The sequence below is a fragment of the Silene latifolia genome, chromosome 7, assembly GCF_048544455.1.
Source record: "Silene latifolia isolate original U9 population chromosome 7, ASM4854445v1, whole genome shotgun sequence".
NCBI lineage: Eukaryota > Viridiplantae > Streptophyta > Magnoliopsida > Caryophyllales > Caryophyllaceae > Silene > Silene latifolia.
This window is the reverse complement of record NC_133532.1, coordinates 70,820,625-70,964,803: the sequence shown is the minus strand read 5'-3', so window position 1 is coordinate 70,964,803 and position 144,179 is coordinate 70,820,625. Positions and strand designations below refer to the sequence as shown.

At 39.0% G+C, this 144,179-nt stretch overlaps 1 non-coding gene across 1 annotated transcript; it reads left to right on the top strand.

Moving 5' to 3' along the window:
- Positions 1–106,303: 106,303 nt before the first annotated feature.
- Positions 106,304–106,410, top strand: LOC141593729 (small nucleolar RNA R71). The gene has a single exon (XR_012521798.1). It is a non-coding gene; the product is annotated as a small nucleolar RNA R71 (small nucleolar RNA).
- Positions 106,411–144,179: the final 37,769 nt, after the last annotated feature.

Genomic DNA, 144,179 nt, shown 5'->3' with positions numbered 1-144,179 from the left:
TTGCGACGTCGAGGCGACTCAAAAGGCTTTGAGCGAAGGACCTGCCGTCGGGAAGGGCGACGCCAAGGCGACTCGAGGTTACGAGCCAAGGACCTGTCGTCGGGAACAGTTTAGAGTCTGTTGACTTTCAATTCAGGTCGTTTAAAGTCCATTAGACTACTTATAAAGGCTCGCCAGCCAAAAGAAGGAGTCATACCTGAGGCATCTTCGGGATACGTCCTTGAATCTTTTGCACGCAAAGGCTCGCCAGCCTGTGTTGAAGGCGGTGCGTTTTGAGGCTCGCCAGCCATAGGAAGGATTCATACCTGAGGCATATTCAGGATATGTCCTTGAGTCGTATCTTGTGTGCGTGGAAAGGCTCACCAGCTGTGATAAGGAGTCGTACCCGAGGAATCTTCAGTATACGTCCTTGAGTTGTACCTTGTTTGCGGACAAAGGCTTGCCAGCTTGTGAAAAGGAGTCATACCCAAGGCATCTTCGGGATACGTCCTTGAGTTGTATCTTATTTGCGGACAAAGGGTCGCCAACCATACACGTTATAAGGCTCGCCAGCCATCTATGGTCGAATAATCGACTGTGGAAAATAACCTGAAACATCGTGCTTATTTCGAGATATTGTCTGGATATGACTTCCAACCAGGTCGACGTTGATAGGTTCGGCTAGGGAGCAACGAAATCCAACTTGCTGGGGTCCTAAATGAGCTCCGTGGGGATAAATCGTCTAAGCAAGGCTCTCTGGAAATCCATCTAGGGAGAGCGCTGCGTCGGGATCATGAATGATGTTGCGGGTGTGTTTGAAAGACCCGTGTGACATCCATTTCAAAATCGGCACCTGCTGGGGAGTTAGAAACTTCTCCGGGCTCGTCGAGGATATGAGTTACTCCTCGCTGGGAGGTAGCGTACTGTAACGGGCCGACTTCCCTTGACTCTCGCAAGCAAGCCGCGCCCCGTGACAGGTGGTATCAGAGCCACTTCGGTCACATGGGAAGTGGTCAAGTGGTTCATTAGGGTCGATTGCTAATGAATAGTGATTGACAAAAAGAGAAGCTTACGAGGTGCTGTGAGCAACAATTAACGTCATTATGACGTTACCAAGTCTACATCACAAAGGTTGTGATCAAGACAACATTATCAATGAGCCAATAGAGATGGCTACATCAACAATTATGGGGTCGTGGCCAAGCCGACGGGACTGGCTACCGCGACAAAATTTGATGTCGAGCCGACATTAAAGGCTACCAGAATCGTCGAGCCGACGTTAAAGGCTATCGGGTCGTCAGCAAGGAGCCTGCGGGGCTGGATGCTATGACAAACTGTGTTGTCGAGCCGACGTTAAAGGCTACCAGGGTCGCTAGCAAGGAGCCTGCGGGGCTAGATGCTACGGCAAATTGTGAAGTCGAGCCGACTATAAAGGCTACCGAGGTCGCGTGCGAGGTGGCAGCGACAAATGAAAAGGCGGGACGCAAGAACAATGGGCACTTGTCGACCGTCAATTTCGGGCGAGCGTGATAGGGATCACGTCAAACAATCACGAGATTGGATCTCGTAAATTTCATCTTCAAGCCGGAGTATCGAGGATTGACCGTGACGAGGACGTCTACGGTTTTGGTGGGGGAGAATGTCACGGATTGCGACTCACCGATTCGAAAACGTTGTGTTGTTCGCTAAAATCGTTCGATGGGCTAAAATTTGGTAAGAATGTTCTAGAAGATTCAAGGACTTTCTAGTACTTTTCCGATGTCTCTAGAGTATTCTAGAAGGATCTAGTGTATTCTAGAACTATGTAGAATATTCTAGAGTTAACTAGAATATTTTAGAAGCGTGTAGAAGTATCTGGGTGGTTCTAGATATTTCTTGTATGTATTGAGATGTTTATGTATATTCTAGTTGTGTGTAGAGTGTTCTAGAATCGAGTCTAAAATGTCTAGGAAGTTGTAGGATGTGATTGTGTAGAACTTTCTAGACGGTTTAAAAGTAGGATGAGAGACCTATAAATAGACCAAGGCTTGTATATTTGCACTTGAGTTGTTGAGAATTTCATTCAAGCTTGAGAGTTCTCTTCACTCCAACCCCCATCCCAAAACACTTAATCATTGAGGTGAGTGTGAGGGATAACCAAATGAGTATGCATATCGGGCATCGATCATTGGATCGTGGGTGCATGCTATGGAGAGGCTCGAGGCCGAGTCAATTTGGGAAGCCTGACTCGTTAACGACGGACTGTTGATGGGTGGCACACGGGGCGCGGCTTGCTTGCGAGTGTCAAGAGAAGTCGGCCCGTGACAGTACGCCATGTAATTGACAGGGTTAAAGCCCTTGGACTTGACGGGTCGACGTTTCTTGGGAAGAACCAAATACTTAGCTGGAGTGAGTTTGTCTTCTCAAGATTACCTGCATGGTTAGTTACCACACAAATTCGCAGTCGCATAGACAAGCATGTAGCACGCAAGCACATAGGCACATAAGCATGTGAGTAGTTAGTATATAAGCAACTAGCAAGAAAGCATATAAGTACGTAAGCACACAAGCATCTAAGCAGTTAGCATATAAGCAACTAGCATGTAATATCTCACACGAAGGGAGATAGAAGTTTTGAATGTTGGGAAGCATAAAAGTTGTTAAGTGTTGGAATTTGTAGCTCGTAGATCCGTGATTTGACCGATTGGAGACACGTGACCGTTGTGACATTGACTCACATGGACGCATACTGACAGACTGACAAACAAACGATCGTGAACGTGATACAAATTCAGTATCGACACGACACAGCGGTGACTCTGACAGACTTTGCACATGTAAGTGCAACTCCTAGCCAAGAAAGGGTGACAACGCGTATCAAATCCCTGAGGTAGATGGTCCGCTCAGATGGGGAACATGAATTGATTAACTTCTCTAGACATCATCGCCTTCGTTTGCTTGTTTGAGATCCCTTCTCAAGGTATGATGATTCGGAGAGCGGAACCAAGACCTTGTCATCGTCCGAACCGAGCACTAGACTATGGGCGGTTTATAATGGACTGTAGTTGAGACTCAAAAGATGTTTGAGGTTAAAGGACGGGTGGCGTCTTGAAAGAGAAGCCCCTAGAGTGGGAAGGTGAGAATTTGACAAAACAAGGAATGGGCGATGTCTTAAAGAAGAAGCCCCCAGCAAAGAGATTAATTTTTGCAGCTGGATGGGCCGCGTTTGAGGATTGATGTTAATGGTTAAGATTGAAATAGGTGTGCGGTTGTGTCCTTGTTGGGGGACTGCCTCCGTATTCGCGTGTTTGCGAAATCAAACCAAATCATAGTTCTGCGTGTGTGTGCAATGGGTTGCAAATTGAAGGTTTGAAACTTGAATGTGTGTGGGGATGTGGTTATGCCCTTGTAATAAGACTGCCTACGTATTCACGTGATGTGAAATCAAACCAGATCGTAGTTCAGGGTGTGTGTGCCTAAGTGAGTTGTTAGGACCTTAAGTGATTTTAAGGTGTATGGTTGTGTCCTTGAAGGACTGCCTACGTATTCATGTGAAGTAAAATCAAACCAGATCGTAGTTCTGAATGTGTGCCTAAGCGAGTTGTTAGGACCTTAAAGTGTGAGGGTCACGACTGTAAATTCCGTTTGGTGACTCGAGAAATTGATTTGAGATAATTCCTCCTTGATCATGAATCAAAGAGGTGTAATTTGTGAAAATGCTCCTTATCATGTGAGTACACTAAAAAGTGGACTCCAAGGGTTGATTGGGAATGTCCTGTTCTCGGTAGCAAAGCATTCGAGGACTCCGTATCTAGGTCAGGGTGAAAATGGCTTCGACATTATGGAATGTGGAGCTTGGTAATAATTGGTTTAATTGACAGATAAAAATCTGGAGCTGAGGGTCACGACGGTAAATTCCGTTTGGTGACTCGAAGGTTGATTGGAAAGAAATCCCTCTTGATCATGAATCGAAGAGGCATAATTTGTGAAAAGGTTTCTTGTTACGTGATCACACTAAAAAGTGGACTCCAAGAATGAAATAAACATGTCCCGTTCCGGGGAGCGATGTATTTTTGAAGACTCCGAATCTGAGTCAAGGTGGAAATGGCTTCGGCATTTTGGAATGTGAAGCTTGGTAATAAAAGGTTTGGTTGACAGATAAAAATCTGGAGTTTGCATTTTGTGGTGTTTAGGCCGATGGGTTACGGCTTGTTATGTGGTGCGGAATGGGGTCTCAGGCTTGATGTGGCTTGAGCACGAAATGGTTGGTAAATAATGTGGGATCAGATTCCCATGTCTGGACCTTAAAGGTTAAGGTGTGATATTACGAGCTTGAAGGGAATCCTCAGAAGCCTGGATAGTTCTCCCTATAACAGTCTCTAGAAGGACTTATGGGTGAAGCGATGTTGGTTATGATCTTGAGGGGAATACCCAGGATCCTAGATAGGTTTCCCTGTAGTAGTCTTTAGAAGGACTTAGGGGTGAAGCAGTTTTGGTTATGATCTTGAGGGGAATCCCAAGGATCCTTGTTAGGTCTCCCTGTAACCGTCTCTAGAAGGACTTAAGGGTGAAGCAGTGTTGGGTTCGTTGTTAGTTGACGAGTCTTGAGCTCTTATTTTAGCTCTTTGACATTAGGTTTTGGTGTTCTTCTGTTTTGTACTTGTTGATCCCGGAGTTTGGAGGGAAGAAACGTTGGTCATGGGCTTTGGACTTGTTCGTCCTGGACTTGGTGTTTTGGACTGACTTGTTTGGTGTTTTGGACTTGTCGGTCCAGGATTTTGTATGTTGGACTCATGGGACCTGGGCTTTGGACTTGTTGGTCATGGACTTGGTGTTTTGGACTCATGGGTCCTGGATTTTGTATGTTGGACTCGTGGGTCCAAGGTTTTGGACTTGTTGGTCCTAGACTTGATGTTTTTGACTCATGGGTCGTGGACTTTGGACTTGTTGATCCTGGACTTGGTGTTTTGGACCCATGGGTCATGGTCTTTGGAGTTGTTAGTCCTGGACTTTGTATTTTTGGTGTTGGACTTTGATACGTGCATTTTATATAGTCTTTTTAGACCTTTTCATGCACGTATTTCCATGCTTTTATCGTAGTTTATGCTACGAAATGCCCCGAATATGCTACTTTGGTTTGTTTTGTCTTATTTTCAGGAATGAACCAGAAAGTAGTGAAATCAAGCCTTTTACCGTCCGTTTAGCATGCATTTGGAGGAAGAGTGAATTTGGAGCGGGAATGTAGCTATTTTGAGATGCGCAAAGAAGTAAGATAGCTAGGCGAGCAAAGGAAGAACTTCAAAATTCTAGTGCCTAATTTGAAGAGCCATATATCGAGTTCTACAAGTGATATTCAGGTGATTCCAATTGGAGATGAAATCCTTTCCTCTTAGCTTCCAACGCCACCGTAATCGCCCTAATTGCCCAAGTAACGAAGATATGGCAGCCGTTTGAAGTTCAGTGCGCAAAGCAGGAAACTGTTGCTGGAAAGTACTCGATCGAGTAGAATTTTGTTCGATCGAGTCCTTTTTCTACTCGATCGAGTAGTTGCATTTATTGTTTTACTCGATCGAGTAGATTTTCTACTCGATCGAGTGGTTTAAGCTTTAGTTTACTCGATCGAGCGGTTTTAAATCACTCGATCGAGTGGTTTCTCTTACGGGCTTGGGCTTTTAGCTTAAATCCGTCATTAGGTTGTATAAAATCCTATTTTTCTTATAAATAGGAAGGGGAGACGTCATTTGTAACTCTCCCACACACAATACACTCATTACTTTGCTACAAGTACTTTCTTTCCTGATTTATTTCGAATTACTTCTTTCCCTTTCTTTTCCTCCTTAATTTATGTTTATGTTTATTACTTCTTCTCTATTTCTTGTTCTTGCTTATTTAATTATGTATAGCTAATTCCTTTAATATGTTAGGACTAGGGAAACAGTGGTAGCAATATGTTAGGTTCGACATGATTAGGCTAGTTTTGCGACAAGAATTGTATTAAGCAATATAATTGTGATTAGGTTGAATGAATGCATGCAGGAGACCAATTAATTAGTTACCCCCGACCTGGATCGAAAGATTGGAAGGGAAGGCTTGCTTAATTACAATAGGTGATACCTAATTAGGACGAAAGCTAAGTTAGGGAGACCCTAGGGCGATTAGAGACCGAAAGGGTATATTCGTAGGTTTAAGGACCGAAAGGTGATGACCTCGCTCTTCTTATCAATAATTTAATCGACTCAGTTGACCCGATAGTGTAGTTGCCACGGTGGACCGATTCCTAGCATATTTCTCTCCTTTATCTGGTTTACCCCCGTTTTTCTTTATTATTTTCTCTTGACATAATCTATTTAGTCTAGTCAAAACAATCAAAACCCCCAATTGTGACATTAGACAGACCGAAATAGACAAGTGAATAGTGACCGCCTCCCTGTGGAGATCGACCCTACTTACCGCTGACTTCTGTTAGTAGTATTTAGGTATTTTATTTTTGGTACATAACGACCGTATCAAATTTCGGCACCGTTGTCGGGTAGGCAACTATTTTATTTGCTTGTTTATTCTGTCTGTTTTTAGCCTCAGGCCTTACAGGTACTACCTAGACAGTTCTAGGTGAAAGATCGTCAAAGGGAAGGCTTCAGTACCTTTGACCCATCACCTATGTCCCATTATATGGCGCAGCAGGTGATTTACTGCGGGAGACGTGGTTCTGCTGAGCACAATGCAGTTCTTTGTATGGCAAAAAATGACGCGGTCTACGAGTTCAAGCGTTGGGGACGTGTTATCCATTCCTCTGTAGTTATGCCGCCATATCCACCCTATCAATGGCCACCACAACAAGATCCTCCTGATATACAGAAAGAAGAGATTGCGGAGCTGAAATCTTTGTTGCAAATACTTGCATCCAAAAGGCAAGAGAGTGATAGACGTATGGAAGCTCAATTCATTGAGCTGGAGTCACAATTAACTCAGTTTGCAGCTGAGTCGGATAATGGGCAACCAGAAGAGGTGTACTTTACTGAGAGCGGTTTTTACCATGAAGAAACCGTGTCGCCCAATGCTAAGGATGATTTTTATGACTCGGATGACGAATTTCTATCATATTTCACTACCTTAAGCGAGGATTTCAGTGCTGTACAGGAAGAATCACTCGATCGAGTGACTTATATTAGTCGATCGAGTGAATTTCCAGAAGAAAGTTCTCGATCGAGTGATATTTCTACTCGATCGAGTGAAAATCAGGAGGAAAGAAGTCGATCGAGTGACAATTCTGCTCGATGGAGTGAGTTGGCCAGCGAGAGCAATGATTTATTACTTGGGTTCGTTTTAGACGACGATTTTGATGATGATAACGGTTATGGTGAGTCTCCCCTTTTCAAGGCCGAGTTGGATGCGCTCGAGGCGTAGATTTACAGGACGAATTCCACTGAGGGCGACGAAAGGACAGCTGAGTCGGTATTTGCTCCTAGCACGGATGAGGTATTAGATTCTTTTGTCGATGATTCCATTGAGAGCAACCTACCTGAGGTAATTAGCGATAATTTTATTATTGTTAATATTCAAAGTACGCTACCTCGCTTGACTCATGCTTTGTCTTTTAAAGCTATACCCCCTCCCATGTGGACGAATAAATTAGCGATTTTTCACCGTCCTTGTCATCTTAATCTTGTTAATCTGAAACAGGGCCCTAATTTATTGACAATTGCTCTTGCGCTCCTTTATTTTGTGGATAAATTTAGGAGCTCCCATAGGAAATTTGTTAGACTTAAACGGTTGTTTAGTTTTATTTCCTATATTTTTATTCCACTGTGGTGCTACTTACATTTTTGTGTAGTACATGCGCAGATTTATGATATAATGCTGCGCGCTTTGAGCTGTTTTGATTATGACTAATTTGGAGCAGCTGGATGAAAAAGAAGGTCGAGCTGGGACCTGTCTGAAACTAGCGCTACCCGGGAGGCAACCCGGAGATTTTTATTTTTTAGTTGTTTTTGAAACATTTCTTTTAGTTGTGTGTGTAATAAATGGTCTTCGCACCATAAACTATATCAGTATGCTTGTTTTGTTAGTTTGCGGGCTGTTTTCATTGCGCCTTTGCAGGAACACACTAAGGATCACTCGATCGAGTACTTTTTGTACTCGATCGAGAGCTTTTGCTGCTGAAATTACTCGATCGAGTGATTATTTTACTCGATCGAGTTAAAAAAAAAAAAAAAGGTAGTCGATCGACCACTATTCCTCTCGATCGACCTGTTTTGGACGCCCATTGCTTGGATTAGCTTCTTATGACGATATTTCAGCTGTTTAGCGACCTCCCACGTTGCTGGCTGGTTTGGAGAGGTCCCTTATTCGCGCAATCTTGTAAGTTTTCCGCATTTACTCTCTTTCTCTTTTAGTTTGCATTTCCTTTCCATGTCTTGGTACAATGAGGGCATTGTACGGTTTGGTTTGGGGAGGTTATGCATCGATATCTGTGTCTGCATCTTGTTTTCATTTGCATTTCTGTTATCACGTTTAATTTTTGTATTGCATTGTTGTTTATTTCTATATAAAATTTAAAAATCTCATAAAAATTGTTAAAAATTCGAAAATTCAAAAATTTCACGTTTATTTTTGCATATAGATTGAGTCGGAACGGTAGATTTCAATGATCAAATTGCTCTGCAACTGTTTTTTTTTACTTAAGCCTTGCATAAACTGTTATCTTTTAGCATTGTCTTATTGCATATCTATGAGTTAATGTTAAAATTTAGCTGAACGAATAGACTTGACCTGAAATTTTGGCAACCTACTTATAATTTCTAAGGATTAGAGCCTTATAAACTGGTGTCATTCATGACTAGTTTCATGTAGGATTGTGAGTAGTATACTTCTTGCATAACATGTTCATTAATTTGCACGTATATGAAATTCAATTGCTTTTTGCCCGCATATATTCGGGTTAGTGGTTGGTGTCACATGCAGGGAGGTGCTTACATTTCCCCTTTCTTTCATTTTTACTCATAAACTCCACATTAGCCAAATTTGCCTGTTGACCCTTAGCTACATCCCAAATTTAGCTTGCCTTGTCAAGCTAGTTTTGTGTATGTTTTGCGGTATATATTTCATTGTGCCAAGTTTGGCTCGTATTTTGTTGATTCGGAGTTGGTAATTTATGAAGAAAAGGAGGTTGATGGAAATGACGTGTAAAATGAAAAAAATAGAAAAAAAGAATTGAAAAATGAAAAATGAAAACAGGAAAAGAAAAGAAAAAAAAAAGAAGAAACCGAAAAAATAGAAAAAAAAGAAAAAAAAAAGATGTTGTTTGATGAACGGTTTCACTCCTATGCTTTATTTACATTTATTGAGGAGTATTTTCAGTTCGGTTTGGTGAGTTTTGTGCCAATTAAAGGGCATATGCGCTTAATTCATAATTGAGTGAGAATGGATGTTGTTATATGGTTTTGTTTAGGTACTAGCTTGATCACCTATACCTCCACATTCCCATAAACGTTTTGCCTTTTCTTACCCATTGCCTCACTTTACCATACTTTTGTAAGCCCTCGGCTGTGACATGACCTTGTTTGGTTGGAATGTGTGTACGGTAGCTAGAATTGTCTATCATATTAGTTGCATGCATTTTTATGTGGGTCGTAGTCTAGGTGAGCACTATTTTTCTTTCTCTCTTACATATATATGTTCACCTTTTGCTTTATGAGAGAATAGTGACCCGTGAGAGTCCATTATTAAAGGTCTTGCAAAGTCGACGGTTCAGCTTTATTATAAACATCTTACAACTCGTTTGCATTTGCCTGTTTGCTATAAGAGTTAGTTTGCTTGCATTAAATTGGTTTAAGTGGGCATTTGTAGCTAGCTCTGAGTTATCTTTTCCGTTCCATTAGTTTGCATTTAGTTTACTCGAGGACGAGTAAAGGTTTGGTTTGGGGAGATTTGATACGTGCATTTTATATAGTCTTTTTAGGCCTTTTTATGCACGTATTTCCATGCTTTTATCGTAGTTTATGCTACGAAATGCCCCGAATATGCTACTTTGGTTTGTTTTGTCTTATTTGCAGGAATGAACCAGAAAGTAGTGAAATCAAGCCTTTTAACGTCCGTTTAGCATGCATTTGGAGGAAGAGTGAATTTGGAGCGGAAATGTAGCTATTTTGAGATGCGCAAAGAAGTAAGATAGCTAGGCGAGCAAAGGAAGAACTTCAAATTGCTAGTGCCTACTTTGAAGAGCCATATCTCGAGTTATACAAGGGATATTCAGGTGATTCCAATTGGAATTGAAAGCTTTTCCTCTTAGCTTTCCAACGCCACCGGAATCGCCCTGTTTTCCCAAGTAACGAAGAAATGGCAGCCGTTTGAAGTTCAGTGCGCAAAGGTGGAAACTGTTGCTGGAAAGTACTCGATCGAGTAGAATTTTGTTGGATCGAGTCCTTTTTCTACTCGATCGAGTAGTTGCATTTATTGATTTACTCGATCGAGTAGATTTTCTACTCGATCGAGTGGTTTAAGCTTTAGTTTACTCGATCGAGTGGTTTTAAATCACTCGATCGAGTGGTTTCTCTTACGGGCTTGGGCTTTTAGCTTAAATCCGTCATTAGGTTGAATAAAATCCTATTTTTCTTATAAATAGGAAGGGGAGACGTCATTTGTAACTCTCCCACACACAATACACTTTATTACTTTTTACTCTTTGTTACTTTCTTTCCTGATTTATTTCAAAGAATTACTTCTTTCCCTTTCTTTTCCTCCTTAATTTATGTTTATGTTTATTACTTCTTCTCTATTTCTTGTTCTTGCTTATTTAATTATGTCTAGCTAATTTCTTTAATATGTTAGGACGAGGGAAACCGTGGTAGCAATATGTTAGGTTCGACATGATTAGACTAGTTTTGCGACAAGAATTGTATTAAGCAATATAATTGTGATTAGGTTGAATGAATGCATGCAGGAGACCGATTAATTAGTTACCCCCGACCTGGATCGAAAGATTAGAAGGGAAGGCTTGCTTAATTACAATAGGTGATACCTAATTAAGGCGAAAGCTAAGTTAGGGAGACCCTAGGGCGATTAGAGACCGAAAGGGTATAATCGTAGGTTTAAGGACCAAAAGGTGATGACCTCGCTCTTCTTATCAATAATTTATTCGACTCAGTTGACCCGATAGTGTAGTTGCCACGGTGGACCGATTCCTAGCATATTTATCTCCTTTATCTGGTATACCCCCGTTTTTCTTCATTATTTTCACTTGCCTTAATCTATTTAGTTTAGTCAAAACAATCAAAACCCCCAATTGTGACATTAGAAGGACCGAAATAGACAAGTGAATAACGACCGCCTCCCTGTGGAAATCGACCCTACTTACCGCTGACTTCTGTTAGTAGTATCTAGGTATTTTATTTTTGGTACATAACGACCGTATTAGACTTATTGGTCCGAAGTTTGAAAAGTGGCGGTTTAATTCTGTTATTTGAAATAGTGGGAAAATATTGAATTTGAATCTCGCTATTTCATTTTCTTGAGTAGTGACGGTTTTGAATTTTGTCATTTGAAATTGTGGGAAAATAGCGAATTTGAATTTCACTATTTCGTTTTTGTTTGAAAAGGATGGTTTTTAAATTCGTCGTTTGGAATTGTGGGAAAATAACGAATTTCAATTTCGTTATTTCATTTTTGTTTGAAATGGATGGTTTTAATTTACATCGTTTAAAATTTGTGATAATAGTGAACTCGAATTTCACCATATTGTTTTTGATTTGAGAATGTCAGTTTTAATTTCCGTCGTTTGAATTTTGTGAAAATAGCGAACTTGAATTTCACTATCTTGTTTTTGATTTGAAAATGACGGTTTTAATTTCCGTCGTTTGAAATTTGTGAAAATAGTGAACTTGAATTTCAGTATCATGTTTTCGATTTGAGAAAGACGGTTTTTGTTTCCGTCGTTTGAATCTTGTGAAAATAGTGATCTTGAATTTCACTATCTTGTTTTTGATTTGAAAATGACGGTTTTAATTTTCGTCGTTTGAAATTTGTGAAAATAGCGAATTTGAATTTCATTATTTTGTTTTTGTTTTGAGAATGACGGTTTTTGTTTCCGTCGTTTGAATCTTGTGAAAATAGTGAACTTGAATTTCACTATCTTGTTTTTGATTTGAAAATGACGGTTTTAATTTCCGTCGTTTGAAATTTGTGAAAATAGCGTATTTGAATTTCACTATTTTGTTTTTGTTTTGAGAATGACGGTTTTTGTTTCCGTCGTTTGAATCTTGTGAAAATAGTGAACTTGAATTTCACTATCTTGTTTTTGATTTGAAAATGACGGTTTTAATTTCCGTCGTTTGAAATTTGTGAAGATAGCGAATTTGAATTTCACTATTTAGTTTTTTTTTTTTGCTTTTAGGCTTGGCTTTTGTTTTGTTTTGGCTTTGGTTTTGCTTTGGCTTTGGCCATGAATGGCTATTGGCTTGGGCCTTTTGTTTTGGCCTTGGGTGAATGGATATTGGCTTGGGCCTTTGATTTTGGCCTTTCGCTTTGATTTTCGCCTTTATTTTGGCTTAGATCTATTGGTTCTTTGCCTTCTGTCGTACAAGGATGGTAAAGGCGCAGACAAGAATGTACGTGGTGGTGAGAGGTCGATTCTCGGTGATGGGATGTTTTTGTGGGGAATGGGCTTGTCTTCCGTCATTGATCATGAACAAGGAGATGTTCTGGTTTGTTAGCTAGGTTCGTCGTAGGATCCCTTTGATAGAAGCTCGTTCTAAATTGGGTGCTATTGAAAGGTTTCTATTGCCAGACATGGAATATATAAAGAGAATGGACACGGAGTTTCGGGTCCTTTGCTTACTCGGTACGGAATGTCACTCGAGTGTACTCACATTGAATTGGAACATATTGTTTGTTTTAAATCAATTCTCGTTGTCAACGGGAAATGGTACAGGGGAGAATATATGATAATTGAATATCGTGCTTCTATTTACATAAATGAGATGTTAGCACAAACTCGATGAATACGAGTGACTCATAGGGACTGCCCCAGTTGTCACTTAGGAATAAAAGGACAGAGACTAGGATAGATATGAGAAAGCCTAAGACTCGGACTCGGACTCAGACTTAATCGTAGATACAGACTCCTAATCATCACTTTCCCCCCTCGGAGATCTCCTTCGCGGCATCCAGCGGCTTGAATGTCTGGTCTTGAGCATTGACCCACTTGAGCACTTCACTCTCGTTGTTGGGAATGATATGAGGACAATAGTCCAAGAGGCTTTCATCTCCTTGCAGAAAGAGATGTTCATGAGGGTTGTCCTCATCACTTGGTTGGCATAGGGATGAAGCTATCAGTTCATGGTTGTCGATCATATTTTGAATAACACGTTTCAGTTTGAAGCATGTTTTAGTGTCATGACACTACAACAAATCATCACTTGCGCCACGAATTATGCCACGGGAACTTATAATTCGTGGCTAAATTTTGCTTAGCCACGGGAAAAACTTATTCATTATTTTGGAAAAAAAATTTATGCCACGGGATAACTTTTCCCGTGGCAAAAAGTCACTTCCGCCACGAATTAGGTTACACCCGTGGCAAATAATTATTTTAGCCACGGCCTATGTCACACCCGTGGCGAAATTTTATTTAGTCACGAATTGTTCTCAGGCAAATATTTTTTAGCCACGAACAAACAAACACTCGTGGCGAATATCTTTTCCGACTTAAATCTGAATGAAATTTAATCAAATATAATAATATGAAAATACATTTGAATATAAAAATTTAGAAACACTTTGATTAATTTAATTAATATTTTTTATTGTTTTATTTACTTTAATAAGAAATTTTAAAATTTTATAAACTTATATGCAAGCAAAGAAAAGTTTATCGTCTAATTTTTGATTTTTTACAGATCACATTTATGTTTTGTAGTTTTTCAAAATATTGATAATTTAAAAAAAATGTTTTAATATATACTCTGTTTATTAAAGTCGTGAATTTCTTTTAATTTCTTTTTTTTTTTTAAATTAAACTTTATAATCTTGAATAACAATATTAAATAATCGCATCACATTTAAAGATATAGCATATCAAATTGAATAAAAAAGTTATTTACCATCTATCTTTGAAAATCCAAAATTAGTACTCCCTCCTATTCTGAATAAGTGTCCCATTTGGATAATGGCACGAAAATTAAGGAATATAGCTAAAAGAATGAAAATTATTGTATAGGGGTAAGAATATATGAGTTAAATAATGAAAAGTATTGAATATGATGGGTTATGGGTGGGTGGGGTGGTAAATAAAGAAAAGAGCTAAGGGTAGGAAAGTAAAAAAAACCATGTCCAAATATGGCAAATGGGACAGTTATGTGAATAGACGGAAATGGCAAATGGGACAGTTATTTAGAATAGGAGGGAGTATATTGTTAAACTATTTCATTCAAAATTTTATTTCCAACTTTATTTGTAGGATATTTATAGAAAAATTTGAATTTGATATAAAATTTACGGAAATTTCTCATGGTACCCTCGAACTTTGCCAGATTACGCATGGTACCCCTTATTTTAAGTTTCTACATATGTTGCCCTTGTGTTTACCTTTTTCATTCCCAGAATACTCTTTGGGGAAATTTCGTCATAACGTCGTTACTCCTAAAAGTAATTTGATGAGTAATTGTGTATGTTATGTTGTTATTGTTATATTATTTAGTTACTAAATGTTAGTTTGTTAGACAAAATAAGGATTTAGGTATTATTAGATGATGAATTGATAGTGTATTATATAACAAAAAAAGGCGTCACAAGGCATATGAGTAGCGGCGTTATAACGGAAGTTTGTCAAAGGGTATTCTCGAGACTAAAAACGTAAATACAGGAGTACTATATGTAAAAACTTTATAAAAATGGTACCATATGTAATCAAAAATTCGAGAGTACCGTGAAAAATTTACTTAAAATTTAACTTGTTTGAGAAAAAAATTGGAAAATTTTTTTCATTGAAAATGAGCACATCACACGGAAAAATATATAAATTATAATAATTTAAAGTCACATGTGCAAATAATGTAAAAATTTTAAGAAAAGAAACGATAAGTTCATAACAAAGAGAAATCAGTTAGGAAAATAAGCGATTCTTTTGTACAATAATTTTTTTCGTGGTTTTTGGGTAAAAAAGTGACTATTTTTTTGTTAATAGTGATCACTTTGGGGAAAAAAGACCTTTAATTATAAAAAGCGGTCATTATTTTACCAAAAAATGGTCTCATTTTTCATATCTTAGGTACAACGGTTATACAATAGAATTTGCGAAGAAAAATATACGAAAAAATGAGTACATGAGAAATGAAAATAAGTATGTCGATAAACAAAAGATAAAAAATGTTAGGAAAACACAATTAATTTTACTTTTTGGAGAAAATGGATTACTGACTTGGGCAAAAAAATGATGTCAAAATCATTAATTAGGAGGTTAATGTCGAAATTTTAATTGTTTCGGCCAAAATAATGTTTTTACCGCAAAAAATTGTAAAACATGTAACATTTATGTAATTAAATAGTACTAAAGGTAAGATTTGAAAGAAAAAAAATACACTTAAAAGGATTCAAAGTGCTAATTATATCAACAAAGGTAACATTCAATTTCGGTGGCACATCAAAATAACTCTACAGTTAAGCGTGCTCAGGTGAGAGTAGTGTTGGGATGGGTGACCTCCCGGAAGCCTCTTCGATGCTCAAAAATGCATGACTCGTGAAACGAAATAACGTTCAAATGAATCAAGTTAACTAGCGAAACAATTACCTAGATTGTCATGGTTCTGTATATGATAAAATACCCATTGTGAAAAATAAAAAAATTATTTTACGTTTGATTATTTAATTTTCATATATATTGTTTGTCACGGAAATTATTTTTTCGCCACGGGAAATTTCTTTGGCCACGGGAGTTATTAGCCACGAGAGAATCCGTGGCCAAAAATTCAATAATAGCCACGTTCTTGTTTTTCCCGTGGCTATCTCTTTGCCACGGCCACTTGCGCCACGGAAGGTATTCCCGTGGCAAAATGATTTAGCCACGGAAATTTAGTACTTACGCCACGAATTTAGCCGTGGCCCAAGTGCTCATTTGTAGTAGTGTGACCTTTTCCTTGATGATATTGGCAATAGGCACTGCCGTCCCAGAAACGGGTTTTCTTGCATTCAGATGGGTCTGGAGTGGGCCCGATTGGTTGTAGTTTCCTTTCAGTCATGAGCTTTTGAAGAGCTGTGGCATAGGTTGTGTTGAGGTTGGTGAATGCCCCTTGAGAACGTTCAACCTTGTTGTTTGACTTGAGACATCCAGAAGGATAATCTTGACTCAGAGGTGCAATTATGATTTCGCCAGCCTCGATCATATCTTGAATGGCATTCTTGAGTTGGAAGCAGGCTTCGGTGTCATGACCTTTGCCTTAATGGTATTGGCAATATGCATTACCATCCCAGGATCGGGCTCTTTTGTGTTCGGGTCTGTCCGGAGTCGGACGAATGGGTTGGAGCATTCCTTCTGAAACAAGTATCTCCAGAGCGGTGCCATATGTTATTCCCAGATCTGTGAATACCCTTTGATTTTTTCCAATGGTTCCCACATTGGTGTTTTTTGGGATGTTTTTGTGAGTTTTATTTTTGTTTTTGTCAATCTTGGGCGGAAGGAGGATTGGGTTGTTGTCAATGGGAAGTCTTTGGGATGTTGCTTGGTATTTTGAATGGCATTTTGGTGAGGTGATTTCTTTGCTGGTAGGTTCGTGGATGTGGGAACCATCGGATGACTCCTCATTTTCAACAACTGTTGGTTGGTGAACGGAGGGTCGGTTTTCTCCTTGGTAGTCAGGTTCATTTTCGGTACTACCAAACCCCTTCTCCAAATTAGCTACCCGAGTATTCAAGTCATCGATAGGAACTTGCAGCTTTGAGAATATGTTGTTGATGGAGACGGAGACCATCATTATACCGCTTTCTATGCCATCTTTGTCAATTGCATGAATTTTCTCATCGTCAGGAGAGATGAGGTGAGAGCAGTCTAGGAAAGATTCCTAACTGTGTCCAATAGGATTTTCTGGAGGGTTGTTTTTCTTGTTTGTTGAGGGAGGTTATGGTAATTCACCCTTTTCAATCATATCAAGTATGGCACCTTTAAGGAGGAGACTCATTTCAGTATCGTGTCCGCGACCTTGGTGATATTGACAAAACAGTTTTCCGTCCCATCTTCGACCTCGCTTGCTTGGTAAAGGGTCTGGAGTTGGACCAATTCGTTTGAGCTTTCCTTTGGAGATTAGCCTTTCCAAGGCTGTGGCATAAGGCATACCCAAATTAGGGAAGGACCGATGAGGTCGCCTGGTTTTGGTTTGGTCGTTGGCCAGTTGCCGGTTTTCAAGGAGCTTAACCCTTTGCTCAATATCAGAAGAGGGAAAATTCTCGGTTATCATTTTGTCCTCAACCTGGGAGAGACGAGTGCTCATGTCTTCTACGGTAGCTTGGAGTCGAAGGACCATGTTGTTGGTTTTGGCAGAAGTCATGGCGGATGCAGATAGATCAGCTTCTTGAGTTTTTGGTTGGCGATTGATGGCACCCAAGGGATTCCTATTTGACATAACGATAGGCGTTATAACTTGTCTTGGCAGGGGATTGCACAAACAAAGGCAAGTACAACACATATGTACAAAAGGCAGTTAAGTCGTGAAGACGCGACGGTGTGACTAGGTTATGAGTTCATTAAAGATCGTGAATGACCTCTTGTGTTTGAACTCTTGGTGCACGACTTTGAACTTAGACTCAAGTTTCAACTTTGGCGTAGTGATGCCTAGACAGACGACTTCTGACGAGATTTGGATGCTTGTCGATGGAGTGACGCCGTTGGACGAGATATGTACACAAACTTGACCTTTGACCCGTAATGTGGGGGAAATACGGGTTTAATACCCGACAGGTTTTGACTCTGCTAACGCCATTGAAGACGTCTCGACAATTAGGCAACACGAACTAGAATAGAAGGTAGGTACTGACTTCGGCAGAAACTCGACGTTATCTAGACGACTTGACTTGAAATCGACTGGACTCTAATCGACTCGAGGCTCAACCAGAAAGGTGGACTGAAGTTTTCGAAAATAGAACTTTTCAAAAAGGTTCATTTGTCGTTTTATGGACAGCTTCTGAAGAGTAGGGATCTTCAAAAGGTTGGCTAGTTGAAAGGGTTGTCTTAGGTTTGTTTTCAAAAGACGATTTGAGTTGAAATTGCGACGGCTTTGAAAACAATGTATTGTTTCCGAAGCCGGTTTTTGAAATTCCGAATCACGGATTTGAAAATCGTATTTGGAATCGTCATCACAATGGCCATGAAATGGGTTAAATTTGTTTTCAAAGAATTGAAAATTGGGTTGAAAAATTTGAAAACGGTTAAATTTGTTTTCAAATGATTTGAATTTTGATTTGAAATTTTAAAAAGGTTAAATTTATTTTCAAAGATTTTATTTAGGATTGAAATTTGATCACGGTTAAATTTGTTTTCAAACGATTTGATTTTGAATCGAAATTTGAAAACGGTTTAATTTGTTTTCAAATGATTTGACATTGGATTTGAAATCTTAAAACGGTTAAATTTGTTTTCAAATATTTGATTTTGAATTTGAAATTTGAAAACGGCTAAATTTGTAATCACATGATTTGAATTTGAATTTGAAATTTGAAAACGGTTAAATTTGTTTTCAAATGATTTGAATTTGAATTTGAAATTTTAAAACGGTTAAATTTGTTTTCAAACGATTTGAATTGAAAATTCTGAGGATTGAATTCGTCATTACGACGGGTTAAAAAACCGTTTTGACCTTTGAACAAGTTAGAAAAAAACCATTTTGACCTTTGAAAGGCAGTATGCAAATCGAAAACTGTGAGAATTGAAATCGTCATTATGACGGCTTAGAAAAGCCAAATTTGATTTCGAAAACGAGATTTGAAATTTGAAAGTTGCATGGGTTGAAATCATCATTACGATGGTTTAAAAAAACGTTTTTGTTTGAATATTGATTTCGAATTTTGAAAATTCGAGGGTAGAATTCGTCATTACAACGGCGTTAAAGGGCGCTTTGAAATGGCCATCACGATGACGTAAAGGGTGTTTTGAAATGGTTTGTGAAAAACAAGGTTTGAAATCGTCATTACAACGGCATAAGAAGGTGGTTGAAATGGCCGGTATAACGGCATAAAAAGGTGCTTTGAAATGGTTGTAAAAACCGAGGTTTGAAAATTGTCAATACGACGGCCTAGAAAGGCGTGTTGAAATGGATATAGAAAACTGAGTTTAAAAATCGTCATTACGACGGCCTAGAAAGGCGTGTTGAAATGGTTATAAAAACCGGGTTTGAATATCGTCATTACGACGGCCTAGAAAGGCGTATTTGAAATGGTTATAAAACCGGGATTGAAAATCGTTATTACGATGGCAAAAAAAGGTGTGCAACGGTCGGTGAACGACCGAGGTTTGAAACGGCCATTATAACGGCGCGAAATGTTTTTTTGAAACGGTCGTAGAAAATCGGTTTTGAAAGTTGTCATTAGGACGGCCTAGAAAGGCGAGTTGAAATGGTTGTAGAAAACCGGGTTTTAAAATCGTCACTACGACGGCATAAAAATGTTCCAACGGTCGGCGAAAGACCGAGGTTTGAAACGACCATTATAACGGCGCAAAAACGTGTTTTTGAAAGTTTAAAATGACACGGAAGGACTTATGATCACATAACATATAAACACTCACAGTTCATTATATTATGCATAATGCTGACACGGGTTTTGGCTTAAAAGGATGGGTTACACACCAAGCAATCAAACCCCGATTTGCGAGAGGGATACCAATCCAAACAAATTGTGTAAGGAGGGTGCCCTAGCCTCGTGCTCGACGATGATGAAAGCTCTTTGACGAAACAGAAATGTGTAACGTCAACGGTATGCTTGACTCAATCGGGATTCGAAACGTGGGGATGAGAAAACTCACGCCGACGGGACGAGCCAGTTGGTCGGAAAAGGTTTAGGTTGTGGGCACGGACAAGGAACCCGACTTATGACCGTAATATCAGTTAATGCACTTTAACCACGACCTCGTTCGAGTTTCACCTCTAAGGATCACAAAGACACAAGTGTCCTAGTTATCCCAAGCGGAGTCGCCAATCTGTGGACATGGGCCACAAGCCGGTCTGTGGATCTGGGCCACCTACTGATCTGCGGTCACGGGCCACCTGCACGCCAAGCCAATCTATGGGCATGCAGCGGTCATTTGAAAGCCACGATCGGTGGCGTAAAAATGCTTTCTACCGGGTCGCTTTAGATCGGTCGGTTTCGTCTCGGCAAAGTTCTCGAAACGATACAGAGATTTTCATAGTCGCCACCAAGTATTTGTGGGATGCTTGGAACCCGTTTAAATCCACTTTATACCTCGGTCAAACGAAGCACAAAGCAAGGTTTGACATAGGTACTAAAGATAAGGACTTGTCCCCCTTTTAGCATTCTATGCCTAAAATGACTCTCGTGCGCCCTGGATAAGGCCATCCACTATCCAAAGGTTCTGAGTAAGGGATGAGGGTTCGTATTGGGAAGCACTCTAATCGGACACCCAATCCCGCCCGCGTTAGCGGCCTCTACAGATCGATCGTGGTTGTTTAAGTGCAAGAGTTGATAAAACGGTTTAAATGCATGAATGCGCATCCAAAAGTTTAACCTAACATGTGAAAGTTTGCTAAGTCGTTTTGTTTATCCACATAGCACGAAACTGATGTCCGAGTTGGATTTATATTGATTTGCATGTGAAAACGGAAATTAAACATCCATTCACCAAATTCGGGTCATGACGATTAACACGATCCATTTATTTCAAAAAGTGTGTTTAAAAGATAAAGTATAAAATGCAAACTCGCCAAACTGTTCCTTCACGTATTCGGATTAACCGTAATCGGGAAAGTCCTAGACAAGTACCAAAACGAGACATTTTTAGTTTACTAACAACTTAGTAAAAAGATGGTTATTATTTTTAGTGAGAAGATATACACACATGCAAATGTTCAAGTGAAGTAGTCAAAAAATGAGCAAACATTTGGAGTGTATAAGGAGGAAAACCGGGTGGGAGGGGTAGAGTGTAGGAGTGGACTTGTTTTAATTTTTTTCTAAAATCATTATGACATGCACAATGATCATATGACAAAAGATAACTTATGGAAGAATATAAAGTAAGGTGAAATGATTATGTTCCTAATCATCCACAACACTCTATTTTACACGGTCCAATTGCCCATTTACGGGTCCATATCGGTTCTTATATTTGTCGCACAAATACGTGTAATTTTATTTTAAACATCGTTTCATGTTTAAATACTTCCATAATTAATTCGTTCAAATCACTCCGTAAATATACGTGTACCTCTACACATATTATTTACGTACTAATATTAATCACATTAATCAATTAGTAAAATTAACAATTAATTAACTAAAACCCGTCTCCCAAAATTTATTATTCAATTATCGCATAATTAAATTATAACTACCGTGCCTCAAGTTCGCAACCCGAAATCTCTCTGAAAGTAATCGACTAACCTTTTAGTCTATAAATCAAGGGACTAAATAAATTGTATCTCATACAATTAATAGTTGTCAATTGGGGTTCGTTCCTTTAGGTGTGACCGAAAGGGGTCAATTGATCACCGTTGTCTCACGACAATAACGTCAAACTCTAGTCTGCCAACCGTTAACGATTTACGTTAATCAACTAACGAGGATCAAATAATTAAATATCTTATGATATTTCTTTAATGAGATTTATTATGTAAATGCACTATTGTGGAGGACACTAACTCCAACACTTTGTTGATGGCACAAATGTGAGCTGGCTCGCTCCTTCTCTCGACACATAGGGGCATCGATATCATGTCGTCAGGTATGTTGATGTGCACGGCAAGTATTGCCAGGGCATTAGTAAATTGATTCTCCTCTCGTGGCAAGTGAAAGTAGTCGACTTGATCGAAGAACTCGGCCTCTTGATTGATTTTTGCTCGGTAGGGAGCTAAGCTGTCGCTTCGGATTTTACATGATTCGGAGACCTGATTGATGATGAGTGAAGAATCTCCGTAGACCCTCAGTCTCTTGATGCCAAGTGTTATGGCTGCTAGTACGCCGATTAGGCATGCTTCATATTCGGCGGCATTGTTGGTAACGGCAAAGTCTAGCTTGACCGAGATCGGAACATGTTCTCCTTCTGAAATATTAGAAGGATTCCTACCCCGAAGCCTCTCATATTAGATGCGCCATCGAAGTATAGGTCCCATGCGACGGAGTCGGCACAAAGGATGTCTTCATTAGGAAGTGACCATGTGTCGGTTGCTGGATCCCCGCTGACGGGATTTTCTGCTAGGAAATCGGCGACTGCCCTTCCCTTGACGACCTTGAGGGGTACGAACTTTAGATCAAACTCGGACAGCATGAGTGTCCATCTAGACAGCCTTCCGTTTAGTACGGGTTTTTCAAAGATGTATTTGACCGGGTCCATCTTAGAATAGATGTGAACTATATAGCTGAGCATGTAATGTCGCAGCTTCTTTGTTGACCATACTAGGGCAAGGCATGTCTTTTCCAGTTGGGTGTACCTTGTCTCATACTCAATGAACTTCTTGCTGATGTAGTAGATGGCTCGTTCTTCGCCGTCGACTGTTTGTGCTAGCATTGCTCCCATAGCTGTGTCGGTGACAGTCAGGTACACAGATAAAGGAATCCCTTATTGACGTGGCATGAGGACAAGAGGTTTGGATATGATTTCCTTTATCTTGTCGAAGGCCTTTTGACAGTCGTCGTCACAATCGATGTGATCGGAGGCGCGAAGTTTCTTGAAGATTGGTTCGCAAATCATGGTGAGCTTGGCTATGAAGCGGATGATGTATTGAACCTGACCGAGAAATCCCCGAATCTCCTTCTCGTTCTTAGGCCGAGGCATTTGTTGAAGGGCTTTGATTTTGGTTGGATCAATCTCAATGCCTCTTTTATTGACGACATGTCCCAAGAGTTTTCCGGAGGTGACCCCGAATGCACATTTTTGAGGATTTAGTCTCATGTTATATTTCCGCAGACGAGCGAAGAATTTCCGGAGGGCGTTGATGTGGTCGTCCCGTTCTTTCGATTTCACGATCATATCATCGACATATACCTCTACCTCCTTCTGCATCATATCATATAGGAGAGTGGTAGCAGTTCTTTGATAGGTTGCTCCGGCATTGATGAGGCCGAAGGGCATGACCGTATAGCCGTCCGTAGACACAGGCCACCTACACGCCAAGCCAAATTGTAGACATGCAGCTGTCTTTTGAAAGCCACGCTCGGCGGCGTAAGAATGCTTTCGACCGGATCGTTTTAGATCGGTCGGTTTAGTCTCAGCAAGGGTCACGAAACGATGTAGAGATATTCGGAGTCGCCACCAAGCATTTGTGGGATGCTTGGAACCCATTCGAATCCACTTTATACCTAGGTCAATCAAGGCAAAAAGCGGTATTTGACATAGGTACTAAAGATAAGGACTCTTCCCCTTTTCGCATTCTATGCCTAAAATGACTCTCGTACGCCCTGGATAAGGCCATCAACTATCCAAAGGTTCACAGTAAGGGGTGAGCGTACGTATTGGAAGCCCTTTAATTGGACGCCCAATCCCGCCCGCGTTAGCAGCCTCTACTGATCGATCGTGGTTGTTTAAGTGCAAGAGTTGATAAAACGGTTTTTAATGCATGAATGCACATCCAAAAGTCTTAACATAACGTGTGAGAATTTGTTAAGTCGTTTTGTTTATCCACATAGCATGAAATTGATGTCGAAGTTGGATTTAGATTGATTTGCATGTGAAAACAGAAATTAAACATCCATTTATCAAATTCGGGTCATGATGCTTAACACGATCCATTTATTGAAAAAGGGTGTCAAATGACAAAGTGTAAAAACGTAAGCTTGTCAATCTGATCCGTCATGTATTCGGAATAACCATAATTGGGATCGTCCTAGACAAGTACCAAAATGGCACAGAACAACGCCAGGTAGCCCTATTGGGGCGCGAGCCTATTGGCGAGGGAAGGGGCTCCGCCCAGGTTTCAAAATATGAAAACAGGAGCTGCCTTAGGGCGCGAGCCATGCGCCGACCCAAGGAGCGTCTCCTGGTTGTTTAAAAGGTTGTTTAAAACCTTTTTTTGTGATTGATGATTTGCATGACTCGGAATAATTACTATTATGTTAGTAATATTCGTTGTCGGATTTGCAAGTTTGAAAAGCATAATAAAATGTGCAAAAGGAAAATGTTTGATTTGAACTAATTATGTTAAGTTCAATTTTTTGTAATCAGTCCAGTTTGTCATCGTACTCGGATTAAACCGACATGGTATATATAACCAAGGATGATTATGAATTATGACTAATATATTTACAAATGTAAACAAATGAGAAAAATGGTAAATAAAATAAAGGGTGGGGGGGGGGGGGGAGGGGGGTTAAAATACCCTTTAATTTGTAATTAACCAATAATATCATCGAGTCACGGAATAAACCGTCATGGTATAAGGAACCAAGGATGATTTTTGTAAAGGTCAAAATATGTTTTAACATAAAAATTAATTAAAATGGTAAATAAAAGATAAGAAATTTCTTTAAAATGTAATTAATCAATTAATATCACCGAGTCACGGATTAAACGGTCATGGTATATGGAACCAAGGGTGATTATAATTTATGGCTAAAAAGTTTGTCTTGAAAATGATTTGAAACATTTGAAATGGTAAAAACCGATTGCAAATAAGAAATGAAATAAAGAGGAAAGACGAGAACAAACACGTTTGAGTCTGACCCGAAAACCCACATGAGGTGTGAGCCTCTTTGCATAGCAGAGGGCTTCTGTCTCGGGCCAAAACTCGGTTTTGGCTCGCCTAACCTATATTTGAATCGTGTTATGCATTCTTCATGCATATGAACTCATAAAAATAGTAAAGACATGAAATAAATGAGTTGTTTACACCCTCAAACTTACGTGTATTAATGTTTGCGAAGTAGACGACTTTAGAGACGGTTTTCTCGTTGTGTATAATCGTGATCAAAGAAGTTTAAAAGAGTGTCTTAAAAAAGGATTTTGTTTTGAAAATGAGTTGAAAATATGTTAATTAAAACATGTTGATTGATGAATTGAGTTGGTCAAATGGGTCGGTCGAATACACGACTACGGTACCAAAAAAAAAGTGTAAGTTGTGTTTACGATCGGTAGGTCGTAAACACGTGCCGTTTTTGTGACTTAGGAAGTCGGGTCTAGATGTTTAAGGGAGAAGGAGGGGCCGGACTCTCACATGAAGATTATGGGGTGTGATGGTGGGTATTTATAGAGAAATGTGGGATGGTAGGTCGGTTGAGTTTGCTTAGAGGCTAAGCAGACACCTGCTTTAGGCGCGAGCTACCTTGTGATACAAATGGGTGTATTGTCCCTTTCAATTTGGACGTGGGCTTTACTCCATCTATTATTTGGTTGGTTTGATTTGTGGTAACCAAATGAGATGTCGTGTAATAATATGGGCATCTAATAAGATGATTTTGGGTGTTACTTGAGGTAGGTGTTTTGTGTGCTTGACTCAGGTTTGTCCCGTGTGAGTCGGGATTTGAATTTGGAGTCGGTTTTTGGCCCGGTGTCTGTTTTGAATCTAATTAGGGTCATTTTAATTCAAATGGCAAGATAAAATCATTCATGGCATTATTTTTGACATTCGATATTTGGTTTGACTCGGTTTGACTCAGGTTGACTCGAGTTGCGGGTTTCTGAGTCGGTTTTTGGCCCCGTGGCCGTTTTGACTCTAATTAGGGTCATTTTAATGGAAATGACATGATAAAGGCATTCATGGCATCATTTTTGACGTTCGGGATTTGGGTTGACTCGGTTTGACTCATGTTGACTCGAGTTGCAGGTTTCTGAGTCGGTTTTGTGTCCGAAGACGGTTTTAACTCTAAATAGTGTTATTTTAATGGTAATGAAGTTAGAAAACCATTTATGAATTCGTTTTTCATATCCGAGTAGTGCATTAAACTGTCTCATGTATAGCAAATCCATGCACGCATATCAAAAACACGTTATAGTCCGATCATCGTCGGGTGGTTTTTGGAAGGTTCAGATACTTGGTATTTACAGATCCCCCACTTTGACTGAGGCTTGGACAGGGCGAAAGTCAAATTATGGCCTTCGAGTCAATCGAATATTACAACCTAAAGACCATTGCGACGTCGAGGTTACTCAAAAGGGTTTGAGCCAAGGACCTGCCATCGGGAAAGGCGGCGTCGAGGCGACTCGAGAATTCGAGTCAAGGACCTGACGTCGGGAACGGTTTAAAGTCTGTCGACTTCCGATTCGGGTTGTTTAAAGTCCATTAGACTACGTATAAAGGCTCGCCAGCCATAAGAAGGAGTCATACCTTAGGTATCTTTGGGATATGTCCTTGAGTTGTTTCTTGTTTACGCGCAAAGGCTCGCCAGCCGTGTTGAAGGTGCGTTTTGAGGCTCGCCGGGCATAGGAAGGATTTATACCTGAGGCATCTTCGGGATATGTCCTTGAATTGCTTCTTGTGTACGTGCAAAGGCTCGCCGGCTATCGATGGTCGAATGATCAACTCTGGGAAATAGCATGTGTGACTTCCATTTGAAAATCGACACTCGCTGGGGAGTTAGAAACTTCTCAGGACTCGCCGGGGATATGAGTTGCTAATCTTTGGGAGGTAGCGTACGCCAAGTAATTGACAGGGTTAAAGCCCTTGGACATGACGGGTCGGCGTTTGTTAGGAAGAACCCAATACTAAGCTGGAGTGTGTTTGTCTACTCAAGATTACCTACATGGTTAGTGACCACACAAATCCGTCGTCGCATAGACAAGCACGTTGAATGCAAGCATATAAGCACGTACGCACATAAGCATGTGAGCAATTAGTATAAAAGCAACTAGCATGTAATATCTCATGCGAGGGGAGATAAAAGTTTCAAAAGTTATAAAGCTTAAAATTGACTCTTGATGCTAGTGGATCCATGACTTGATAGATTAAGACACGTGACCGTTGCGACATTGACTCACACGGACGCATACTGATAACAAACAGACGTGAACGTGATACAAACTCGGTATCGACACGACACAGGGTGACTCTGAAAGACTTTGCTTATGTGTGTGCAGCTCCTTAGCCAATAAATGGGTGACAACGCGCATCAGATCCTTGAGTACAAGGTCAGCTCGGCTGGGGAACATGAATTGATTATCTTTTCCAGACATCCTCGCCACCATTTGCTCGTTTGAGATCCCTTCTCGAGGTATAATGATTTGAAGAGGGGAACCAAGACCTTGTCAGCGTCTGAAACGAGCACTAGGCTATGGGTAGTTTTATTTTGGACTGTAGTTGAGACTCAAAAGATGTTTGAGGATAAGGGACGGCCGGTATCTCGAAAGAGAAGCCCCTAGAGTGAGAAGGTGGGAATTTGACAAAACAAGGAATGGGCGACGTCTTAAGGAAGAAGCCCCCAGTAAAGAGGTATAAGATTAATTTTGCAGCTGGGTGGGCTGCTTTTGAGGATTGATGGTAATGGTTGAGACTGAAATGGGTGTGCGGTTGTGTCGTTGTTGGGGGACTGCCTACATATTCGCGTGTTTGCGAAATCAAAGCAGATCGTAGTTCTGAATGTCTGTTGATAATTTATTTTGAGGTGTATGGTTGCGTCCTTGAAGGACTGCCTACGTATTCACGTGGTGTGAAATTAAACCAGATCGTAGTTTTGAGTGTGTGTTGATAATTGATTTTGAGGTGTATGGTTGTGTCCTTGAAGGACTGCCTACGTATTCACCTGAGGTGAAATCAAACCAGATCATAGTTCTGAAAAGTGTGCCTAAGCGAGTTGTTAGGACCTTAAAGTGTGAGCGTCACGACGGTAAATTCCGTTTGGTGACTCGAAAAATTGATTTGAGAGAATCCCTCCGTGATCATGAATCGATGAGGTGTAATTGGTAAAAATGTTCCTTATCATGTCAGCACACTAAAAAGTGGACCCTAAGGGTAGACTAGGTATGTCCCGTTCTCGGTAGCAAAGCATTCGAGGACTCTGTATCTGGGTCAGGGTGAAAATGGCTTCGACATTATGGAATGTGGAGCTTAGTAATGATGGGTTTGTTTGACAGATAAAAATCTGGAGCTTAGGGTCACGAGGGCAAATTCCGTTTGGTGACTCGAAGGTTGATTGGAGAGAAATCCGTCTTGATCATGAATCAAAGAGGCATAGTTTGTGGAAATGTTTCTTGTTACGTGAGCACACTAAAAGTGGACTCTAATAATGAAAAATATTTTTTGAAGACACCGTATTTGGGTCAAGGTAAAAATGGCTTCGACATTATGGAATATGGAGCCTGGTAATAAGTTTTTTTTACAGACAAAAATCTAGAGTTTATATTTGTGGTGTTTAGGCCGATGGGTTACGGCTTGTAATGTGGTGCGTAATGGGGCCACAAGCTTGATATGGCCTGAGCACGAAATGGTCGGTAAACAAATGTGGGATCAGAATCCTATGTCTGGACCTCAAAAGGTTAAGGTGTGATATTACGAGCTTGAGGGAAATCCTCAAAAGTTTAGATAGTTCTCCCTATAACAGTCTCTAGTAGGACTTAGGGGTGAAGCGGTGTTGGTTATGATCTTGAGGGAAATCCCCAGGATCCTAGATAGGTCTCCCTGTAGCAGTCTCTTGAAGGACTTAAGGGTGAAGTAGTGCTGGGTTTGTTGTTAGTTGATGAGTCTTGAGCTCTTGTTTTTGCTTTTTGACATTAGGTTTTGGTATTTTTGTGTTTTTTACTTGTTGGTCCAGGAGTTTGGAGGGAAGAAACGTTGGTCATGGGCTTTGGACTTGTTGGTCCTAGACTTGGTGTTTTGGACTGACTTGTTTGGATGCTTTCTTTGGATTTTGGCGTTTTTGAGAAAAGGGTTTCAATCTTGTTTTGTTTTGATTTTGGCTTGGGTCTTGGCCTTCGCCTGAGTAGCTTTTGGCTATGGTTTTTACTTTGATTTTTGCTTTGGCTTTGGCCTTGAGTGAATTGCTTTTGCCTTTGGTTTTTCCTTCGGCCTTGAGCTTTGGCTTTGGGGGAATGGATATTGGCTTGGGCCTTTGATTTTTGCCTTTTGCTTTGACTTTGGGTGAATGTCTATTGGCTTGGGCCTTTGATTTTGGCCTTTCGCTTTGGCTTCGGGTGAATGGCTATTGGCTTGGGCCTTTGATTTTGGCCTTTCGCTTTGGCTTTGGGTGAATGGCTATTAGCTTGGGCCTTTGATTTTGGCCTTTCACTTTGAATTTCGGTGAACGGCTATTGGCTTGAGGCTTTGATTTTGGCCCTGGCTCTTGTTTTGCTTTGGCTTTGGTTTTTTGATTTATTGGTTCTTTACCGTCCTTCGTTCGAGGCAGGTAAAGGTGCAAACGGCGATGTACCCGTTGGTGAGAGGTTGATACTTGGTGATGGGATGTTTTTGTGGGGAATGGGCTTGCCTTCCGTCATTGATCATGAACTAGGAGATGTTCTGGTTTGTTATCTAGGTTCGTCGTAGGATCCCTTTGATTGAGAGCTCGTTCTAGGTCGGGTGCTAATGAAAGGTTTCTATTGCCAGACATGTAATAGGCAAAGAGAATGGACACGGAGTTTCGAGTCCTCCGCTTACTCGGTACGGAACGTCACTCGAGTGCACTCACATTAAATTGGAACATATGGTTTGTTTTAAATCAATTCTCAAATCAATTCTCGTTGTCAACGGGAAATGGTAAAGGGGAGAATATATGATAGTTGGAAATTGTGCTTTTATTTAGATAAATAAGAGGTTAGCACAGACTCGATGGATATATGTGACTTATGGGGACAGCGCCCAGTTGTCATTTAGGAATAAAAGGACAGACGCTAGGATAGATATAAGAAGGCGTAAGACTCGGACTCGGACTCGGACTCAATCGTAGATACGAACTCCTAATCATCATGTTCCTCCTCGAAGGTCTCTTTCCCAGCATCCAGCAGCTTAAATGTCTGCTGTTGAGCATTGACCCACTTGAGCACTTCACTCTAATTGTAGGGAATGATATAAGAACAAAAGTCAATGAGACTCTCGTCTCCTTGCAGAAAGAGAAGTTCATTAGGGTTGTCTTCATCACTTTATTGGCCCAGGGATGAAACTACCAGTTCGTGGTTGTCGATCATATTTTGAATAGCATGTTTCAGTTTGGAGCATGTTTCAGTGTCATGACCTTTTCCTTGATGATATTGGCAATAGGCACTGCCATCCCAGAAACGGGTTTTCCTGCATTCGGACGGGTCCGGAGTGGACCCGATTGGTTGTAGCTTCCCTTCAGTCGTAAGCATTTGAAGAGCTGCGGCATAGGTTGTGTTGAGTTTGGTGAATGTCCTTTGAGAACGTTCAACCTTGTTGTTTGGCTTGAGACATTCAGGAGGATTGTCTTGACTGAGAGGTGCAATTATGATTTTGCCAGCCTCGATGATATCTTGAATGGCATTCTTGAGTTTGAAGTAGGATTTGGTGTCATGGCCCTTGCCTTGATGGTATCGGCAATAAGCATTAGGGTTCCAGAAACGAGATTTCTTAGCCTAAGATGGATCCGGAGTTGGTCCAATCGGTTGCAGTAATCCTTATGAAGTAAGTATCCCCAGAGCGGTGCCATATGTTATTCCCAGATCTGTGACTACCCTTTGATGTTTTCCCGTGATTCCAACATTGGTGTTCTTTGGGATGTTTTTGTGAGTTTTGTTTTTGTTTTTATTTTTGTCAATCCTGGGAGGAAGCAGGATTTGGTCATTGTCAATGGGAAGTTTTTGGGATGTTGCTTGATATTTTGAATGGGATTTTTGTGAGGTGATTTCTTTGTTGGTAGGTTCGTGGATGTGGGAACCATCGGATGACTCCTCATTTTCAACGGCTGTTGGTTGGTGAACGGAGGGTTGGTTTTCTCCTTGATGGTCAGGTTCATTTTTGGTATTACCCGACCTTTTCTCCAAATTAGCTATTCGAGTGTTCAAGTCGTCGATAGCAACTTGCATCTTTGAGAATATGTTGTTGATGGAGACGGAAAGCATCATTATAGCGCTTTGTAGGCCATCTTCGTCAATTACATGAATTTTCTCATCGTCAGGAGGGATGAGATGAGAGCAGTCTAGGGAAGATTCCTGACTGTGTTCAATGGGGTTTCCTGGATGGTTGTTTTTGTTGTTTGTTGAGGGAGGTTGTGGTAATTCGCCCTTTTCAATCATATCATAGATGACACCTTTTAGGGGGAGACACATCTCAGTGTCATGTCCGCGACCCTGGTGATATTGACAAAACAGTTTTCCGTCCCATCTACGTCCTCACTTGTGTGGTGAGGGTCTGGAGTTGGACAAATCAGTTTAAGCTTTCCTTGGGAGATTAGCCTTTCCAAGGCTGTGGCATAAGGCATACACAGATCAGGGAAGGACCTATGAGGTTGCCTGGTTTTGGTTGGTGAAGTTCCCAGGGGATTTGCTTCAGTGGTTTTGGTAGCCCCCCAACTAGGGTTGGTTTTGTCGTTGGCAAGTAGCCGGCTTTAAAGGAGCTTAACCCTTTGCTCAATATCAGAAGAGGGAAAATTCCCGATAATCATTCTGTCCTCAACTTGGGAGAGACGAGTGCTCAAGTTTTCCACGTTAGCTAGGAGTAGAAGGACCATGCTGATTTCGGCAGAAGTTATTGTTGGGAAATGTGTCCTCAAAAATAGTGCGATCACATGATTTAAATATCATAATTAAATCTCAAATTAAGAATATGTGAGGGATGATTCTTTATACAGTCGACTGACCGTCATTAATCGGTAATGATTGGCTAACTAGAGTTTGACATTACTGTCGTGTGACGGTGGTAGTCAGTTGATCCCTTTAGGTCACACCTATAGGATGAGGCCCAAATAGATATTTAATTAATTGTATGCGATACAGGTTAATTAATTCCTTAATTATGGGAGTACAATTTTGCGTCTTATTGTAATGTGATTAAATAAGATTAAATTTAGTTATTAAGTGTTAATTTACTAAATTAGTTGAGGTATTAATATAAGTTTTGAGGTAGAGGTAATTAGTTATTTAAAGTTATAAGAAGTTGTAATTTTAACTAACTAGTAATTTTGGGACCCATTATATGTTGATATAATGCTAGTATACTACTCAAAAAGTGGAGTGTATATTATATTATTATTGTAATATTTAAGTGTTAAATGATTACATTTAATAATTAAATATGTAAGATTGTTAAACATAAGACTTATAAACATTTGTGGGACAAATGACAAAAGGCAAAAATGGCCCATAAAAGGACCAATATTTCGGCCAAAATAAGATGAGCAAAGATGCTCTTTTGTCTTATGTAGATGTTGGTTATTGTGTGAAAGAGACCTTGCATACTAGCCTTTACATACTACATCTTACACCTAGGCTTCCTACACTCTACCTACACTAAACAAAGAGTAAAAAACAAAAGCACAAGATTCCCTACAAATGCATAAGGCCACCGGTTTTGGCCTTAAGAGAGAGGGCATTATTTTTGCTCATTTTTCTAGTATGTGTGTTTGTGTGTTTTTCTCTCTATTTTTCATCATAAGCTATTGCAACAAACTCTCATCTATACTAATACTCTCCAATCTATTACTAGAGGTAGTAATACAAAAACATTAGTATTATTAAGGAAATATTTCTACTATATATCTAGTTAATATTAGTAGGAATTTTTGGGATTAATCTTGGGTGCAATTTATTGGAGTGGCTTCTATACTTGGAGTCTTAGGAGGATCATCCATCATCATTATTAGCTCAAGAACAAGTGAAGGAAGGTGACCTTACTTGTGCCTATATTTTCGAAATACATAACAATGTAAGGAACATTGTTTTTCTTATAAATCTTTCATTTTGTTATGCATGCACTAGATCTAAAGAACAAATAATTAATAAGTTAATTAGTTCACTATTAGAGGAATCTAATAATAGGTATATGAACCTAACAAGTGGTATCAGAGCATAAGGATGTTGCATGCATAATCGGTTATTGTTTTTCCGAATTAAAAGGTTAACATATAAAACATAAAAATTTGTGATTTGTAAATATAAGCCACGAAATCACCATGCATGTTATATACTGGTCCTAAAATGTTTTTAGGTCATTTTTATGATTCATGGAAATTTATTGCTCATTTTAAGGATTTTTGGTCATTTTATTACATTTTTATGACTAAAATGGGAATTAAAATGCTAAAAATAGTTAAATTTCGTTTCTGACCTTAGAAAATTTATATGACCTCACATGCATATTTTACAAGTTGTGTGTAAATGGACGAGTTAATTTGATTAATTTTGCATTATTTATGATTTTTATGAGATAAAAATTGATTAAAAGAGGTAAAATGGTTAAAATTAGTTAAATTTCGAATTAAGCCATGATCTTTTAATATGATGTCACATGCAATATTTACAGAGGGTATGTAAATTTCTAGATTTAAATATCTTCTTTAGCATGATTTATGGATTTTTGAGTAAAAATGGTATAAATAGTGACTATTTTAGCAAAAATTAGCTAAAACGTATTGCATGGCTTGAATAAATTATTTTAAATTGCATTAATATCCCACTAATCAGATCTAAAGTTGTAAAAATTATTAGAGTAATTTTCGGATACTTTATGTATTTTATGAGATAAAACCGATAAAATGCAACTATATTTTCTCAAAATTAATTCGAAAATTTTAACCATGATTTTTGACATTATGAGTGTCATGGATTTATTCCAGAATGTTCAAAAATTTAAAATTCAAATTTTGAAACTTTTATAATTTAGTTTGGATTTATTTCACATAAATAATGATTTTAAGGTAAAAAATGAGCATAAAATTAAATCAAGTTGAATTATTGTCAAAAATTTAGTGATGACTAATTTCTGAGTCCTAAAATGTGTTTGGATAATTAACTTGAGCTTAGATGTGATTTAAGTGTTAATTAGTGATTTTAAAAGGTTATTATCACGCATTTCCATGAAACCGGGTTATATGTACGACATAAGTTAAATAGGGCGATTTGGCAAATGATTTTGCATGATAGGTACATATTATAATGCTGCATATTTCAATTGTTGAATGTCTTTTATTTATATAATTTTGAATTATGTAATTTTATCTTAGTATGGCCTTAGTTTTAATCGATATTACCTGTAATGAAAGGGAATATTGATTCGGTTGTAATTTAATGTGATCTCGAATCACTTTTATTTTATTTTTATTAGTTTTTCCATTTTACAAATGTATAATAGGAATAGCTTTGTATTTTTATTATTATTTGTAATTATGGAGCATCTTCAAGACGGTGCCATTCGGAAAGGTGATCCGACGAAGACGGTGTCTTGGGAGGCGTGCCATTTGAAGATTCAAGGGACCAATGGAGTTGGTTTCCGAATATGTAATAGATTATTTGATTTTCTATTTTAGGAAGGCCATACTAGGAATTTTATTTATTGCTTTGCATTTCTTTTAATATGTTGCATGCATTGCCAAATCGCCATAACAACACATGCATATCTAATCGAGTCATCGACCGTGTCAATTATAATTATCGTAGTTCACCGCTTTAGTTCACTTAAAACGTGATAGATAATAAATTGACAAGACCTCTCACATATAATAATTGAGATAAAGCCTTACCAAATAGTAGAAACCCATGAAGTACCAGTTTCATGAGGGAGTTAATCCGGCTTCACCGTAATACAAACCTTGTTACGTTGGCGAAGTGGGGTAATAAAATTTTATTACATCGAAATTTGGATTGAGCTCAACGGAAGTATTGTTGACCGTAGTCGCATGTGTTCCGGGCTAAAGATGAGAATTAGAGTAATTTTTATCGACCGAGAGTTCTAAAAGTAGAATCGATTAAAAAGTTAATCCACCGAGTTATATTAGTAAGGGATGAATCGGCTCACCGTGTCTTGAGTTGATATGAACTTGGATCTCGGAATCATTTATGTAGTTGGGTGGAGGTCACTATATAAATGCAATGCTTGTCGTTAAATTTACGAGTATTATTAAAACGATAGATGATAATTATTTCCTTCATTTCCGTTTTTGTAGTTAATTATACGCAATGAATTCATCTAATACTCCTACACCAATCACCGTTGAAACATGGCTCCAATCATACGATGACAAATGCTCCAATTATGACAATGAAACGATTAGAGAATTACGCATTGGCATTGGTCAGGATGGAAATTTTTGCTTCTTTACCACCTCCACTCCACCCACTCCAATATTATTGCCCACCACCTTGAAAAGAAATTCTTGTGAAGAAAATCTTACAAAACCTAAGGAATCCTTGTTTGAAGAAACAATGAGGAATATCAAATTGAGTGGGAGTTCTAGCAAGAGTGTCCTTGCAAATGAAAGGAGTTTTGGTAGTAATAAAGGGAAGGCAAAAATGGGCGAGAAACCCAAACCTGATTATAAATTGGAAATGGATAGTGGGACTACCAAGACCAAGACCAAGACCAAGAAGGGTGCCAAATCCTATGAGGAATGTCATTATTGTAATGTCATGGGCCATTGGAAGCGAAATTGCCCCAAGTATTTAGAAGATATCAAAGTTGGGCTTGTTACTCCAAGTGGGACTTGGAAATGTGGAAAAGTTATACAAGAGTGATATGAATTTGCGATAATGAAAGGGAGCTCAGGTAGCCGCCACTTCAAGAGAAATTTATATACTTGTTTTTGTTAATAGCTTTGAGTTATGATTTACATAATTGTTATTATGTTCCCACTTAGTCTAAAACATTATTTCCATGTGAGACATGAAAGGATCTATATTTTGTCCTCAAAGACAATTATTGTATTTTATTGAAAATAGACGTGGATGTGAGCCATGTCACTTATCTTTATGATACACAAGTTTTAGACAGTTCCAACTCATGTAAAGATATCTACATAATACGCACCAAAAGACTCATAACAAGTAATCCAAATGATTTGTACATTTGATTTTTCAATTAGGTTACGTAAATGAGAAACGCATTTAAATGCTAGTGTCGACTAGAATTATTAGACCATTTGATTTTCAATAATATGGAATATGCGAATCTTGTCTCCTTTGCAATATAATTTGCACTTCCTTTAGTGAAAAAGGAACACGAGCAAGTGATTTGTTAAGACTAATACATGCCAATGTATGTGTTCTAAATATGAATCACCGCAAGGGGATTTATGACTACTTCGTCACTTTTACCAAAGATTTAAGTAAATAAGGGTATATTTACTTAATTAAATATAAAGTGAAGCATTTGAGAGATTTGAGAAATTTCTAAATGATGTAGAGAACCAATTGAACTAAGTACTAAAGCATTACAATGTGATTGTAGTGGCAAAGATCTAAGTAATAAATTTGATTTATTAAAGATGGATTATGACCTAGTGTCACTACCCATAAGATCAAACTAATATGAGTCGGTTTGAGTTGATGAACTCAATTTTGGGAATTTGCAATCCAAAACGGACAAGTAATTCTAATCGGATGGTCAACCATGAGATACCTAGAATACAGAGTCTATTAAACCATATGACATGAATCAGACTGCCATATATGTATCAAGCTGCCATGTTTGGGATGGCCTTTTGAAAGCTAATACATAGTCTAAGTATAACACCTAAAACTCCGTTAAATATATATATGTTTGTGTCTCACAAAACTATCTCTCAAGAAGATAGATGTATTTCTGAGAGATAGAGTGGGAGAAGATTGTATCGTCACAAACACCTCTTATAGTTGAAATGTTACTTTGTGAAAGTAATTGAATTAATAGAGTGGGAGTTGGTATTGAACTATTATCTATGAAGATAGTATGAGACCATAGTTCAGTGGGAGTTTATCGCACATGTCTTATTGTACAAAAATATTACTTTGTGAAAGTGATAGTATCATGACCTTGTTACATACGAGCCGAAGCATTACAATCCGAAAATTGTTGCTCCTGAGTAGATTTACTTTAAAGTGAGGGTCTCTTTAAAGGTAAATATAGCTTTAGAGTACACAAATGCATAAGATTTACATGAAGATGTTGATCAGGATAAATTGTGTTAGGAATTGCCGCATTTCATTTTAATGAAGAATGGCAAATAGAATTCGCTTTTCTAACATGGGAATTTAGAGAAGGAAGTGTTTTAAAACACAAAACCTTAGATGAAGATCTAAGAATCCTAACATATTATGCATAGCTATCTTAAGTGATCACAAGATGGTCTTAAGCTACCATTAAAGGATTATACTTTTCGTTCATGTGATTATAGTGAATTGTTTCATTCACATGATTGAAGAATCATGATATACATGAAGTTAAGTGGGAGCTAGAATTGTTTCTCTATGTCTTGTATGTTGATAACATATTACTTATTGAGAATAATGTACCAATTCTCTCTTCTGGCAAGAGTGATTTGGAGACATGGAAAGGGATGTAAAGTATTCTAGATTTTGAATCTATGTGAGAGAATATTGGCATAGAGTTGAGAGTCTTATGAGGATAAGATATTTCGCATCTGTTGAACAACAACAAAGTTGAATGGCTTATTCATGATGATGAAAGTGGAATTACTATGATGGAATCATAGTCGTTCACTGAACCCATTAAGTTGTTGATTACATGAAATCGATTACTAATGTTTCCGCCATTAGAACGATTATGTATGCCAACAGACGCACGTGCTGTGATGAAACATATGCCTAAGGTATGATAAGTCAATAACAAGATAATTCCCATGATATGGCTTGTGAGAGCTTTAATGAACATCTTTGAGATTCTTGAGTAGAATTAAGGAAGGAGTCGTTCACATGTTTGGATGATAAACTAAGTTAGGTGTTGAAGGGTTACACAAACTTTAGTTTCCAAACCATAAGGGATTTGTTAAAATCTTAGGATGTCTTATTGACAAAGGAGTAAGAGACTAAGAAAGGTGTTTTAGTTTCACGCATTGCAAATATCTACAAAAGGAATCTAAGTAAGTTGTGATAATATAGTCAACGGAGGGATTAAGGGTGAATACCTCTACAAATGACTTTATCACTAGTTATGTGATAACAGTGGGAGCATCTTTCAAGTCAAAGAGCCCAAGTCTAGTTATAAGCCTAGACAAATACTTAGAAATGAATTCATGTTATTACAGATGACATTGAACGAAGGAAATAACAATTAATAAAGTTGGAATATATGGATATCGGGTATATCCACTTGCCAAGCTTGTATTGCATTTTAACTAGTGTTATTAATACACTAAATATTATAGAATATGAAGTAGTAATAGTGTATTGACTATTCATATGTGATAATCACATTTATCGTTTGAGTTTTATTAAACTCACTCGCTACCTTGTGATATCCGAATGGGTTGTAGAGACAAATTGAACACCATTAAAGTGAACTGAATTGACATGGTATTCGCCCCTAGTTACTTATATGAGGTGACGTCTCCAAGTGACTAGAGTGTGATGCGATTGATAGCAAGTTCAAGTGCCATAGAGTCATATGGGATGACTAGTCGATCACATAGGGAGACTGTATGGGACAATCTGTCGGGCAGTGACCGCTTATAGAGTTCTGGTAATTCATAAAGCCTGGTCGTGGCAAGAGCTACTATAGTATTCTTATGAGTCAAGTCTTTTGACTAGAGACTATTCGCCCAAGTTGGCACAACTTCTGATTAGCTTTGATTTATACTCTACGATTTCGTAAATGAGGTCAAACTGGGTATATTTTGGGTTATGATGGACTGTGGCTGAACGAAGGGAATAGGGCGATAGGAATTGTCCACCCCTTGTCAGGGTTGTTTGAAATCTCAAGGCCACTCGAGGAGTAGTTAACTGGAAATGCGTGGCCACGCTCGGACGGTATCTATGATAGATAATTCCGGTCAGACAGTTAATCTCCAGATCGAGAAAACCACTCAAGATATGATCAAATGTAAGTACGACCTGCAAGACACCTTGCATTGAGTGGGAGATTGTAATAGGACAAGAGAATTGGTGACGCACTGTAACACCCGCGAATTTCTCTTTCTGACATATAAAATTTATTTAACCGTTCGATTACTTTATTTCTTATTTTAAAATTATTTAATTTAATTAAATTCGTCTTAAACATAAACTTTATAAAAGTTACATTTATATAAGCTTGTTTATATAAAAATAAATATTTCAGTCGGATACTAATAATTGTGACGATAATAATAGTTTGCCCGTCTTAAGTTAATATAGACTTAAGACATTTTCCCGTCTAGCAAAAGACCGTCACATTTCACCTTTGAACCTAGTTAAATCCGAACCAATTACAAGTCGACAACTCGTAGCTACCTTTTTTCAACTCATCTATACAATCCTATTATTATTATTATTATTATTATTATTATTATTATTATTATTATTATTATTATTATTATTATTATTATTATTATTATTATTATTATTATTATTATTATTATTATTATTATTATTATTATTATTATTATTATTATTTTTTATTATTATTATTATTATTATTATTATTATTATTATTATTATTATTATTATTATTATTATTATTATTATTATTATTATTATTATTATTATTATTATTATTATTAATAATAATAATAATAATAATAATAATAATAATAATAATAATAATAATAATAATAATAATAATAATAATAATAATAATAACAATAATAACAATAATAACAATAATAATAACAATAATAATAACAATAATAATAATAATAATAATAATAATAATAATAATAATTATTATTATTATTATTATTATTATTATTATTATTATTATTATTATTATTATTATTATTTTTTTTTTTTTTTTTTTTTTTTGCAGAAAGTCAGGATCAATATATTAATAAAAAGAAGTTATGGGAGTACAAGATCCTAATTCCCTACAAGGGAGCCAGTGAGGCCACCTAAAAACCAAAACAAGAACCAAATAAAAACAAACAACCAATAATCAAGAAGTACTAAGAAGAACAAGAAACTTAATCTTCTTAATAAGAGAAACTGGCGGAGTCGAAATCCCCTTGAAAATGCGCTTGTTCCTCTCTTGCCACAGAAGGTACAAAGCACACATCAAAGCACAACGACGTTGCCTTTTCAACTGACTACGCCCTCGATTACGAGTCTTATACCAATGAAGGAGCTGTGAGAGACGAACTTCAGGAAGAATGTGCAGCCAACACGCTATGGCTTGCCAGACCACAGCAGAATAAGAACAAGAAAAGAAGAGGTGGGAGGTGGTTTCAAGGCTGGATTCACAGAGAGCACACCTATTCACCAACACCAAACCCCGCTTGCACAGATTATCTATTGTAGGAAGCCTGGTTTGAATAGCCAAAAGCCCAATAATCCGGTGCTTGGGAAAACAGAGTGTATCCCAAACCGTTTTGCAATGGGCAAAAGGAGTCCCCTTAGGACGAATCATCTCATAAAAACAAGTCTTATAATCCGTACCTTGCAAAAACAGGCTAGCTGGCAGAGGCCCTCCCAAGTGCTGAACTAGAAGGTCTCTACACGTGATAATACTTCCCCAGAACCAAGAATAGGCAGAAGTGAGTTTGAATCCCAGAGCGTAGTACCCTTGAGAATGTAAGCCTCAACCCACCTCACCCATATGGTATCTGAATGAAGAACAAGTTTATGAAGCCACAATAAAAGTTGCGCCTTGTTCCAACTAAGCACCTCCTTAATATCAACTCCACCCTCTTCTCGAGGCAAACAAAAACTAGCCCAGCTCTTGAAAGTCAATTTAGTATGACCTTCATCAATACCCCAAAGAAAATCCTTACACAGCTTATTAATCTTCTTAACAATCCCTTTTGGAAGAAGCACACTCGACCCCCAAAAATTTTGCAGCCCAAAAATAACCGAATTAATTAACTGTATTTTACCAGCATAGCTCAGCAAACTGTTAGCCCAGTGACAAATGTGCAACCGTATTTTGTCAAGCAAGGGCGCAAACATTGGTTGAGTTAACCGAGCACTGAACAAAGGGATGCCAAGATATTTAACCGGGAAGCTGCCCTCAACATACCCCGTGGAAGTAAGAATAGTAGCTTTCAGAGAAGGGGAAACCCCCCCAAAATACAAGCTAGACTTCATTGGATTGGCGTGGAGCCCTGAGTATTGAGCAAATAAAGCTAAACAAGAGTCTACAGCTTGAATGGAAGGCAAGTCTCCTCTGGTAAAAACCAATAAGTCGTCAGCAAAAACTAAATGTGTGAGATTAATTTTCACACATTTAGGGTGGTAAGAAAAGCCAGGGTACGCAGGAAGCTTACGAAGAAGCCGAGAAAGGACCTCCATGCAAAGAGTGAACAAATAGGGAGAGAGGGGATCACCCTGGCGCAATCCTCTCCTACCTGGGAAGAACCCTTCATTATTATTATTATTATTATTATTATTATTATTATTATTATTATTATTATTATTATTATTATTATTATTATTATTATTATTATTATTATTATTATTATTATTATTATTATTATTATTATTATTATTATTATTATTATTATTATTATTATTATTATTATTATTATTATTATTATTATTATTATTATTATTATTATTATTATTATTATTATTATTATTATTATTATTATTATTATTATTATTATTATTATTATTATTATTATTATTATTATTATTATTATTATTATTATTATTATTATTATTATTATTATTATTATTATTATTATTATTATTATTATTATTATTATTATTATTATTATTATTATTATTATTATTATTATTATTATTATTATTATTATTATTATTATTATTATTATTATTATTATTATTATTATTATTATTATTATTATTATTATTATTATTATTATTATTATTATTATTATTATTATTATTATTATTATTATTATTATTATTATTATTATTATTATTATTATTATTATTATTATTATTATTATTATTATTATTATTATTATTATTATTATTATTATTATTATTATTATTATTATTATTATTATTATTATTATTATTATTATTATTATTATTATTATTATTATTATTATTATTATTATTATTATTATTATTATTATTATTATTATTATTATTATTATTATTATTATTATTATTATTATTATTATTATTATTATTATTATTATTATTATTATTATTATTATTATTATTATTATTATTATTATTATTATTATTATTATTATTATTATTATTATTAGTATTAGTATTAGTATTAGTATTATTATTATTATTATTATTATTATTATTATTATTATTATTATTATTATTATTATTATTATTATTATTATTATTATTATTATTATTATTATTATTATTATTATTATTATTATTATTATTATTATTATTATTATTATTATTATTATTATTATTATTATTATTATTATTATTATTATTATTATTATTATTATTATTATTATTATTATTATTATTATTATTATTATTATTATTATTATTATTATTATTATTATTATTATTATTATTATTATTATTATTATTATTATTATTATTATTATTATTATTATTATTATTATTATTATTATTATTATTATTATTATTATTATTATTATTATTATTATTATTATTATTATTATTATTATTATTATTATTATTATTACTACTATATACACACACCCGCCCCTACCCTGCACTCCTCTTTCCTTTTCTTCATTTTGAAAGCAGCAACAACAATAATGAACCACAGAACACCATACTCAACCCAGTTCCGTCAACTCAAAACCCGAATTTCCCCTTCAATTCTCAACCAAACTCCATGATTTTTTTACTATTAGCTTCCCCTCCGCATCCTCCTTCTTTATATGTAAGAAAGAGCCAAGCTTTCATCCTATTTCAATTTGGCCGTCTTACAAAGGATTCGGATTTTGGGCTAATTTCATCTATTTTTGGGTTTCGAGTCATCCTCGGGCAATTCCTCAGTCGTTTAGGAGAGCAAAAAGGTAACGGTGATAGGTTACTCGACATTATGTCAAGATTACGTGTTTATGTGAATCGTTTATTTCATATGTATGTTTGTATGTTGTTTGTGTTTCTCCCTGATTGTGTTTACTTGAAGAAAAATCGAGTCTTTAGCTCCATGGTTATTTACTTGTATAAGATGGTGGTGGTTGTGGTAAAATGGTCGGAAATTGATAGTTTCGTATTGCGTTTTCGGGACTGATTTTAGTCATAAAGATGGTGATTTATGGACTGTTTTGGAGCACCATTTTTGGTCCGGTTTGTGTAGCGTTATGGGCAGTCGAATTGGAGGGATTAAAAGCTGAAACTAAGATGGATACATGTTGAATTTTGGGGATGGGTAGTATGCATTTTTAGGACGGAAATTGTAACTGGTTTTGAGTCAATTTTGCTTAACTCAGTTATGGGACATTATAGATGTAATGACATGGTGTACTTCTTTTGTAAATTGTCAATTTTGACCATGTTCACTTAGCTCGTTAATGTGATCTGTCTGTGCTTTGGTCGGAAGACTCGGAATTGAATGTTGTAATTTTGTAAGTCCGAGTGTTGGGCGTTTTGGTGCGCTTTGTAGGACTGCTTTCGAGATTAGTTTTGCAGGTACTTCGGGGCATTTTGGGACGGATAAAATGGAGTCTTTTGGGACTCCGTTTGGGGTATAAGAGTGATCAAAAGTGGGACGGGTTTACTTTGTTTTTTGGGATCGTTGTAATGAGTCGAAGCAGATGTTTGTGGACCGATGAGGGACTGTTTAGGACTGTTTTTAGGACAGTCGAGTAAGGTTTTGGTGGCTGTTTTGGACAAGAGTAAGGACTGTTGTGGGGAGTGCAGGGGAACGTGGCAGGCCACCAGCCTATCTGGCCTGGGCAGTGGCATGGCTGGGCATAGTTGTGGCTCTGGCAAATGGGGGCCAAGGTCGGCGGATGTTGGTCACGGCTAGTCGTGAGTCGTGTTTAGGGTGTCCAAATGACACCCTTGAGTCGTGTTTGGGTCTTTGTCCAAAGGGAACTTTAAGTCGTGTTTAATCTTTGTCCCGGCAATAGAGTTGCGGTCTTGAGGAGGGGTGTCTTTGGTGGCTTAGGCGGGGACGGATGTGGCTGTGCGGGGGCGGCTTGTGGCCTGGTTAGGGGCCGCCCGTGGCTTGGGGGGCGGTTATGGCCTTAGTCACGAGTAGAGGCATGGCCATGATTGAGCCGTGGCCTAGCCTCGGGTTGTGTACCTTGATTGAGTCGATTTAAATTCATGTTTGGTTTATTTAAATCTCGTCTCATGCTTTATATAACTTAATTTGTTAAATACCGTTCATTTATATATTTTTCTCACATGAATCATAATTGTGGAATTCGTTATTTGATTATCTCATTTATATATAACGTGCTTTCCTTATAATACGCATCCAATTCGATTATTTTCACTTTGTAAGTAGTAAATGGTCTATCTTACATTCAAGTCATTTATAATTAAATTCTTGTCCTTATTATAAATTGTTCATTTTCGTTTATTTACATTTTTTATTCAAGTGACAAGTATTTGAGAAATGAGTCACCAATCCATGTTTACGAGTATAACTGGACTTGGATTGTCTTACTTGAATTATCATTCACTCATTATATGTAGTAGTCTCTTTCCAAGTTGATTCGTATCACTTGGTTGAGTCGTATTCGTTTGATAATGCCTTTATACTATACCGTATTGCTTGACTTATCTTTACGCTTCTTTCGGACTGTCCTGCCGATTGTGGGTTTAGCTCATATTTTCCGCCTCTTTTGGACTGTTCTGCCGATTGTGGGTTCTCGATTTCCGATCCGTCTTCGAGTCTTGGATGCGGACTGTTCGCCGCATGTCGAATCGGGGACCGTTCGCCCGAGAGTCTCGGCGATTTAGACTAGGACCGAGTCTTGGGAGTACCACTGTCGTCCTACCAGGGGAATTATATATTTATATATGAGTAGTAAAGGTTTTGCTTGGTTATAGATATTGGTATTAGTCTTTTAAGGTAAGAGTTATGCCTTGTGTTGTTTGTTTTAGTCCTATCGGGTACTAGGGGTGAGCTATAAGCCCTCTAGGTGCGATATGATCGTCGGGATTGATGATCCCATCCGTTCTTATGGTGAGATGCAAGCCATAAGTATGAATGTGACATTAGTAGCCACGTCCCGTACAATGTTTGCTAAGAGGTTTTCCAAATAATGGCTACAGTTTCTATTCTTGTAATTTGCATTGGTTGATCCCTACTTAATCAAGCACATGTTTCGGACTCTAATCTCACATCTATATTGTGTTTCTTTGAAATGCGTGCTTTGGTGTAGATTACCGTATTCTTGTCTTTCATATTATTTAATTGTCTCACATGAATAGTTTAATCGTTATGCTAATGTTGATCTATCTCGTCCCATTTCCTTTAATTGCCATGTTTAAATATAAACTCGATATTCTTATCTCTTGCGAGTATCTTATATGACTTACCTGTTTTAGTTATTGGTTATGTTCATTTTGACATTTTGTGGCTGGGAGAACCTTGAGTTACTCCCCACTGACTGTGGCGTTCATTTTTACATGAATGACAGGTATTAGTGGTGCTTTCATGGGGTGAAGACATGTGTGAGCTAGCGAGAACTTCGGCCTAGTAGTTGATTTATTAGGATTGTTTAGTCCTACCTTTTTTTTTGTATTGTCATTCGAGGGATATATTTTCCCTCACCTTGGCTATCACGTTTGTATAATTTAAAATCTTTATTTCCGCACTCTTTATTTATGTTTTAGACCTGGGTGAACCCGCGCTTTAAATTTTTAAAAAGTTTTAAAAATTCCCTAAATTTCCGCATTTTATTAGTTATATTTTCCGCTTCATCGCGGGGTGTCACAGTTGGTATCAGAGCCTATGTTGCTCCCGACGCACACACGTGTACCCAAAATTTAAATTTGAACTTGACCTTGAATAACGAATGAGAGATGGGTAGATTTAAGGACCTAAGTTCGTAGTCTCTTTGTGTATGCTTCGTGGTAGGTTCTAACATGTTTGTTGATTGTCAATTATTTTTGTACCCTTTGATCAATGACCGTGAGCTTACCCGCGTTGCGATCAAGACTTGGTGCTTATTGCCGAAGATGGAAGGTTTGTTCAACCTTTTGAAGAATGCTTTTTCTTCCTCGAAGATGTTCCTTATTCTTTGTGTATCTTGCCTTATTCTTTACCTCTTGGTGTCTATCCTTCTTCTAAACTCTGTTTTCTTTTTCCTTGGAAGTTACTTTTGTACCCTCCTAACTTGTCCTTGGTTCCTTGTTTATCCTCCCTTGACGCCTTGTAGATATTTATCTTTCTTTTGTGGAATGTTAAACTTGGTTGAAGAATTTGACTTTTGAGGAGATTATTTGTGGTTGACCCATAACTCTGGTTTTGAGAGGTTATGATGCTAGAAAGACATGGGTAGTGTGATGAGACATACTTGGTGATTCCTATACTTAGTTCCTTGATAAAGTGAGTATAATTGATTGGTGGATTCTGTGTGTCAAGTGTGAGTTGCCTATGTTACTAAAGTTATAGGACTTGGCTTTGTTGTTTATGTTTGGGATTTGAAAGCTTAGTAGGTTAGCGTTGTTACCTTAGGAGTAAACATGGAGTAAGGTTTATGATGTGATTTTGGAAAGATATACCTTTAGGATGTTGATGGCCATACATAGATTGGTGTTTCCTTTTGACGTTTGTTGGGTATGAGTATATCCTTGTTAGTAATTTTGATCTTGTTTTGTGGAAGTCGTTGTGAATGTTTAGTGATTGTGAATTGTTGAATCACAAGTGTGGTGAAGTACCTTGTTTCATGGAATAGATTAGATGTAGAGTAGTGTAAGTTATCTTGAGGAATCCTTGGAAGTAATGTGGTTGAGAGATTGATTTTTATTAGGAAGTTTTCGAAACCGTTTAGGATGAGGTAGTGGTTGAGATTTGAGTACCTGGCATTTCCTTGCTGTCTAATTTCCCCTTTTCCTTGACCATAAGCGTTACCGTTCATACCGCTCTTTCTCACTTCGTCATGCTCCTCCTTTAAATTGGATGCTGGTAACCTATAAAACTTCATCTTTGACATCCTTGTTGACCTTACTTCGATTCTTACCCCTAGGAAGTTTATCAAGTTTTCTTTGTTGGTTAAGTTTGGACTCTCTTAGCGTACTTTGTATTTATGAAGTCTAAGTTACTTTCCTTTTGACCAATTTCTAAACTTTTCAAGCTACCATTTTTGGTTCGTTGTTAAAAAATTATGTTACTTCTACAAAACTTTGCCTCTTTTAAGGGTTTGAAAATAAAAATTTGATTTAGTTCCCCATTTGTTCCTTGAGTATAGATTTCTTTATCATGATTTTGGTTGCTATACCCTAGTTGCTTTTTAATTTTGCTCAAATTCTAACTAACTTTGATTTATTTGTCAAAGTTTGATGTTACATTTCCACGAATTTGACTCCTTTTTGAGTTTAAAAGTGAAACTTTTATTTTTATTTTGGCTTTTGCAAAAGAAAATTTGAGTGGATTATCTTTTTCTTTTGGTTTTAACGTTGATGGATGTTAGGACTCGTTATTAAAGGCGTCTAATAACTTGCCCTACGCTTGTCGGCGAATGATTTTTGTTTTAAATTTGTCTTTAACTTGGAAAGTTAGCGTTCTTGTGTGCACAACAAGAGCAATTTCGTTCCATGAATGAGACTTATACTTTTGAAAACTCTTCATTAATGTTTTTGAAAGTATTTTGATTTTCGATTTATACAAATGATTAGCTTTTTGACCTTATTTTTGATTTGGAATGTGATGTTCTTGAATGCGCAACGAGAGCACTCCCGTTCCTTTGATGAGAATCTGGTTCTGTCAGAAAATTTTAGTTGAAACTTTGAAATAATTTAAATTCTTACTATTTGTAACCTTTTTATGTTTTGGGTTACCAATTTCAAAAGTCCAGTTTTACCTTTATAACCTTTCATTTTCTACTTTCAAGTTTCGAGGACGAAACTTTTTAAAAGATGGGGTGATTGTAACACCCGCGAATTTCTCTTTCTGACATATAAAATTTATTTAACCGTTCGATTACTTTATTTCTTATTTTTAAATTTTTTAATTTAATTAAATTCGTCTTAAACATAAACTTTATAAAAGTTACATTTTTATAAGCTTGTTTATATAAAAATAAATATTTCAATCGGATACTAATAATTGTGACGATAATAATAGTTTGCCCGTCTTAAGTTAATATAGACTTAAGACATTTTCCCGTCTAGCAAAAGACCGTCACATTTCACCTTTGAACCTAGTTAAATCCGAACCAATTACAAGTCGACAACTCGTAGCTACCTTTTTTCAACTCATCTATACAATCCTATTATTATTATTATTATTATTATTATTATTATTATTATTATTATTATTATTATTATTATTATTATTATTATTATTATTATTATTATTATTATTATTATTATTATTATTATTATTATTATTATTATTATTATTATTATTATTATTATTATTATTATTATTATTATTATTATTATTATTATTATTATTATTATTATTATTATTATTATTATTATTATTATTATTATTATTATTATTATTATTATTATTATTATTATTATTATTATTATTATTATTATTATTATTATTATTATTATTATTATTATTATTATTATTATTATTATTATTATTATTATTATGATTATTATTATTATTATTATTATTATTATTATTATTATTATTATTATTATTATTATTATTATTATTATTATTATTATTATTATTATTATTATTATTATTATTATTATTATTATTATTATTATTATTATTATTATTATTATTATTATTATTATTATTATTATTATTATTATTATTATTATTATTATTATTATTATTATTATTATTATTATTATTATTATTATTATTATTATTATTATTATTATTATGATTATTATTATTATTATTATTATTATTATTATTATTATTATTATTATTATTATTATTATTATTATTATTATTATTATTATTATTATTATTATTATTATTATTATTATTATTATTATTATTATTATTATTATTATTATTATTATTATTATTATTATTATTATTATTATTATTATTACTATATACACACACCCGCCCCCACCCTGCACTCCTCTTTCCTTTTCTTCATTTTGAAAGAAGCAGCAACAATAATGAACCACAGAACACCATACTCAACCCAGTTCCGTCAACTCAAAACCCGAATTTCCCCTTCAATTCTCAACCAAACTCCATGATTTTTGTACCATTAGCTTCCCCTCCTCATCCTTCTTCTTTATATGTAAGAAAGAGCCAAGCTTTCATCCTATTTCAATTCGGCCGTCTTACAAAGGATTCGGATTTTGGGCTAATTTCTTCTATTTTTGGGTTTCGAGTCATCCTTGGGCAATTCCTCAGTCGTTTAGGAGAGCAAAAAGGTAACGGTGATAGGTTACTCGACATTATGTCAAGATTACGTGTTTATGTGAATCGTTTATTTCATATGTATGTTTGTATGTTGTTTGTGTTTCTCCCTGATTGTGTTTACTTGAAGAAAAATCGAGTCTTTAGCTCCATGGTTATTTACTTGTATAAGATGGTGGTGGTTGTGGTAAAATGGTCGGAAATTGATAGTTTCGTATTGCGTTTTAGGACTGATTTTAGTCATAAAGATGGTGATTTATGGACTGTTTTGGAGCACCATTTTTGGTCCGGTTTGTGTAGCGTTATGGGCAGTCGAATTGGAGGGATTAAAAGCTGAAACTAAGATGGATACATGTTGAATTTTGGGGATGGGTAGTATGCATTTTTAGGACGGAAATTGTAACTGGTTTTGAGTCAATTTTGCTTAACTCAGTTATGGAACATTATAGATGTAATGACATGGTGTACTTCTTTTGTAAATTGTCAATTTTGACCATGTTCACTTAGCTCGTTAATGTGATCTGTCTGTGCTTTGGTCGGAAGACTCGGAATTGAATGTTGTAATTTTGTAAGTCTGAGTGTTGGGGCGTTTTGGTGCAGTTTGTAGGACTGTTTCTGAGATTAGTTTTGCAGGTACTTCAGGGCATTTTGGGACGGATAAAATGGAGTATTTTGGGACTCCTTTTGGGGTATAAGAGTGACTGGTGTGGGACGGGTTTACTTTGTTTTTTTTGGGACTGTTGTAATGAGTCGAGCAGACTGTTTGTGGACTGATGAGGGACTGTTTAGGACTGTTTTTAGGACAGTCGAGTAAGGTTTTGGTGGCTGTTTTGGACAAGAGTAAGGACTGTTGTGGGGAGTGCAGGGGAACGTGGCAGGCCACCAGCCTATCTGGCCTGGGTAGTGGCATGGCTGGGCATAGTTGTGGCCTGGCAGCGGGGCCAAGGCTGGCCGGATGTTGGTCACGGCTAGTCGTGAGTCGTGTTTAGGGCTGTCCAAAAGACACCCTTGAGTCGTGTTTGGGTGTTGTCCAAAGGGAACTTTAAGTCGTGTTTAATCTTTGTCCCGGCATTAGAGTTGCAGGTCTTGAGGAGGGGTGCTGGTGGCTTAGGCAGGGACTGGATGTGGCCTGTGCAGGGGCGGCTTGTGGCCTGGTTAGGGGCTGCCTGTGGCTTGGGCTGGCCGGTTATGGCCCTAGTCACGAGTAGAGGCATGGCCATGATTGAGCCGTGGCCTAGCCTCGGGTTATGTACCTTGATTGAGTCGATTTAAATTCATGTTTGGTTTATTTAAATCTCGTCTCATGCTTTATATAACTTAATTTGTTAAATACCGTTCATTTATATATTTTTCTCACATGAATCATAATTGTGGAATTCGTTATTTGATTATCTCATTTATATATAACGTGCTTTCTTTATAATACGCATCCAATTCGATTATTTACACTTTGTAAGTAGTAAATGGTCTATCTTACATTCAAGTCATTTATAATTAAATTCTTGTCCTTATTATAAATTGTTCATTTTCGTTTATTTACATTTTTTATTCAAGTGACAAAAATTTGAGAAATGAGTCACTAATCCATGTTTACGAGTATAACTGGACTTGGATTGTCTTACTTGAATTATCATTCACTCATTATATGTAGTAGTCTCTTTCCAAGTTGATTCGTATCGCTTGGTTGAGTCGTATTCGTTTGATAATGTCTTTATACTTTACCGTATTGCTTGACTTATCTTTACGCTTCTTTCGGACTGTCCTGCCGATTGTGGGTTTAGCTCATATTTTCCGCCTCTTTCGGATCGTTTCGCGATTGTGGGTTCTCGATTTCCGATCCGTCTTCGAGTCTTGGATGCGGACTGCTTCGCCGCATGTCGAATCGGGACCGTTTCGCCCCGAGAGTCGGCGATTTAGACTAGGACCGAGTCTTGGGAGTACCACCGTCGTCCTACCGGGGAATTATATATTTATATATGAGTAGTAAAGGTCTTGCTTGGTTATAGATATTGGTATTAGTCTTTTAAGGTAAGAGTTATGCCTTGTGTTGTTTGTTTTGGTCCTATCGGGTACTAGGGGTGAGCTATAAGCCCTCTAGTTGCGATATGATCGTCGGGATTGATGATCCCATCCGTTCTTATGGTGAGATGCAAGCCATAAGTATGAATGTGACATTAGTAGCCACGTCCCGTACAATGTTTGCTAAGAGGGTTTCCAAATAATGGCTACAGTTTCTATTCTTGTAATTTGCATTGGTTGATCCCTACTTAACTGTTTCACATGTTTCGGACTCTAATCTCACATCTATATTGTATTTCTTTGAAATGCGTGCTTTGGTGTAGATTACCGTATTCTTGTCTTTCATATTATTTAATTGTCTCACATGAATAGTTTAATCGTTATGCTAATGTTGATCTATCTCGTCCCATTTCCTTTAATTGCCATGTTTAAATATAAACTCGATATTCTTATCTCTTGCCAGTATCTTATATGACTTACCTGTTTTAGTTATTGGTTATGTACATTTTGACATTTTGTGGCTGGGAGAACCTTGAGTTACTCCCCACTGACTGTGGCGTTCATGTTTACATGAATGACAAGTATTAGTGGTGCTTTCATGGGGTGAAGACATGTGTGAGCTAGCGAGCACTTCGGCCTAGTAGTTGATTTATTAGGATTGTTTAGTCCTACCTTTTTTTTTTGTATTGTCATTCGAGGGATATATTTTCCCTCACCTTGGCTATCACGTTTGTATAATTTAAAATCTTTATTTTCGCACTCTTTATTTATGTTTTAGACCTGGGTGAACCCGCGCTTTAAATTTTTAAAAAGTTTTAAAAATTCCCTAAATTTCCGCATTTTATTAGTTATATTTTCCGCTTCATCGCGGGGTGTCACACGCACACTTGTCGAGGACAAGTGGGAGATTGTTGGGAAATGTGTCCTCAACAATAGTGCGATCACATGATTTAAATATCATAATTAAATCTCAAATTAAGAATACGTGAGGGATGATTCTTTATACAAATGATCGACCGTCATTAATCGGTATTGATTGGCTAACTAGAGTTTGACATTACTGTCGTGTGACGGTGGTGGTCAGTTGATCCCTTTAGGTCACACCTATAGGATGAGGCCCAAATAGATATTTAATTAATTGTATGCGATACAGGTTAATTAATTCGTTAATTATGGGAGTGCAATTTTGCGTCTTATTGTAATGTGATTAAATAAGATTAAATTTAGTTATTAAGTGTTAATTTACTAAATTAGTTGAGGTATTAATATAAGTTTTGAGGTAGAGGTAATTAGTTATTTAAAGTTACAAGAAGTTGTAATTTTAAGTAACTAGTAATTTTGGGACCCATTATATGTTGATATAATGGTAGTATACTGCTCAAAAAGTGGAGTGTATATTATATTATTAATTGTAATATTTAAGTGTTAAATGATTACATTAATAATTAAATATGTAAGATTGTTAAACATAAGACTTATAAGCATTTGTGGGACAAATGACAAAAGGCAAAAATGGTCCATAAAAGGACCAATATTTCGGCCAAAATAAGATGAGCAAAGATGCTCTTTTGTCTTATGTAGATGTTGGTTATTGTGTGAAAGAGACCTTGCATACTAGCCTTTACATACTACATCTTACACCTAGGCTTCCTACACTCTACCTACACTAAACAAAGAGTAAAAAACAAAAGCACAAGATTCCCTACAAATGCATAAAGCCACCGGTTTTGGCCTTAAGAGAGAGGGCATTATTTTTGCTCATTTTTCTAGTATGTGTGTTTGTGTGTTTTTCACTCTATTTTTCCTCATAAGCTATTGCAACAAACTCTCATCTATACTAATACTCTCCAATCTATTACTAGAGGTAGTAATACAAAAACATTAGTATTATTAAGGAAATATTTCTACTATATATCTTATTAATATTAGTAGGAATTTTTGGGATTAATCTTGGGTGCAATTTATTGGAGTGGCTTCTATACTTGGAGTCTTAGGAGGATCATCCATCATCATTATTAGCTCAAGAACAAGTGAAGGAAGGTGACCTTACTTGTGCCCATATTTTCGAAATACATAACAATGTAAGGAACATTGTTTTTCTTATAAATCTTTCATTTTGTTATGCATGCACTAGATCTAAAGAACAAATAATTAATAAGTTAATTAGTTTACTATTAGAGGAGTCTAATAATAGGTATATGAACCTAACAGTTATGGCGGATGAAGGTTGTTTGGCTTCCTGAGTATCTTGTTGACGATCGATGGCACCCAAGGGATTCATATTTGACATAACGATAGGCGTTATAACTTGTCTTGGCAAGGGATTGCACCAACAAAGGCAAGTACGACACACATGTACAAAAGGCAGTTTTGTAGTGGAGAAGCGACAGTATGACTAGGTTATGAGTTCATTAAAGATCGTGAATGACTTTTTGTGTTTCAACTCTTGGTGCATGACTTTGAACTTAGTCTCGAGTGTCGACGTTCGCATAGTGATGCCTAGAAAGACGACTTCTGACTTAGTTTGGAGGTTTGTTGCTGGCGTGACGCCGTTGGACAAGACATGTACACAAACTTGAACTTTGAACCGTAATGTAGGGGAAAAACGGGTTTAATACCCGAGAGGTTTTGACTCTGCTAATGCCATTGAAGATGTCTCGACAGTTGGGCGACACGACCTAGACCAAAAGGTAGGTACTAACTTCGGCTAAGATTCGACGTTATCTAGACGACTTGACTTGAAATCGACTGGACTCTAATCGACTCGAGGCTGAATCAGAATGGTGGACTGAAATTTTTGAAAATAGAAATTTTCAAAAAAAGATTCATTTGTCATTTTATGGACGGCTTCCGAAGAGTAGGGATCTTCAAAAGGTCGGCAAGCTGAAAGGGTTGTCTTAGGTTTGTTTTCAAAAGACGGTTTGAGTTTAAATTGCGGCGGCTTTAAGAACAATGTCTTGTTTCCGAAGACGGTTTTTGAAATTCCGAATCACGGATTTGAAAATCGAGAATCGAAGAATTTGGAATTGCCATCACAATGGCCATGAAAACGGTTAAATTTGTTTTCAAAGGATTTAAAATTGGGTTGAAAATTTGAAAACGGTTAAATTTGTTTTCAAAGATTGAGTTTTGATTTGAAATCTGAAAACGATTAAATTTGTTTTCAAAGACTTGATTTTGAGTTAAAATTTGAAAACGGTTTAATTTGTTTTCAAATTATTTGAAATTGGATTTGAAATTTGAAAACGGTTGAAATTGCTTTCAAATGATTTGATTTTTAATTGAAATTTGAAACGGTGAAATTGGTTTTCAAAGATTTGATTTTGAATTGAAATTTAAAAACGGTTAACTTTTTTATAATAATTTGGTTTTGAATTTGAAATTTGAAAACGGTTAAACTTGTTTTCAAATGATTGGATTTGAAATTTGAAAACGGTTAAATTTGTTTTCAAAGATTTGATTTTGAATTTGAAATTTGAAAACTGTTAAATTTGTTTTCAAATGGTTTGATTTGAAATTTGAAAACGGTTAAATTTGTTTTCAAATGGTTTGATTTGAAATTTGAAAACGGTTAAATTTGTTTTCAAAGGGTTTGAAGTTGGGTTAGAAATTTGAAAACGGTTACATTTGTTTTCAAATATTTTAAATTGAATTTGAAATTTGAAAACGGTTAAATTTGTTATCAAATGATTTGAAATTGGATCTGAAATTTGAAAACGGTTAAATTTGTCTCCAAAGGGTTTGAAGTTGGATTTGAATTTTGAAAAATGGTTAGATTTATTTTCAGTGATTTGAAATCTGAAAACGGTTAAATTTGTTTTCAAAGATTTGATTTTTAAATTGAAATTTGAAAACGGTTAAAATCGTTTTCAAACGATTTGAAATTGGAAAGTTTGAGGATTGAGTTCGTCATTACGACGGGTTAGAAACCGTTTTAACCTTTGAAAGACGGTATGCTTAAAAAAAATTGTGATAATTGAAATCGTCAATACGACGGCTTAGTAAAGCCAAATTTGATTTCGAAAACGAGATTTGAAATTTGGAAAGTTGCACGGGTTGAAATCGTCATTACGACGGTTTGAAAAACGTTTTTCTTTGAAAACTAATTTCGAATTTTGAAAATTCGCGGGAATAATTCGTCATTACGATGGCGTAAAAAGGCTGTTTGAGAATGCAACGGTCGGCGACAGACCGAGGTTTGAAATGGCCATTAAGACGACGTAAAAGGGTATTTTCAAAAGGATTGTGAAAACCATGTTTTGAAATCGTCATTACGACGGTCTAAAAAGGCGTGCAACGGTCGGCGAAAGATCGTGGTTTGAAAAGGCCATTATAACGGCATGAAAAAGGTGCTTTGAAACGGTTGTAAAAACCTGGTTTGAAAATCGTCATTACGACGGTATAAAAAGTGTATGCAAGGGTCGGTGAAAGACCGAGGTTTGAAACGGCCATTATAACGGTGCAAAAAGTGTTTTTGAAAAGGTTGTAGGAAACCGGTTTTCAAAGTCGTCATTAGGACGGCATTAAAAGGTGCTTTGAAACGGTGTAAAAACCGGGTTTGAAAATCGTCATTACGACGGCTTAAAAAGGCGTGCAACGATCGGCGAAAGACCGAGGTTTGAAATGGCCATTATAACGGCACGAAAGGGTGTTTTTGAAAATGACACGGAAGGACTTATGATCACACAACACATAAGCACTCGCAGTTCATTATATTATGCATAATGCTGACACGGGTTTTGGCTTAATAAGGGTGGGTTACACACCAAGCAATCAAACACCGATTTGCGAGAGGGATATCTATCCAAACAAAATGTGTAAGGAGGGTGCCCTAGCCTCGTGTTCGAAGGTGATGAAAGCTCCTTGATGAAACAGAAATGTGCAACGTCAACGATATGCTTGACTCAATGAAGATTCAAAACGCGGGGATGAGAAAACTCACGCCGACGGGACGAGCCAATTGGTCGATAAATGTTAGGTTGTGGGCCCGGACAAGGAACCCGACTTATGACCGTAATATCAATTAATGCACATTAACCACGACCTCGTTCGAGTCTCAACTCTAAGGATCACAAAGAAACAAGTGTCCATATCATCCCCAACGGAGTCGCCAATCTGTGGACATGGGCCACATGCCAGTCTGCGGGCGCAATGGCGCTTACCTAGTGACGGGCCCCCTGCACGCCAAGCCAAATTGTGGACATGCAGCGGTCTTTTGAAAGCCACGCTCGGCGGCGTAAGAATGCTTTGGGCCGGATCGTTTTAGATCGGTCGTTTTCGTCTTGGCAAGGGTCACGAAACGATGTAGAAATGTACGAAGTCGCCACCAAGCATTTGTGGGATGCTTGAAACCCTTTCGCATCCACTTTATACCTAGGTCAATCAAGGCAAAAAGCGGTGTTTGACATAGGTACTAAAGATAAGGACTCGTCCCCCTTTTAGCATTCTATGCCTAAAATGACTCTCGTACGCCCTGGATAAGGCCATCCACTATCCAAAGGTTCTGAGTAAGGGGTGAGGGTACATATTGGGAAGCCCTTTAATCGGACACCCAATCCCGCCCGCGTTAGCAGCCTCTACTGATCGATCGTGGTTGTTTAAGTGCAAGAGTTGATAAAACGGTTTTTAATGCATGAATGCACATCCAAAAGTCTTAACCTATCATGTGAGAATTTGCTAAGTCGGTTTGTTTATCCACATAGCATGAAATTGATGTCGAAGTTGGATTTCGATTGATTTGCATGTGAAAACGGAAATTAAACATCCATTTACCAAATTCGGGTCATGATGCTTAACACGATCCATTTATTGAAAAAGGGTGTCAATGACAAAGTGTAAAAACGTAAGCTTGTCAATATGATCCGTCATATATTCGGATTAACCGTAATCGGTATCGTCCTAGACAAGTACAAAAATGGGAAAGAACAGCACCAGGTAGCCCCGTTGGGGCGCGAGCCTATTGGCGAGGGAAGGGGATCCGCCCAGGTTTCAAAATATAAAAACAGGAGCTGCCTTGGGGCGCGAGCCATGAGCCGACCCAAGGAACGTCTCCTATTTTTTTTAAAGGTTGTTTAAAACCGTTTTTTTGTGATTGATGATTTGCAAGTATGATTTGCATGACTCGGAATAATTACTATTATGTTAGTAATATTCGTTGTCAGATTTGCAAGTTTGAAATGCATAGTAAAATGTGTAAAAGGAAAATATTTGATTTGAACTAATTATGTTAAGTTCAATTATTTGTAATCAGTCATGTTTTTATTCGTACTCGGATTAAACCGACATGTTATAAAGAACCAAGGATGATTATGAATTATGACTAATATATTTACAAATGTAAACAAATGAGAAAAATGGTAAATAAAATAAAAGGGGGGGTTAAAATACCCTTTAATTTGTATTTAACCAATACTATCATCGAGTCACGGAATAAACTGGCATGGTATAAGGAACCAAGGATGATTTTTGTAATGGTCAAAATATGTTTAACATAAAAATGAATTAAAATGGTAAATAAAAGAAAAGAAATTCCTTTAAAATGTAATTAACCAAATAATATCACCGAGTCACGGATTAAACCGTCATGGTATATGGAACCAAGGGTGATTATAATTTATGGCTAAAAAGTTTGTCTTGAAAATGATTTGAAACATTTGAAATGGTAAAAATTGATTGCAAATAAGAACAGAAATAGAGAGGAAAGACGAGAACAAAAAAATTTGAGGCTGACCCGAGAACCCACAAGAGGTGTGAGCCTCTTTGCATAGCACAGGGCTTCTGTCTCGGGCCAAAACTCGGTTTTGGCTCGCCTAACCTATATTTGAATCGTGTTATGCATTGTTCATGCATATGAACTCATAAAAACAGTAAAGACATGAAATAAATGAGTTGTTTACACCCTCAAACTTACGTATTGATGTTTGCGAAGTAGACGACTTTAAAGACGGTTTTGTCGTTGTGACTAGTCCCAATCAAAGAAGTTTAAAAGAGTGCCTTAAAAAAGGATTTTGTTTTGAAAATGAGTTGAAAATATGTTAATTAAAACATGCTGATTGATGAATTGAGTTGGTCAGATGGGTCGGTCGAATGCACGATATACCAAACAAAATGTGTAAGGCTTGTGTTTACGATTGGTAGGTCGTAAACACGTGTCGATTTTGTGACTTAGGAAGTCGGGTCTAGAAGTTTAAGGGAGAAGGAGGGGGCGGACTCTCGCGTGAAGATTATGGGGTATGATGGTGGATATTTATAGAAAAATGTGGGATGGTAGGTCAGTTGTGCTTGCTTAGAGGCTAAGCAGACACCTGCTTTAGGCGCGAGCTACCTTGTGATACAAATGGTTGTATTGTCCCTTTCAATTTGGACGTGGCCTTTGCTCCATCTATTATTTGGTTGGTTTGATTTGTGGTAACCAAATGAGATGTCGTGTAACAAATTGGGCATATAATTAGATGATTTTGGGTTTTACTTGCGGTAGGTGTTTTGTGTGCTTGACTCGGGTTTGACCCGTGTGAGTCGGGATTTGAATTTGGAGTCGATTTTTGGCCCGGTGTCGGTTTTGACTCTAATTAAGGTCATTTTAATGCAAATGGCAAGAAAAAACAATTCATGGCATTATTTTCGACATTCGAGATTTGGTTTGATTCAGGTTGTCTCGAGTTGCAGGTTTCTGAGTCTGTTTTTGGCCTGTTGTCGGTTTTGACTCTAATTAGGGTCATTTTAATGGAAATGACATGATAAAGGCATTCATGGCATAATTTTTGACGTTCGGGACTTGGGTTCACTCGGTTTGACTCAGGTTGACTCGAGTTGCGGGTTTTTGAGTCGGTTTTGGGTCCGAAGACGGTTTTAACCCTAAATAGTGTTATTTTAATGCAAATGAAGTTAGAAAACCATTTATGAAATCGTTTTTCATATGCGAGTAGTGCATTAAACCGTCTCATGTATAGCCAATCCACGCACGCATATCAAAAACACGTTATAGTCCGATCATCATCAGGTGGTTTTTGGAAGGTGCGGATACTGGGTATCTACAGTACCCCACTGTGTAGTGAAAGCAGTTTTGTGCATATCTTCCTCAGCCATTTTGATCTGGTTGTACCCAACATACCCATCCATGAATGATAAGAGGGCGTGCTTGGCGGTATTGTCCACCAGAATCTCAACATGTGGCAAAGGGAAGTCGTCCTTTGGACTCGCCTTGTTCAGATCCCTGAAGTCGACGCAAACCCGAATTCTACCGTATTTCTTTAGTACAGGAACAATGTTGGCCACCTAGTCATAATACTCTGATACTTTGATGAAACCGGCCTTGAACTGTTTATCCACTTCTTCATTGATTTTCAGGGCGCATTCGGCGCAGCTTTTGCTTCACGGGTTTGGCTCCGGGCTTAATGGGTATCCGATGCTCAGCAATTTCCCTGTCAACCCAAGGCAAATCTCTGTAGGACTAGGAGAATACATCCTTGTATTCGTGTAGGAGGTCGATGAACTATTGTCTTTCCGAGGGGACAAGGGTTGTCCCTATCCTAAGTTCTTGAGGTGTGTTGTCGGTCCCTACGTTAATAGGTTTGGTATCCTCAATGATGGGGGTCTTGGTTTCCCGTTTGTCAACTTCTTTGGCCAAGTGAGGTGGGTAGTCACTCAAGTCAAATTCCTCATAGTCATTCACAATTGCATTGCAGTTAAATTGGGACGAGGCGTAAGCAAACATAGCGTTCATTAAGTTGAAACGAGAGAAAAGTTCTGACAGGGCAGACAACTCATGGTCAGTCAGAGGCAGCACGGGAAAGGAGGTGGCCCTTGGAACAAGCTCCAGATGTCACCTTTCATGGGATTGGGGATGACCCTAGTTGACTCAGCCTCTGAAGCAGCCACAAGTTTGTGATAAAACAGTGGGAAAGGGACCTTGCTTGGGATATCAGGAGTGCTAGGAGCTAAGACAGACTCTGACTCCGACTCTGACTCAGATTCTTCTTCACTTACCTCTTTGAACATAGGGCCTTCTCCAGTTGTAATCTTGAGAATGCGGCCTTGGCGATCGGTCCACTTGACAGTGTTCCACCAGCCTTGTGTAGCTTTCTCCTGGTCAGTCTTAGAGATTAAGGCGGTGGGGTCAAACTGTTTATTCTTCAGAGCAATGTTGATGATGTCCTCAAAATCGAGGTGCTTGATGTTATCCTCTCCAAAGAGGAGAGTGACATCTTGTCCGTCGAGGCACGGGGACGATATAGACTCAGTTGACGCAACTTCGGTGTTGTTGGGGGTGAAGTAGCAGTCCTTGAAGACTTCCACACCCGAGTGACTGACCTTGGTGACAGAGTCACAGATCAGCTTAGAAAAGCCATAGTAGAGCTCGGACTCTCCCTCGTGGACAAAGTATCCATTGAGGGTCATGTGATAGGGACGGAGGATGACTCCTTGCTTCTTGCGTTTCCGAACTAGGAGGTTCATCTCCTGGATATCCTCACTGGTAGGTTCATAGCCCATCCCAAAGGGGATGTTGGGGACCTTAGCCTGTTTCAAGGGAGGTAAGGCTCTCTTTAGCGAATTAAGGGGTAAACCTAGGAAATAACCCTGGAGCATCAGGATGCGGTTGACAGTGAGGTTGGAAAACGGGTCACAATCAGAGGGTGTTGATTCGTCAGTTAGGACGTTCACAGCTTGAAATCCCCACATCTCGTTGTCGTCCTCCTCGATGGTTTGGGAGGCTATTCCCTTTTTCATAACGGCTTTGATCGGGGTAGCGGGAATTGTGATCGTCTTCCCGTTGAAGGGGACCCTAATTTTCTGATGGAGAGTGGAGGTGATTTCTTTGACGGCGTGGATCCAGGGATGTCCAAGAAGCATGTTGAAGGAAGCGTCAATGTCGACTACCCAAAAACTGGTTTGCCTTTCCAGTGGCCCGGTTGCAACGGTTAGGGTGATAAGCCCTGCGACCTTAAGACAAGTGCCGTCATAAGCGCGTACTCCTTGATTGGTTGGGACCAAATCAGCTTCCTTGATACCCGGTTTATGAGCCGTTTTGAGAGGAATGACATTGACCGCGGATCCGTCATACACAAGAACCATAGGTACATTCTTTTTGAGGCATTGTACGGTGATGTATAGGGCCAGGTTATGGTTGGCTCCGAAGGGAGGGATATCTTTATCAGAGAAGATGACCGGGTTGTTCAGGTCGGGTACATCCCTTGTCATGTGTGCTACTACTTCTTCGGGGGAGGAGGTAGAGGGCACAATTGGTTTTCCCAAGGGTTGTAACAGAGCTTGCCGATGATTGAAGGATGTAGCAATAAGTTGTTTGAGGATCGAATTCTCGGGAGCCTTCGGTTGAGCGTCCACGTCAGGGACAGTTTGGCCATTCGTTGTTGGAACGACTGTCAAATTGTTCGTGTTTTGATAGGGGCGTCTGGACCGGGTAAGATGACCGATCTCTTTTGCATGTTTCTCTTTCCTTGGGACTATATAGATATCATCAGCATCATCTTTCAAGATACCATTGATTTCGGGATCTCGAGGGTACCTTGGAGGGGTATTCCTTGGTGGGCAGTTTTTGTGAGGGAGATTTTTGAGAGGGTAATTTTTGTGAGGGTAGTTTTTGTGTGGTTGATTATTGTGGGGGTGATTATAGTGAGGTGCATGTCAGAATGGTCGCGGGAGAAATCCTTCCTAGTGAGGGTAACTTTGGGTAATTGAGGGACCCTCTCTCGGGCGTGGTGTTGGAGCATTGAAAATCAGTCGGCAGTAAGCATCGTCAAGTCGGATAATCCTTTCGGAGAGACTGGCTATAGCTTCCTCGACTTGTTGGAACATGGCAAGCATATTTGCGGCACTGAACACAAATACCCCGTCCGAGGCATCCTTCTCCTGGGCATTCACCTCGTCATCAATTGGTAAGATGAGGTGTGAGCAGTCCAAGGTCGGCTCATTATCGGATATAGCATGGATTCCCAAAGGGTTTGTCTTGTTATTTGGTTTTGTCGGTGGAGGCAAAGGCAATTCCCCTTTCTCGATCATGTTCTGAATGACGTGTTTGAGTTTGAAGCAGGTTTCCGTGTCCCGACCTTTCCCTTGATGGTATTGGAAGTAGGCATTAGGGTTCCAGAAGCGGGATTTCTTAGCATTAGACGGATCCGGGGTGGGTCCTATGTTACTCTAACTTCCCTTGGTCCATAAGCCTTTTTAAGGCGCTTGCATAAGTTGACCTTATGTTGGTGAACACTCTTTGAGGGCGTTTGGCTCTCTTGGCGGTTGGCTCAAGGAGGTTGACCTCATCAATCTTGTTTGTCTGACCAAAAGGGCGAGATCTAGTTGTTGTGGAACCCTGGTAGCCTCTACCGGTGGTCCTTGTAATACCCCGTATTTTATATAATATAATTAACTAAACGGATATCATTATATATAATTATTATATATATTATTTTACTATTTATGTCGGGGTAATAGTTGAGTCGAGTTAATTGTTTAGTCGTGTTGATATCGTAAAAGCGAGTTGTTGCATAAGTTATTTGAGACGGGTTTATATGGTATTCGAGACGTGAGCTAAACCATTTACCCTCGACCCATTTGGGTTTACCCAATACCATGTTTAACCCAATTAACCCAACACCCAACATCTTTCTCTAACCTAAGTTTTAACCTAATTTTTACCCTAGCAAAACCTCAACCCGCCTCCCTCCTTCACCAACACCAAAACACCAGATTTCACGCCTAGAGAGGGAGAGGGTGTGGCGTGAGTGTTGACGAGAGCAAGGAAGGGCTAGGGACTTTGTCGACAATGTGGGTGGCGTGGTGGTCGTTGTGGTGGCGGCAAGGTAAGAAGTTAAACTCCCTTCTCTGTTTTTTTTGTTTTATGTCGAGTTTTGGCAGTTGTTGTGTGTCTTAGGGAGGGGATAATGGTGGCTGGTGTCTGGGTATACGTAAAGGGTGGTTGGTGACGAGTGCTTTGGTGGCGGTTAGGGTGGTCTTAGGTGGTTGTAGGGGCGAGAGGGAGGCGGTGTCGATAAGGGGGTAGGAAGGAGTTTATACACGGTTTCGGGGAGTTTAGACCGGTGGGTTTTGGGTGGCGCCACCGTCGACTAGGGGAGGTCGACGAGGTGGTCTTTGTGTTGTCGGTGTTCATGGGTTGGCGAGAAAGAATGGTGGTGGTTTGGGCAGGGAGTAGCTAATAGGTGCGGTGGTGGTGAGTAGAGAAAAGGGATGTTTGGTGTTGCGTGGTGGTGAACCGGGTGTTTGGCGGCCGTGGTTCACCTCGCCGGCGGAGTCGACCCTCTTTGGAGGTGGTCTCGGGTGGTGGGTTGAAGTGGGTGTTGGGGTGGTGGTTGACACGGCCTCACGGTGGCTGTGTGGTGGTGCGTGGATGAGTGCGAAGGGGTACGGGCTGTTTTGGTGGTTGAAACGGTTTTTATTGATTTAATCGTTATATTTCGTATCGGGTCGTATTTTTAAATTAATTAGTTAATTCCCGAGTCTTCTAAATAATTAATTAATGTAATTTCCGAATTAGTTAATATAATTAGAAATGGATTTTGAGTCGGGTTTGTTAAAAGAGAAAAGTTTCTATATCGGGAAAGTTTCTATTTTTAGTAATTTCTATTTTGGGAACGGGAATAGTTAAGTAATTGGTTATCATTTCATTATCTTTCAGAGGGCGAATTATTGTGGATTATCACTTTGAGCACCGACTATTTGATTTGCGAGATCGAGGTAGGGAAATACACTTGACTTACCGGTGTTGTTAACTTGTGTTGAGTTGTTGTGTTACATGTGACCGAGCTGTGATCGATGACTTGTGCGTGGTTGTAATTTATGTTATGATTCATACACTGGAGTGTGGTTGACTGAACTGTTCGTGTTGAGTATGTTATTTCGTTATTTTGATAGCTGGCATGATTTCATTCATTGATATACATATCATGTTGCATTGATTACTGTTGAGCATTGCATATGCATTGGAGTTGGAGGATGGTGTGGTGGTGACGATGATGAGATATGATGTGATGTTGTGATAAGGCCCGGTTGGATTCTGCGGGACTTGCCCCGGTGTCCTCCCGTTGAGAAGGGCGGATCGACTACGGTCGATATATATAGTCTAGGGATCGGTATGGTTTGGCGTCTTGAGGTTGTGTGTGATGAGTTGAGATGGAGATGGAGGTGACGGAGTATCATGCATATCATATTTTCTTGTTTTATTGTTTTCCCTACTCAACCTCGTGGTTGACCACGTGTGATTCGTGAACACATGTGATGAACCGTTTTATGGGAGCGGACTTGACGGGTTTATGAGATAGGACGGGAGGCTGGATGGGCGTGAGACAACTTTGGATCGGATGACCTAGTGGCTAGTTCATCACCTAGAAGACTTCACCTTTATTTACGCCGCTTCTTGTAATTTAATTTAGAAGGAGAATTTGTAATAGTTAAATTAAAATGTTAAATAAATTGCCTTGGAGTTTAATTTGTTATTCACTACCTCGGGAAACCGAGATGGTAACAGTTCGGTTTATTAGGGAATGTCTTGCCAAAGGCTCCTTCATAAACCGGGGTGTTACAAAGTGGTATCAGAGATGTTTTGACCAACGTTTTTGTAAAAATCCTCATAACACCCCGGTTTATGAAGGAGCCTTTGGCAAGACATTCCCTAATAAACCGAACTGTTACCATCTCGGTTTCCCGAGGTAGTGAATAACAAATTAAACTCCAAGGCAATTTATTTAACATTTTAATTTAACTATTACAAATTCTCCTTCTAAATTAAATTACAAGAACTGACGTAAATAAAGGTGAAGTCTTCTAGGTGATGAACTAGCCACTAGGTCATCCGATCCAGTTGTCTCACGCCCATCCACCTCCCGTCCTATCTCATAAACCCGTCAAGTCCGCTCCCATAAAACGGTTCATCACAAGTGTTCACGAATACACAGGGTCAACCACGAGGTTGAGTAGGGAAAACAATAAAACAATGAAATATGATATGCATGATACTCCGTCACCTCCATCTCCATCTCAACTCATCACACACAACCCCTAAGACGCCCACCATACCGATCCCCCAGACTATATATATCGACCGTAGTCGATCCGCCCGCCGCAGCGGAGGACACCAGGGCAAGTCCTGCAGAACCAGCCTGGGCCTTATCACAACATCACATCATATCTCATCATCGCTACCACCACACCATCCTCCAACTCCAATGCATATGCAATGCTCAACAATAATCAATGCAACATGATATGTATATCAATGAATGAAATCATGCCACCTATCAAAATAACGAAATAACATACTCAACACGAACAGCTTCAAATAACCACACTCAAAGTGTATGAATCATAACATAAATTACAACCACGCACAAGTCATCGATCACAAATTTGGCCACATGTAACACAACAACTCAACACAAGTTAACAACACCTAAAGTCAAGTGTATTTCCTACCTCGGATCCGTAAAAAATAGTCGGGTGCCTGATAATCCACAATAATTCGCCTCCGAAAGATAATGAAATGATAACCAATTACTTAACTATTCCCTGCTCCCAAAATAAAATTACTAAAAATAGAAACTTTCCGATATAGAAACTTTTCTCTTTTAACAAACCCGACTCAAAATCCATTTCTAATTATATTAACTAATTCGAAATTACATTAATTAATTATTTAGAAGACTCGAATTAACTAATTAATTTAAAAATACGACCGATACTTAAATATAACGATTAAATCAATAAAAACCGCTTTCGAACCACCAAAACAGCCCGTACTCCTTCGCACTCATCCACGCACCACCACAAAGCCACCGTGAGGCCGTGTCAACCACCAGCCCCAACACCCACTTCAACCCAGCCCACCCGAGACCACCTCCGCAGGGTCGACTCACGGCGAGGTGAACCACGGCCGCCAAACACCTGGTTCACCACCACGCAACACCAAACATCCCTTTTCTCTACTCACCACCACCGCACCTATTAGCTACTCCCTGCCCAAACCACCACCATTCTTCTCGCCGCCAACCCATGAACACCGACAACACAAAGACCACCTCGTCGACCTCCCCTAGTCGACGGTGGCGCCACCCAAAACCCACCGGTCTAAACTCCCCGAAAACCGTGTATAAACCCGTTCCTACCCCCTTATCGACACCGCCCCCTCTCGCCCCTACAACCACCTAAGACCACCCTAACCGCCACCAAAGCACTCGTCACCAACCACCCTTTACGTATACCCGCACACCACCACCATTATCCCCTCCCTAAGACACACAACAACAAGCAAAACTCGACATAAAACAAAAAAAAAGAGAAGGAGTTTAACTTCTTACCTTGCCGCCACCACAACAGCCACCACGGCCACCCACAAAACTGCCGACAAAAGTCCCTAGCCCTTCCTTGCTCTCGCTGTCAACACACACGCCACACCCTCTCCCTCTCTAGGCGTGAAATCTGGTGTTTTGGTGTTGGTGAAGGAGGGAGGCGGGTTGAGGTTTTGCTAGGGTAAAAATTAGGTTAAAACTTAGGTTAGAGAAAGATGTTGGGTGTTGGGTTAATTGGGTTAAACATGGTATTGGGTAAACCCAAATGGGTCGAGGGTAAATGGTTTAGCTCCCGCCTCGAATACCATATAAACCCGTCTCAAATAACTTATGCAACAACTCGCTTTTACGATATCAACACGACTAAACAATTAACTCGACTCAACTATTACCCCGACATAAATAGTAAAATAATATATATAATAATTATATATAATGATATCCGTTTAGTTAATTATATTATATAAAATACGGGTATTACAGTCTTCTCCCCTTAAAATGAACTTCGTCCCGAAGTTCGCTCATCTACCAAACCTCCAAGTACCACCGTGGTTACCAAAACAGATTTCCTAGTACCAGATCTCATGAACTTAAGCGGGTGAAACGGTATGTTACATTCTACCCTCCTAAAAAGAAAGTTACGTCCCTAACTTACTTCATGCAAATCTATTACCACTCATGAACTCGTGCAACTATCGGAGCGCCATAACAAAGAGCAGCTTTAATTACACAACATAGAGAACTCATTTGTATGGGTACCACGCAACGAAACATCAAATAAACATCGCTTGAACAAACTACGATCTATAACTTGATCAACACCACAGTCTATACACAAGTGGAACATAAACCTTAAGATTTTACAATCCTACCCAACTAAAAACATGGTTACGTCCTCGTAACCTCTTCTCAACTTTCATATTCCAATGTAACAAAACACCGTCAACAACATGTAATCGTAAAAGAACACATGACCAAAAGATTGCGCAAAGAACATTAAAGTTGAAAACAAGGTTTTATTATGAAATTAATCGATTGTCAACAAGTATCACTTATTACTTAGTTCATGCTTGACTTAAAACACAACATCGAACTAAAGAACAACAAGAAGGAACCAAAGGTTTACACGGTTTCACAAATGCACGATCATGGTGTTACTAGCCCTAACCTAACGGTCCTTAGGTCGCGCTTCCTCTGTTTCTCGGTGACTTCTATGTCATTCCCTTTCTCGGTTCACCTCTTCCCCCGAAGTCCGCATGGGTGGTTCAACGTACTTTCGGCATCGTGTACATTAGCGTAAAATTCGTGTCTCGTCGCTATGAAGTCAAAGGTATGCTCGGGCGGGTATTTGGCCCCGCCGCAGTAATTGGGGTCACGGAATAGCCTCATGCAATGGGTGGTCAACTCCCTCATATAAAATCGTTTGCTGTCCTTTAGTATGCCGTAGTCGGAATAGAATCGATAAGGGTATACGCTCTTAATCGAGTATTAGTTAAATACTCGGGTGCCCATTATGGCCATACATGTCCATGGCAAGGTGCAAAGTCTCTCACAATGCTCATTAAAGTCGATCAAGTGACATGTAACTTTGCGGGTGTACATTGTAGGGATCCATCCTACAAAATGGAAGGTCAACAAATTTAGACACAAGGGTGTTAAGACAAGGGACTCATCCTCGAGGTTTAAGTGTGCGAAAGATATATAACAAGTTTTCGTGGTAACTCGTTGTAATACCAGGTTTTGGTCAACTCAAGATCATCACAATTCGCATTATCTACCGGAGAACAATCATTTTAGAAATATCAATTGCAAGAATACACGTAAACCAAAGATACAATCTACATGGACCCCACCAAATTCCACTCCCAAGTCAAAATCATACCAATTTCGAATAATTGAACAATCACTACTAATAAATCGCCAGGAGTATTAAAATATGCGGTACATGAGCATTACTTAAACACCTCGAAACCATAGAAAACATAACACGTAATCAAAACCTTTTACTCATCAGACATACAACACGAATTGGCCAACTTGTTTGATATAAATTCTGAAACATATTCGCTAATAAAAGTAACAACATATGATCCATGCCAACACAACACTACTTCCATATCACACATGTGTTTGACATCATAGCAACCATATCGTTCAATTGTGTCCAAAGAACTTAGTACCACTCATTTTCAAAGAAAACAACCGATATCGCATAAATAGTTTAAACATACATTCACCATCGTATACTTTGTAGAACTCTAGCTATAGTAAAAGATTGGCAACTTGGAAACTTCACTGATTTGCCCGACTTAAATACTTAGGCGACCCGTAGACTCAATTAAATGTAACTATAACGACTATCATTTAAACCAATGCATATCATGTGAATCATCAAAGAGTTATCCTATTATAATTGTCAACATAGTTATCATAACAATCTTCATGTTAATATAATTGATAGTAACGACACGAGAATATAAATATGCCAATTGTCGTGTTATATCCAACAGTTTCCTTTATATCATACCCATGCATTTGCAAGAATCACTTTAGTGCTTTACGACATTGTAATAACGAACATATTCAATAACAAGAATAACAACACTGTTTATTATCATGTTATAGGTTTTAGGTTCGATCAAATAATTTAATACAATGAAGGCAATAAGTATAACTATAGGCACACAGACTCACATAAAGGACCTTAGGACTCAGATGACATCCTACATGTAGGAACATTTAGACATAACCATTACTACTGTTCTCGTGTAAAATATTTAACATCATTATAGTAAATATTCATGCGAGTACATTAGGACATTTAACGCCACCAAATTTACCAAGATATGCTAATATGGTTTTATATTTATGTATACCCGACCACTATACGAATATGATGAACAACAGAGGTATTACAACATGCCACAAAATATGCAAGCAGTTGGACTCGTACAAACATTTCACCCTCGATTAAGAATCAAATTAAGCTATCCAAATTTTACTCATGCTATCATGCCAACAATGTTATCAACTAAGTTTTAATTGTATCACTTGTTAAGATATATAACTACTGAACATGCGTGCTACTATCATCATGTAAAACATTATAATTTCACTTTACTAAGGCTCATTAATTAACCAAACAACTGTATGAAAACTTAACATAGAACGTACATTTTACAGGTCATGATTCACGTTGTAACTTTCAAAATCACGAATAAACAAAATGTACCGTCCAACGAAAACTTGAGTTACATTACTTTTCATAACATACAGAGAGTTAATAGTTCGTGATAAAAAGAAGGAGGTCGAAAGTTTAAGAATTCAATTTCTAAAGAATTTTACAACTCAGTTGGTCCAACCAAGTATGTGACAGCAATTGGTCCGAAACTTGGGTCAGTTTGCAAAGCTTACCATTTAATATAGGGACATCAAGAATTTGCGTGGCTTATCAATTTGTAAACGTGTGCGAAACCTCTAGTCAATGGAGTTGGAATTATGCAAAAATCATTTACACAAATTAAATGAGGATTTTTACAAAAACGTTGGTCAAAACATCACTGCACCGGAACTTCCCGACCACAGCCCACTAAAACATTTATTACTCTTAATCCGTATACCCTATAAGCATGAAACCAACGCCAAAAGAACACTAACTCACGAGGCTATTTCTCATAAAATTTTCATCCGTAGAAAATTAACAGGAAGGAAATGACAGCAAGATCAATTACAGAGTAAAATCAAACAAAACGGATTTCAACACTAAATCATTCATTTTCCATGTTCCAAGCTCTTACAACCATACTATCGATACTAACTCATCCTAACTTAAATCTCACACTTTTGTATTTACGTAAACATCTATCCCGTAGAAGTCCCTTCGCCTCCCGACCTACCCCTTACATCTAATCACGATTGCTACGACTAGAAGCAAGCAATTCAATGGTGTCTCTCATTACTATCACGATACTATTCTAGCATGGCTTTGGGATCACATAACCACATTTTACCAGACATAATAGCACTATCAACACGTCATTCACATCCATCCAGATAAATATCATAAATTCGCAATTATTCTCATGCTCACGATTACCACAACCCAACGCTTCATTGATTATCCATCCAGATAAATGTCATAATTTCAGCACTAGGTTTCAAGGTATGCACCAACTCGCTTATATCCAAGGTTTTCCTTCTAACTACCCCATTCACTCGTTTTCTCTTGGGTTGCCTGGTTCAAAACTGAGATTATGACCAATGTTTTAGTGGGCTGTGGTCGGGAAGTTCCGGTGCAGTGATGTTTTGACCAACGTTTTTGTAAAAATCCTCATTTAATTTGTGTAAATGATTTTTGCATAATTCCAACTCCATTGACTAGAGGTTTCGCACACGTTTACAAATTGATAAGCCACGCAAATTCTTGATGTCCCTATATTAAATGGTAAGCTTTGCAAACTGACCCAAGTTTCGGACCAATTGCTGTCACATACTTGGTTGGACCAACTGAGTTGTAAAATTCTTTAGAAATTGAATTCTTAAACTTTCGACCTCCTTCTTTTTATCACGAACTATTAACTCTCTGTATGTTATGAAAAGTAATGTAACTCAAGTTTTCGTTGGACGGCTGTTTATTCGTGATTTTGAAAGTTACAACGTGAATCATGACCTGTAAAATGTACGTTCTATGTTAAGTTTTCATACAGTTGTTTGGTTAATTAATGAGCCTTAGTAAAGTGAAATTATAATGTTTTACATGATGATAGTAGCACGCATGTTCAGTAGTTATATATCTTAACAAGTGATACAATTAAAACTTAGTTGATAACATTGTTGGCATGATAGCATGAGTAAAATTTGGATAGCTTAATTTGATTCTTAATCGAGGGTGAAATGTTTGTACGAGTCCAACTGCTTGCATATTTTGTGGCATGTTGTAATACCTCTGTTGTTCATCATATTCGTATAGTGGTCGGGTATACATAAACATAAAACCATATTAGCATATCTTGGTAAATTTGGTGGCGTTAAATGTCCTAATGTACTCGCATGTTAAATATTTTACACAGGAACGGTAGTAATGGTTATGTCTAAATGTTCCTACATGTAGGATGTCATCTGAGTCCTAAGGTCCTTTATGTGAGTCTGTGTGCCTATAGTTATACTTATTGCCTTCATTGTATTAAATTATTTCAGTCGAACCTAAAACCTATAACATGATAATAAACAGTGTTGTTATTCTTGTTATTGAATATGTTCGTTATTACAATGTCGTAAAGCACTAAAGTGATTCTTGCAAATGCATGGGTATGATATAAAGGAAACTGTTGGATATAACACGACAATTGGCATATTTATATTCTCGTGTCGTTACTATCAATTATATTAACATGAAGATTGTTATGATAACTATGTTGACAATTATAATAGGATAACTCTTTGATGATTCACATGATATGCATTGGTTTAAATGATAGTCGTTATAGTTACATTTAATTGAGTCTACGGGTCGCCTAAGTATTTAAGTCGGGCAAATCAGTGAAGTTTCCAAGTTGCCAATCTTTTACTATAGCTAGAGTTCTACAAAGTATACGATGGTGAATGTATGTTTAAACTATTTATGCGATATCGGTTGTTTTGCTGAAAATGAGTGGTACTAAGTTGCTGGACACAATTGAACGATATGGTTGCTATGATGTCAAACACATGTGTGATATGGAAGTAGTGTTGTGTTGGCATGGATCATATGTTGTTACTTTTATTAGCGAATATGTTTCAGAATTTATATCAAACAAGTTGGCCAATTCGTGTTGTATGTCTGATGAGTAAAAAGGTTTTGATTACGTGCTATGTTTTCTATGGTTTCGAGGTGTTTAAGTAATGCTCATGTACCGCATATTTTAATACTCCTGGCGATTTATTAGTAGCAGATTGTTCAATTATTCGAAATTGGTAAATGCTTTTGACTTGGGAGTGGAATTTGGTGGGGTCCATGTAGATTGTATCTTTGGTTTACGTGTATTCTTGCAGTTGATATTTCTAAAATGATTGTTCTCCGGTAGATAATGCGAATTGTGATGATCTTGAGTTGACCAAAACCCCGGTATTACAACAACTTACCCCGAAAACTTGTTATATATCTTTCGCACACTTAAACCTCGAGGATGAGTCCCTTGTCTTAACACCCTTGTGTCTAAATTTGTTGACCTTCCATTTTGTAGGATGGATCCCTACAATGTACACCCGCAAGACTGTTACATGTCACTTGATGCTGACTTTAATGAGCATTGTGAGAGACTTTGCACTGCCATGGACATGTATGGCCATAATGGGCACCCCGAGTATTTAACTAATACTCGATTAAGAGCGTATACCCTTATCGATTCTATTCATGACTCGGCATACTAAAGGACAAAGAAACGATTTTATATGAGGGAGTTGACCACCCATTGCATGAGGCTATTCCGTGACCCCACCATCTTTCGGCGGGGCCAAATACCCGCCCGAGCATACCTTTGACTTCATAGCAAAGCACTGAGACACGAATTTTACGCTAATGTACCCGATGCCGAAAGTACGACCGAACCACCCATGCCGACTTCGGGAAGAGGTGAACTGTAAAGGGAATGACATAGAAGTCACCAGAAACAGAGGAAGCGCGACCTAAGGACCGTTAGGTTAGGGCTAGTAACACCATGATCGGTCTGTTGTGAAACCGTGTAAACCTTTGGTTCCTTCTTGTTGTTCTTTAGTTCGATGTTGTGTTTTAAGTCAAGCATGAACTAAGTAATAAGTGATACTTGTTGACAATCGCTTAATTTCATAATAAAACCTTGTTTTCAACTTTAATGTTATCACAAGAATCTTTTGGTCATGTGTTCTTTTCTCGATTACATGTTGTTGATGTGTTTTTTGTTACATTGGAATATGAAAGTTGAGAAGAGGTTACGAGGACGTAACCATGTTTTTAGTTGGGTAGGATTGTAAAATCTTAAGGTTTATGTTCCACTTGTGTATAGACTGTGGTGTTGATCAAGTTGTAGATCGTAGTTTGTTCAAGCTGATGTTTCGTTGCGTGGTACCCATACAAATGAGTTCTCTATGTTGTGTAATTAAACTGCTGCTGTTATGGCGCTCCGATAGTTGCACGAGTTCATGAGTGGTAATAGATTTGCATGAAGTAAGTTCCGGGACGTAACTTTCTTTTTAGGAGGGTAGAATGTAACATACCGTTTCACCCGCTTAAGTTCATGAGATCTGGTACTAGGAAATCTGTTTTGGTAACCACGGTGGTACTTGGAGGTTTGGTAGATGAGCGAACTTCGGGACGAAGTTCATTTTAAGGGGGGAAGACTGTAATACCCCGTATTTTATATAATATAATTAACTAAACGGATATCATTATATATAATTATTATATATATTATTTTACTATTTATGTCGGGGTAATAGTTGAGTCGAGTTAATTGTTTAGTCGTGTTGATATCGTAAAAGCGAGTTGTTGCATAAGTTATTTGAGACGGGTTTATATGGTATTCGAGACGTGAGCTAAACCATTTACCCTCGACCCATTTGGGTTTACCCAATACCATGTTTAACCCAATTAACCCAACACCCAACATCTTTCTCTAACCTAAGTTTTAACCGAATTTTTACCCTAGCAAAACCTCAACCCGCCTCCCTCCTTCACCAACACCAAAACACCAGATTTCACGCCTAGAGAGGGAGAGGGTGTGGCCGTGAGTGTTGACAGCAGAGCAAGGAAGGGCTAGGGACTTTTGTCGACGGCTGTGGGTGGCCGTGGTGGCTGTTGTGGTGGCGGCAAGGTAAGAAGTTAAACTCCCTTCTCTGTTTTTTTTGTTTTATGTCGAGTTTTGGCAGTTGTTGTGTGTCTTAGGGAGGGGATAATGGTGGCTGGTGTCTGGGTATACGTAAAGGGTGGTTGGTGACGAGTGCTTTGGTGGCGGTTAGGGTGGTCTTAGGTGGTTGTAGGGGCAGAGGGAGGCGGTGTCGATAAGGGGGTAGGAAGCAGGTTTATACACGGTTTTCGGGGGAGTTTAGACCAGTGGGTTTTGGGTGGCGCCACCGTCGACTAGGGGGAGGTCGACGAGGTGGTGCTGTGTTGTCGGTGTTCATGGGTTGGCGGCGAGAAGAATGGTGGTGGTTTGGGCAGGGAGTAGCTAATAGGTGCGGTGGTGGTGAGTAGAGAAAAGGGATGTTTGGTGTTGCGTGGTGGTGAACCAGGTGTTTGGCGGCCGTGGTTCACCTCGCCGGCGGGAGTCGACCCTACTGGAGGTGGTCTCGGGTGGCTGGGTTGAAGTGGGTGTTGGGGCTGGTGGTTGACACGGCCTCACGGTGGCCTGTGGTGGTGCGTGGATGAGTGCGAAGGGGTACGGGCTGTTTTGGTGGTTCGAAACGGTTTTTATTGATTTAATCGTTATATTTCGTATCGGGTCGTATTTTTAAATTAATTAGTTAATTCCCGAGTCTTCTAAATAATTAATTAATGTAATTTCCGAATTAGTTAATATAATTAGAAATGGATTTTGAGTCGGGTTTGTTAAAAGAGAAAAGTTTCTATATCGGGAAAGTTTCTATTTTTAGTAATTTCTATTTTGGGAACGGGAATAGTTAAGTAATTGGTTATCATTTCATTATCTTTCAGAGGGCGAATTATTGTGGATTATCACTGAGCACCCGACTATTTGACTGCAGATCTGAGGTAGGGAAATACACTTGACTTACCGGTGTTGTTAACTTGTGTTGAGTTGTTGTGTTACATGTGACCGAGCTGTGATCGATGACTTGTGCGTGGTTGTAATTTATGTTATGATTCATACACGGAGTGTGGTTGACTCGAATCTGTCGTGTTGAGTATGTTATTTCGTTATTTTGATAGCTGGCATGATTTCATTCATTGATATACATATCATGTTGCATTGATTACTGTTGAGCATTGCATATGCATTGGAGTTGGAGGATGGTGTGGTGGTGACGATGATGAGATATGATGTGATGTTGTGATAAGGCCCAGTCGGGTTCTCACAGACTTGCCCTGGTGTCCTCCGCTCGCGAGGGCAGATCGACTACGGTCGATATATATAGTCTACCGGGGATCGGTATGGTCAAGGCGTGCTTACGGGGTTGTGTGTGATGAGTTGAGATGGAGATGGAGGTGACGGAGTATCATGCATATCATATTTATTGTTTTATTGTTTTCCCTACTCAACCTCGTGGTTGACCCCGTGTATTCGTGAACACCTGTGATGAACCGTTTTATGGGAGCAGACTTGACAGGTTTATGAGATAGGACGGAGCCGGATGGGCGTGAGACACTGGATCAGATGACCTAGTGGCTAGTTCATCACCTAGAAGACTTCACCTTTATTTACGTCAGTTCTTGTAATTTAATTTAGAAGGAGAATTTGTAATAGTTAAATTAAAATGTTAAATAAATTGCCTTGGAGTTTAATTTGTTATTCACTACCTCGGGAAACCGAGATGGTAACAGTTCGGTTTATTAGGGAATGTCTTGCCAAAGGCTCCTTCATAAACCGGGGTGTTACAGTCCTGGCTAGGACACCCTTTCAGAGGTCGTCCTCAATGCGTGTCCCAAGGATTTGCAGATCATGGAACGTCTTGATGTTTTGGTACCTCAATAAGTTGGCATATTCCGGGCGGAGATTGTTGACAAATTCTTCCACCAAAGTTGACTCACTCGGCTTGCTGACCAACTGAGTGCTTACCCTCCTCCAACGGGTTAAGAACTCGGTGAATCCCTCCTTATCATTTTGAGTTAGGACCTCAAGAGTACGGATGTTGGCTTGGATTTCGACATTGTCGGCATATTGCTTAACAAATTCAACTGCAACCTCATCCCAGGTAGTGAGGTTCTTCGGGTCAAGGGAGTAGTACCATTGGCGAGGGATCGGTTCCAAGGATGATGGGAAGATCCGGGTGAAGAGTTCTTGTTTGACTCCTTTTATGGCCATGTAGTCTTTGAAGGCTTGAATGTGGTTGACTGGGTCCCCCACTCCCTTGAATTTGGGCACATCGGTCAAGGTAAAGTTGTCGGGTAGTTGATCCCCAACGGATTCGAATCTTCGATTGTTTTCAAGGTGGATATTGTTACCCCGGGATAGGAGTTGTTCTTCCAAGAGCTTGAACCTTTTCTCAGTTTCAGTCAATGGCGGAGTGTTGTGTTCTCCAGTTTCCTTGTTTTCCAGGGTGTCGATACGGGTCTCGACACGGTCCAGAGTGATCTTAAGAGCAGTGAGCAGGCTGGCTAGCTGAGAAGTTGTGACATCTCAGTTGTCGTTGTTGTTGTTGGACGAAGCTGAAGACGGGGCCATGGTTCTGAGGCAGAAAAACGGCTCACATTACAATTCAATCCGACACGGTTCATGTTGGGAAATGTGTCCTCAACAATAGTGCGATCACATGATTTAATATCATAATTAAATCTCATACTAAGAATACGTGAGGGATGATTCTTTATATAGTTGACTGGTCGTCATTAATCGGTAATGATTGGCTAACTAGAGTTTGACATTACTGTCGTGTGACGGTGGTGGCCAGTTGATCCCTTTAGGTCACACCTATAGTATGAGGCACAAATAGATATTTAATTAATTGTATGCGATACAGATTAATTAATACCTTAATTATGGGATTGCAATTTTACGTCTTAGTGTGATTAAATAAGATTAAATTTAGTAATTAAGTGTTAAATTACTAAATTAGTTGAGGTATTATATAAGTTTTGAGGTAGAGGTAATTAGTTATTTAAAGTTACTTGAAGTTATAATTTTAACTAACTAGTAATTATGGGACCCATTATATGTTGATATAATGGTAGTATACTACTCAAAAAGTGGAGTGTATATTATATTTTTAATTGTAATATTTAAGTGTTAAATGATTACATTAATAATTAAATATGTAAGATAGTTAAACATATGACTTATAAGCATTTGTGGGACAAATGACAAAAGGCAAAAATGGACCAAAATGGTTCCATTTTTTCGGCCATATGGAAGAGCAAAAGATGCTCTTTTGTCTTTGTTGATTTTTGATTAAAGCATGATAGTGACAATACATACAAGCTGTAATCATGCCTATATTCTTACACACTCTACCTACACTATACAAGAGAGTAAAAACAAAAGCAATAAGATTCCCTTAAAGGGAATAGGCCACCGGTTTTTGGCCTTATAAGATGAGCATTTGTTGCTCATTTTTGTTGTGGTTGTTGGCTTGTTTTTCCTCTCTACTTTTCCTCACATGCAAATTGCAATAAACTCTCACAAATACTAATACTTTAAATCTATTACTAGAAGTAGTAATAATAGAAATATTAGTATTACTAAGGTTACATTTCTACTACATATCTAGTTAATATTAGTATGAATTTTTGGGATTAATCTTGGGTGCAACTTATTGGAGTGTCTTCTATACGTGGAGTCTTAGGAGGATCATCCATCATATTTAGCTCAAGAACAAGTGAAGGAAGGTGACCTTACTTGTGCCCATATTTTCGAACCAACCATCAATGTAAGGGGACATTGTTTTTCTTATAAATCATTCATTTTGTTATGCATGCACTAGATCTAAAAAACATATAATTAACAAGTTAATTAGTTCACTATTACAGGAGTCTAATAATAGGTATATGAACCTAACAGTTCAAAGACTGAATGTAGATAACACGAAGGACGGGACAAAGATCACACTCAATAAGACGAGGATGACCGTGTGTGGTACCTCGGTGCTGACTCGATTTATAACGTGACGGTGTTGACCGGACTTTGACTCGCGTCCAACGTAGTGGCGTGACGCCGTTGGACGAGTCTCGTGGTGAGACGACTCATAAGTAAAGACGTATAAGTGCGTTTGATTCGACTCGATAGACACGGGGCGGAATTGTAACGGTGGACTGAAGTTTTCGAAAATAGAAATTTCCAAAAAGATTCGTTTGTCGCTTTATAGACGGCTTCCAAAGATAGGGATCTCCACAAGTCGGTAAGTTGAAAGGGTTGTCTTAAGTTTGTTTGCAAAAGACGGTTTGAGTTTGAGTCGGCTCGGAAAACGAAGTACTGTTTCCCAAGACTGTTTTTGAAATTCAAAATTGTTTTTTTGAAAATCGAGTTTAAAATGTTAGAAAAGGTCTCGGGGACGGTACATGGTCCTCGGGATCTCGAAAGTGTCTCGAGAAAAGGGTGTGGGCTTTTCTCGGGTTTTGCAAGAGCCATTGTCGGCGCGAAACGGGTTAAAATCCGTGTCTAGACGCGGCGATTATAACGGCGTAAAAAGGTGTTATGAAATGGTTGTAGAAAATCGAGTTTGAAAATCGTCATTACGACGGCCTAGGAAGGCGTGTTGAAATGGTTATAAAAACCGGGTTTGAAAATCGTCATTACGACGGCCTCGGAAGGCGTGTTGAAATGGTTATAAAAACCGGCTCTGAAAATCGTCATTACGACGGCCTAGAAAGGCGTGTTGAAATAGATATAAAAACCGGTGTTTTAAAAATCGTCATTACGACGGCCTAGAAAGGCATGTTGAAATGGTTATAAAAAAAACCGGGTTTGAAAATAATCATTACGACGGCCTAGAAAGGCGTGTTGCAATGAAACGGTCGGCGAAAGACCGAGGTTTGAAATGGCCATTATAACGGCGCAAAAAGGTGTTTTTGAAAGTTTGAAAATGACATGGAAGGACTTATGATCACATAGCACATAAGCACTCACACTTTCATTATATTATGAAAAATGCTGACGCGGGTTTTGGCTTAAAAGGGTGGGTTACACACCAAGCAATCAAACCTCAATTTTCGAGAGGGATACCAATCAAAACAAAATGTGTAAGGAGGGTGCCCTAGCCTTATGCTCAAAGGTAATGAAAGCTCTTTGACGAAACAGAAATGTGTATCGTCAACGGTATGCTTGACTCAATCGGGATTCGAAATGCGGGGATGAGAAAACTCACGCCGAAGAGACGAGCCAATTGGTCGAAAAGGGTTAGGTTGTGGGCCCGGACAAGGAACCCGACCGTGACCGTAATGTCAATTAATGTGTTCCAACCAAGACCTCGTTCGAGTCTCACCATCTAGGGATCACAAAGACACAAGTGTCCTAGTTTTCTCCAGCGGAGTCGCCAATCTGTGGATACGGGCCCACCTGCGTATGCCCAGCCGATCTGTGGACAATGGCAGCGGTCTTTTTGAAAGCCACGCTCGGCGGCGTAAAAAATGCTTTCGACCGGATCATTTTAGATCGGTCAGTTTCGTCTCGGCAAGGGTCTCAAAACGATTAGAGATGTTCGGAGTCGCCACCAATCATTTATGGGATGCTTGATACCCGTTCGAATCCACTTTATACCTCGGTCAAACGAAGCACAAAGCAGTGTTTGACATAGGTACCATAGATAAGGAATCGTCCCTATTTAGCATCCTATCTCTAGAATGACTTTTGTACGCCCTGGATATCGCCATCCACTATCCAATGTTTCTGAGTAAGAGGTGAAGGTACGTATTGAGAAGCCCTTTAATCAGACACCCAATCCCGCCCGCGGTAGCGGCCTCTACTGATCGATCTTGGTTGGTTGAATGCAAAAGTTGATAAAACGGTTTAAATGCATGAATGCGAATCCAATAGTTTAAACCTAACATGTGAGAGCGTTCTAAGTCGGTTGATTTAACCCATATATCAAGTATAAGATGTCGAGTTGGATTTATGGTTGATTTGCATGCAAGACGGAAATTAAACATCCATTTACCAAATTAGGTTTATGGTGCATAACGTGATCCATCTTTCTTAGTAAGGCATTTTGCAAATATGGTATTCGAATGAACAAATTAGTCGTCTGATCCATCCTATATACGGGTTAGCCGGAGTCGGGATCGTCCTAGACCAATGCTGGAAGAGGAACAGACCCTGCATCAGGCAGCCAGAATAGGCGCGAGCCTATTGGGGATGTAAGGGGGTCTCCCCTGGTTTGAAAATAGAAAAAGAAATGGCCTATTTAGGCGCGGGTCAGTTAACGATATATGACGTATTCTGACCATTAAAAACGTTTGTAAAACGTTTTGGAAAATGGGTATTTGGACCCGTTTTGGTTTTGAAAAGGCCGTTTAGGCCGTCTTTGTGTTGATTTAAAGAACGAGCCTTGAATAATCGTCATTGTTTTGGCGATATTCTATGTTGGGTTCGACTTTGCAAGTTTGACATGAATAGTTTTGAAAAATAATTATGAACTAATTGTTTTAAGTTAATTTGAATATAATTAGTCGACATTCATCATCGTACTCGGGTTAAAATCCGACATGGTATATGGAACCAAGGATGACTCTGTGTTGGTGACTAATACACTTGTCTTGAAAATGTAAATAAATGATGAAAGGCTTTAAAATACCCTTCCAAATGTAAATAAATGAAATAAAAGGTTTTAAAATACCTTTTATAATGTAATTAACCAAATATTATCACCGAAACACGGATTAAACCGTCATGGTATTAAGAACCAAGGGTGAAAAATATTTTATGGTTAAAAACTTGTAAAAAAATCGTTTGAAAATATTTAAAATGGTAAAAACCGATTACAAATATGAAATGAAAATAAAGGAGATGAAGAGACCAAACACGATTTGGACTTAAGGGTGAGGCAGGGGCGCGAGCCTATGTGCTACGTAAGTAGCCTCTGCTTCAACCAAAAGTCCGGCTTTGGCTCATTCTTCCCATGTTTTGGACCATGTTATGCATGATTTAGCATGTTATAGTCATGAAACAAATGAAAACATGATAAAAGAAGATTTTTACACCCTCATACTTAAATGCTAGGCTTATGGCGAGAAACCGACGTAAGTGTATCAACTCGTTTGGTCGGAAAAACTCGGTTTAAAACCGTTGTAGTAAGTAAAAAGAGTGTTTGTTAAGTTTAGTGATGGTGTAGTGGTCGAGATGGTCGTTCAAGTGATTTAATGCACGATGACAGTACTAAACAATGTGTAAGGCTTGTGTTTATGATCGGTAGGTCGTAAACACATGTCGGATTGTGACTTAGGAAGTCGAGTCGAGAATTTTAAGGGAGAAAAGAGGGGGCGGACACTTAAGTAACTCTCCAATGGTTGCATTTGAGGGGCATTTATAGGAAAATGAGTGGTTGTGTGAGTTTTAGGCGACGTGGCCACCTGAGCTGCTCAAAGATGCGCGAGCCATGTCGCACGTCTTCGAGGTGTCTTGTCAATATCACACGAAGAAATCATCATTTGTTCTATCCTAGGATTTGGATGAACATGTTTGGTACTTGACTATGTAAGATTCCGGGAAATCTTAACATAGAAGCATTTGAATGGTTTTATTTTTTGTGTTTGACTCGGTTTGACTTGTTGTTGGAGTCGGGATTTGAATTTTTGAGTCGGTTTTTGGTCCGGTGTCGGTTTTGACTCTAGTTAGTGTCATTGCGACCCCGTCTTCAGCATTAAACACTCCAGGGACTTTTGAAAAGTTTTGAAATGTTTTATTTTCGAAATCGTTTTAAGTTTTCCGACGTAAAGTTGTACACAAACTGTCGATCAAACGCTGCGATTCCTAAGCATGTTGTAGTCCGATAATCATCGGGTGGATGTTGGAGACTCGACCGATACTGGGTATCTACACTCCTTCGTTAAGATCTCCAAGGATCCTCCAACTGTGGCTATTAGAGAGGCTAATGTATGTAGAGCTTCCGGCCGATTCTTCTTCTTACTTTTTCCGTCACCTTACTATGAGGAAGAAGTTGTACTCGGATAGTTTTGCATCCACCAAGGCCTATTGGACGTCGAGATTGGTGGAGGAGGGAGTTCCTCATATCCGTTGGGTGGTGCCATGGTGGCACTTGAGGTCCTTCACGGGGTTGTCCGCTTCGGCCGTTAGTCCTTGTTCTTTGATGGTGGTGGGTTTGAAGGTTGCTTCCTTCATCTATCCCGAAAGGCTTATGAGGCAAATGGGGCGTCAATAAAATGTGCCCGCTCAAGATACTCTCGTCCAAGAGAGTGTTTTTCGAAACTCCGAGTTTGTGGAGGTCTTCGAAAGGTGGTGGGCCACTCGGCTGATTTGGGAGGTACCAAACCCCGTTCCCACGACATGGGTGACTCCCGCTTATGTCAAGAGGTCAAGAGATCAAACCTTGGAGGAATGGACCAAGTCTCATAAGGACGAGGTCCTCGACTTGAAGTATCGAGAGGTCGGCAAGGCCAACCGTGCCTTCTTTGACGATTTTGTCGATGATATTAGCCCGGATGTAATGAGGCCACCAAACAAAAGAAGCTCGGGTCCGAAAGAGGTATAGGGCCATGTATGGGCGCGTCTTGGACCGAGTATAGGGTCATGTAAGAGACCGGAGGCCGTCGCCGTTGTTGATCCGTTGAGGATCCGTTCTGAAGAGGAAGTTCATGCTAGGAGGGCCAACAAGAAGAACAAGGGGAAGATTTACCCCGAGGGAAAAGGAAAGGGTAGAATGGAAGATTGAAGACCTCCATTACCCGCTTTATTATTATATTGTATTAGTGTTGTGATTTTTTTATTATGTTGTACTAGCTATGTATTGTGTATTTTGTGCTAGTTTTACTATGTGAGATGTCTTAGTCGACACTCTAGCTTCGATAAGTTGTTGACTTGCTTAGCTTTATTTGTTGTCAAATTTGTAATCCTTCTCATTATTAATTAAATAAGAGGATTGCTTGTGTCGAAAGAAATTGTGAACGCTTGTTTCTTCCATCCATTTTGTAAAGAGTAATTCGGTTTGAAATATCCTAAACATTGCACTGGGAAATGGGATTTTTGTAGGAAGGGAGAAAGGCTTCTCTTTTTTGTATTTTTGTGGGAAAGGGAATGTTTTTCCTCTTTTTTTTTCTGAAGTTGATATGGGTGATGTTTTTTGTATGTGGGGATGGTTGTATCTTTCTTGTGTAAGAAAGGACTGCCTACGTATCCATCTGAGAAGGTGAAATCAAACCATGATCGTAGTTCAAAATATTTTGTAAAGTTTCGTTTGGGTTTTGTGGTTGTATCCTTCTTGTGTAAAAAAGGTCTGCCTACGTATCCACCTGAAAAGGTGAAAACCATGATCATACTTCCATGTATTTTGTAAAGTTTTGTTTGGGTTTTGTTGTTGTATCCTTCTTGTGTAAGAAAGGACTGCCTACGTATCCACCTGAAAAGGTGAAATCAAACAGAGCTCGTATTTCAGGTGTTTGGTTTGAGTGCAAATGGATGTTGCCATTGACAGATCAAAGGACGTTTGAAATGTGGCAAGGTACCGAAACTTAGACTCGATAAAACATGCAATTTCAAATTAGAACGCGTTGAGGAACTTGACTTGAAAGAGATATGGTGGTTGCTAGTTGTAAAACTAGGGCAAGGTTTGTTGGCTATCAGGGTTCAAAAGTAGTATTTGTTGAGTTGGTATAGGTTGTTCGGGTTTGTGAAATCCTCCCCGTCTAGGTCACTCAGTCTCACTGCGCCCCCCGAACGTATTTTCTTAACCAGGTATGGTCCGGCCCAATTGGGTTTGAATTTGCCCCTCGAACCGACGACTAGTGGTGCTCGAACCGACTTGAGGACCAAGTCGCCGTCTATGATATTTCTGGGTTTGACCTTTTTGTTGAATGCTCGTTGTATTCGTCGTTGGTATAGCTGGACATTGTGCAAGGTGTTGAGTCGTCGCTCGTCTTAGAAGCGTGAGTTGTTCGAACCTTCGACGGGTTCATTCCGCCTCAGGGACTTGACTCTCCAGCGGGATACATAGAGATGGGACCTCCAACTCTACTGGTTGAACCGCCTCCATACCATATTCTAGGTAGAAGGGTGTGGCTCTTGTAGGTGTTCGAATGGAGGTTCAGTATCCATAGAGTCCGAATGGGAGTTTGCTCGGCCAATCGCGGTAGTTATCTTGCATCTTCTTGATGATGGTGACAAGAGTTTTGTTTGATGCCTCAACCGCTTCGTTGGTTTGGGAACCATAGGTGGATGATCAATGTCGTTTGATCTTGTACTTATCCAGCAAGGCTTGTGTTTCTGCCCGGAAGTGAGAGCCTTGGTCGCTGATGATTTCATGGGTTACCCCATATCTACAGATGATGTTGTCCGGGATGAACTTGCCACTTATTTGGCAGTCAAGATTGTATATGACTGTGCTTCCACCCATTTGGTGAAATAGTCGATGGCGATGAGGACGAAGCAATGCCCTTTGGTGCCCACCGGGTTGACCTTCCTGATGATGTCGATGCCCTAGTCGAGAAAGGCCAGGGTTATGTCATGGTGTATAAAAGGGATGGTGGTATGTGTTGTATGTCGGCGAAGATTTGGCAATTGTGTCAATGTTTAACGTAGTTTCTGCAATCGGCTTCCATGGTAGTCCAGTAGTAGCCTAACCGCAAGATTTTTCGGGTCAGCAACATTGCGCTCATGTGAGGGCCGCATTCTCCGTCATGGACCTCTCCCATGACTTTTTTGGCTTTGTGGTGGTCAATGCAAAGGAGGAGGATTCCTTGTGGTGTTTTTTTGTATTGTTGTTCTTGGTATATCACGAATTGTTATGCAACTAAACGGATGGCTCTTTGTCCTCTTGTATCAGTGTTGGGAGGGAATTCGTTTTTGGTTTTGTTGTTGAGGATGGCTTGGTACCAAGGTTCGACATGGTTCTCCTCCTCATTGTTGATGGCGCAGATGTGAGCTTGCTCGCTCCTTCTCTCGACATATAGGGGCATCAATGTCAAGTCAACAGGTATGTTGACGAGCGCGGCAAGTTTTACTCGGGCATCAGCAAATTGATTTTCCTCTCGTGGCAAGTGGAAGTAGTCAACTTGGTCGAAGAACTCGACCTCCTGATTAATTTTTGCTCAGTAGGGTGCTAAGCTGTCGCTTCAGATTTTCCATGATCCGGACACCTGATTGATGATGAGTGAGGAATCGTCGTGGACCCTCGGTCTCTTGATACCAAGTGTTTTGGCTGCATGTTGGCCGATAAGGCATGCTTCGTATTCGGCGGCATTGTTGGCGACGACGAAGTCTAACTTGACCGAGATCGGAACATATTCTCCCTGTGGTGATATTAAAAGAAATCATACCCCAAAGCCTCTCAGGTTTGATGCACCATCGAAGTATAGGTCCCATGCGTCGGTGTCGGCACAACAGATGTCTTCGTTAGGAAGTGACCATGAGTCGGTCGTTAGATCCTCATTGACAGGGTTTTCTTCTAGGAAATCGGCGACTGCCCTTCCCTTGATAACCTCGAGGGGTACGAATTTGAGATCAAATTCAAATAGCATAAGTGTTCATCTGAACAGCCTTCCGTTTAGTACGGGTTTTTCGAAGATGTATTTGACCGAATCCGTCTTGGACTAGATGTAAACCACGTAGCTGAGCATGTAGTGTCGCTGCTTTAACGTTCACCAAACCAGGGCAAGGCATGTCTTTTCCAGTTGGGTGTACCTTGTCTCACACTGGATGAACTTTTTACTGATGTAGTAGATGGCTCATTCTTCGCCGTCGACTGTTTGTGCTAGCATTGCTCCCACGGCTGTGTCGGTAACAGTCAAGTATAGGGATAAGGGAATTCCGTGTTGAGGTGGTAGGAGGACAGGAGGTTTGGATAGGATTTCCTTTATCCTGTCGATGGCTATTTGACAATCGTCATCTCAATCGCCGTAATCGAAGGCGCGGAGCTTCTTGAAGATTGGTTCACAAATCATAGTGAGTTTTGGTATAAAACGACTAATGTATTCGACTTGACCGAGAAATCCCCGAATCTCTTTCTCGTTCTTAGGCCGAGCCATTTGTTGAAGAGCCTTGATTTTGGTAGGATCAATCTCGATGCCTCTTTTACTGACGACGTGTCCCAGGAGTTTTCCGGAGGTGACCCCGAATGCACACTTCTGAGGATTCAGTCTAATGTTATATTTTCACAGACGAGCGAAGAATTTCCAGAGGGCGTTGATGTGGTCGTCCCGTTCTCTTGATTTGACGATTATGTCATCGACATATACCTCCACCTCCTTGTGTATCATATCATGTAGGAGTGTGGTGGCGGTTCTTTTATAATTTGCTCCGGCGTTGATTAGACCGAAAGGCATGATAGTGTAGCAGTACGTACCCCACTGTGTAGTGAATGCAGTCTTGTGCATGTCTTCCACAACCATTTTGATCTGCTTGTACCCAGCATACCCATCCGTGAATGATAACAGGGTATGCTCGGCGGTGTTGTCCATCAAGATGTGAACATGTGGAAGAGGGAAGTTGTCTTTTGGACTTGCTTTGTTCAGATCTCTGAAGTCGACGCAAACTCTGATTCTCCCATCTTTCTTGGGTACAGGAATAATGTGGGCCACCCAGTCAGAGTATTCAGACACTTTGATGAACCCGGCTTTGAATTGTTTGTCAACTTCTTCCTTGATTTTCAAGGCGCATTCGCCGCAGCTTTTATTTCACAGTTTTAGCTCCGGGTTTAATGGGTATCCTGTGCTCTGCAATCTCTCTATCGATCCCAGGCATGTCTTTCTAGGACCAGGCGAATATGTCCTTGTATTCGTGCAGGAGGTCGATGACCAGCTGTCTCTCCGAGGGGTCAAGGGTGGACCATATTCTAAGTTCTTGAGGTGTGTTATCGGTTCCTACGTTAATAGGTTCGGTCTCCTCAATGATGGGGGTCCTATCTTCTCCTTTGTCAAGTTCTTTGGCAAGGTGAGGTGGATAGTCACTCAAGTGAAATTCCTCATGTTCGTTCAGAATTGCATTGCAGTTAAAATGAGACGAGTCATAAGCAAACTTAGCGTTCATTAAGTCAACTTGAGCGAAAAGCTCGGATAGGACAGAAATCTCAATGGGCGGTCAGAGGCGACACATCAAAGGAGGTGGCCCCTGGAATAACCTCCAGGTTGCTATTTTCCATGGGAGTGGGGATAACCTTAGTTGACTCAGCCTCTAAAGCAGCCACAAGTTTGTGATAAAAAAGTGGAAAGGGGACCATGACTGGGACATCAGGAGTGCTAGGATCTAGGACAGCCTCTGATTCTGACTCAGACTCAGACTCTCCTTCACTTTCCTCTTTGAATATAGGGCCCTCTCCAGTTGTGATCTTGAGAATGCGGCCTTGGCGATCGGTGCACTTGACAGTTTTCATCCAGCCTTGTGTAGCTTTCTTCGGGTCCTTATCAGAGATGAAGGCGGTGGGATTGAATTGGTTGTCTTTTAGAGCAATGCTGATGATGTGCTCATAGCCGAGGTGCTTGATGTTGTGCTCTCCGAAGAGGAGACTGACGGTTTGTCCATCGAGGCATGGGGTCGACACAGATTTGGTCGACACAGCTTTGGTGTTGTCAGGGATGAAGTAGCAGTCTTGAAATACCTCTACACCTGGGTGCTTGACCCTGGCTACGGAGATATACATCGGCTTAGGAAAGCCGTTGTAGAGCTCGAATTCTCCCTCGGGGATGAAGTATCCATTGAGAGCCAAATGGTAGGGACGGAGGATGACTCCGTGCTTTTTTGCGCTTCCGTATTAGGAGGTTCATCTCCTGGATGTCTTCATCTGTAGGCTCATAGCCTATCCCGAAGGGGATGTTGGGGACCTTGGCCTGTTTTATAGGGGGCAAGGTGCTTTTCAGCGGATTGAGAGGTAGACCTGGGAAATAACCCTGGCGCATCAAAATGCGGTTGACTATGAGGTTGGAGAACGGGTAATAATCGAAGGGTGCTGATTCATCACTTAGGGCATTCACATCTTGGAATCCCCACATCTCGCTGTCGTCCTCTTCAATGACCTGAGAGGCTATTCCCTTCTTCATGATAGCCTTGATCGGGGAACCGGGAATCGTAATTATTTTACCATCAAAAGGGACCTTGATTTTCTGATGAAGCGTTGAGGTGACGGCCTTGTCGACTTGAATCCAGGGGTGTCCCAGAAGCATGTTGAAAGAGGCGTCGATGTCGACCACCTGAAAACTTATTTGTCTTTCCAAGGGTCCAGTTGTAATGGTCAAGGTGATAAGCCCCGCAACTTTACGATAAGTGTCGTCATAGGCGCGTACCCCTTGGTTAGTTGGGACCAAATCAACTTCTTTGATACCCAATTTGTGAGCCTTCTTGAGGGGAATGACATTAACCGCAGATCTGTCATCCACTAGAACCATAGGCACATTCTTCTTGAGGCATTGTACGGTGATGTATAGGGCCAGGTTATGCGTGGCTCCGAATAGAGGGATATCTTCGTCAGAGAAGATGACCGGGTTGCATAGGTCAGGGACGTCCCTTGTCATATATGCCACCACTTCTTCAGGAGTGGAGGTAGAGGGAACTGTTAACTTTCCCAAGGCTTGTAGCAAAGCTTGCCGATGTTCGAAGGATGTAGCAATCAGTTGCCAAATTGAAATCTCGGCCTTTGCTTTTTGCAGTTGTTTAAGGATCGAGTTTTCAGGAACCTTGGGTTGAGTGTCCGCGTCCGGGACAACCTGGTCATTTATTGTTGGAACAACCGTTGTATTGTTCGGGTTTTGGTAGGGGCCTCCGGACCGGGTAAGATGACCGATCTCTTTTGCTTGTTTGCCCTTTCCCGGAACCACGTAGACATCCTCCACGTCGTCTCTCCAGATACCATTGATTTCAGGATCTCGAGGGTACCTTGGAGGGGTATTCCTCGGTGGATTGTTTTTGTGAGGGAAGTTTTTGTGGGGGTAATTTTTGTGAGGGTAATTTTTGTGGGGTTGATTATTGTGGAGTTGATTATGATGAGGTGTGTGCCAGAATGGTCGCGGGAGCAATCCTTCTTGGTGAGGGTAGCTTTAGGTGTTTGGAGGACCCTACCTCGGATGCGGTGTTGGTGTTGGTCGGTTGAAAATCAACCATTGGTAAGCCACCTCAAGTCGGGTAATCCTTTCTGAGAGACTGGTTATGGCCTCCTAAAATTGCACGAACATGGTGAGCATGGTCGCGGCGCTGAATACGAATATCCCGGCCAGGGTATCCTTCTCTAAGGCATTCACCTCGTCATGAATTAGCAAGATGAGTTGTGAGTAATCCTGGGTTAGCTCGTCATTAGAGATGGCACGGATTCCCAAGGGGTTTGTTTTGTTGTTTGGTTTCGTGGGTGGAGGTAAAAGTAGTTCCCCTTTCTCAATCATATCTTGAATGGCTTACTTCAGTTTAAAGCAAGCTTCTGTGTCATGACCTTTTTCCTGGTGATACTGGCAATATGCATTGGGATTCCAAAAACGGATTTTTTTAGCCTCGGATGGGTCCGGAGTGGGCCCAATTGGTTGTAGTTTTCAAGGCACTGGCATAGGTTGACCCCAAGTTTGTGAATACCCTTTGAGGACGTGCAGTTTTCTTTGTGGTTGGTTCGAGGAGATTGACCTTATCAATTTTGTTTTTTGACCATAGGGGCGAGATCCGGTTGATGTAGATCCCTGATAGCCTAGACCAGTCGTTTTGGCTAGGACACCCTTGCGGAGGTCGTCTTCAATGCGGGTCGCGAGGATCTGTAGTTCTTGGAACGTTTTGATGTTTTGATATCTCAGCACGTTGGCATAAACTGGGAGGAGGTTGTTGACAAATTTCTCCACCAGAGTTGATTCACTCGGCTTACTGACCAGTTGAGTGCTTACCCTCCTCCAACGGGTTAGGAATTCCGCGAACCCTTCCTTGTCGTTCTGAATCAAGATCTCAAGAGTGCAAGTATTGGCTTGGATTTCGACATTGTCGAAGTATTGTTTAGCAAATTCAACGTCAACTTCGTCCCAAGTAGTGAGGTTCTTGGGGTCGACGGAATAGTACCACTAACGGGGGATCGGTTCCAGGAATGATGGGAAGATCCAGGTGAAGAGTTCTTGTTTGACCCCCTTGATAGCCATGTAATCTTTGAAGGCTCGAATGTGGTTGAGTGGATCCTCCACTCCCTTGAACTTGGGTACGTCAGTTAAGGTAAAGTTGTCAGATAATTGATCCCAAGGGGTTCGAATCTTCGATTGTTCTCAAGGTGGATGTTGTTGCCACGGGCTAGGAGTTGTTCTTCCAAAAGCTTGTGCCTTTTCTAAGTTTCAGTCAAAGGGGGAGTGTTGTGTTCTCCGGTTTCCTTGTTTTCCGGGGTGTCGATATGGGTCTCGACACGGTTCAGGGTAACCTTAAGAGCGGTGAGCAGGCTGGCTAGTTTAGCGGTTGTAACATCTCTGTTGTTATTGTTGTTGTTGGATGAAGCTGAAGACGGGGCCATGGCTCTGAGGCATAAAAACGGCTCACATTACATCTCAATCCGACACGGTTTAGCGACTAAACACAGACAACGCAAAGGACGGAAAAATAGATCAGACTCAAGAGGACGAGGGCGACCCTGTGTGGTACCTCGGTGCTAGCTCGATTTATAATGTGACGGTGTTAATCGAACTTTGACTCGCGTCCAACGTAATGGCGTGATGCCGTTGAACGAGTCTCGAGGCAAGACGACTCATAAGTAAAGACCCATAAGTGCGCTTGCTTCGACTCGATAGACACGAGGCGGAATTGGAATGGTCGATTGAAGTTTTCGAATATAGATATTTTCAAAAAGATTCGTTTGTCGCTTTATGGATGGCTCCCGAAAAATAGAGATCTTCAAAAGTCGACCACTTGAAGAGTTGTCTTAAGTTTGTTTTCAAAAGACGGTTTGAGGTTGAGTTGGCTCTGAAAACAATGAACTGTTCCTAGAGACGGTTTTTGAAATTCAAAATTGTATGTTTTGAAAATCAAGTTTTTAAATGTTTGACATGGTGTCGGGGACGGTGTATGGTCCTCGGGATTTGAAAAAGTTTTGAGAAAGGGGTGTGTGCCTTTCTCGGGTTTTGAAAGAGCCATTGTGTCGGCGCGAGACGGGTTAAAATCCGTGTCTTGACGCGGCGATTATAACGGCGTAAAAAGGTGTTTTTAAAATGTGGTTGTGAAAAAAACCGAGTTTGAAAATCGTCATTACGACGGCTTAGAAAGGCGTGCTTTTTGAAATGGTTGTAGAAAACCGGGTTTGAAAATCGCCATTCTGACGGCCTAGAAAGGCGTGTTGAAATGGTTGTAGAAAACCGGGTTTAAAAATCGTCAATACGACGGCCTAGAAAGGCGTGTTTAAATTGTTGTAGAAAACCAGGTTTGAAAATCGTCATTACGATAGCCTAGAAAGGCGTGTTTTTTTTAAATGCGACAGTCGGCAAAAGAACGGGATTTGAAACGGCCATTATAACGGCGAAAAAAGGTTTTTTTGAAATTTTGAAATGACACGGAGCAACTTATGATCACATAACACATAAGCACTCGCAGTTTCATTATATTATGCATAATGCTTACACGGGTTTTGGCTTAAAATGGTGGGTTACATACCAAGCGATCAAACCCCAATTTTCGAGAAGGATACCAATCCAAAAAAAAAATGTGTAAGGACGATGCCCTAGCCTCGTGCTCGAAGGTGATGAAAGCTATTTGACGAAAAAGAAATGTGTAATGTCAACGGTATGCTTGACTCAATCAGGATTCGAAACGCGGGGATATGAAAACTCACGCCCGGACAAGGAACCCGACTATGACCGTAATATCAATTAATGGATTTCAACAAAGACCTCATTTGAGTCTCAGCATCTAGGGATCACAAAGACACAAGTGTCCTAGTTTTCCCCAGCGGAGTCCCCAATTTGTGGACATAGCCACCTCCGACGCCCAGTCGATCTGTGGACATGCAGCGGTCTTTTAAAAGCCACGCTCGGCGGCGTACAAATGCTCTCGACTGGATCGTTTTAGATCGGTCGGTTTCGTCTCGGCAAGGGTCTCGAAACGATGCAAGAGATGTTCGTTGTCGCCACCCAGCATTTGTGGGATGCTTGGAACCTGTTCAAATCCACTTTATACCTAGGTCAACAAAGGCAAAAATCGGTGTTTGACATAGGTACTAAAGATATGGAATCGTCCCTTTTTAGCATCCTATCTCTAAAATGACTCTCGTACGCCCTGGATAAGGTCGTCCACTTTCCAAAGTTTCTGAGTAAGAGGTGAAGGTACGTATTGGGAAGCCCTTTAATCGGACACCCAATCCCGCCCGCGGTAGCGGCCTCTACTGATCGATCTTGGTTGGTTAAATGCAAAAGTTGATAAAATGGGTAAATGCATGAATGCGTGATGCTCGTCGTTGTGTGCACCAAAGATAAAATTTATAATACCTATTAAAACTAACAGAAGCTAGTGGTAACAGGGTCGAACCACAGGGAGGTGATGCAATTATTAGTTGTCTAATTTTAAGTCCAAGGTTACAAATGTGGGGGTTTGATTTTATTTGGTCTATTGCTAAAGGCAATAAAAGACAATAAACTAAATAAACGGATAAAACAAATATTAAAAGGGTGTTAAGATAGTCGGTTCACTGTAGTTTCGGCGGCAGTGTACTAGGTAGGTCTAAAACAAACACGTGAGACGGGAAAATAAGAAGTCATCTCTGTCCATTCTTACAGGTAGCATCTTTCGATCTCGCTACAGGTCCCTAATATCACTAATACTAACTTTCGTCCTGAATAGTGACTAAAAAGGCTAAATTAACTCATCTTTCGATCCCATTAATCTAGTCGTCTTAATTAGGTAGGATATCTCCCTTCCCTATCTTCCGATCTTTATTGGGTCGGTCAACTCCTAAACATTCAACTAGTCGCGTGCACTCGATTCGTCAAATATGGAGATTAAATTAATTAAAATGAAACTAATACTCACGTGGCCAGTCGATCGACCAGGGAACCCAGTCGATCGACCATGGCGCGATTTAGGTCGTACTATTCTAATGCCGCCTACGCTACAGATTCCCTACATCCTAGCACAAGGTATTTATCTACTCATGACTGTGACGAAAACAACAATGAGATTACCAAATGGAAGCAGGAATAGAGATCCAAACCGAAAGCGAAAGTAACTTTTATTGAAGGAAATTGTTCTAAACTAATGAACCCTAAAATTTGATGAGGAACTGAAATAAAGCTTGATAAAAACCAGATACCTGTATATGGATGAGCTGGTTACGTTATATAGAAATATCACGTAACTTTATTCTCAAAACCTAAAACACAATGGGCTTCCTATTCCTCATTCTAGTAATTCACGCAGATTAGCGGCTTGGTCGATCGACCACTATGACCGGTCGATCGACTGGACTGTAATAAACAGGAGCTACTGGAACTCGTGATCTGGTCGATCGACTGAAGTAGCTGATACTTGACTTCTAAATTCTCGTGGATTTGTCTTTCGGGCCTCGAAATGCGCACCAAGCTCGTTCCTAGAGTAAATACATCATGTCAAATGCAATGCAAGGTACTCGGGGACGGATTCGGCTCGATTTCTCCTCATTTCCGCATAAATCTGCAATATTACATAAACATACGAAAGTAGACGAAATGGGGCAAATAGTAGCATAAAACTACATAAATGAGCTCTAAAATGCGTGTAAAATGAGGTGTAAAACATCATATAAATGACATGCATCAAACTTCCCCAAACCAAATCCTTGCTTGTCCCCAAGCAAGAACTAGACTCGATTCTAGGACCTAATGGAACGATTTCAATCTTAGAGCGAAATGCAAACTGTAAAGCCTAAACCAATTTAATGCAACAACTAACAATCAATTAGCAACATGAATCATGCAAACGAGTTATGTAGTCATTAAAAACTGCTGAACCGTCAACTATAGACACTTATCATTATGGACTCTCACGGGTCGCTCATATCACCCATAAGCACAGGTGAATATATGTAAGATAGAAAGAAGTAAATTTAATGACTCTCACCTAACTACGACCTATAAGAACATGCCTGCAATATAATATGAAAATAATCTCTACAACCGTACATATGCATTCCAACCAAACAGATGACCATGACACATGCCGAGGTAAATATGGATATGTGAGGTAAGGGTAAGGAGGGGCTAAGACGAATTTGGTAAAAAAACAGAGTTAAAAGCCAAGCTAGTAACTAAGGGAACCAAACTAATAAATCATCCCAACTTCTTGCTAAAAATTTCAATTGAAACGGTGCTAATAGCAAGCACAAACCTCATAATCTCCGATATAATTGTAATTCCCCCAATGATCATAATAAAGCATGGGAATAAAATCACCAACTAATCAAAACTCCAACCATGTGATTTTGATTTTTTTTTTCTTTCTCTTCTCGGGCTTCAGTCGATCGACCAAGATGGCCAGTCGACCGACCGTCCTCTACAGTACATCATGTTTTTTTTTCTTTTTCGAATAATTTTTCCTCTCTCTTTTTTTCAATTCTATTTTTTCTTTCTTTCTTTCCTTCCTTTTTCATTTTCCCAACAATCTCAAAATGAGCATTAGCAACCAGAAACGAAGTAACAATCTCAAAGACTAATACTACTAGCTTGACAAGGGTAGGCTAAATATAGAATGTAGCTTATGGGACAAAAAAAGGCTATTTTTGGCTATGTGAAGCTTATGGGCAAAAAGAATAAAGGAAACCTCTTCCACATGTGTCAACAAACCACAAACCAAATGCATACAGGTATTAAGCAGATTAAGTTCATATTTATGCAAATTTATATAACATGTCTCATAAGGAGTACTACTCACAATCCTAGATAAACTGGTCATAGATGACACCAGTTATAGGCTCTAATCCTCAGAAAATGATGTAGTTTGCCAAAAATCTAAGTCAAGTCTCAAGATTCAGCGAATAAATTAACGAAAACTCGTAGATATGCATATATGATTCTACTAATAACATGTCAATTGAGCACGGCTCAGGCAAAAACGGTTGAAAATGCAATGTGATCATTGAAATACTACCGTTGCGACTCAACCTACATGCTAAAATAAACGTGCATTTTTTAAATTTTTTTGAAATTTTTGAAATTTTTTTTTGAATTTTCTATATATATAAGAGAAAATGAACAACAATGCAAGACAAAAGGTAAACGTGAATGCAAGCGAACGAAATGCAACGCAAAACCCTTCCCCAAACCAAATCACACAATGTCCCCATTGTGCAAAAATTATGTAATGAATAAAAGGAAAACGGGAATTTGCGTGAAATTAACGACATAAGACATGAAGTAAGAACTCGGAAACTCACAAGACTTTAGGCGCAGCAAAAGGAAACCTCCCCAAATCAGCGTGAGCTAGGAGGTTTCAGTAGCCAGCAGTGCTACCAATAAGTACCTGAAAAGAAGCAAAAGTACCATGCGTAATTCCGAGAAAGCAATCTATGAAGCGCAAAATTATGTGTAAAATAAAGGAACGGAAGAAAACAGAAACGAAACGGAGAATAAAGTGGAGAAAAGACTCCCTCAACTCCGCAAATCGACCAAACTCAGCAGGGGAATGATCGAAAAACAGGTACAGCAGCGAAAGCGGTCGATCGACCACATTACCCAGTCGATCGACCAAGGTGAACCGGAATAGAAGCTCCTGTAAATCGCAGCTTAGTCGATCGACTACAATACCTGCTGTAACTTTCTGATTTCTACGAATTAGCTCAATAAATTGAGCTATCAAGGTCTATGAACCTGTAAATACACACAATAACGCACCCAAAATTGCGCAAAACCTAAAGTAACAGTCTAAAGTGTATAAAATCCTAAGCAAACTTATTAAAATGCGAAGTCTCGCGCACACAAAAGCAATAAAAAGACTTTAACGACAGCAATAAAATGTTTGTAAAGTCTTTGATCAACTAATAGTTGATCAAGAATGGCCACGGAATGGCCCACTTGCTCGGCTTCTGGCTACAAGAGGTAGCCTCTACAGTGCTCGTCTCCTCAGCTGCACTCTTTTCAACTTCAATATCCGCTAAACTCAACGGATCAACGACTTCAGCATCTCCCCAATCAATGACCTCTTCTGGCTCATCAGAATCTAAGTCGGACTCCGTCGCTTTGACTGGCTCATCATCGGGCTCCTCATCAGTGCCATAGCTAAGACATCCTAGACCGCCTCTTTGAACGATTGGCTCCTTCACATCTGGAGCAACATGCGGCTCTTCCTTCCCCAAACCAGCTCCTGCAACATCCAAAACAGAAGAATCTTCCTCCAATTTGCTCCCAATCTGGGGCGGAGGTGTTATAGCAGAAATAGGCATAGAAACATGCATGTCAGGAAGCACAAAATAAGATTTCTTCTCAGAAACTGTATTACAAGTGACTGGCCACATGGGGTCTTTCTTCTTAGCTGTCTGGGCAAAGACAATGGAATGCTTACCGACTTTGAAAGTCAAAGTCCCTGAGCCAACATCTATAACTGCACCAGCAGTGTGCAGAAATGGTCTACCCAATATGATAGGAATGTGGGCATCCTCGGGCATATCTAGTACAACGAAGTCAACAGGGAAAAAGAACTTTCCTATTTGTACAGGAATGTCCTCTAAGAATCCTATAGGCTGGACCGCAGATCGATCAGCCATCTGTAATGTCATTTTGGTGACTGCAAACCTAGTCAATTTCAACTTCCTAGCAAGACTCAAGGGCATTACACTAATACTGGCTCCTAGGTCACACAAGGCCTTCTCAATAGAAAAGGTGCCAATACTTCATGGAACGGAAAAGCTACCTGGGTCTTCTAGCTTATAGGGTGCAGTGTGGGTCAAATAAGAGCATGACTCCTCAGTTATTGCGACAGTCTGCACAGTTTCAAGTGACTTCTTCTTAGGCAAAAGTTACTTCATAAATTTCATGTAACCAGGCACTTGATTAACCAATTCAAGGAAAGGAACTTGTACATTTAAGCTACGAATGACATTTTCAAACTTATTAAATGATACATGTTCCTTTGTCGGCACTAATCTCTCCGGTTAGGGGGCTGAAAGAAGTAACTCAGCCCTCTCCTCTATATCTCTCATGCTGACATCGGTGGATTTCGGCTGAAAATCCACTACCTTCTCCTTGTTGTAGCTTGACCCTTCTTCAGACCGTCTCAAAAATGATCCATTAATCGTCATCGGGTCATATTTCGAGCCGGATCGACCCATCAAAGATTTTGGGTCTTGCCTCAATATTTTCGGAGTCGTCGTACCCCGAAACAAGTGGTCCATCAAGTTGTCTGGCATTGGAGGACGAAAAGACTCACCATCAGCAGCGTTGTCAGTCAATCGACCATGTAGGTCAGTCGATCGACTGACATCTACAGGACCAGATGCTACTGTATCTCGCGGACTGGTCGATCGACTAGGTATATCAGACGATCGACTGATATACCTGGTAATCGTCTTTTTCTTTCCACTGTTCGTTCCAGCTTTCCTCTGACTTGGTTCCGCCCCATCTTTTTCAGCGACATCCTCAACCATAGCGGGTCCATCGAGGGTAGACCCACTCCTCAAAGTAATGGCATTAAGGGTCTCCTTTTGAACTGTTTGCGTCGGTAAATGTCCCGGAGCTCGAGTTGTATTCTTGCTTGCTAATTGAGCAATTTGGCTCTCTAACATCTTCTTCCCGACCTCTATAGCTTGAGACTCTTTCAGCAACAAGTTTTTCAATTGGGCAAATTCGGAGCCTTGGGACTGCTGCTGCTGCTGAGGAATATACGGAGGCTTTTGGAACTGTTGTTGCTTATGAGGGGGCACATAATTCAATTGTTGCTGCTGCTGTGGAGGTGGAGTTGGATTCAGGACATTTTGGCTACTCCACCTCAAGTTAGGATGGGTATTCGGCTCAAAATAAGTGTTTGTCTGCCTATAATGTTGAAAGGCAGCACAAGACTCATAGGGATTAGGACAGTTGTCTGAAACATGTCCTTCTCCTCCACATCTCTTGCAGACGAAAGGACCGTCTGAAACAGCATTCACAAGATAGATCCCTCCTTTTGAAGCTCCTCCTAACTCGTACTTATCAAACCTCGCCGTAAGAGCCTCTAGTGCCGCTACAGAAGGGGATTCAGCACTCCTCCTTTGATTTCCCCTGGAATTCCCATACTCAGCTTTATGGGTGGCCAAATCAATAATAATTTTCCACCCCTTAGTCTCTCCAACATTCTGCTGGAATCTTCCACTAGCTGCCGCATCTAGGATAGCTCTCTGATCGTCATAGAGCCCATTATAAAATTGATTGCATAGACTCCATTTTTCAAACCCATGATGCGGAATGGTTCGCACCAGCTTCTTGAAACGGACCCACGCCTCATGAAAGTTCTCATCAGGACCGTGTTTAAAGCTCGTGATCTGAGCTCTAATGGCATTAGTCTTCGAGGCAGAGAAATATTTCTTGTAGAATGCTAGGGCCAAATAATTCCAGTCAGTGATCCCATTAGAAGCTCGATCCAGGTCTCTGTACCACTCCCTTGCAGCATCACGAAGAGAGAATTTAAACATAGTTTCCTTCACCTGGTCCTGGGTCACACCGGTTGGTGGGGGTATGGAACATCAATAATCGATGAATGTCTCTATGTGCTTAGCTGCATCTTCATTTGCAGCTCCCCCGAATTGGTTCCTCTCAACCAGGTTAATATAAGAAGGGTTTGGCTCGAATTTTGTGTCCTCCCCTGGTAATGCGAATCCCTTATAAAGGTTCGCAGCTGTCGGCTCCGAGTGACTGGCTATACTTGCTTCTTCAGCCATGACTGCAAAATCTGGGGATGTGACGGTCTCAGCTGAAGAAGTGGAAACAGGAGATGAATGTGGATCCTCCTCAAATAGCTCGTTCTTGTAGTAACTAGACAGAGTACTCAGCTCTTCCTCTATCGGCAATACTCTAGATGATCGTCTCAACTCACGCAAAGTCTTCTCAATCTCGGGATTGAATGGTAGTAATTCACCACCCTGTGACCTGCGCATAAGAAGAAACTACAAATAGAATATAAGAATAGTTTAAGGAACAGATGTCCCTTAAACTAAGAAAAAGACTAAAAATAAAACAACTAAAAAATTTAAGCAATTGCCTCCCCGGCAACGGCGCCAAAATTTGATGCTCGTCATTGTGTGCACCAAAGATAAAATTTATAATACCTATTAAAACTAACAGAAGCTAGTGGTAACAGGGTCGAACCACAGGGAGGCGATGCAATTATTATTTGTCTAATTTTAAGTCCAAGGTAACAAATGTGGGGGTTTGATTTGATTTGGTCTATAGGTAAAGGCAATAAAAGACAATAAACTAAATAAACGGATAAAACAAATATTAAAAGGGTGCTAAGATGGTCGGTTCACTGTAGTTTCGGCGGCAGTGTACTAGGTAGGTCTAAAACAAACACGTGAGACGGGAAAATAAGAAGTTTTCTCGGTCCATTCTTACAGGTAGCATCTTTCGATCTCGCTACAGGTCCCTAATATAACTAATACTAACTTTCGTCCTGAATAGTGACTAAAAAGGCTAAATTAACTCATCTTTCGATCCCATTAATCTAGTCGTCTTAATTAGGTAGGATATCTCCCTTCCCTATTTTCCGATCTTTATTGGGTCGGTCAACTCCTAAACATTCAACTAGTCGCGTGCACTCGATTCGTCAAATATGGAGATTAAATTAATTAAAACGAAACTAATACTCACGTGGCCAGTCGATCGACCAGGGAACCCAGTCGATCGACCATGGCGCGATTTATGTCGTACTATTCTAATGCCGCCTACGCTACAGATTCCCTACATCCTAGCACAAGGTAATTAGCTACTCATGACTATGACGAAAACAACAATGAGATTAAGGAATAAAACTACTAAATTCATGATTGAAATAATTAAACAAGCAAATAATATAAAACGATAATTTCGGCTTCGGGAAACTAGTCTAGCAATTCTATACTACAAACAAACAGAGTAATAAACTAAAAATAAGAGCAGAAGATTACCAAATGGAAGCAGCAATAGAGATCCAAACCGAAAGCGAAAGTAACTTTTATTGAATGAAATTGTTCTAAACTAATGAACCATAAAATTTGATGATAAACTGAAATAAAGCTTGATAAAAACCAGATGCTTGTATATGGATGAGCTGGTTACGTTATATAGAAATATCACGTAACTTTATTCTCAAAACCTAAAACACAATGGGCTTCCTATTCCTCATTCTATTAATTCATGCAGATTAGCGGCTTGGTCGATCGACCACTGTGACCGGTTGATCGACTGGACTGTAATAAAAAGGAGCCACTGGAACTCGTGATCTGGTGGATCGACTAAGGGCAGCAGTCGATCGACTGAAGTAGCTGATACTTGACTTCTAAATTCTCGTGGATTTGTCTTTCGGGCCTCGAAATACGCACCAAGCTCGTTCCTAGAGTATATACTTCATGTCAAATGCAATGCAAGGTACTCGGGGACGGATTCGCCTCGATTTCTACTCATTTCCGCATAAATCTGCAATATTACATAAATATATGAAAGTAGATGAAATAGGGCAAATAGTAGCATAAAACTACATAAATGAGCTCTAAAATGCGTGTAAAATGAGGTGTAAAACATCATATAAATGACACGCATCAATGCGCATCCACCAGTTTGAACCTAACATGTGAGCTTTCTATGTTGGTTGTTTTATTCAAGTATCAAGTATTTGATGTCGAGTTGGATTTAATGTTGATTTGCATGCAAGACGGAAATTAAACATCCATTTACCGAGTTAGGTTTATGGTTTATGCGTGATCCATTTGTCTTAGTAAGGCGTTTTGCAAATACAATGTAAAATGGGCAGATTCGTCATCTGATCTGCCTATATTCGGGTTAACCGATGTAGGGATCGTCCTAGACAAGTGCTGGAAGGAAACAGGGTCTGCATCAGGCAGTCTATATAAGCGCGAGCCATAATGCGATGCAAACAGGCTTGTCCGGGTTTGAAAATGGGAAAATGATTAGCCTGTTTAGGCTCGGGTCAACAGACGGTTGAAGGGACGTCTTCACACCATTAAAAGGTTTTTAAAATGGTTCAAAAGAGGGTGTTTGAATCCATCTTGGTTTGAAAAGGTCATTTAGACTGCTTTTGTGTTGATATCAAGAACGAGACTTGAATAATCGTCATTGTATTAACAATATTCGATGTCGGGCTCGGTTTTGCAAGCTTGACATGAATAGTTTTGAAAATGATTATGACCTAATTGTTTTAAGTTCATTTGTTTGTGATTAGTCAATGTTTATCATCTTACTCGGGTTAAAATCCGACATGGTATGCAGAACCAAGGATGATTTTGTATTTATGACTAATGCATTTCTTCTGAAAATGTAAAGAAATGAAATAAAAGGTTTTAAAATACCTTTTGAAATGTATTTGACCAAATATTATCACCAAAACACGGATTAAACCGTCATGGTATTAGGAACCAAGGGTAAAAATGTTTTATGGTTAAAAGTTTATCATAAAAGAAATGATTTGAAATATTTGAAATGGTAAAAAACCGATTACAAATAAGAAATGAATTAAAGACGAAGATGAAACCAAACACGGCTGGATTAATGCCTGAGAGGGGCTTTAGGCGCGAGCCCTGCTGTTTTACAAGCAACCCCTGTCTCCGGCCAAAATCCGGTTTTGGCTCATTTATCCCATAATTCAATCATGTTATGCACGTTTTAGCATGTTATATTTGAATCATGTTATGCACGTTTTAGCGTGTTATGCACGTTTAAGCATGTTATAGTCATAAAACATACGAGAAATCGACGAAAGTGTATAAACTTGTTTGGTCGGAAAACTCGGTTTTAAAACCCTTTTAGCAATGTAAAAGAGTGTTTTAAGTTTAGTGGTGGTGTAGTTGATCGAGATGGTCGGTCAAGTGATTTAATGCACGATGACGGTACCAAACAATGTGTAAGGCTTGTGTTTTCAATCGGTAGGTCGAAAACACGTGTCGGTTTGTGACTTAAGAAGTCGAGTCCAGAATTTTAAGGGAGAAATGAGGGGGCGGACACTCGCGTAAAGGGCTATGGTGTGTGAAGGTGGGAATTTATAGAGAAATGGGTGGTTGTGTGCGTTTTGAGCGACGTGGCCGCATGGGCAGCTCGAAGAGGCGCGAGCCATTTCGCGGGTCTTCGAGGTGTCTTGTCACTATCACGCAATTAAAATCGTGATTTGTTCTATCCCATTTTTTTGGATGACATGATTTGTACTTGACCATGTGGTATTCTGGGAATACTTAACATGGAAGTCTTGAAAAGTTTTGTTATTTTGTGTTTGACTCGTTCTTGGAGTCGGGATTTGAATTTTTGGTCTAGTTAGTGTCATTGCGACCCCGTCGTCAAGCATTAAACACTCCAGGTACTTTTGAAAAGTTTTGAAATGTTTTGTTTTCGGAATCATTTTATGTTTTCCGACGTATAGTTGTACAAAATTGTCGATCAAACGCTGCGATTCCTAAGCATGTTGTTGTCCGATAATCATCGGATGTTTTTTGGAGACTTGACGGATACTGAGTATCTACACTACCACTGTCAATGTTTAGGTACCCGGCTAAGATGGATAACTCGGTATTGTTAACATTGTTAGGTTCATAACGAGAAAAAATAGTTTTTCGAAGCAGACGGAGAAGGCACAAGGCAGCCATCACTAACTAAACCTAAACGTTCCCCGAACTCAGCTAAAGTCCAGGAAAAGGTAGTGTTAAATAGTCGGAAAGTGATGCAAGTGCTCCCATGGTCAGTCGCATAGGCCATAGGGTGAAATTCAAAAGAGCTAAAAAACTCTAAGGTAAGTCCCCTATAGGCGAACTCCTTCATATTAGCCAATCTCGACATCCCCGTCCCATTGACCAGGTGAACAATAGGAGCAAAAATTCCTAGAGTCTCTAGGGCAAGGTCGACAAAAAAAACGGGTCGAGGTCATATGACATTCCATTAAATTCCGAAAACGGGTACGGTGGGACGGGGACAAAAATTTTACTTCCGGAAACTCAGGTAGATATTCCGTAGAAGTGTCATCAACAATCCTTGCAGGGGCCCGTAGCGCAGCAGCACGGGAACCCGTGCTCGTCCCAGACCGTGAACCAATTGCAGTTTAAGCAGCGTGTGATGAGTAGCGTGACAGCAGCAGCGATAATAGTGATGAGTCGACACGACACGGGGGTCGACACCGTCGTAGTAACCGCTGGCGTGGTGGCAACAGGGACCACGATCAGAGAAGCCGACGGAGTAGCAGAAGAAGCCGTCGAAACAGGCTTCTCGAGTCCGACTTCTTTACTACTTTCCATAGCTGTAACAAAATGCAAGTTCCAATTAACAATCAATCAAAAAAATCGAATTTCCCCAAATCAATTTCATAACCCTAATTTGTATAAAATAAGGGAGAAACTGCGATTAATTATAAAAGAAGGGGAGAGGAACTTACTTAGATGATTACCTAACAAAAAGAGCAATTAAAACCAAATAAAACTTCAAGTAATCGAATTACTTCAATTTTATCGCAACCCTAGCTCGAAAATTCCCAATTAATTTGAAATTTGTGATGCAAATAAGGGTATTATGTTTTAATTGATGCTTAGAATGTATTTGGGTAATTTGATTGGTAAATTTGGGGAAGAAATTGGGAATTTAGGTCAAGGGATTAAGGGATCGAAGGAAATTGGGGAAAATTTAAAGCAAATGAAAGAACATGGAATGAGGGAAAAGAAGTCTCCATCGTCTGATATGCGCCAAAACTGCCCGATCGAGTGGACTCGAGTTGCTCGATCGAGAGCATTCTTCCTTAATTTGCTCGATCGAGTGATTTTACTACTCTATCGAGAACCCCTAAAATATGCTTGCTCGATCGAGTGTTTGGAACAACTCGATCGAGAACTTTCACTTGGGCATTTGCTCTATCGACCACAAAAAGTGGTCGATCGAGGACTTCCTCCTTGGCACGCTTCCCAAAGATTCAAAATCCTCCCAAGACCTGCATTATATGCAATAATACTTCCCGAAAAATACCGAAATAAAAATACACAATCAAAATTCGTCCTAAGCTAATGAAATCTATCTAAGCTATTACTAAAGTCTATAACTAATAACTAATTAATTTTCTATCAAAACGTCAAATTACAAAATGTTTACAAATGGGATAGCGTCCCGTATCATCCTCTGAAGCATTTAAATAGCCCAAAGCTGGGCTTCTGGCTCGATGAGGTCCCTTCATAATTAGTGACCTATGTCTTCAATTTCCAAACAACTGGGCCATCGGAAGGAGAATAGCACATCTCGTTATCCTCAATCTTCCTCTTTGCTTTATCATTCATCTTCGTTTGATAGCCCCCATGATCTTTAACGCCATCAGTTTTGGAGGTGAACTTCCTTGAAGTATTGCACTACGCACCTTAGTGAAGGCGATAGTCTCAAGCTTCCGAATTGACTTCTTCTTTGTGAGGATGTGTTTCATGTATTTTGCATAGGTCGGCACGTGATTTATTAATTCCGTGAAAGGAATTGAGACTTCCAAATTCTTCACAATTTCCATAAATTTTCCAAGTTGGTCATCAAATTTGGGCTTAGCTTGACGACTTGGAAAAGGAAGTCTAATCACAATGGGCTCATTCTCCTTGACCTTGTCTTCATTTCTTTTTGAAATTTCTTCTTTTGATGGTTCTCTATCCTTGGAGTTTTGTACAATTTCTTCTTTATCACTGGCTTCCACAACTTCATCCTCAACTTGCTTCTTCGGTGCTTCATACCTTGTACCACTCCTCAAGTGAATGGCGCTAACCGTTTCATGTCTTGGGGGATTACATTGAGGTGGTAATTGCCCCTTTTGCCTTTATGAGCTTGAAGATGCTAGTTGAGTCAATTGGGTTTCCATCATTTTGGTGTGAGCTAGGATGTTGTTGATGGTGGTTTCCTTTGCTTGACTATCTTTTTGCATTTGAGTGAAAAACTCTTGTTGATTCTTTTGCATTTGGAGGACCGCTTTTTGAACATCAAAACCTTGGTCATTTTGTTGATTGTATGGAGATTGATTTTGGTAACCTTGGTTTTGGTTGTAAAAGGGTCTTTGATTTTGGTTTCTCATGGGAGGTGGGGTGTATGTTGGTTGAGGGTTTTGAACATTTTGGCTTTTGTATGAGAGATTTAGATGGAATTTGGTGTTTTCATTGTAATAGTTTGAATAAGGGGTACCACTCTTGTATGCTTGGAAAGCATTCACTTGTTCATTTGTTCCCCTACATTCACATTGGTCATGTCCCAAAGTTCCACAATTCTCACATATCCCACTTGGTATTGATAAAGATGTCGTCATGGCATTAACATGATGCTTTGGTGATTTTGAGGCTTCTTCAAGTCTAGCCATAGCTTTTTCAAACTTCAAATTGATGGAATCAATGTGAGCACTAAGTTGAGCACCCAATTGAGTAATGGAGTCCACTTCGTGCTTTCCTCCTCTAGTAGCCTTGCGAGGTCTACTATATTGTGAGTTATGGACCGCCATTTCCTCAATTTTGTTCCAAGTTTGATTGTCATCAACTTCGGTGAACATTCCATTTTATCCCATGTTGAGAATGTTCCTTGAATCTTCATAAAGACCGTTTCAAAATTGTTGTACCAAGAACCACTCGCTAAGTCCATGGTGAGGACATGAGCGACAAATTCCCTTAAATCGCTCCAAAGCTTCATACAAATATTCTTCATCCCTTTGCTTAAAGCCCGTGATTTGAGCTCTTAGCATGTTAGTGTTTTCCGGTGGATAGTACTTTTTGTAGAAAGCTAGAGCCAACTTTTTCCAAGAATCAATTCCGAGAGTAGCCTTATCAAGGCCTTTCAACCATTGTTTCGTGGTGCCAATTAGAGAAAAAGGAAATAAGACCCATCGAATTTGGTCTTGAGTTACACCGGTTTGAGAAATCGCATCACAATAGTCACAAAAAGTCTCCATATGAGAATGAGGGTCTTCACTAGGCATCCCCCCAAATTGGCTTCTTTCGACTAATTGGATAAATGCGGATTTGGCAATAAAATTTCCGGTTAGATGTTGTGGTGTGGGAGTACCGTTGGGTAGGTTCTCCTCAGTGGGTACGCAATGTGATGAAAACTTAGGCATTGTGGGTTGATTTTGTGTTGGGTTCTCCTCACCTTCTCTTGCAATAGGGTTGATGAACTCAATAGTATTTGGTTGAATATCTACAACCTCACAAATACCTCTCAAAGTTCTCCTAGCAAGTCTTATATTGGTTGTCAAAGTTCTTTCAATTTCGCGATCAAAGGGTAACAAGTGACCTTGTGACCTTCTAGACATGCAAAATATCAAACAACTCGAAATTAATTAGAACAAACCTTGAGGAGTTTTACTTCCCCAAGGCAAAGAAAGACACAACTAATAACAATATAAGAAAATCTAAATCAAGTTAACACCGTCCCCGGCAACGGCGCCATTTTTTGGTCGGGATACTAATCTTTCGGTTACTTGTCGTTAGGAGCACCTAGACCAAAACACAATTTATAACTTCACAAACAACTGTACAATTATTAAAGAGGCAAGTAAAGGTCGGATCGCAAGGGACGGGAATTGAGATGAGATTTCTATTGAAACTAGTGGTGTCTTAGGTGTGTCACAATTGGGGTTTGATGTAGAAGATCACTAAACTAAATAACAATGTAAGTAAACAAGCAAGATGAATTAAAAGGGATGTAAACAATTGATAAAAGGCACTCGGGTGTCATGGGGTCATAGGAGATTCATGGGAATTGATCATACAAACATGTTCTCAAATTATAAGCACGCAATTATTGTTGAGATGGATCGAGTTGGTTTATATCTTACAATCCTAGAAAAGTTTGGGTCCCAGAGCCGAATCGATTAGATTGTACAACACCTATAAGTCGACTTAGTCTTCCCTACTCAACAACATGCATGGTCTAATGAGACTCGAGTTGGTTTATGTCTTACAAGTCTCATTGAAAAGATAGGTGATGGGTAAAAAATGCAAGGATTCATAGGCTCACATTTCATCAAACATAACATGTGCATGAGTGGAGATCACAACAAGCAAACAATTAAACTATGAAAGCATATTAATTTAAGCATGAATCATTCCCCATGTTGGTTTCCCCTAATTACCCATTAACCCTAGCTAAGTAACTACTCACTCATTATCATGTTGAACATGCTAGCAAGGTTGTCAATCATACCAACAAAGTGAAACATGATGAATAAATGAAAGTGATTAACAATAATTAAAGAGGGATTAAGAGAATTATACCTACTAATGATTCCAATAATAAACCAAAGAATAAAAGAAGTACTTGATTCTTGATTGAGGGGTTGTCAATTTCCCAATAATAACCCAAATAATCTTCAATTACCCAAAACAAAGGATGAACAAGAGAGAGATTAAGGAAATAAAACTTGTATTGAAACTTGATTAATTGTTGATTACAAGATTAAAGAGAGATTTGATTGATATTAACTACTCTAAAGATTGCTAAGAAGAACATGCTCTTCTAATTAGACTAATGATGCATTTATAGTGGGGATTAGGTGGATGAATTAGGGTTAACTAAGGGCTTAAATGACGATTAAGTCCCTTGTTGAGGAAACGCCGGTATTTTTGGAAAGACTCCGGTCTCTAGGGAGACTCCGGTCTTTAGAAAAAGATGTGCATCCTTCCTTGAAGCTTGAAGAAGACAAAATGGGTCTGCCTGGGAATCCGGGCGTCTTTAGCACGGGACGGGCGGATTTGGTGGTTTCTGCCCGGGCGTCTTGGGGTGAAGACGCACGGATTATGGTGGTGGAGACGGACGTCTTCTGGGGAAGACGCACGGATTGCTAGGCAGTCTTGTTTCTTCTTCTTTTCTTCCTTTTTCTTCATAAAATCCTTGGGGATTTCCTCGGGGATGCAAGGATCTTTTCTCATCATTGCCCATCTACTATAGTATGTACAAAGGCCATCTAATCTTGTCTCTCCTTGATGCTTGGTCATTGAATTAAATCAATTTAGCCTCATTTTGCCATGAAAATGCAAGGTTTGCACTCCTTTCCTACCAAGGGATCAAAACCTCAAAGAATATGCAAAACAAAGAACTAAAGATAATAAATGACCCAAATATGTACTAAAAAGCATGGGAACAAGGCTAATTCGGGGAAAAAATGTGCTCTATTTATAGTCACATCATCTATGATGTGTATAAATGTTTGTGTGAGGTTTTGACCTCACGAGTAGTGGTATGGTGTGATAGTCATAAAGTTGTTATCTGAGTGTTCCGTAATATATGTTGGGTACGGTAACCTTAATGGAATGATATTCAAAAGTGTTGCTTTCGGTGATCTTGCATGGTTTGTTATACTTGTATGCGTATTCATGATATATGTAAGTGATAGTGTGATGTTCCGACCTCATGAGTAATAGTATGGATGACATTCGTAAGGTTATTATCTGTTTATTCCGTATGATTTGTTGCATTGTGATTTAGTAGAGCGGTTTTAAGAAATTTTTCTTGTCAAGGAAGTTGTACTGAGTTAGTGTTTACGGGATTATATAAGTTGCGATGACTATCGATGTGGTTGTTGTGCCTCGGGTGGTGATCCGGGCATGGTACTTCGTGTTGTTATGCGTGTATTTTCGCGCTACGGTGCGGCTGTTGTTGGCGGTGTTGTGATGCTGTCATCAGTTGTGGTGGAGTAGGCGGGTATGAGATGAACTTTTAAAAGTGTATATCGGTTACGTAGATTGTTGTTTTGTTTACTGCCGTTTCCTGCGAGTTTCGATTTGGACATATAGACGGTTGTTTTGTTTATTGATGTGTCTCACCAGTTTCAGCTTGGGAGTGAGGGTGGAGTATGATATGAAAGAGAGTTGGTTATATTTCCGTTGTCGTCATGATATAGCAATATTCTGTTGATGGGATACAGTTGCGAGAGGTTGTGGAAGTACTTTTGAACGTATTTTAGAGGAGGCATTGGTTGACATAATTGTGGGAAGAGATCTGTGGAACGTGTGTGCTGAGCTAGAAGTGGCAAGTGGTTCGTAATATTTATTGAGACAGTGAGTATAGGGTGTTGGGAATTAGTATCATGTTAACTTATGGATGAGTTTTGCAGTAATAAGAGAAAAGAACTTGAGGATCTAGTGTGAGTGTATGTAACAAGTGTGGATTATGAGTTATGCTTTTGGAGATAGGTGCTTTATAGAGAGAAATGTCGTTTTGTGGTAATGTGGAAGAGTTGGAGTATTGGTTATGCTAAGGATTTTGTGATATAAGTTAGGTGGGGTGCCGCATGATTTGAGTTATGAGAACTGTTAGAGAGAGAGAACCCTAGATATAGAATGGTAGTAGGTGTAAAAAGGTTATAGTCGGTTATTGTTGACATGCGGTGGTGATGAGAATTTTTTGAAGTATAGTAAAGGAATTTGTATTAGTGGCTTATGAGGACGTATCCTTTATCTTAAGAGGAATAGGATGCGACGAAGAGAGTTTGATGGTTGTACATGTTGCGGTATATTTGGAAGTTTAAGCCTTTGAGCGTTGGTGTAGAATAATGGATGGATTTATGTTGTGGTTGATACTATTAAAGGTAATAGCAGTGCTTGTAGCAGTATATCGTTTATGAGTGTAAGAATACTTTGATAGTGTTGACAGTTGTGTGATGATGTTTATGAGTGTGAGTAAACTTCGAGGACGAAGTTCTTTTTAAGGGTGGTAGAATGTAACATTCCGTTTGGTGGTTGATCTTGCTTGGTGGATTGTCTTGATATTGGATTTTCTAGTAGATGATATGTTAGTGAAACGGAGATAGCGACGTTTGTGGATGGTATTTGGTAGTGTATGGAGTTAGTGTCGAGAGGTTATAATGTAGTTAATACGATATCGTGAGCCGTGTTGTGGAGGTAGGCATAGTTGGTGGAGTTGGTGTTAAGAGTTCATGTTTTATAGGTTGGGTTTGAACTTCGGGGACTAAGTTTGTTTTTAAGGAGGGAAGACTGTAATACTACGGTTTTATGTGCTGTTGGGTACTCTATCGAATAAGGCTTACTCTGTCGAGTAAGTGAGTGTTGCGTGCGAAACAGTGTACTGTTGATGGGTACTCGATCGAGTAAGTGGGTTACTCGATCGAGTAGGGGGCACTCGATTGAGTAAGTGACTTACTCGATTGAGTAAGTTGGTTTATACAGGTTTGCCGAGTTTGATAGAAAAGCGTGAAAAGATTATATAAACCTTTCCGTTAGTATTATTTCATCTCTTTACTTATTCTAAAACCTTTACAAGAGAAAAGCAACCAACGTAAGATCCTTCCCTCGCATTGCTATCAAATCCAAGGGGCTAGAGTCGTCGGATTTCATAGTTCTTTATACCGTTGAGACCGTCTCGTTGTGGGTAAGATCCTAGTATAGTTCTTATTTTGTCTTGTTGATTTTGGTTGAAACCCTTATCGTGTAATTTGAGAGTTTTGGGAGTATTTTGATAATAGATGGTGATTGTATTATTGTGTGTTTGATAGGAGGTGATTTCGTAGAGGAACATTTCTAATTAGCTCATTGTGACGATCTTGGTTATTGCATTTCCAGGTAGGGTTTCCCTACTCAGTTATTGTATAAATGGTGTAGTTTATACTCATCGTCAAAAGTTACCAACAAAAACAATATTTATAACTTTACAAACTACTCTTAGCAAAGAGGCAAGTAAAGGTCGGATCCCAAGTGACGGGTATTGATGTAGGATTTTCAATTGCAAATGGTCGTGTCTTAGGGTGTCACAATTTGGGTTGAGATAGGAGATCAACTAAACTAATCAACAAGATAAAAGTAAAGTGATGAAAACAAGCAAGATGATTAAAAGTGGTGTAAACAATTGATTAAAGGCACTACGGTGTCATGCGTTCATAGGGGATTCATGGGACTTGATCATACAAATATGTTTTCAATTATATAGCAAGTACTTATTGTTGTGATGGGATCGAGTTGGTGTATAAGCTTACAATCCCTAGGAAGGTTCGGGTCCCGGAGCCGAATCGATTTGATTGTACAACACCTACAAGTTGACTTAATCCTTCCTATTCAACTATATGCATGGTCTAATGAGGCTCGAGTTGGTGTATAAGCTTACAAGCCTTATTGAAAAGATAGGTGATGGGTAAAAAATGCAAGGATTCATAGGCTCGCATTTCATCAAACAAAACATGTGCATAAGTTGAAATCATAACAAGCAATCAATTTAATTATGAAAACGTATTAGATTAAGCATGAATCATTCCCCGTGTTGGTTTCCCCTAATTCCCCATTAACCCTTGTTAGGGAAACTACTCACTCACCCTACTATAAATCCAGACAACTACAACGCCCCTTTAACAACGCTTATTCACGAAAATCACAATAGACGTTGTAGAATATATGGCGCGAAATTTACTAAAATTAATTACAACGGGTATGGTTATATAACCGTTGTTATAAGTTTTAACAACGGGTCAAACATGCACAACCGTTGTTAATAATTTGGCGCAAAATTGGCGCAAAGTTAGTGAAAAGTAATCACAACGGTTATTTTTGAAACCCGTTGTTAAAACGTATTTAACAACGGTTGTTGTTTTACAACCGTTGTTAAAATGTTTTAACAACGGTTTTTGTTTAACAACCGTTGTCAATACTTTCCATACTATAAACCACACAAACACATATCAGATACAACCACAAAACACAATCCTTAACACAAACACAAACACAAACACAAACACAGACATAGACAAACACAAACACAAAACACACTTTCTCATCGTCTCTTTCTCTCTTTCTCATCGCCGCTTTATCATCTCGCTGTCACTGTTGATTTCATCGTCTTTCATCGTCATTATTTTCTTTTTCTATTATTTCATCTGCATGTATGTGTTTTTATCGATCATTATGTTATTTGTCTAAGTATTATTCGCTTAATTAGCTAGTAAAACAAATTAAATAAAATAAAACAAAGAAGAAGCAAGATGATAGAGAGGAATGCATGATAAACTTAATTAATATATATATATATATACATATATATATATATATAAATACATAAATTAAAAAAAAATTACATTAATAAAAATGCAATTCTTATATTTTCATAGAGAGTCTTATTCTCTTCTATGATATCCGTCCTCTCCTCCTTAGCTATTAGGAGGTTCCGTTCAGCAGTTGTTATATCGTCATATAGCTGGAACTGTTGCTGCTCTGTCAAGCCATCTTTTTTGGCGTCTTTCAGTACGGATCGAGCATCCACAAGATAGCTCCTGAAACTGTCCTCAATGTGGAGCAACCGGCGGATGAAACTGTTGTTGTTCTCGATCATAGTAAGAGTCTTAAGGATGATATCAGTCATTTTGTTGATGAAGTTTAGAGTTTGTTTGAAAGATTAATTAGGGTTTATTTGGAGTTTGTTTTAGCAGTTAGGGTTTGGAGATATATAGTGAGATAATGGAATGTTAGTTGAGATAATGCATGTATTTATACTAAGTAATGTGTGGTTTGAGTTGTTTTTTAATTAATATATATGTTAGGAAGTTGTGCCATAATCATCATCATATCTCTCTCTGCTGCTTCAAATCTTATTATAACCCTTCTCATTCCATATTGTCCATTCATATGCACACGGATGACAGTAATAATGCATGCATCGGAATTATAACGGGCCGTAATTATGCATGCATCTACTAATACTTAATTTTTTTTTTTTTTTTTAAAAAACAAACAACAACGGTTATTGAGAAACAACCCGTTGTCTTTAGTTATAACAACGGTTTTGTATATTACAACCCGTTGTTATAACTTTACCCCCAAAATTGAGTCACACTTTCCACAACGGGGTTTTATATTTAAAACCGTTGTTAATAGTTTTAACAACGGGTTCCTTTAGAAAACCAACCGTTGTTAAAACCTTTAACAATGGACGCTTTAACAACGTCCGTTTTTTTATATAACAATGGTATAGCCTGTATCTGTAGTAGTGTCATGATCAAGTTTCACATGTTAATTATGTTGTCAATCATACTAACAAAGCAAAACATGATGAATAAATGAAAAGTGATTAACAATAATTAAACAAAGTTAAGAGAGAATTATACCTATGAAGATGATTCCAAATAATAAAGCAAGAATAATAGAAGTACTTAATGATTGATGGAGGGTTGTCAATCCTCCAAATAAACCCAAATAATCTTCTAATTACCCAAAATAAAGGAAGAACAATAGAGAAATTAAGGAAAGATTAAGATATGATTAATATTGAGGAATTGTATTACAACTAAATTAAGACTAATTTTGAGAGATTTTTAACTTGATTAAAACATGATTCAAGCTTGATGCTAATCTAGGTAGTACAATGGGGTATTTATACTAAATATTAGGTACATAGATAGGGTTACTAAGGGCTCAAATGACTATTAAGTCCCTAAGAAAAGTAGAAGAAATGCTCCTCTCGAAGGAAATGAGCATTTTCGTGCTAGTCTTGCCATGATCGGCCCGTCTAGAGGTAAGGCATGGGCTCTCTGACTTGTGATCTGAGCGGATCCTAGGGAAAGACGCTCGGATCTTTGCGCTGCAGGACGCTCGTCTTGGGCACAAGACGCCCGGATCTTGGTGTTGTAAGACGCCCGGATCGTGCCTGATCCACTCGGATTCCTGAGCAGACCGCTTCTCTTCCTTTCCTCCTTAACAATCCGCAAGGATCATTTCGGGGATGCAAGGATCCTTTCATCATTGCCCATTTCACTTTATTATCTACTTAGGCCTTCTAGTGTTGTCTTCTCTTTGATGCTTGGTCATTAGATGCGATCAATTTAGTTCGATTCCTCCTCATAAATGCAAGGTTAGCACTCCTTTCCTACCAAGGAGACAAAACCTCAAAGAATATGCAAAATGGGAAACTAAAGATAGTAAATGACCTAATTATGTGCTATAAAGCATAGGAACGAGGTTAATTCGGGGACTAAGTGCGCTTAAATATGAGTCACATCAAACATCCCCAAACCAAATCTTTGCTCGTCCCGAGTAAAGAGGTGACTAAAACTAGGACCTTTATTTAAACTAACCTACTAATATAGCCGATATCAGACAATTAGCGGGTCTCACTCCGCCCCTTCAACTCACAACAAGACAACTATGAGGAAGGATGCCTTCTTGCAAGGCAAGGTGGGACTTGCCAAAATGGTGACACATCCAAGCATTAAGCACACAAAAGCAAGTAATGGATGCATCTACAAAAATGAATAGCCACTTTCCTCATCTAAGTGGCAGAAATTATCTACAAGGGAATCAATCTAAGGGTACACATTCCATCATAGATACGGTTTCTACAAACTACTAAGCCTAGAAAAATACCAATAAATCACCTCCAAGTTGTGTCAACCTAGGATACCTTTGTCCTCAATTGTTAAATGCTTTCGTCAAGAGTAGACTCCCTATGCTGTTAGAAAAACTGGAGGATCGCGGAATTCCCCTTCTTGCCTAGACAAGAAGAAGGGTCGTCCCCTCTCTACTATCCACAAAAGTGGATTCGATGGAAAAGGGATCAATAAGTATTTTGAGTTTCATGTGGGAGTTTACTTTTGTTGTTGTTTTTCCCCCCAATTTCTTGTGGCATTTGACATTTTGAGAACACTTTCCTTTTGCCATTTCTTTTGATGTTTGGCATTTCAATACTTGACAACCTTCAACTTTTTACATTTTCTTTTGAACATTTTCAAAGCTACCCCATTTGTAGTGAGGGTGCTTATTTTTAAAGCATAGGAGTTCTTATTTTTGTACTCCTCTTTTCTTTTGATGCACATTGCAAACTTTTGGTTTTTCATTTCAATGCTTGAACTCAAATTTTGATAGTTTTTGTGCCCATTCCCTTTTGTTGACAAAATGTGGTAGAATGTGGAAGATGGTTGCATGGTTTCAAGGGTCACCTTGGAATAAACGGTAGCCAAGGAGTTATCACACCACAAGGTACTCTTGACTATGCCTTAATCCATGGGTAAAAGGATACTAGCATGACACGTCCTAGGGTGTTTTAAAAGTATTCTAATGAGCAAAGTCTTAAGAAGAAAAAGTATCTACAAGGGCCTTATATACACTTGTCAAACTTCCCAAATAGCTGTTTTCACAAAAAATTCCTAAAATGCAACTAAATTCCATGATGCAACTATCATATATACAACCTAATGCATATGCATCTACCAACTAGTATGCCATATAAGTTAAATGCAATTCCTACAATGACATTGGTGTAAACCGCATCAATCAAAATAAAGTCACATAGTCATTAACATAGAGAGGAAAAAGGAGATTGGAAAGATCATATCATGTGGTCTTCATAATCCTCATGTCTCGGATGTGGCATAGTCGATCAATGTGATAGAAGGACAAACAAACAAACGAGCAAGTATATACAATATATATACAATTCTACACTATAAAGGGATGAACATGTTTTTGGTTTTTCAAATTTTCAAATTTTTATGGTTTTTATGTTTATGAAATAAAAACACATATTTTTGTATTTTTCAAAAAATTTCAATTTTTATCATTTTTGCTTTAAAAAGTCATGTTAGAATTTTTTATCCCCACACTAGTATGGGCATTGTCCTTGTTTTATCAGGATTTTCCCTGAATAGGTCCGGCTTGATTAAAGAATAATTTGGGTATCTAGCTCTATAAGTTTGGAATATTGTAAATGAATAACAGGGAAAGATTAAGTATAAAGAATAATGTTTATCTTATTTAGATAAGCTGGATACAAATTTGTTTAAGTAACTGTGTGCTCGTAAAATAATGAAAAATAAGTAGTGAAGTGGTTTAACACTGATGATTGATGAATCAAATTACAAATGCCAGATGACAATATTTATAGTTATACAAATATAAACGTTACATTGATCTTCAACGTCTTCTTCTTTTGTTGGAGCTGTTAACGGATTAATAGGGCACATTCCCTATTAGTTCGGTTGACTCGTTCTCCTTTGATTATTTCTTTAACTCATTCTCCTCTTGTATGTCCAGGTTCATTGGTGATATAGCTTCATGGTTAGACTTGGTCTTCCTTGAGAATAGGACATGAACATTCATCTTCATACAATCGTTTTGTTGCTCTTCAGCTTAATCCAGCCTGTTTAGGTGTACTGCCAGGCTATTCCGTGCTTACCTTCAGGCCTTTCTTCTGGGACTAAGTAGCCTATTCATCCTGTAATACTCTTCATCTACCTGACAGTGGTTAGAACTGTCCGGTCTCCGATTGCACCAATCAGCCTTGTAAGGTCAGGCCTGGTTACAGTCAGACCAGGCTAAATTGGGCCTAACAATTGCCCCTTGACATTTTACCCGTGCTGGATCAGGCCAGGGGTGAGATGTCAACTTTACCGGGTTAAACAATAAAAAGAATTATATTTACTCAATGACTCTTAGACTCCTAGTTACCGTTAAACACTTGCAACGGCTAATTTGTGTGATGTCATCTTGTGATTTGCAATTCCTAGGGTTTTTACACCGTTAAACTCCTTCTATAAATACGATTCTTGTGATGAGTTTGTTTTCCACCAATTTTCTTCCACTTTCTTTGCTAAATTTTTCTCTAAAATTCTTCCATATTTCTCCTGAGTTCTTATTCTGCTAACTTATAAAATAAAATTCATCATAACAAACTAAAGTAGAAAAGGATATGGGAGCCAAAAAACGTTCTGCACCCCAGAAAGCTGCTGATGAACCTGAACCTAAAGACGTCCAGGAGGAGGAGATTATTGAAATTGATCCTCCTGCTCGTGCTATAGCTTTTAAATATCAGGACTCTATCTTTTCTGCTCTTCAATCTTTGGATCCTTACTTTCCTGAAGAGAACTTATTGAAAACAAATTATGATAGGGTTTTAAGGGAGAAAAATATTATTCCTGATTCGACTGAGGTATGGATCCCTGAATCTTGTCCAGTCAGAGCTAACTGGGTGTCACCTGGTTGGTTCTGTATTTTTGAATGGGCATTCAAAGCAGGCTGTAAGTTACCTTTTACCCCTTTAATGATCGATACCATTCGTGCTATGGAAGTATCACCTTTTCATATTATGCCAATGGTTTGGAAACTTATCCATTCTGTTGAAAATTTATGTGCTAAGCACAATTACCATTAACGATATCAAGGCAATTTATCATATGAAAAATCCTTCTCCTGGTCGTTTTAATTTGAGAATCAAGTCGAAGATGTCTCCATTAATCACTAACCTGGATTTTGGAGATGATAAAAGCTGGGCAAAGACTTTCATGTTTGTCCGGACTGAGAGCCTGGGGTCAGGCTTTGATTACCTGAGATATCCCTCTCTGGAAAGTGGTAGGTTTCCTGTACTGTTAATTTGAAATATATATTATACGAAATTAGGATGTTCTGAGTTTTCACCTTTGTATTTGATGATTTTTGCAGCTCCTGATTGGAACTCTGATCCCCTCGATGAGGAAGCTATTTCCAGGTAGAGGCTTTCCTCGCTATTCCTGAGGAAGAGAGGGCCTGGCCTGCTAGTCTGGGCAGGGAAATATTGCCCCGGTATATGAAGACTAAGCTGAGCACTGTCAGGGTGCCTAAAGGCAAGCCTAGTTCCACTGCTCTTTCCTGTATGTTTTCTGCATGTTTCTGTGTTTGATTATTGTCTTGTTATGTCTTCTCTTCTCATATTTATGTGCATTCTTTATATATTCAGTTTTCAGGTCTTCTACTAGGTTGGCCAGCTTTTTTCTCGCAAAAGATTTAAAGGTCATGGCTAGAATTGTTGAATGTCCAAGAGCCGGGAGGCTAGTGGGAGCGATAAGACGCTTGATATTTTGGTTTCGATGTCCAGCCTCCCCAAGAACTGCGCCAGGCTAGTATCACCGGAGGTTGTTCAAGCTTCTAAAAGGAGAAGGGAAGACGTTATTCCTGAAGAGGAAGGGGGAGAGAGAGCCTATTCAGGCTCAACCCATCAGGAGTGTCAGGCAAGTGCCTACCAGGATTGATGATATGGATGCTGCCCGGGAACGGATAGATGAATTTTCTGCAAAGATGGGCGGCCAGCTTTTGTCTGCCAATACCCTTGAGTCGTCTACTAGAGTGGTTTCTATTCGACTTCTCTTGTGACGAAGGTGCTGAACTCATTGCTCGAGGCTAAGGAGGTTAGTTGTAAAGGGATGTTTCGATTGTTCATGTGCTTTTTGTGTTGCTTTGTATCAAGCTGATTAGTTTTGCTTCTTGTAGGGATTGGATGTCGGGTTGGCTCTTTGCTTGCCGGTTCAGGGATGCCCAGGCCAGGATTCTTACCTTGGAAGAAAAACTTGATAAGGTTAACCGTGAGTTGCACACATCCAGGGGTAATGAAGTAGTGCTTCAATCTCACCGGCGACAGCTAGAGAGACATCCAGGGTGCTATAGTTTGTGAGGTGGCTGCAAAGAATCTTTGAGAAGGTTGTCGGGCGGAGTTGGAGGTCATTAGGGAGAGTTGGGCTGCGAGAAGCGAGTGCAATGCAGATCACCGAGGAAGAATGAGGAGCTTGGTCTTGAGAAGGAATTAGTGGAGGCGCGGCTTCTTGATCTTTTCAGACTTTTTTGGGAAAGGCCGGGTTGATGCTATGAGGGATCCGAATCGACCGGGCTAATGGGATTCGGACCGGGATGAGACATCATTGGACACTCGTATCCCGATTTGGCCAACATGGGTCGGGAAGAAGAAGTGGACTCTCCTCCTTCCAAAGAAAAATGGTGATCGGAAATGGTGGATGGTTGTGAGTCGGTTCATCGTGAGAAACCTACTTAGTTTGGAGTTTTTATTTTTTTTCCTTCTTTTTGTTTTGGCCCATCCAGGGGGTGTTCCTGGAATGAATATTTAGGTATTTTTTGGCTCATCCAGGGGGGATGTCCCTGAAATGGATAATTAGGTTTGTGGCAAGGCCGCCTATTTTGGGTAAATAAATATTTGGCCTTTGTTGATTCCTTTTTGTGTTTTGATAAGGCATTTGTAGTATTGAATGTCTTACTCGATCCGCGCTATTCGGTGGATCGGGCCGTTTTGTCTTGGATCCGCGCTTTATTGTGTTATGGGTGGGGTTATTGCTTGTCCTGGAGGGCTTACGTCCCCTGCCATGCGGAGGGCTTATGACCCATCTATGTTATACAATCCAGGAATAGATTTTCCAGGTTTGTATGTTAAGTTGAGCTCAGTATTTTAAGGCTGTTTTGCAACCGAAAATAGGGTATCGCTTGGATATTGGTGGGTGGCCCCCAATCTTTAAGATTTGTTTTAAATAAAATGCAGTATGTAAAACAAGTATTGAAGATTCTACTTGGTAAAAATAAGTATATGAATATTGACAAGTATTTGGGCACATAATAGAAGAAATTATATAAGGCATTTATTCATATAATGGCAAATATCATACATTTAGTTTCACGTCGGAGTCGAAGAAATGTGAACATGAAAATTATACCTGGACCGGAAGATATATTCTATATGTGAAACAGTTTTAAGTGTGCAATATTCCAAGCTCTTGGGATCATTTTGCCGTCCAGGGTTTGTAATCTATAAGCTCCCCGGCCGACTATCGAGTCAATTAGGTAGGGACTTTCCCGGTTGGGGCCAATTTTCCAAAGATTCTTTTCTTTTGTGTTTTGGAAGACTTTCCTGAGGACAAGGTCTCCTACCCCGAATACCCTGGCTTTGACAGATTTGTTGTAGCTTTTTGCGACTCTTTGTCGATATCTTTGCCAATCTAATGATGGTGCATCTCTTAACTCTTCCGTTAAGTCTAGGGTCATGTCCTCCATTAGAGGTATATTGCTTGTTATTGTGTTCAGCCGCATCCGGTGATGGAGTGTCGACCTCACCGGGATTATTGCTTCACATCCATAGACCAAGGAGTAGGGGTTTGGCCTGTGGATGTTTTAGGCGTGGTTCACCCCCGTAGGGACCAGGGGGGAGCTCTTCACCCATCCGCCTTTCCTTCTTTCTAGCTTCTTTTTATGCAACTGATTACTACTTTGTTCTTGGATTCTCGCCTGACCGTTAGTTTTTGGATATCCTGGCGTGGATGTTACCAGTTAATGTTCCATTGAGCACGATAGGTCATTTCTTTTTCCCACGAATTTTGTTCCATTGTCACATACTATTTCAGAGGGGATGCCATATCTACATATGATGTTGTGTTTGATGAATGCTATGACATCCTTTTCCTTGACTTGTCTGTATGAATCAGCTTCTATCCACTTGGAGAAGTAATCAGTCATTGCTAGCATGAAGACTTTTTGTTCGGGTGCTTGAGGTAGTTTCCCTACTATATCCATGCCCCACTTCATAAATGGCCAGGGCGCGGATATGGAATGTGGTTCCTCAGATGGCTGATGGATATATGGTCCGTGAATCTGACAAGCTTTACATTTAGAGCTAAATTCCAGGCAATCGGCCCTCAAGGTGGGCCAATAATAACCTGTTCTGAGTACTTTGCTTGCCAGGCTTCTTCCACCTTTATGATTTCCACAGTATCCTTCATGGATTTCTGATAATATCTGCTCAGCTTCTTGTGGCTCCAGGCATCTGAGATATGGCCCAGCCTGCGACTTTTTAAAAAGCACGTTGTTAATAATAGTATATGAAGAAGCGACTTTTATTTTTAGTGCTCGGCATCTTGTTTATTTAGGGAAGGATTCCCCTGTTGTAGCCAATCATAGTAGGGTTTTGTCCAAGAATTAGCAACATAAATTGGAAAACTTTCATCTTGTTTATTGATTGCAGTTCTAATAAATGTACGATGGGTATTTTGTCGGTCAAAGGGACCGAAGTTGGATCCTAGGCTAGCTAAGGCATCGGACCGGTATTCAAGTCCCTGGGAATTTGGTCAATATTAAAATTGCGGAATTTTGCTTTTAAAATTTGAACAATTTCCAAATAGAGTATCATTTTTGAGTCTTTTGCAGTATATATTCCGTTTACTTGGTTGGAAATAAGAAGGGAATCAGTACGCACCTTTAGGTTTTGCACAACAAGGTCAATACATACCTTTAATCCAAATTATTAGGGCTTCATATTCTCCTCATTGTTGGTAGCCTCAAATGCACAAACTTATGGCCTGTACTATCTTATCCCCCGTGGCGATTTTACTACTACCCCCTGTGGCCTGTGCCTCTCATATTGGCTGCACCATCGACAAATAGGGTCCATTCTAGATCTGTTTGGTCGCTGGTCAGTTTATTTACCTCTTTTATCAGGTCAGGTTCTAGGGTTGGACTAAAATCAGCCACAAAGTCTGCTAGTGCCTGTTTGGTCGCTGGTCAGTTTATTTACCTCTTTTACCATTTGCACAATCCTCCGGACAATTCTGGCTTCCTAATTACAGACTTGATAAGAAGATTGGTTCTGACTATTATAGGGTGGCTTTCAAAGTATGGTCTTAATTTTGTGCAACACATAATTAAAGCTAAAACATATTTTTCAAGTAGGCCATACTCGATCTCTCGCATCCAGTAGACTTTTACTTACGTAGTAGACAGGATGTTGTCGTCCGTGTGCTTCTTTGACCAAGACCGCACCGACAAGAAGCTTACGTGGATCGATTATCTTGTCGGGGTTCATCTTTGACTTGGTTTTACCAAATAGGAGGAGAGGATAGATATGTTTTCGTGTCTTCAAAAGCGGCTGATGATCAAGGGTCCATTGAAAGTCCTTGTTCTTCTTTAGCGAGTTATAGAATGATTTGCACCTCTCTCGATGATCTTGAAATGAATCTGTTGGCCGCTATTCTTCCAAATCGCTTTTGTATGTCTTTGACCGTCTTTGGTGGTTCTAGTTCCAGGATAGCTTTGATCTGTTCGGGGCTGGCTTCTATTCCTCTTTTTGTCACCATATAGCCCAAGAATTTGCCTCGCTCGGACTCCAAAGTGGCATTTTTGTGGGTTGAGCTTCATATTGAATTTCTCCAGTATTTGAAAGGCTACTTCCAAGTCTTTGACGTGGTCTTCCGCCTTTTTTACTTGATTACCATATCATCTATGTAGACTTCCGTGGTATCTCCTATTTGTTCTTTGAACATCATGTTGACTAGCCTTTGATAGGTTGCACCTGCATTCTTTAATCCAAAGGGCATAGTAGTATAACAATATATTCCTCTCTCGGTGATGAAAGTTGTGCTTTCCTGGTCCGCAGGGTGCATCTTTATTTGATTGAATCCCGAGGCATCCATGAATGTTAACATCTCGTGGCCTGCAGCGGCATCCACCATTGCATCGATGTGAGGCGGGGAAATGGATCTTTTGGGCGAGGCTTTGTTTAGGTCGGTGTAGTATACACGGACTCTCCATTTGCCATTTTTCTTTTGACGACTACTACATTTGCAAGCCGCCGTCAGTACATTACTTCCCAGATCATTCCCATGTCCAGTAGCTTGTCAACCTCTTGGTTGATGATTTCATGCCTCTCTGCGGACAAATTTTCTCCTCTCGTTCTTTGTACAGCTTAAATGATTTGTCAATATTCAACTTATGAGTTATAATATCAGCATCTACGCCACCATATCAAAGTGCGACCAAGCAAACCAAGACATTTTGGTTTTATGAAAGTTGACGGATCGGGTCCGACTGAGTCCCGATGGTGCATCGACCCTACAAGTACCTTCCTATCGTGGGATCTCTCGAATCCAAAATGACCTCTCCTATTTCCATCTCGTGTTTGTGCAATATATTCTTCCTGACAGGTGACTTTAATTGCTATGCAAGGACTTTCCGACTTTCAAGGTTTCAAAGCCTCGGGTGTAGCATTCCTAAGCCGTCCTTTGTTCTCCCGATGGTGGTTATCCCCCATTCTGTTGGAATTTTCACACATTGATGGTATGTTGATGGGATTGCTTTGACATTGTGGATCCATGGTCCGCCCAGGATTACGTTATATGAGGATAGGCAATCCATTACTCCAAATCTTTCATATGAAGCCACGCCTTCCACATAGGTTGGCAGTGATTTCTCCTAGGTGTTCTTTGTTTCTCTCCGCCAATCCAACCAGACGCCGGATTTCTTGATTTTTGCTTCATCTATCTTCATAGCTTTTAGGACGTCAAGCATCACCGGTTGATTGAGCGCCTCCGTCTATTAGGATTCTTGATACCTTAGTGTGCCAATTTGCATGGTGATTACCAAGTCATGGTGTAGATCGATATTCCCCGCAGTCCGAGTCATCAAAAGTAATAGCGGGCAATGACTTGGACCTGGAAGGGGGCTGAAATCTAGACTCCCCTGGATATTCTTTTGGCAAATGAGCTGGTTAGACCACAGATCTCCGATCCTCCATTTATGAACTTGACTTCATAGATGGGGGAGGAGGAGGTGGATCTCCTCGCTTTCCCCGAATCTCTTTTGTTTTGTCCTTCATCTTTGTTCTTTGGTCTTTGGATTAACTCCTTCAGATAGCCTTTCTTTAGAATATATGCCACTTGTTTCCTAAGTTGGATGCATTCTTCTGTAGTGTGCCCAATGTCCTGGTGGAAGTCACACCATCTCGTTGGATCTTTCCCGGGGTTGTCGGATTTCTTGGGCCATCCGACCGTATCTCCCCCAAGCTTTCCAGCGTTTGATTAATCTGCGCAGATTAATAGAGAAGTTATATTCAGGAATAGTTGGTAGGCTAGAAAGGTTGCCTTTGTGTTTTTGTGATATGTTGACTTGGATCGTTCGGCCCGGAATAGGGTGCTTTGATCGGGGTTGCCTCCTTTCTGGTAGGAGCTTTTCCCGTTAGTGTGTCCATAGCCTTGCTTTCCTCCGACAGTTTGACTCCGAAGTTGAGATCTTCCTCCAATCTGACATGCTCTAGGGCGATGGATTGAACAGTGGCAAAGGTTGGGCATGCCTTCTTGGTCAAGTCTCGCATAGATGTCACCGCCAAGGACTCCTTGCCTCGAAAGCTTCTACCGTTTTATTCATCACACCTGGAATGGCTACCTTCTCTTTGACAAATCGGCCAGAATTCTTTGAGAGATTCTTCGAGGAAGTTGCTTTACCTGAACAGTTCTTTGGGTCTCTTGGCCATATCTCTGCGCGCTTGCGAATTCGTGATTGAAGGCATTAATCAATTCTGCAAAATTCTTGATACCTCCATTTGAGAGATTAATGAACCATTGTAATGCTGCTCCGGTCAGGGTTGTACCAAAGCCTTTGCACATGCAGACCTGCCTGAGTTCACTGGGTATTGAGGCAGCCAACATCTTCTGTTTGAATATAGCAACGTGATTTTGTGAATCAGAGGTTCCATCATAGGTTCTCATGGATGGGACGGTGAATTTCTTGGGGAGGTCGATCTTTGCAATTTCATCTGCAAAGGGCGAGTCAAGCAAAAGCTATCAATTTCCACTTCACCACGTGGTCCTGTACTCCGGTATATTTTCTATTTTGTTGTGGAGTTTTTGGATTTCTGAAGCATAGCCATCATTATTGTTGCTTGATTTTGTTTGTTTCATCATTGGAAATGGTTGGGGTACCGGATAATGTATCCTTCTCCGGGGTTCCAAAATTGGAGAAGTCAATGTTTTTGATAATAGATGAGAATGGGGTTCCTGGTTCGAATCTGGTCCTGGAGCCTGAGGCCTGATTTTCCAATTTTTTCCTCAGGCTAGACTCAGATTCCTTTAGCCTATTGACTTCTGCTTCTGCTTGTACTGCCTTCTCTTGAATTGCCTCTAATTCTTTGATTTTAGCCAAGGCACCGCTAATTGTTGTTAAGGGTGAGTTCCACCATTTTTGTGTGTGAATATTAAACGAAAAATGATAAAGGGAATTTTATTGGTTGAAGAACTAGATGCCCCACGGTGGGCGCCAATTGTTTTAGCAGGATTTTCCCTGAATAGGTCCGGCTTCATTAAAGAATAATTTGGGTATCTAGCTCTATAAGTTTGAAATATTGTAAATGAATAATAGGGAAAGATTAAGTATAAAGAATAATGTTTATCTTATTTAGATAAGCTGGATACAAATTTGTTTAAGTAACTGTGTGCTCGTAAAATAATGAAAAATAAGTAGTGAAGTGGTTTAACACTGATGATTGATGAATCAAATTACAAATGCCAGATTACAATATTTATAGTTATACAAATATAAACGTTACATTGATCTTCAACGTCTTCCTCTTTTGTTGGAGCTGTTACCGGATTAATAGGGCACATTCCCTATTACTTCGGTTGACTCGTTCTCCTTTGATTACTTCTTCAACTAATTCTCCTCTTGTATGTCCAGGTTCATTGGTGATATAGCTTCATGGTTAGACTTGGTCTTCCTTGAGAATAGGACATGAACATTCATCTTCATACAATCGTTTTGTTGCTCTTCACTTAATCCAAGCTGTTTAGGTGTCTTTGCCAGGCTATTCCGTGCTTACCTTCAGGCCTTTCTTCTGGGTCTAAGTAGCCTATTCATCCTGTAATATTCTTTATCTGCCTGACAGTGGTTAGAACTGTCCGGTCTCCGTTTGCCCCAATCAGCCTTGTAAGGTCAGGCCAGGTTACAGTCAGACCAGGCTAAATTGGGCCTAACAGTCCTCAATGGCCAAAACGATAGGAAATTATGCAAGCTAAATGATAATGCATGATTTCTACACTACTATGCAATCTATATGACATATATACAAGTGATGCAAACTACACTGTACTATATGAAGCATGAATTTGTTTGTTGGAGAGCTAATTTAGATTAACTCCCAATGCTTGTGCTTGAACTTCCCCAAACCAAATGAGACACTATTTCTAGTGTAGAAATGGGGGAGTTCATGCACAAGTATGCAATGCATGGAGCTAATTTGTCATTTTGGATTTTTCAAGTGAGAACAATAAATTATCATTACCTTGATGTTGTTAAGGTGGAAAAATAGTCCTTAACTTTTACAAGGACACCATTAAAGTTTGAAACAATTAATTGTTAACCAATGTTAGAAAAGCATGAATTCTTTGTAATGAAAAATGAGGGGAAAATGAGAGTTTCACCTTAGCCATGGTGGGTGCCTCACGCCCGCTCCACCTAGCTAACAACATCTTCATTGGTTACTATCATCCCCTCCAATATCGTTATCCCATTGTTCCTTTGATGCATCGCTTTCATAGAAGTCCATAAACGGTGATTGTAAATGCAAGGTTAACACTCCTTTCCTACCAAAGAGATAAAACCTCAAAGAATATGCAAAATGGGAAACTAAAGATAGTAAATGACCCAATTATGTGCTATAAAGCATAGGAACGAAGTTATTTAGGGGACTAAATATGCTTAAATATGAGTCATATCGATAAATGATTATAAGATGGTTGTCTAGTTGATTGTCATGATGATTATATCATAATTGGTATTGGCATTGATTATATTAGGTTGATGGTGGATTGTTGTTGGTTGTTTATTGTTGTTGATCTTATCGTATTGGTTATTGTTGTTGTATAATTGGTTGGAGGTGTTTGTCTCTGTTTCGCGAGGCGCGTCCTTGGCTGAGTAGAGTCACTTGCGAGAGTGGCTTCACCCCTTGATTCGCCCTCTGTGGAACCTGCCGCAGGAGGGGATGTGCACATTAAGGAACTTGGGTTTTCGCTCGGAATTGATGAGTAGGGATTTGGTGGGTGCACGGCTGCCGTCCCCCACCGGCGCGTGAAATATCCGTTGCGATGGATATTCTAGCGGGGCTACACACTTTAGTGTGTAGTCAAAAGTGGAAATGTGACGGTGTTGAAAATTGTGATTGTGTATCAGTTGTTGTTTATCTTATATTGTTTATGCAGTAACTGACCCCGTTTAAATGTTTTAAAAACTGTGGTGATCCATTCGGGGGTGGTGAGCAGTTGTCTAGCAGGTATACTGTGGAGGCGCGCAGGATTAACTGGCGATGGAGTCACCACGAGTCTGATAGTAGTCTTCCGTTGTTGTGTCATGACATTTTATTTACTTTAGTTGGTTTGGTTTGGAACAATTGTATTGTACTTTATAGTTTTGCTTTTGACGTAATCACTCTAAATTTATTTACTTAAAGTACATTTCTTGATGGTCACTTTCGATTACTATGCCTCGGGTAATCTAGATGGTAGCACTTCCATGCATTATATAGTCTTGGTAAGGCACCTGGGTGTATGGGGGTGTTACACATCAGAACGTCAAAGTAAAAGGAAAAAAAAAGCAAAAAGGAAAAAGCAAAAAAGCAAAAAAAAAAAAACAAAGCAAAAAAAAAAAAGCAAAAAGCAAAAGAGAGAAAGCAAATGAAAAAGTTGTAGAAGCCAAAAAGTCAATATCAAGCATTCGTAATCAAAGCTCAAGATGCGAAGCCAAAACAGTTAGTGTGTTGGAGGGTGTGAGATATAACTTGAGGAATGGTATGAATTGAATAAATGGCGACAAAGGTTTATGAAACTGGGTGAATCCTTGTGAGGAGGTCGTGTTGTTGGCCATGACGTAAGAGGGTTGAGTTTGAATTTTAATAATTGGGATATATAATGGTGGAGTTGGTTTTACCAAGCTTGATTTTCGCTGTTATGAGAGTAAGAGTGCTACGTAACGAGTGTGGGTTTAATCACGTTGTTAAATGATTTGATCACTTGTGTTATATAGTATGACCGCTAAAGCTAAATGTGTATGCATGAGGTGTGAAAGTAGTTGGGTGAGAGTCTGGCTTGTGAATGATAGTATAAGATATTGTTTGTAAAGTCGTCTTTTAATTGTTACGCGAAACATTCATGGTGTGCAAGGTAACCTCGTTGTAGCATTTGTTTGGGTGATGATGTTGGTATTATTCCTTGAGAATAATGGCTTGTCAGGGTCGTGTTCACGATATAGTATAAGGTTTTATGTATACCCATGTGACTATTGACTATTGTGTCGCATTACAATGCCGTTGTTGGTGACGGTATGGTGATACCGTCGCCGGTGGTGGGGGAGGAGATGGAACGGTTGTGAAAATAACTATGAAATAGCATGTTTGTGTTGGTAGTGTAACTCGGATAGTTTATCTTATGATGTCGTAATCATGGCCATAAGGCCAATACTTGTTTACATTTTGGTTGTTGGGTAGTGTGTTAGTCATCCGTTGACACTTGCTTGCATTTATGTAGTAGAATAGACCGAGTTTGAAGCAATTCCAAGTGAGACACGAATCTGCCCAGGTGACACTCAGACGAGTGCGCCTTGTAATCAACCGAGTGCCTTCTGCTCGACCGAGTGGCCCATTCCACTCGATCGAGTGGTCTGCTTTGACCCTTCTTTTGTCAATATTCGACCGAATATTAGTCGTATACCCTTGTCTCATAACTTATAATAATAGACTCGTGTTTGGATGAGCATGATGACCCTATGTGGGTGTTATTTTGTGAATTGTGTACGTTTGACCGTATTACATGGCATTTTGCTGTTTAAAAGTAAGATTAAATGAAAATTATTATGCGACACGAGAAATTTGATGACAAGAGGATGTGATAATCTTGCATGATGCATGTTACTTTCCGCTATTTTATTTTATGATAACGATGTCTATGTCATATGATCGGTGCAAATTATATGTCATATAGTGGTCATTTGTATGATTGAGTGATAGAAAATAAAACTAGAAATAAGATTAGATTATATTAGTTGTTAGATGTTGTTGATTAAGTTTAGAATTTTAGTTATCTTTTAGTTAGTTTATTAGTTATCTTTTAATTATTATTTAGTTAATAGATTTCTTCTTGGTTAAGAAGACTATAGTTATTTATAGGCGGTTTAGTTTGTTATTTTCATCATATTGAATATTGAATAAGAAAAGAAATGTAAATTGATGTTGCGATTGTGCTATTCGGATCGATGCGTTTCGTTCCAACCGTAGTTATTATTTGACGCGTTTTCAAACAAAAACTCGATCAACTAGCAATAAGTCTTGTGAAATTTATCATCATTGAATGATCTATAGGTCTAGATCGGTCAAATATCCCTTTTTCATTATTGTTCGTTATTCTATTAAAGCGTCTTCCGCGCAATTTTCGTATCATAAGTGGTATCAGAGCTCTGGGTCTTGATTTCCCTAAATCTAAACGATCCTAGACTTGTCAAAGCCAAGTTGCTAGTTGAATTTCTCGATCACATTGGAGTTCTAGGGTTAAACTCAAGTAAGTACTTTAAGGGTTGATCGACTTTGCATCTCAGAACAAGTTTTTAGTAACTTGTTATTCTAGGCGTGATAGCAAAAAAAAGTTACTATTCATGTGTAATGTTCATCCAAGAAGAGGACACAAAAAGACATGGCAGGAATGTTCTGGTGTGAGACAAGCTACGAAGAGAAGGTTAAGTTTGATCCAACATTGCCTCTATTTTTTATGATTATAATGATGAGGAAACTGCTAAAGTTAATGCTAAAGTTATTCTCGTGCAAAGAGAGTGGAGGGGTGGAAGGCACGAGTTGAGATGGCACAAGAGGGCTTTAAAACTAGGAGCAATAAACGGGCTACAAGGTTGTATCAAAGGTGGTCGGACACTATGTTCGTGGTTCTTGCTAATGTTCAACATCAAATTCACATCAATACTTATAAGACTTATATTTGAGCCCGGTGGATTCCATGGTTCTTTTGAAGAAAGCGAGTATGATACAAAATAAAACTAGAAATAAGATTAGATTTTATTAGTTGTTAGATCTTGTTGATTAAGTTTAGAATTTTAGTTATCTTTTAGTTAGTTTATTAGTTATATTTTAATTATCTTTTAGTTAATATATTTCTTCTTGGTTAAGAAGACTATAGTTATTTATAGGGGGTTTAGTTTGTTATTTTCGGTCAGATTGAATATTAAATATTGAATAAGAAAAGAAACATAATTGTTGTTGCAATTGTGCTATTCGGATCGACGCGTTTCGTTCCAACCCTAGTTCTTGTTTGACGCGTTTTCAAACATTAACTCGATCAAATAGCAATAGGTCTTGCGAACTTGATCACCATTGAACGATCTATAGGTCTAGATCGTTCAAATATCCATTTTTCATTATTGTTCGTTATTCTATTAAACCGTTTATGCACAATTTTCGTATCATTTGGCATCAGAGACAAGTTACAGATCCTAATTCAATGGAATAATTTGACTATGAAACCCTACTCACCCAAGTACGAGATTTTCTACGCACTAGGCCGACAATACGGCGAACTGGTCTTAGACAGAAGCCCGTAAAAGAGTTCAAGGTCACAAAGCTTCCAGAGTTCGCAGGAGGCACCGAACCAGAGGAGTATTTCGAGTGGGAGAGAAAGATCGAACGCATGTTGGAGTTCAAAGACTTGTCCGATGAAAAGAGCTGTAAGTATGCAATCCTTAAACTTGCTTGAAGTGCGTCGTTGTGGTATAAAAATTTGAAGGAAAAGGTATGTGCCATCGACGTATAAACTTACTTTGTATCAGGGAATTGCTGATTTAATGCAAGGAAATTTGAGTGCTAGCGAATATATTGACGAGTTTGGGAAGTTGACATTAATGAGTGACATGGAAGAGAATGAAGAACATAAGGTGGCTCGCTTTTTGAGAGGTTTAAATCGTAACATAGCCCATGCCGTAGAATTGCAGTTGTATTCTGACTTCAACACACTTTGTAGCTTGTGTTTGAAAGTTGAAGCTCAAGGTAAATCGTAAAATGGTGCGTTGGTTTACATTGGTTAGGTGATGATAAGAAAGTTCATGTTTCCAAGCCGGTTCGAGTTTGTTTTGCTATTGGTTCTTATAAAGACGAGGTTGTGTGTGCGGTGGTTTCTATGGATGCTTGTCACATTCTCTTGGGGCGTCCATGGCAGTATGATAGGGACGTGATGTATAGAGGGCGAACGATTGAGTATGAACTGGTTTCTAATGTTAAGAAGGTCGTTCTTAAGCCCATGTCGTCCAAAGCGGTCCAAGCTGTGCGTTCTGGCCTTAAGAAAAGATCGAGGATCACAATGCTAGCCGAGGACGAGGAATTTAAATCTAAAGTAAATGAGAAACTATTAGAATACATCGATCCCTTAGTTAATTTCAATCGATCACCTATATTTGACGAATATGAGGTTGAAGCAGCGGTGGTGGCTGATTCGAAGGCACCATGTTATACACCAGCTCTTGGTGTTGGGTTGGGTATATTTGATTATAGTTTTGAATGTATGGTTAATCCTAAGGAGGTTAGAGATCAGGCTCGTCGTGGTTTGTTGGAGCGTCTAGCAAAGGGGAGTGCTGCAACTAAGGAAGAATCTTCGGCGTTACATTGTTGGTCTAGCAACGGAGTTCGTGGTACTTTGCTTATGTTTTTGCACGGAGTGAGGTGGGGTGGTTTGCACAAGGGCTTTCTGGAAATAAGGTGAAAAAAACTCATGTTCATCATCATTTTCGCTATCTTGCTGGCTATGTTCAGTTTTGATCCCGGAGGATCAATACTACAAGAATTGAGGTCAATTCTCTTCTAACGGAGAGGGAATGATCCAAAATTGAGTAGCTCAAATAAGGATGATGGGTTTAAGTTAAATGTCGAAGAAAAGGGCTAAGCTTATCACGTGAAAGGAGAAAACGGTTCAGCTAGGAAATGCATAATTAACCGCATCGCCTTAAGTTTTATCTAGTATTATTATTTAGGGAGTAATTTTTATTTCCAAATAAATTAGGTTAATAATTCAGCTAGTTTATTTCCTAATAGCAAAATAAGGTAAGTCGGTTTTTAGGAAAGTGTTTTTTGTTTCCTATTGGTTTTTAGGCGTGTGTTTAGGCGGCTTGTTTAGGTTTTTACTTCGGTTTTTTTCCAGCCTATAAAAGGCTTTGTAATTAGCTCTTTTTTACAATGTATGATTGATAATAAAAATCTCAAGCTTTGTCTTACAATTGTTTCTTTCGGTTAGATGCATTTTCGATCCAAAACCTGGTTATAGTTTGACGCGATCAAACTTTAACTCGATCAAGGAGCAATAGGTCTTGCAAATTGGTCATCATTGTTCAAGTTATAGGTCTAACTTGAGCAAATATCCCTTTTATCTTATTGTTCGTTCGCTTTCTGTTTTTTCGTTATTTGTTGTTGTTCTTTGTTCCAATTTCACATAACAATTAACACCCTTGTTATCTTGGCTTGTTTACAATAAAAGTTACATAAAGACTACCCTAATTCCATTGTTAAGTCGGGCGTGACACTCTAGTTCACGTTGGTTTTGTTCTTGCTTCCGCGTTTCAACGAAAGCTACCAACTTTCGTATCAACTGTGTATGGTAATCTTCCTTATGAACGGAAGTATCGATTGTAACACCCTCACATACCAAAGTACCTTACCAAGACCACCCTAGCATGAGAGATTGCTACCATCTCGGTTTCCCGAGGCTAGTATATCAAAGTTACCATTCCAAAACATTTAATTAAGTATAAAGTAAAAGTTAACGATTACAAGTTCCAAAACCAAATCCAAAACAAAAGTTCACTAGTGCTCAAACAATTGAAAATAAAACAAGAAATCTCATGACAAAACAGGTTAGACTCAAGTGATGACTCCCATCTCGTCCCCATAGCTAAATACCATCATCACCTGTCACAATCGCTCACCATCCCCGAATGGATCATCACAAATTTTACAAAACAACAACGGGCCGGTTCACCGCATAATCGAGAATAAGACAAGGTACAATAAGATAAATAGGCGATCACAATCCACCTCCAACTCCCTATCACATCTCGTATATGACTACGAACTAATCATGCACATAACCTAGACTCATTATAACTTAATAGGAATCTCAACTTAAAGAACTAACTCAACTTTTCCTGATCTTCTAGCACATGACAGACTCGGTATAGAATGCATAATTAATTCCCGGAAAAAATCAAATCGATACAAGGCAATTGGATTGGAACCCTATGAGTCGTAGCTATAATTCTTGTCTAACGAAGTTTTCCCAAATTCCAAACTTATCAAGGGTTTTCAGAATGATTTCCAAAAGATGATAGAATCCGTTGCATAAAAAGTATCAATTCATAAAACGAGTTTAAAACATTATTTTCCGGTAATTCCAAATCCTATTGTCATCTAGACTCTACAAGGATAATGTATGAAAAATCCACAAAACTTAATCGACATATAAATTAGGGTTTCAAACCACTTTCCACAACCAAATCTGATTCGCGGACTTTTCAGTGATAGGTTCATAAATAAATTACATAGAACGAATCATAAGGAATTAGGCTACGAAATTTGACATGCATAAACTAGACGTCAAATAAATAGGAATCTGTTTTCAAACAAGATTTGATGATTTACAATCTCCTAGGAATGAGTTAAATATGACAAATGAGCACGAATATTAACCTTATGTGGCGGATTATTGTTGGTTATGTCGTTGAAAATGTTGGTGGTGCACCACAAAACCTCGGGGTCTTTTAGTTTATGGGATGGATAAGAAACTTCGGGACGAAGCTAGACACGAAGTGTTTACTCCCCATCTCATCCCCATAGCTAAAGACCATCATATTAATCTAGGTAGAAAATTGAACCAAAAATAAATTGTAACACTTGAATATTTTCGGTTTTTATGAGAGAAGATTAGGAGGATTTATTCTCTCTAGGATTGTTATTTTTGGATGAACAAGTGAATGAATATGATACAAAACATTTTGTATATAATTAGGTAAAAATATGAGAAAACCATCATATGGTTTTCTCTTCTGTAGGGTGGTAGGGGGGCTTTTGAGGTGAGCCAATGCATGAAGTTGTTGCTCTTAACAATGTTCATAGGCTTGCATGGCTAGACCATTAGGTAATTATTATGTTTACTTAATAAATTAATCAACACAATATTAACCCAATACCCCATTATTTAAATTTTAATCATAATATGGTGTCCATATTATTTTTGTAAATTCTCGATATGTAACATGTCACATGTAACATAATTTGTTATGTATTTTTTAACATATTAAAAATCAACGTATTAATAAAAATACGTCACATACAAAAATCGATTTAGTAATTTCATAATTACTTGTCTTAAAATATTTTTACCAATTTATAAATCGCATTTAAAAATTCATTCAATTCGATTGTTTCCTTAAACAATAATTTCATCAGTTTAGGATTAATGAAACTCATTTAATCACATTTCAATATGATAGTAAATTTTACTTCCAAAATCACATTTTCAAGTAATTTAATTAACTCGTAACGTTATTTAATTAAATAATCGGTAATTTTCCCTTTAAGGTATGACCTAGGGGGTCATCACCACCGTCACAGCAGGTAATGTCAAACTCTAGATCGGCCAATCATTACCGTGTGCGTCCTAATTCTCTTGTCCTATTACTATCTCCCCACTCAATGCAAGGTGTCTTTCGGGTCGTGCTTGCAGTGATCATATCGAGTGGTTTCCTCGTCCGGAGAATAACGATTGACCGGACTTATCTATCATAGATACTTTCCGAGCGTGGCCACGCATTTCCGGTTCATTACTCCTCGAGTGGCCCTGAGATATTGTTATAACCTTGACTAGGGATGGACAATTCCTATCGCACTCATTCCCTTCGACTAGCCACGGCCATCATAACCCAAAATATGCCCATTTGACCCCATTTACGAAGGTCGTAGTAACACAAATCAAAGTTAATCAAACTTGTGCCATCTTAGGAGAATAGTCTTTAGTCAAAAGAATCGACTCATTTGAATACTATAGTAGCTCTCGCCACGACCAGGCTATATAAATTTGCCGAACTCTATAAGCGGTCATTAAGGCCGACAAAATGTTCTAACGTCTGCTATGTGATCGACTAGTCATCTCACATGACTCTATGGCACTTGAACTTGCCATCAATCGCCTCACACTCTAGTCACTTCTAGACGTCACCTCATACAAGTGACTATGGGCAAATACTATGTTAATCCGTGTTCACTTTAACGGGGTTCAATTGTCTCTACAACCCGTTTGGATGTAACAATGTATAAATTAAAGATAAAAGACAAATGTGATTATGAACATGAACAAAAACAACACTTTTATTTCATTTCAAAATCTAACAAAAACTTGGTACACGTTTAAGTCCCATGGACGTAACATGTCCATCATGCTTAGCTGCGATAAAGGCTTGGTGAGCGGATCGGCTATGTTGTCATCCGTCCCAACCTTACAAATCGCAATTTCCTTTTCAATGAAATCTCTTATTACATGATATTTTCTAAGTACATGTCTAGATCTATTACTAGACTTTGGCTCCTTAGCTTGGAAGATCGTCCCACTATTATCACAATAGAGAGTGATGGGATCATTGGCGGTAGGTACTACTTTTAGACCTTCCGTGAATTGCTTGATCACATAGCTTCCTTGGCGACCGATCTTTGCTATGTACTCCTCTCCGTTGTCGAATCCATGATTCTGACTTCCTTGAAGCTTCTCCGACTCTACGGCACCACCATTGAGCATGAAAACAAAACCGGCTTGTGATTTCATGTCATCTCTGTCATTTTGAAAACTTGGTCGTGTATCCATTAACACGCAACTCGGTGTCTCCTCCAAACACAAGGATAGAGTCCTTAGTTCTTCTCAAGTACTTAAGGATGTTCTTGGCACAATCCGATGACTCTCACAGGATTTCCTTGATATCTACTCGTCATGCTCAAGGCATACGAGACATCGGGACGTGTGCATATCATGGCGTACATGATTGATCCAACGGAAGCGTATAGGGATCAACTTCATACGTTCAACATCATGGGGTTCGGAGGGACATTGAGTCTTGCTCAATATCGTTCCGATTACCATAGGTACCAAACCCCTTTTGGATTTGTCCATCTTGAATCGTCGAAGAATCTTATCAACATAAGACTCTTGACTTAGTGCCAATATCCTCTTGGATCTATCTCTATAGATCCGGATACCTAATATGCGTTGTGCCTCTCCTAAATCCTTCATTTGGAAGTGGTTACCTAACCACTTCTTAACGGAAGACAACATTGGAATATCATTTCCAATGAGTAGTATGTCATCGACATACAAGATTAGGAACACAACATTGCTCCCTTTGAATTTCATGTATAAACATGGTTCCTCAATATTTCGAGTGAAACCATTTTCCTTTATAACATGATTGAATCGATGATTCCAACTTCTAGATGCTTGCTTAAGACCATAAATGGATCTCTTAAGCTTGCACACTTTGTTAGGATTTTAGAATCAACAAAACCTTGGGTTGTATCATGTACACCTCCTCTTCTAAATGCCCATTTAGAAAAGCGGTTTTGACATCCATTTGCCATATTTCATAATCATGAAATGCGGCGATCGCTAACAAAATCCGTATGGATCTTAGCATGGCTACGGGGCGAAGGTCTCATCATAATGGAGACCTTGGACTTGGGTAAATCCTTTTGCCACTAGCCTAGCTTTGTAGACATCGTCATGTCCTTCTATGCCATTTTGACCTTGAATATCCATTTGCATTGGAGGGGTCTTGCCCCTTTAGGCAAATCTACGAAGTCCCAAACTTGGTTTTCAAGCATAGAATCCATTTCGGACTTCATGGCTTCAAGCCGTAAGGTGGAATTAGGGCCCAGAGATTGCGGCCTTGTAGGTGGCGGGCTCGTCACTTTCCATAAGCAACACATCGAGTGTTCCATCTTCCTCGATAAGTCCCACATATCGATCGGGATGGCGGATTACTCGGCCCGTCCTTCTTAGTGGAGGAGGTACAACCGTTTAGGCAGCGAAGGAACATCTTCTTGCGTCTCTACCTCGGTTTGTGGCTCTTGAACTTCATCAAGTTCAAAATTTCTCCCACTATGTCTCTTAGAAATAAATTCCTTTTCTAAGAAACGACCTCACAAGACACAAACACTTTATGATCTTGAGGTTTGTAGAAGTAATATCCTCGAGAGGTCGAGGGGTAACTCTGAGTGCATTTTTCGGATCTTGGGGCAAGCTTGTTGTCGTTCTTAGTTTTGACGTAAGCATCACATCCCCAAATCTTCATATAGGATATATTTGGGATCTTACCGTCCATTCTCACATGGAGTCTTTCTCGGTGGACTTTGTGGGACTATTATTCAAAGATCGGATTGCGGTTTGTATTTGAATCCCAAAACGAGTTCGGTAACTCGGTTTGACTCATCATGGATCGAACCATATCAAGTAAGGTTCGATTTCTCCTTTCAGCAACACCATTAAGTTGAGGTGTTCCGGGTGGAGAAAGTTGTGATATAATACCATGACTTTTCAAGTGTGAATCAAATTGACTAAGGTATTCTCCTTACGATGGATCGTAGTGTCTTAATCCTTTTATTCAATTGGTTCTCTACTTCGTTTTGAAATTCCTTCAGATTTCTCAAGCACTTACTCTTATGTTTAATTAAATAGATATACCCATATCTACTTAAATCATCGGTGAAGGTTATGAAGTAGTCATAATTACCACGAGCGGTGATACTCGATGGTCATGCAGCCGGTGTGTATGAGTCCCGATAGCTCACTAGCTCGTGTCCCTTCCACCTAAAGGATTACGAGTCATTTTGCCAATTAGGCAATATTCGCATGTACCATATGATTGATAATCAAATGGTGTAATCACATTAGTTGAAATTAATCTTTTGATGCGATTCTCGTGTATGTGACCTAATCGACAGTTGCCCGAATGGGCAGCTTCACTTGGGTCACTTGTTTTGAGTTTCTTTGATTGAATGTTATAAATATCTCTTGTCGGTTTGAGTCTCTAAAATGTAAATGCCATTGATGGAAGTAAGCAATAACCAAATCATTCCTAGAAATAGTACAACAATTGTTCTTAATGGCAAAACAAAAACCGTCCATGTCTAGCATGGCGATTGAAATAATGTTTTTAGAGAATGTAGGTACATAAAAACAATTATGCAAATACAACTCAAATCCATTTAGCAAACTAAAACATAAGTTCCCTTGGATTAGCGCTACCGAGCTCCCGTTTCAAAGCGTAGATCCCCTCTCCCTTGCTAAGCCTCTCTCCACATCTCTTAAACCACATGTAAATGATTACAAAGTGAGAACCACAACCGGTATCTAGTACCCGTATAAGTAGTGGAAGTATAATTTATATCAATAACATAAATTTCTTTAGGAATTGTACCTTTTGGAGTAATGAGTCCTTCCCTTATATTTCGCAAATACATGGGACAATTCCTAAGCCGATGTCCCATGCCATAGCAATAATGGCACTCATCATTAACTTGCTTGAAGTTTTTGATTTTCTTTCCTTTCTTCTTGAAGCTCTTGCCCTTTGTAGCAAGAACTTGATTGCTAGAGCTCCGCTGCTTTGAGTATCTTTATCTTCCCTGAGACAAAGACCCTATAGCTTACAAGCTGGGTAGTCTTCACAGAGACGGACTCACACGAGTCCTAGTAGTAGTGGGTAGTTTAGAAGGGTGATGAAATTAAGGTTTCCACATCACGAACTGTCCGAAATGAAGTTCTCTAGTTGTATCGAAATCGTTGTTGGAGCAAATGTCGTCAAGAACATTGTGATAAGAATCAATAGTAATTGGTGCGATAGCATTTGATGGATTCATTGTTTTAGAACTACAAATATGGAGGAAAAAGGAAATATTAACATTTGTCTTTTAAAATCATACTTGTAAAATATTAACAAGATATGAACATTTATATAGTGACTCTACCCAATAATAAATGATTCCAAGACCCAAATTCATATCGACTTAGGCACGGTGGGGCCGATACATCCTTTATCAATATAATTCGGTGGATTAACGTTTAATCGATTCTACTTTTAGAACTCTTGGTCGATAATATTACATTAACAATTATCTTTAGCCCAAAACATCGACAAGAGGGCACGGTGGGGCGATACATCCCTTATCAAATACTTTTGTTGAGTTCAATCCAAATTTCGAATAAATGTGTCCATGATTCAAACCCACATTAACTTGGGCACGGTGGGGCCGATACATCCCTCATCAACATGAATTCGGTGGATTAACATTCATCACCCACTTCCCCTACGTAACAAGGTTTGTACCAGGTGTGGCAAATGCACTCCTCACGAAATAGGTTTTCATGGTTTCTACTATTTGGTAAGGCTATGTCTCGATTAATTGTTTTAAGCGAGAGGTCATGTCAATTTATTATCTATCACGTTTTAAGTGAACTAAAGCGGTGAACTACGATAATTCTAATTGACACGGTCGATAAACTCGATAAAAAAACAATGCATGTTTAGTTATGGCGATTTAGCGATGCATGTGACATAAAATAAAATGCAAGCATAAAAATAAATAAATAAATCCTAGTATGGCCTTTCCTAAAATTGAAAAACTATTTAACTATTACATATTCGGAAACCAACTCCATTGGTCCCTTGAACTTGTTTGTACGCATCTAAGGTAACACCGTCTTTATGTCACCCATTCTTGAAGAAAACCGTCTTTGGGAACTCCGGAATGAATAAAATTACATAATCAATTACATAATTTCCTATTATACATTTGTAACTAAAATAAAATAAATCTATTAAATTACAAAGAAAACGGTGATACGAGATCCAATAAAAATTACAACGAGATCGATATTCCCATACATTTAGGAAAAATACGATTAAATCTAAGGCCATACTAAGTAAAATTACATAATTCAAAAAAATTACATAAATTAAAATTATGACAATCATAAAGAAAATGCAGCATTATAATATGTATTAACATGGTTAATTTTATGCTAAATCGCCTTTAATTAATGCGATATCGTATATTACTCGGTTTTTACGGATTTGAGTGATTTCAACATTTTATAATCACAAAAATACATAAACTCATATTTATGCATAAGTTAATTACCTAACCTCTTAGGACTCAAAATATAGTCTTCACTAATAATTTGACCATAATTAGCCCATATTTTATAAAATTGTTCATAAATGGACCAAAATTACAAAAATAAGCTATTAAACTTCAAATAAATCACAAAATTTCAAATAAATTCAAAATTTGAAATTTAAATTCATGAACATTCTGGAAAAATTCCATGACACTCATAATGTTCAAAATCTTAGGTTAAAAATTTCGAAAATTTTCCGGAAAAACAATGTTGCGGTTTATCGATTTTAATAAAATAATCATAAAAACATGGAAAAATTATTTTCATTAACTTTTCAATTTTAGATCTGAAAAATATAATAAAATGCAACATTAGACGTTTTTCCTAAGTCATAGATTATGTTTTATTAATTTTCCACTAATAATGTCACTATTTATGCTATTTTTCTTCAAAAATTCATAAATCATGCAAAAAGACTTCTTTATAGCCAATTATTTTACACATCTTGTAAAATTGCATGTGACAACATATTAATTTTCTATGACCAGATTCGAAATTTAACTCATATTAACCTATTTTTCACTTAAATCCGAATTTAATAATGAAAAATTCATTTTTCGAGCATAACAAGTCCAAAAATTATGAAAATTTACAGGTTATCTCAAAATAATATATGTGACAACATATCCAAAAACCAAGTGAAAATTCAAAGTATAGCTAATTTTAGACCAAAAATGACATTTTTACTCATAAAATCACATTTAAATGCCATTATTGTAAATTATGAACAATAAAAATCAAAAAAAATTAACCAAAATATCCTAAAAATTTTAGGACCAGAAAAATCCACCTTCAACTCCCAATCACATCTCAGAATCGACTACACACTAAAGTGTAGCCCGCTGTGGGGACCACACCCATACCCACCTAAGCCCCGCTTCAAGTGAGTTTGTTTCGAAATTAGCCTTACCAACAATTGTTCACCCAAGTCCATATGATTTACATTGGTTAGGTGATGATAAGAAGGTTCATGTTTCCAAGCAGGTTCGAGTTTGTTTTGCTATGGGTTCTTATAAAGACGAGGTTGTGTGTGACGTGGTTCCTATGGATGCTTGTCACATTCTCTAGGGGCTTCCATGGCAATATGATAGGGACGTGATGTATAGAGGGCGAAGCAATGAGTATGAACTGGTTTCTAATGTAAAGAAGGTCGTTCTTAAGCCCATGTCTTCCAAAGCGATCCCAAGCTATGCGTTCTGGCCTAAAGAAAAGATTGAGTCTCACAATGCTAGCCGAGGATGAGGAATTTGAATCTAAAGAAAGTGAGCAAGTATTAGAATACATCGATCCCTTAGTTAATTTCAACCGATCACCTATATTTGACGAATACAAGGTTGAAGCAACGGTGGTGGCTGATTCGAAGGCACCATGTTATACACCAGCTCTTGGTGTTGGGTTGGGTATATTTGATTTTGGTTTTGAATGTATGGTTAATCCTAAGGAGGTTAGAGATCAGGCTCGTCGTGGTTTGTTGGAGCGTCTAGCAAAGGGGAGTGCTGCAACTAAGGAAGAATCTTCGTGGTTACATTGTTGGTCTATCAACGGAGTTCGTGGTAATTTGCTTATGTTTGTGCACGGAGGGAGGTGGGGTGGTTGGCACAAGGGCTTTATTGAAATAAGGTGAAAAAAACTCATGTTCATCATCATTCTTGCTCTCTTGCTGGTTGTGTTCAGTTATGATCCCAGAGGAGCAATACTACAAGAATTGAGATCAATTCTCTTCTAAGGGAGAGGGAATGATCTGAAATTGAGTAGCTCAAATAAGGATGACTGATTTACGTTATATATCGAAGAAAAGGGCTAAGCTTATCACGTAAAAGGAGAAACGGTTCAGCTCAGAAATGCATAATTAAAGTCGTCGCCATAAGTTTTATCTTATATTATTATTTAGGGAGTAATTTTTATTTCCAAATAAATTAGTTTAATACTTCAGCTCATTTATTTCTTAATAGCATAATAAGGTAAGTCGGTTTTTAGGAAAGTGTTTTTTGTTTTCTATTGGTTTTAGGCGTTTGTTTAGCTGGTTTGTTAAGGTTTTTACTTCGGTTTTTTTCCAGCCTATAAAAAGCTTTGTAATTAGCTTTTTTTTTTTACAACGTATGATTGATAATAAAAATCTCAAGCTTGGCCTTGCAATTTTTTCTTTCGATTCGACACATTTTTGATCCAAAACCTGGTTACAGTTTGACGCGATCAAACATTAACTCGATCAAGGAGCAATAGGTCTTGCAAATTGGTCAGCATTGTTTAAGTTATAGGTCTAACTTGACCAAATATCTCTTTTATCTTATTGTTCGTTCGCTTTCTGTTGTTTCGTTATTTGTTGCTATTCTTTGTTCCAATTTCACACTACAATTAACACCCTTGTTATCTTGACTTGTTTACAATACAAGTTACATAAAAACTACCCTAATTCCATTGTTAAGTGAGGCGTGACAATCTTAGTTCATGTTGGTTTTGTTCTTGCTTCCGTGTTTCAACGAAAGCTACCAACTTTCGTATCAGTTGAGTATGGTAATCTTCCTTATAACCGGAAGTGTCGATTGTAACACCCTCACATACCAAGGTGCCTTACCAAGACCACCCTAGCATGGGATAATGCTACCATTTCGTTTTCCCGAGGCTAGTATATCAAAATTAACATTCCAAAACATTTAATTAAGTATAAAGTTAAAGTTAACGATTACAAGTTCCAAAACCAAATCCAAAACAAAAGTTCTCTAGTGCTCAAACAACCGAAACTAAAACAGAAATCTCATGACAAGGAAGCTAGACTCGATGTGATGACTCCCCATCTCGTCCCCGGCTAAAGACCATCATCACTTGTCACAATCTGCTCACCATCCCCGAATGGATCACCACAGATTTTACAAAACAACAACGGGGTTAGTTCACTGCATAATCAGAATAAGACAAGGTACGATAAGATAAATAGTTAATCACAATCCACCTCCAACTCCCAATCACATCTCGTAACTGAATACACACTAAAGTGTGTAGCCCTAGAAATGGGGGACCATAGCTGTACCCACCTAAGCCCTGCTCATCAATGAGCGATAACCCTGTTCATTAATGTGCACATCCCCTCCTGTGGCGGGTTCCACATAGGGTGAAACTAGGGCGTGAAGCCACTGCCGCAAGTGACTCCACTCAGCCGAGGAGGCACCTCGCAAACATCATCAACCATCCCAACACCAACACCATAATCCAATCCACCAACAGCAATCAATCAGATTATCAATCGTACAAACAATTGTAACATATATCTTAAATCAATTAAAGAGTAAACCAAGTAGGGAAACCCTACCTTTTAGCAATATTCCAATTACAAGCAATCAATTATGATCCTTCACATATCCATCACCTACATAACATATTTATGTATAATTACCACCTACTCAATCAATTAATCATGCACATAACCTAGACTTATCATAACTAAATAGGAATCTAAACTTAAAGAACAAGCACGACTTTTCCTGATTTTCCAGCACATGACAGACTCGGTATAAAATGCATAATTAATTCCATAAAAATCGAATCGATAAAAGGCTAATAGGATTGGAACCCTATGAGTCTTAGCTACAACACTTGTCCAATGATGTTTTCCCAAATTCCAAACTTATCAATGGTTTTCAGACTGATTTCAAAAAGCTGACAAAATCCGTCGCATAAAAAGTATCGATTCATAAAATGAGTTTAAA